This window comes from Carassius auratus, chromosome 4, assembly GCF_003368295.1.
Source record: "Carassius auratus strain Wakin chromosome 4, ASM336829v1, whole genome shotgun sequence".
Taxonomy (NCBI): domain Eukaryota; kingdom Metazoa; phylum Chordata; class Actinopteri; order Cypriniformes; family Cyprinidae; genus Carassius; species Carassius auratus.
The window spans coordinates 3,511,862-3,640,835 of NC_039246.1; the positions used below are offsets into that span (position 1 = coordinate 3,511,862).

Here is a 128,974-nt window from a genome sequence, read left to right on the forward strand (position 1 = left end):
AATGCCTCCCTTAAAACAGTTTATACTACTGGGTTGTTGAATGCTTGAATCTGATTGGCTGACGAACATTCTGAGGTGTGCAATTATTTTCTGTGAAACGCACGGTGAACGTAGTTCCAGGCAGCTCTCTTGACTACATTACAGTTCCACATCACTTTGCATAGTAAACTGTAATAACAAATTACAGGACTAACAAAAAAACAATCATCCAATCAGAATCAAGCATTCAACGGCCTCGTAGTATTAAATGGTTTCACTAGTTCACGCTTACATATAATTAGCTGAGGTATGGTATGCGTATTTGGCGTGCTGTCCGGGGGAGGGCTCTGAGCTCGGGAATGGCCCGAACCTAGAGTACCTCCCCTTCCCCGTCTATTTATAAAGTGAACTCGAAGTGAGGAGATGGGGTGGAGGAGGTTTAATAAAATTAATTTATTAATTTTATTAATAAAATTACATTTAATGCACAGCTAGCCGTGCATTATCCCTTACTTAAATGTTAAAGATAGATGACACATGAAGGCAAATGATGTCATTTTCATTTGTTAAATAATTTCTTTTGTCTTTTTGCGAGGACCTACTTGGGAATCCTTTTTCCAGCAATTTCAGGTTCTGAGTTTATGTCAGAAGTATAGCTGGCCTTCTTCCAATTGTTGGCTACATTCTGAAAAGATGCTGAAAACAAGAAATGCAGGTACGGCTTCATTTTTGTTTATTAAAGCTATATGAGATCATGTTTTACAGTGAGTATAAATTATGTGCAAAGATTCTGAAAAATGAATTCAGGTAATTAGTGGTCGACCGATATGTGTTTTTTTTTTTTGACATACATATGATTTGAATCGTAAAAAGGGCTATACAAATAAACTTGAATTGAATTGTGCTCTGGTGCTGTCATTCTCAGTGCCATCAAAATAAAAGTCCCGCCTCGAACACATCAGCCAAGCAGAAAAACTTATCAGATGATGCCGATATTTGAAAAATTGGCCTTGGTGATATATCGGTCGACTACTACAGGTAATCTGGGGAAAATCATTGTTTAATTTACAGCATCATTTACTCTTATCAGACTCGTGCAGGATTCTTGCTCTATGTCTGGTCCACCCTTTTTCTGGCTGTGGTGCATCCATTGCCCTAACACTCTTCAGCAACCTATCAAGATCTTTATATGGTGGCCACCAGGAGTAGCCATCTGCATACAAGGACTTGGCAGCTGGTCCATTCGTCCCTTCTCCCTCAAACTCCACCATTAGGTTTTTTTTTTTTTGCAAGCCTGTATTTTTTTATTAACTCTTAAATTAAACGTAATTATGAACAATGTATTTGAAATGCATGAACTATTAAAAAAAAAGTGCTGATAAAGAATTACTCTGTATGTAAAAGAGGAATTGAAACAAATTAATTTTGATAGGGGACAAAACATTTTTCTCTCCATTTCCTCAAACTTGGAAGAAATCAACTGTTGTTGAGAGGTCATCCACTAAATGAATGCCAAGTGTTGAGGATGGCAGTGGATAGTCAAAAAAAAAGATGCCTGGTGGTTGAAGGTATTGTAAGCAACATAAATTTCATCCCTTCATGAAATGATGTTTTGCAGCTTAGCAACTTTGCCGCCAATGCAAACGTGACTGTTTGTTTGCCTTATCCAATTTCAGAGTGTGTTGGCTTGTTCTCAACTCTTTATATTGTGTTGCCTCATGGAAGGATGCAGGAAGAGGACACATGTGGTTTTTTGAGCAGATGTGGCCTGGTTTTGTGAGTTTTTTTGCAGCATCTTTGCATTTCTGAGAGTCTTTTTATTATTTGACTGAGTGGGCATGTAGGTTTCCTCCGAAGTCTTTTGAGTTCGTTTAGGTGATTCTCATACTTGAAAGCACTGAAGTTGTCAAGGACACCATGCTATTTTGCATCATCTGCAAGATGTACAAGGCAGAGTGCATTGTAGGACAAGAATTGTGGACCATACAGTTGAGCAAAGTGAGAGACAAAGAGCACCAGTAAGTCATTGGCATAATCACAGTATTCTTCAATCAAACTGTTGTTGCACAGGATGAACATTCCCACAAAAAGTAGCACGACATTTTTGTACACCTGTGTGTTAAGGAGATCTTTCATCATGCCAGGTCCAGTATACAGTGAAAACTGGCTGAACTCTGTTGCCTTCCACCTATCAGTTTCTCTCAGTGCCCTTGGTTTCCTTGCAAACTCCATGGGCACACTTCTCCGAGCATTTAACAGTCTTTCTGACAATGTTTATTTGAAATCCTGACAGCCTACAAGTCAGAGGACCCATCTTCAGCCACAAGAGAAGAAGCCGTCTCATGATGGTGCATGTAGTCGAGGGGGAAACCAGAGACCATGTTTAGGGATGTTTCTTCAAGAGGAGATGGACCATGATGATGATCAGCATCTGTCTTATATCTGAAACTCTCATTAGTTCTTAAAGGCATGTCAGTTCTTGGAAATGTCATTCTATTTTCTAGATACAAACCATCCTGTGTGCATTTTTCACATCCATGATAGCCTGTGTGACCTTTAACATTTTACGGGAATGCACGGGCAGGTGCATCACAGACCATCAAAGAGAGTATTAAATTGAACATCACTCCATCTAATTCAAATCTAATTCATTTACTTCAGAGATGAATTCTTGAAGGTACTCAGCTAGGGATGTAGGTTTACTTGTGCCTCAAAATAAACCTATTGTCACTGGTTCCTCTTGTTTGATGTTTTGCAGGGTCCCTAGGATGGGCCAGAACTGTGATGCTGATCTCTTATACAGTGGCAAACCATCAATGCTGACCTGAAGCTCCAGCGTGTGAATGTTGTGCAGAATTGAGCACTCCCAAATGGTAATAATGCCCACCAGCCTTGTCTTGTATTTCAGGGTTCAAACGCACAGTTCCTAGCAGTGTCCTCGAGTCTTTTGGCAGATTTAAACTGTGTAGCCGTAGAATGTTGAGCAGTGAATTCAATGCCACATGTGTAATTTTGTGTTCAGTAGCCCAGGATGCAAAATCATCATCTAATGAATTTGGATCTGATTCTGATTCTGTGTCTGATTCACTGTCATCAAAACACTTGTGACATCTTCAGTCTCATCAACATGAGAGACACAGTCCATAAATGTTTCTTCCTCATCATTTTGACCTTGAACGGTTGTACTGTGCATTCAACCCAAAACAAAAAAAAGTTGTTGCCTGTATTGTCTGCAGTTGCTGATCCACCTTGTCCTTTGCTTTTCGTCTCAGTGTCCAGTAGGATGGTTCATTTGAAGCCATAGTATTAAGACCTTAATACAAACAAACCCATTTTTTGTTGTTTGTTTACTGAAATTTAAAACTACTTCATAAACAATTACATATCTACATTTTCAATTAAACTGGTGCATTTAATGGTTATATAAATAGTTTAAAGTACAATATAGTATATCTAATTTAGTCTTTTTTAATTTCAGTCTTTTGTAACTGAGGTTTAAACAGATTTAATTTATATTCTAACAATGCAAAAAACAAACAAACATTGAAAACACCTACAGAGTGTATGCATTACGTGTGTGCATTTAGAATGTGCTCTTTCACCGCATGATTCAGTCTTCAGTATTCATAAAATACATTCAAAATGATCACAAATTAAAAGACATGGGGGCATTGTCAGTGTATATTAATAACACTTAAATATAGTTAATCATTTTTGGTAAATTTCACATGGCAGAGTGCCTTTTTTTTCCTCCAAAAAAATGACCATATACAAATGTTTAAATTACTCGCTTATTAACAGTTACCTGCTGTCACCTACTGGTGGTTTTTAATGTCACATTTAAAGTATCTTTCTTTTTAATTCAACTCAATTCAAGTTTATTTGTATAGGGCTTTTTACAATACAAATAATTATAAAGCCACCTTTCAGAAAATTAAGTTTGTGACTGTCAGTTTGTGCACGTATGACAGGATTTTTAGAAAAATTAATATAAGATGTAGTCAGACAGATGATGAACATTATTAATATTATTAATAATTATTATATGATGCAATCACACTTGTATCAATATTTTTTAGTTCTGTTGTTGATTCAGGGTTAGCATCATCTGAGGTCCTCTGAGGGTCAGCATCATCTCTTCTCAGGTGTTCTGGATCCAGACTGGAGCTTGTGTAAATCCAAGTTACCAAAACAGAAACAAATAGAAACATCATTAGCAAAGCTGCTGTTCCAACAAAGTAAAATTAATTAGTTTAACCCAAGTTAATGAATAAAAATGCACATTTGATCAGATGCAACTGCATTCAAATAATGTATCTCTTAAATTGTGAGTGTATAGCAAAAGAGATGTGTTTTTAATCTAGATTTAAACAGAGAGAGTGTGTCTGAACCCCGAACATTATCAGGAAGGCTATTCCAGAGTTTGGGAGCCAAATGTGAGAAAGCTCTACCTCCTTTAGTGGACTTTGCTATCCTAGGAACGACCAAAAGTCCAGCGTTTTGTGACCTTAGGGAGCGTGATGGATTGTAGCGTGGTAGAAGGCTAGTTAGGTGCGCAGGAGCTAAACCATTTAGGGCATTATAGGTAAGTAATGATAATTTGTAACTGATACGGAACTTAATAGGTAGCCAGTGCAGAGACTGTAAAATTGGGGTAATATGATCATATTTTCTTGACCTGGTAAGGACTCTAGCTGCTGCATTTTGGACTAGCTGTAGCTTGTTTATTGACGAAGCAGGACAACCACCTAGAAGTGCATTACAATAGTCCAGTCTAGAGGACATGAATGCATCAACTTTTTAAATAAAATATCTGTATTCAACGTTTTATGTTCAATACATCAAAACATTATGCATTTGTAACTGAAGGTTAAATACATTCATGTTCTGGTTTAAACTATGTGTAAATGCATCTAAATGCCACTACATGTGCAGCTTTTGTCTGGATTGCAAAGATGAGTGTTGTTGATACTGATTTCATTTGCTTGGTAACAGCCCAAATGTCTTATTGTTCTAATTCACTGATTAAATGTAAGAATTTGACTCAAAAGATAATGCAAACTTGTAGAAAAAAAATGGCTTTATAATGGTAAAATGCCCATAAAAGGTACAAATCTATTTAAACATATTGGAAAAGATTCATTTCTATCTGACCACCACACAGAATATGAAAAATAGCACAAAAAAAAAAGGGGGCCAGCTGTCCACGAAAGTACTTCAGATAACATTAACACTCAATCAGTTGAGTGAAATTATGAACATTCACATGTTGTGTTTCATGATTGTGCTAAGCAATGCAGTAGTAGGCTTACACTCCCATTTTATATATATATATATATATATATATATATATATATATATATATATATATATATATATTTATTTATTTTTTCTCCGGCATAAAAGTGTCAGTCTTATGTGTCATTATTGTTAATCCAGCAACACAATACAGAAAATCATTCATTGCTTTTGAATTTTTAGTAATTTATTTAAAAAAAATATATATATATATATATATATTTTTTTTTTTTAAATGATACTCACACAATGACAATAATTTTATAAATTGAAAAAAGTCACAATATATCCCCCCATATATATTTTTTCCCTACAATGGAGTCAGTGGTGCCCAAAACTGCACAAATTTTGGCTGCTCACTGCTCCTGTAATCTACACTGAAGACATAGAGCGCCCTCTTGCGGCTGTAGACGGTAAATCCCCCTTCCTCAAATCTTACCCTGGAGGTCCAATGCACTGCAGAGTTTAGCTCCAACCCTGATTAAAGTCACCTGTCTGCCATTTTTGAATGATCCCAAAGACATTGATTGACACTGATTAGCATGCTCAGGTGTGTTTGATTAGGGTTAGCACTAAACTCTGCAGGAAAGTGGATCTTGAGGTCCAGATTTGAGGATCCCTGGGGCCTGTACCATGATGGTAGCTGAACAAATTCAGAGTTATAGAATTAGTTTTGAGTTGACAAAACCAAACCTCTCCAATCCGGCTCTGTTGGTACCATGATGCTGTTCATCAACTTTCTTTGTCAATTCAGGCTTTGATCCTGAGTTTGTGGAGCGCGTGCACATGAATGTGTGACATCACTGGCAAACAGCCAATCAGGAGCCTTGCAACACAAAGCAAGCTTGATTTACTTCTCGTGTATGGAAGGCATTTTCTGCCAAATTTAAATAAATAAATTAAATGATTAAAATGAAAATTAAAACCAGATTAACGATTTCATTACAGAAAACTGTACGCAAAATATGTGACAAAATTGAGAATTAAATTAAATGATTTCATTTTCACAGTGACATCCCTGTCAAATTGAAACATAAAATGCAATTGGTGATTTCACATTTGATTTTCAATACAGTCTCCAGGCAAGACTGCCAATATTAAAATGAAAAGCCAAACGTGAAAAATAAACTACAAATACAGTTTTTACAAAGCTCTTTATTAACGCTCACGCAATAATGGTGACACAATTCAAATTTAAATGTAAATTTTACTTTTCATTTTAACTCCTCTTTTATTTCACAGTTTTCATTTTCGTTTTCATTTTCAAAGACAACCTGCATGCAAATTCTATGTTAATGAGTGGGTGTGGCTCAATTACGCTGTTACGTGGAGGAGCTAAAATGGCGGTTATGGCCAGTATAGCAGCAGAATTAAACCAGCTAGCAAACATTTCGGATGATGATGACTTCATTTTGCTACGAGTTGAATCTATATTGGATACACTTGGACATTTTGCAGCCGTCACAAACTCCGATGTCGATCCTCGAGTTATAAATAGTCTTAGTGAGGTTGTGCAGTGCCTTCAGACATCAGATTTTCCGGGGAGTCTCGAACTGGCCCAGTTCGGTTAAACTGGCAAGATATTCACAGATTCGACTTTTCCGGATCAATAACTCGCGAGAGAAACCTTTTTGGTACACGAATTATGCCTCTTTTTACTCGTAGTGATGTAGTAAACGAGCTACAAGCGAGTTTGCCTGAAAACAAGCTTTCCTCCGCTCTGTACAAAATACGTTGATCTCAATGCGCTGGTGGCGTCTGAGAGACAAGTCCTAAGGGACCGTCTGCAAAGTGCGAAATGCGAAAAAGGTTACTAATAAAATACTCAATAACTTCACAGTAACACACTGTAGTGTCACCAAATTCAGTTCACACATCACTGCTCTCCTGCTGCTTATACTACAATGTTGGTTTTAAAAATAGTTGCTTTTGCACAATTTTACGATTTTTTTTTTTATGAAAACGTCAATAACGTTACTGTAACACACTGTACTTTCACCAAATTCAGTTCAAACATCACTGCTCTCCTGCTGGTTATACTACAACTTTGATTTTAAAAGGAATTGCTTTTGCAAATTTTTTATGATTTTTTATTATGAAAAATAATTAATTACTTCACTGTTATTGAACATAATAGTTAATAACTTTACTGTAACACACCGTACTTCCACCAAATTCAGTTCACACATCACTGCTCTACTGCTGTTTATACCACAACTTTGATTTTAAAAGGAATTGCTTTGGCAGATTTTTGATGATTTTTTTTTAAATTATGAACAATAGTTAATAAATGTACTGTAACACACTGTACTTCCACCAAATTCAGTTCACACATAATGGTTCTCCTACTGGTTATGCTACAACTTTAATTTTGAAAGTAATTGCGTTGGCACATTTTTTATGATTTTTATTATGGAAAATAAAGTCACCATTATTGAACATAATAGTTAATAACTTTACTGTAACCCACTGTATTTCAACCAAATTCAGTTCACACATCACTGCTCTACTGCTGGTTTTACAACAACTTTAATTTTTGCAAATAATTCCTTTAACAAATGTTTTTTATGAATACTAATTAAGGAAAACATTTTAATAACTTTACTGTAACACACTTTACTTCCACCAAATTCTGTTCACTCATCACTGCTCTCCTGCTGGTTATACTACTACACTCATATTGAAAATAATTGCTTTGTCACATTTTTTATGATTTTTTTATTATGAAAAATAGTTAATAACTTTACTGTAACACACTGTACTTCCACCAAATTGTGAAATATGAAAAATAGTTAATGAATTCACCATTATTGGACATAATAGTTAATAACTTTAATGTAACACACTGTACATTCATCAAAATCAGATCACACATCACTGCTGTTTGCTGGTTATACTACAACACTCATTTTGAAATTATTTGCTTTTGCATATTTTTTTGGATTTTTTTTATTATGAAAAATAGTTAATAACGTCACCGTTATTGAACCTAATAGTTAATAACTTTACTGTAACAGACTGTACTTCCACCAAATTCATCTCACACATCACTGCTCTACTGCTGGTTATACTACAACTTTGATTTTAAAAATAATTGCTTTGGCACAATTTTTATGCTTTTTTATTTTGAACAATAGTTAATAACTTTACTGTAACACACTGTACTTCCACCAAATTCAGTTCACACATCACTGCTCTCCTGCTGGTTATACTAAAACTTTCATTTTGAATGTAATTGCTTTGGCACATTTGTTATGATTTTTTATTTTTAAAAATAGTTAATAAATTCACCATTATTGGACATAATAGTAAATAACTTTACTGTAACACACTGTACATTCATCAAAATCAGATCACACATCACTGCTCCCCTGCTGGTTATACTACAACACTCAAATTGAAAATTATTGCTTTGGCACATTTTTTAATGATTTTTTTAATTATTAAAAATAGTTAATAACTTTACTATAATGCACTGTACATTAATCAAACTCAGTTCACACATCACTGCTCTCCTGTTGGTTATACTACAACTTTAATTTTGAATGTAATTGCTTTGGCACATTTTTTTGAATTTTTATTATGTATAATAGTTAACTTTACTGTAACACACTGTACTTTCATCAAACTATTGAACTTTTTTTTTAACTTTTTTTCAAAATAACAAATCATAACAAATGTGCCAAAGCAATTACTTTCAAAATGAAAGTTGTAGTATAACCAGCAGGAGAGCAGTGCTGTGTGATCTGATTTTGATGAAAGTACAGTGTGTTACAGTAAAGTTATTAACTATTGTTCATAATTTAAAAAAATCATAAAAAATCTGCCAAAGCAATTCCTTTTAAAATCAAAGTTGTGGTATAAACAGCAGTAGAGCAGTGATGTGTGAACTGAATTTGGTGGAAGTACGGTGTGTTACAGTAAAGTTATTAACTATTATGTTCAATAACAGTGAAGTAATTAATTATTTTTCATAATAAAAAAAATCATAAAAAATTTGCAAAAGCAATTACTTTCAAAATGAGTGTTGTAGTATAACCAGCAGGAGAGCAGTGATGTTTGAACTGAATTTGGTGGAAGTACAGTGTGTTACAGTAAAGTTATTAACTGTTTTTCATAATAAAAAAAAAATCATAAAAATTGTGCAAAAGCAACTATTTTTAAAACCAACATTGTAGTATAAGCAGCAGGAGAGCAGTGATGTGTGAACTGAATTTGGTGACACTACAGTGTGTTACTGTGAAGTTATTAAGTATTTTATTAGTAACCTTTTTCGCGTTTCGCACTTTGCAGACGGTCCCTTAGGACTTGTCTCTCAGACGCCAGCGCATTGAGATCAACGTATTTTGTACAGAGCGGAGGAAAGCTTGTTTTCAGGCAAACTCGCTTGTAGCTCGTTTACTACATCACTACGAGTAAAAAGAGGCATAATTCGTGTACCAAAAACGTTTTGCTCGCGAGTTATTGATCCGGAAAAGTCGAATCTGTGAATATCTTGCCAGTTTTACCGAACTTGAAGGCACTGCACAACCTCACTAAGACTATTTATAACTCGAGGATCGACATCGGAGTTTGTGACGGCTGCAAAATGTCCAAGTGTATCCAATATAGATTCAACTCGTAGCAAAATGAAGTCATCATCATCCGAAATGTTTGCTAGCTGGTTTAATTCTGCTGCTATACTGGCCATAACCGCCATTTTAGCTCCTCCACGTAACAGCGTAATTGAGCCACACCCACTCATTAACATAGAATTTGCATGCAGGTTGTCTTTGAAAATGAAAACGAAAATGAAAACTGTGAAATAAAAGAGGAGTTAAAATGAAAAGTAAAATTTACATTTAAATTTGAATTGTGTCACCATTATTGCGTGAGCGTTAATAAAGAGCTTTGTAAAAACTGTATTTGTAGTTTATTTTTCACGTTTGGCTTTTCATTTTAATATTGGCAGTCTTGCCTGGAGACTGTATTGAAAATCAAATGTGAAATCACCAATTGCATTTTATGTTTCAATTTGACAGGGATGTCACTGTGAAAATGAAATCATTTAATTTAATTCTCAGTTTTGTCACATATTTTGCGTACAGTTTTCTGTAATGAAATCGTTAATCTGGTTTTAATTTTCATTTTAATCATTTAATTTATTTATTTAAATTTGGCAGAAAATGCCTTCCATACTCGTGAGAGACCCAGCAAGATTTAAAACTGAAGGTTAAAGGTTTTGCTAAAGTTTAAGAGATTGAAGAATATGACCAATTTAAATGTCATGTGAAAAATGAAGGACTAATAAAAACACAAGTGGAATTTGTTAACTTAGTTTATACATTTGAAAATATATAGTGATAGAGACTTGAACATGTAAGGTCCGATTTGTAATTTTTAAAATAGTTCAATCTTTTGATACTACAGCTTATTTATATTACATGATCTGTATACATTAATATTTATTTAAAATAATTTATAATAATAACTGTTAAACTAAAATTGCTTGTGTGTAAGAGATAAATACTAATATGAATCACAAAAGTTATATAAATCATAAAAGGACTCAATTATTATCATTAAAGCCAGACAATTTTTTTTATTTTTATAAGCATAAATGACCTTTAATTTGGAGCAAGATAAACTGGAGTGACTTTGTGTCAGACATGTGTCACTTCTCTCAAATCTGATTGGTTCACCTTCAGTTTGAGATCTTAAATCCAGAACATAACCTGACCCGGAGCAGGTTAGCCGTGCAGCGTAAGATACCATGGCAACGAACACCGATTAAAGCCGAGCTACTTTCATAGTACCTAAAACCCAGGGTTGGCAGAAACTAAGCTGAAACATAGCTGGCTAGCCACCTAATCCAGCTTCATGGTACAGGCCCCTGGTCTAAATAAATTATGTTTTTTTCCTCGTCATGAAGTATTTTTGGACTGATGCCACTTATACTTAGGTGCGACTTATAGTCCGAAAAATACGGTAAGTGTTGGTGTGACTAATTATTGAGTAGTCTATTGCTCATAATTATTCTGTAGTTGACTTGTAGTCAACATCGTTTTTATATATATATATATATTAGGGGTGTAACGGTTCACAAAATTCACGGTTCGGTTCGGTTCAATACACTGATGTCACGGTTCGGTTCGGTTCGGTACGGTTCGGTACGTTTTAGATACAGCAAAAAGAAAAAATTGGCAGATAAATTTCCTTGATTTTTTAAAAAATGTTTTATTTATTAAAACTAACAAAGTATGTGTTTTTTTTACATTGAACAATGATGGAGCTATTCTTTACCCATCTTCTATGGTGTTTTCTTAGCAGCATACTGTATAAAACAAAAATAGCTCCTTATAAATTTTTTTTTAAAAATTAAATGTAATATTGTTGTAGTGGTTATGAACAAATACAAAGATGTAACTCTTTTTATATGGAACTCTATAACTCTTTATATTTATTGTGTTTTTACTCAATTGGTTCTCTATTTGGGCTTATGTTTTTTGGAACAAAGCAGGAATTACGGTCTGTCTGAAATGGGCTCGTGAAGGAATATTGTAATGGGGCTCAATTACATTAAGCATGTTCTTAAAACCTGCGTTTTCCACTACAGAGTAAGGTCTCATATCCGCGGCTATAACGTAAATGCACCAATCGCTGCGGTGATGTCCGTAGTACGGAGCCCGGGACGTCACCTGTAGGAGAAAAAAAAGCAATCCGTGGCGACGGTTTTGCAATCCGTCCCCTCAGTTTATAAACCGTACTCACGAATTCATAAACTGTTCACTCGATTTAACAAATCGTGCCCACGGATTAACAAACCGTGCCCACGAATTTCCAATCCGTGCACTTAGATTTTGTAAACCGTACCCTCGGTTTTTGAATCCGTACCCACGAATTCATAATCCGTGCGCACGCTTTCGCAATCCGTTCCCTCGGATTTGTAAACCATACTCACGGATTCATGCAGCAAACTCCTACGTGTTAACATACAGTTTTATTGAATATTATTATGTGGAATAGGTTTACAGCAAAGTGTCTTAAGTGATTCTCTATCAAGTGTAGTACGAGGTGGAATACAAAGATTTAATAAGAAAGATGCGCATTAAAATCTTGTTCAATTGCTGATAATCTATAATAGCACTTGATTATTATTGTGCAATAAACCTGGCATTGTGACTGACTCTGGAGTAATTTTTTCCTCTTTTGTAAGTTATTTTGGATAAAAGATTCTTATGCATAACCTGTTTAATAATATATAATAATGATACAAATAAAAATAAAGTTATTTTTTATAATTTTAATTTGTAGGCTAAATAAATGAGTACAAGACAGTAAAAATATTTGTCATAAAATAATTTGTGAATTGCTTTATTTTTAAATAACCTTTGGACAGTTTTGGAAATGCTTGTGTACAATTCTTTCTTAACATGAAGACTTATTTTTGTGATTTTATTATACTAAGCTCCACCCACCTCACCCCACCTGCCGGAGTTAGATGCATGTTTCACTGTTAAGTGTAAAATGCGTGTCAGTTTTCAAATCCGAGGGAACGGATTGCGAAAGCGTGCCCACGGATTATGAATTCGTGGGTACGGATTACCGAGGGTACGGTTTATCTAAACGCACGGACTGGGAATTCGTGGGCACGGTTTGTTAATCCTGGGTACGATTTGTTAAACCGAGTGAACAGTTTATTAATTCATGAGCACGGTTTATAAACTGAGGGGACGGATTGCAAAACCGTCGCCACGGATTGATGTTTTTTTCTCTCCTACAGGTGACGTGCGGGGCTCGTAGTACCGAGCCTTCAGCGCGTACTGAGTGAGCGAGCGCCTGACTGAGTAGCCTAACATAAACATATAAGATGGTGTTTTTTTTTCTTCGGGGGTGTCAGGGGCATTGCCTGTTACGTCGTTTGGGTAATTGGCATGCGCGTAATTTGCAGGGGGGTTACGGGGGTCATGACCCCCCCAAAAATCAGATCCAACTAATATAACACCCTTAATATCATAACATAATTCAGATTAAAATAATATGAAATATTCAGAATGAATACTTTTGTTCGTTTTCTTTATTAATTTCATTTGCCAGAAAGAAAGATAGTATCATATTTTAAATAATCTGTAGTGTAAATTAGCATGTTACCTTTTACACAAGAAAATTATTCATATGCTGCGAGTGTAACCCCCCCAATGGTAGACCCAAAGTTACGCCCTTGGTAATTGGGCTACCTTGTTGAACGCATAACATTATATTTCACACACCTTTTTTATTTTCCAAATTTAATTAATTAGTCCAACGAACCGTTCGGTACATAATGCGTACCGCGTACCGAACCGAAAGCCTCGTACCGAACGGTTCAATACGAATACGCGTATCGTTACACCCCTAATATATATATATTAGAGCCCGAACGATATGGATTTTTGGGGGCCGATGCCGATATTAACTCGAAAAGAGCCGATTTATAAGCCGATATTTTGATTTTGAAAATAAACTGGATATTAGACCCATTTCCTATAAACTGCACTTACACAACATTCAATAGCAAAATATCCGCCTGTTCGATGTATGTGGGCTGTATAAACCATTTTCCAGAAGGGATTTATGTAAAAAAAAAAAAAAAAAAAAAAAAAAGCCTTAGATTACGGTCTCCATCACTAAACAATTGCACATCAAAAGTACATATTTTTTAATGATCAAAAAACAGTCTGGTTTTAAACATTTAACACTTTTACTTTCTTCCAGTTGAAGCTGGTTTTAACAGTCTGTGTGTGTACTGTAAATAAATTATAATACTAAAGTGAAAGTATTTGCAGAAGAAGTCCCACACTTTGCTGCTACAGCATTCACCTTTTTCAGCCATCTGTAGGCAGAAAGAGAGACAGAGAAAGAATAAGCATGTGTATTAATATCACCATGTATCATTACTCATGTCATCAATAGAATTATAATAATAATAATAAAAAGGGATCTCCTACATAGGCAAAAATGAGAAATATATATATGTATTTTTATTTGTCAAGCAATAGGTATTACCTATTACTTACTTCTATTTAACAATATTACAACATTTTCCTGTTATGTCTTTAAAGCTGCTTTGAAACAATCTGTAAAAAATAAAATAAAAACAAAACAAAAAAAAGCGCGTGTTCAGCTCACATTTATTTACATGTCCCCTCTGGTTTAATCATTTCTGATGCACCTACTGTAGTTACTGTAACTACACTATATTTGCTCTCACAGACACATTCACAACGGACCCGTATATCTTCTCCTCTTCTCTTTGTGCAGTCTGAATCAAAACATCTCATGCGCTGGCGAACATAAAGTTAGCCTACTGTTACCGGAAGATTACGGAATCAATTCGAAGTTGAATGGTTAACGTTAGTGTCATGAACACACCGCTGTCAATTTTGAGAAGAACCACCTTCAAACAAGTTAATAGCAAGCATTTAAGGGGCCTGCTAAAAAGGAAGCTATATAAGCGTTAGAATAACATAGGGCTGTAGCTATCGAATATTTTAGTAATCGAGTATTCTACCAAAAATTCCATCGATTAATCAAGTAATCGGATAAAATGTGTTTTTGCTTAATTAAAGTGCAATATTAATTATGCAAGAGAAAATAAGACTCCTGGGCCTCTTAAAATGAACAACTAAGTTTCCTTTTTTAGAATTTTTTTATTTTTTATTTTTTAAATGCATAGAATTAAATGCATACATGAAAAATAAACATTTAATTATTACCCATTGTTTCTGTCTGTACTTGTACTGTGAACAATGACAATAAAGTTGACAGATGAATTAAGTGCATTTAACCTTTTCGCACGTAAGTTCTAAAATAGTCAGACCAGCAGTCTGGCGTGAGTTTTTTTCTGCGACCGTTATTTTGCAATCAGTTGCGTTCTAATTTCCATGGAGACGCATGAACCTTGTCATGTGACATTTCAGTCAAAATGGCGCGCACACGATGGATAACCGTCTGCAGGTGAGTAGCTTGAATATTTCGCTTTATTTAATTTTTTTATTCAAAACCTCTCAAATAATTTGTTAGCGTTTACCGACTATGGTTGAAATGGTTCTGTTTGTTGTCCCCCCCTCCCCCGCTGTGAACTTCGCTTGCACATGGTACTTTGCATCTCCCCCAGAACAGCCGCGTGACAATCGGTGCATCTTCCCCACAACAGCCGCGTTACAATCGGTGCATCTCCCCCAGAAATGCCGCGTGACAATCGGTGAGTATTAGTATTTAGTTGTTAATTTTATTCTGAAGCATCAAGAATTATTTACAAGCATGCAATAAATATGAATAAAGATTTTATGTCATAAAAGTTATCTTGTAAAACGGGCTGCTCAAAAATGTGGTAGTTCATGTCATTACGATTTGTTTGTCTGTTTTGCATAAGTTATTGCAAAAATGTTCCATAATGCATTGCATTCAGGAGGTAAAGTCAGGGTTCAGTTGAATTGATACGTTTTACATAACGTGAATATACCAAAGCACATATTTGACGTTAAATCAATTTTCTTGTTTGTTTTAGTATATTGCTCAGTATATTGTTTTATATCTCTCAATTGCAAAGCAAATCAAAAGATGCCATGTTAAAGCAGAGTAAAGCTACATGGTATGACATTGTTAAATTATATTTTCCTAGCCTACAAAACATTTGAGCAAGCTAATAAGTGAAGTGTGACCATATAGTCTATACAATTATTATATTAATATATGGTCACACCTCACTTATCAGCTTGCTCAAATGTTTGTATAGGGAAATATAATTTGATGATGTCATACCATGTAGATTTTACTTTTTTTTTGGTAGTGAGAGATATGTATAGCTTATGCACAGCTGCACTACTTCCTGAACTTCAGCTAGCTCCTTTGTTTTCTGTCTGCCATTATTGGACAAACTGATTAATCCAGGTGTGGCTGACCTAAGGAATCACAGCAACAATAATCCGACAAACCTGGATTAATCTGTTTCTCCAATAATGACAGACAAAGAACAAAGGAGCTGGCTGAAGTTCAGGAAGTAGTGCAGCTGTGCATATAGCCCAAAAAGAATGTATGTTTTATTAAAATGTAAGGTAAATGTATAATAGTTTGTATTAAACAAAAATGTTTATTATTACTATTACAAAACAGAAAACCAAAAATGCGACGAAAAGAGGAGGTGAGCGCAGTGAATATGTGTCTGATTTTTTTCAGCGGGTCATTGGAAACTGCTGTCGCATTGTTTGCAAAGTGAAGACAGCGGAGGAGCAGAAGGAAGCGATCCTGTGAGAACAAAGACCCAAAAAATGGGGTCAAGAGCATGGGGTCTGTGCTCCAGTAATCACGAAGTGATGGTTTTTTGATCACACCCATTAAGAGAACTGACACTAAAAATGTGTACATTTCAGGGATATTTGTTGGAACCCATTTAACCAGCTTCCCTTTCATTTCCTTCTCTTGCAAGTCAGAGGCATAGCGGTTTGTTTCCTCCACAATTTCTCCCATGACATCTTCCGTTAGAAACAATTTAAAACAATTTACCTCACTGGGTGATTCTGGTGAATTTTGCACACCACAGTGCTGGTTGTTAAAATTGCCTGGGCCAGGAGGATAAAAAAGGTTGGTTGCCTTCCACAACAATGTGTTTAACGTTACCTCTTCTGCCTCATTAGGAACGGGTGTCATCTCTTCGTCTTCAAAGTTGTCCAGAGCTTCAAGATTTGGGGGAAGATCCTCATCACTGTCACTCTCTGCCTCGCTGTCAAAAATCTCCTCATCAGAATTAAAAAAAAATTTCTCAATTTCCTCATTTGTCAGTTTTCTTCTTTTAAATGTATTATCTGTCATTTTCTCTTATGTTGGTGAGCTGGATTAAAGTTGTGTCTTTAAATTACAACAAAAGCGATTGTGAGGTAACGGTGTGACGTCAACTTTACGTCAGTTGTCAGCAGGAAAAAAAAGACAGTTGAATCCATGACAGTTAAAATTTTTTATACAAGATATTTACAAACTTGTAGTTATTAACATAGTTAAATATATGTAAGTTAACTCCTAATGTGGTATTAATATAAGAAAAAAACATCATGTTTGTTGATCGGTAAGTTATCACGTGACGGGGAATGGGCGCCGCCATTATTTGTTTACAACACTGATGGAGAGTTGGACTTAGAGCTTGCTGGATTTACAACATGCAAGATCATCCATGTTTCCCGAAATATATGACTGTAACCCCCGCTTCACTGCATCTCACGCGACGCTCCTGCTTGACGCTCACACGCTGCTTCTGGAGTGAATGCACTCATTGATTAACATGCACGCACGTCTGAAAAAATACCCGCTGTTCACGCGTCGCTGACACTTGCGTTGTGCAACAGCTGTTATCTACAAGGTATGTGTTTGACTTGAAAAAATATTCATATTACATGTTTAAAATGTTCTTTTACTGTTATAAATATGAGTGTGCAATAACAACCTATATTTCTGTTATTGTGTAGTGTAATTTAAAGTGAATGAAACATAAAATAAACATTAAAATACACTGAACAGTTGTGATAATAATTGTAGCTGAGCATGTCTGTTTCTGGCTCAGTGCCAGTCAAAGCGGGAAAGCAGTGAAAGCTAAAGTTTGAAATTTTGAATTTAGCAGTTGATCGCGTGATTTACTGAACGTTCTAATCACACCGGTGTGATCGTACGCTCCAGGGACCAGCCAAGACTGATCACACAGGAGTGATCGTACGTGTCAAAGGGTTAAGTGCCAATTCAGTTGGGGTTTTAAATAAAGCTTTTTCTGAGATGCACATTAAACACATAAAACATTAATTTAATTTATCTTTTAATTATTTAAAATTTACTTAACTTTTTGGTAAACAAAGATTTACTATAAAAAAAAAAACATGGAAGAAATGTTGTGTAATTAAAACTTAAAAAAAAGTTTTTAGTGATAGGCTATGTACATTCTGCTGAACAACAGTCTTTAACTGGACTTTTATTTTGACGGGTTGGCGTACATTTACAGTTCTGTGTATGTGATGTGACGCTGCTTTTACTTAAATCAAATGGTCAAATGCTCATGAAGTGACTGTCAGAGCAGTTCTGGGGATGTTGTTCATGTGTTCACATGCTTATTTAGTGAGACAGCAGACGCTGAATTCACCGCGAGCTTAATGCGCGCTTACGTGTGTTTAATGAATGAAAAGGCGCTTCTGCTCCATTCATTAACAGAGACACGCAGAACATGCAGGATTCATATTTAAAAAGACTACTCCAGCTTAATATTTACAGATATTCGTCCATATCCTGATTTGATGTAAGTGCAATGACGTATTTTTAATGAATTCATTCAATAACATAACAGCTGTTGTTTTTTCGAGGCACGCTGTACATAACTTCTAGTCATTGACTACATGCGCCCCCCTGCCACAGTTACGCGGTCATTATGTGGGGAAACACTGCAGATATATTTAGAATATGTTAAACGCTAACGTTATAGTTTGACCTCTTATTGAGGTTCGCACTCTTCCACTGATAAACATGGTATTAGCTCTGTGGCTAATCTAATATAGAGCTCGGGCGTAGACGTCATGGAATGGTGCATTGTGGGTAACGGCGGCCATTTTAGAGGCAACGCAAAGCCGGTTTGTAATAAGATAATAGCGTAGCCTACCGGTCTCCAGAAAAAGTTATGGAACGTGACAAAAAAAAGTTGGCTATACCATATGTGGACAAACTTAATAATGAAGCCAAACAACGCTACTTAAAAAAAATTGAGGTTATAGGCGGAATCGATCCCTATGAACACAATGTTTGGTGTAATAATTATGAAAGTTTACCAAACCTCAGTTTCCCTGATATTTTCTCCTACCTGGTCTGTGGAGTGAGCGCTTACACCTCCGATCAATTTAAAAATTTCAAGTCACTGGAGGCTCACCTGCAGTTCACAAATGGATGGGTGCAAGATCTGCAGATCTGCAAATTAAACGTGGAGAAAACAATCGTTCGCACTAAGGTAATGTTAACGTTAACTAAGCATCAGTGGTGACACACACACTTGTCAGATTCTGCGAGCTATGAAGCTTGTCTATGCGGGTTTGTTACACTTAAGTAGTAATTACTCACCTATCATACGTGCAATAATCCACTGTTTTCGTCCGGTAGTTCTGTAATCCGGTATAAAATTGACGAACATTCACCTCAGACACAACACACCGTTCACCAAAACAAGACGCTTAACTTCCTATTTTGAAGTTCGTTCCAGTTGTGACGTCGGCCTCGCCTGATTGGTGGCTGGTGAACCAATTTAAATGGATATTTTAATAACTAACCTAGTGGAATATCAACGTAATAAAATATTATTGCAAATGTCTGTATTTATTTGTGCAGAAAAAAAAGCTTTTTTTTGTATTATGTCAATCCTTTTTTTAGGTTATGCACTCCCAGCGGCTGAATGAACCTCCACTTCAGCCATGGGTTATCCTCAGCTCCTGTGGCAAGGTCGATAATGGGCACTGCACATGCATGGCTGGCATTGCTGAGTCTTGCACCCATGTTGGGGCTTTGCTGTTCAAAATCGAGGCAGCAGTGAGGATACAGGTGACCAAGACGGTTACAGATTATCCAGCGTACTGGATGATGCCCTCTAATGTGGACAAGGTTCGAGCGGAGGTGGCCCACAAAATTGATTTCTCCTCTGGTGCTGCCCAACGGAAAGAACTAGACTGGCGCATCAGTGGAGAAAAAGGCAGGTCAGGCATTCGTACCCGTGCTGGTAACATGAGTTCATGTGAACACAACCCCACACTTTCTGACCTGTCACCTCTTTTAAGCATTTTGCACACACACAGCAAGGCTGTTTGTCTGACGGGGATGGAGGACTATTATCAACATTATACAGACCCTGTCTCCCCTCGCATACTGCCAAAGTCCTTGCTGCGGCTTCATGATACAGGCAAGTATGGATGTGAGTTGTCTCTCCTCCAACAGCACTGTGAGGGCCTCGCAGACATGACTGCAGTAAATGAGGCACAGGCAGCTCTGGTGGAAGCCGAAACAAAACGGCAATACTTATCACCAGCCTGGTACGCCCTGAGAGCAGGTAGGATAACCGCATCCAACATCCATGCCATCGTGTCCACCAGTGTTTCCAATCCTGCCATCTCCACTGTGAGGAACGTCTGCTACCCAAATAAATCAGTCACCACAGCTGCCATCAGATGGGGGATAGAACATGAGGAAGAGGCAAGGCAGGCCTATGTCACTATTATGTCACCACAGCATGAAAACCTGAAGGTGGAGCAATGTGGGTTCATATTAAATCCAGCCTTTCCAGAAGTTGGGGCCTCACCTGATGGGCTCATCCACTGCACTTGTTGTGGAAAAGGCTGTCTGGAAGTCAAGTGCACTTTTAAGCACTGCAACACCCACATCCTACAAGCATGTGCGGATGACACTAATTTCTACCTCCAGGTAACTGATGGTAAAATTAGCTTGAAAAAGACACATCAATACTACAGCCAAGTGCAAACACAAATCTTTGTGACTGAGTCAAAGTTCTGTGACTTTATTGTGTGGACTATGATGGACTGTGTTGTAGTTAGAATTTTACCTGATGTGGACTTTTGGAGCATGTGTTTAGCTAAAGCACAGGAGTTCTTTCGTAAAGTGTGTCTGCCGGAGCTTGTGGCTCACCATTACACTAGGGCAGCCTCCACAACACCACATGCCAAGCCTTTAACAGGAGTGTCAGAGACATCTTGCACAGATCCCCCTATGACATCCAGGCCAAGGAAACGGGCTCTACAGAAGAAAAACAAACTATGGTGCCTCTGTAGAGGTCCTGAAGGATTGGATGACATGGTAGCGTGTGACAATGAGAACTGTGTAGTTCAGTGGTTCCATCTCCGGTGTGTGGGGCTTAGTGAGCCACCTTCAGCCAGTGAACCATGGCTCTGTGCTGCCTGCACAGAGACAGGCTGACATATTTAGGCATTATTGTGTGTTGGTAGGTGTTGCGGCTGACAAACAAAAACTTTTTTTATATACATATTGTCTATGTATCCTTATGAAAAAAAAACTTTTATTGTTCATACTTTTAAATGAAATTTTATTATTTTGATTTATAATTATTTATTGTTCTGCACTTCTGCACTTGTTCTTATTGTTTACTAATCCATGTTCTGTACACATGTTCTTATTGTGCGTTACGTCCCAGGTCTAGGGTCCAGGAGAATGACACAAATAAATTCGTCACACCTGACTTCTTGTTTCTTTTTTTATTATTTTGAAACAAGTTGTTCAAATTGTTAAATACAGTCAGCACAAATATATCAAAAGGCAAATTAAGTTCAGGATTGGGTCAAAAGAAAAATTTTAAACAAAATACAGACACTAAACTGACTCCCTTACTGGCCAAAAACTAGAGAAAACGTGTTGCACAATATATTGTTACTGTGAATTATCTAAACAACTGCAATAATATATTCACCAAACTTCTAAACAATATGAACAGCAGTCTTCATACAGAAATATAACAGTAACAATGACAAAAATAATAGTACAGCTTTCCGTATACATTATGGTTTCATAACAACACTGGGGCACATATTCGTCAGAGCACAGCACACGCACACAATTTTGTCTAGTAAGACCGTGTTTTCGCCTTCACAGGGAACCACCATGCTTAGTGGAATTGTGTCGTTCAATATGCAGTACTTTCCACGAACACAACCAATTACCCTCTCCACATGAACCCTGAGGTGCGCTATCTTCCTGGTGTCTTCCACGTCCTTTGCATCCAACTGACATTGGCCTCGTGTGAAGGCGGGTGTTTTTACTTCAGCACACATTAGTCCAACGCTGTCCCTGATGTCAAACCCACGATCCGCCAGCACCAAGTCTCCAGGAAGCAGATGATTAAGAATACCACTGTCCTCTGTTACCTGTTTGTCACTCACGCGACCACCCCACCCTTTTGAAATGAAAGATATTGCTCCATGTGGTGTAATGCCGATAAGGTATTTCAGTGTGTGTTTGTGCTTGTAGTGGGAAAATGTTTGTGCCCTAGCTTTAAGATTGGATGCTCAATGCCAATCTCGAAACAGTCCACAATAACTGCTACACGATCCCCAAAAGCCTCCACAAACTGATGTGGCATGGTACCTCGCAGACAATGCCTCTCTGGCCAGTGCACCAGTGGCCTTAAATGTGAAAACATTACTGCTATGGTGTCTCTGAAAGTAACTGAGACTGTCTTCCTGTCTAAGCCAAATAGATGTGCTACATGTTGAATTGGCAGGTTCAGCCTCAGCCGCATCAAAGTTAAAAGGACCATCTGAAAAGGTGAAAGTTTTCGACCTGTCTGTAGGCATGGAAGGAGCTGCGCCAGCACACCCATCAAAACAGCGAAGCAAGGCAGACCAGTGTAGTATTTCACCTTTATGTCATTGCCTTCAAGGAAGCGCTCATCAAAATTCTTCTTGGAGATCTCTTCTTTCAGTTGTCTGTTTTCCTCTAGCAAACGGTTGATCTCAGCTTGCCTCTGCTCACAAAAGATGCACTCTTGTTGTTCCCCAGAGTCAGCGGGTGTGTCATCGGCCATCGGTGTGTCAACAGGTGGGTCATTGGATGTGTCAACAGGTGTGACACAGCAAGCATCATCAGATGTGGCGGCAGAAGGTGTGGTAAAAGGTGACACAACTGCAAGCTTGCTGCCGTTGAATCCTCCGCTGATATCTGTCAGGATTTCCACTGATCCCTTTGTGACCAAGGTGTAGAGACGGTGCCCAATCAGGGTCGCACTGCAACATTTCATATGCTGGCTTGCCTGAAAACAACATTTAAAAAAAAATGTTTTTCTGTTGTGTAGTTGGCAGCAATTGTGTGATTTACATTTACACGTATTCATTTGGCAGAGATGTTTAAATCCAAAGAGACTTACAACAATGGAATAACTTTAAGCTATTAACAATAAAACTACAGAGCTCCAGCAATAGAATAATATGTAAGCTATTAATATTAATAAAGCATTTTAACATTTATGTTACAGAGCTACAGCTTCAGCAACAGAATACGATTTAAGATCTAGTGCAGATGAGACTATAGCTATTTTATTACAAATGCATTTGTGTGTCTATTGGCTGATGCTTTCTAGAAATGTAAGATACATATTATGCCATAGCCTGTCAGTATTACACTAACCTAGTCTATCCACCAAAATCTAGATGAATAAACTAAATGACACTGCTAATCGAGAATTGTTATGCTGATTTGGCTAACAGCTACATCAGTATTTTTATATTTAACAGCTTGCTCCCAAAACACAGCAACGTACATACTGTTTTAATCTGAACGGCATAACTTTAGTTAACTGCTAAATTAATACATTCAATGTAAATGTAGCTAGCTAGTTAACTCTGGCAGCTGAAAATCTATTGACCATGTCATAAAAATATCAGTTATCAGTTAGCCTAACGGCTAATCGCGATGCTAACGGAGTTGACTACAAAGCAAAAAGACCACAGCTTTGATAATAATACCTTACCTTTGTGAAAGTGCCGTGAGCAAACAAGCATGGATGTGGAAATATTATCGAAGGTGATGGTTTTCCTCCGTACAGCGGCGACCCAAGCCATCCGACGCTTCTTGGTGATTTCAGACACCAAGTCTCCTTGTGTTTTTTTCCAAGTAGGAAAATGGTGAAAACTAATATGATTCGCGAGACGCTTGCCCTGTCGATCATGAGACCGATTACGGCAGTTCACAATGCAGCAATACTGAACCATTTTAAAATTAATGACCAAAAAACAATGACCTACTATACGCTACTATACAGTACATCTACTTCCGTACCGCGATTCCCACAATGCATTGCGACGTGACGTAACGATCCCGAACTCTATAGCAATGCATTAGCGGCTGTAAGTGATGTTACAGAATATTTATAAGTGATAATGATAGGACCATTAGCTAGAACTACCACATCATTGTATATACAGTGTATGAACTAAATCATTTCACATGACGAACGACAGACTCACCGTCAAAACAGAAAAAAAAAATCTCCGTGGCTGGCTTGGCTGATCGCTTTCTTCGCTAGTGGATTTCTGGTGCTGTTGTCAACTCTGGAGCTGCAGAGCTCCCTCTGGTGGGCAAACTATGCAACACTCATAACATGAGTGAAGCATGAGACTCTTTCTCATGTTTTAAATCGGCATCAGCGTTTATAACGGCCGATAAATGCAATAAGCTCATATCGGTCGGGCTCTAATATATATATATATTAGACACAAGGAGTCAGCAGTGTTGTGATTTTTAGGGCACGGTGTTGACGTATAAATGGTATGCTCTCATTTGTATTTGTATTTTTGTTGTTTTTTTGGACAGGCAATCCAGTCACACTGTCATGTGACCTAATCAGTGACTGAATGAATGCACGTTTGTTTTATTCTCTGTTTTAATAAAAATGCACCAGTCAGAGCGACTGTGCGGTTGGTAAAGACGTATCTTCTCGTCTGTTATTTAGCGTACTCTGTCAACAGGTTATGGGCCCAGGGCAAGGTATAAAACGTTTTGAGTGTTAAGACACTGGGTGAAAGTCGCGACGGATAAAGCGTGTACCCGAGTCTTTCAACATGAGAAGAAGAGAAAAAGAAACCGTGGCAAGCCGATGGTCTCGTTTAGTCTTTGATGGAGATGAGAAAAACTATGAGCTATGGGAGACAAAGTTTTTGGGACATCTTTATATGCAAGGACTGAAAGAGACTATTTTAAGTGAGTCTTTTGAGGAAGACGAGGGAGATACAGCGAAAAACACCGAAGCCTATGCAGAGCTGATACAGTTCCTGGATGACAAAAGTTTGTCGCTAGTTATGAGGGAAGCAGAAGACGATGGAAGAGCAGCATTGAAGATTCTTCGGGAATATTATGCTGGCAAAGGAAAGCCTAGAGTAATTAACTTATACACAGAGCTAACGTCACTACAAAAGTCTGCCAGTGAGTGTGTTACTGATTATGTCATCAGGGCTGAGACCGCAATCACCGCTTTGAGGAACGCAGGTGAGAATCTGAGTGATGGGCTTTTAATTGCAATGGTTCTGAAAGGACTTCCAGAGACATTTAAGCCATTTGCCATTCATGTTAGCCAGAGAGATGATAAATGGACTTTTGCGGAATTTAAAACAAGGCTTCGAAGTTATGAAGACATTGAAAATATGCGGGCAACCGTATCCGAGGACAATGTTATGAAAGCAAGAGTGCAGCCTGGCAGTAAAACCGCTTTAGCGAGTACAGCTGTTTGTGGTGCTGGAAGTTCCAACATTGTTTGTCACAGGTGTGGTACAAAAGGCCACAAAGCAAGAACATGTCAGCGAAAACAGTGGTGTAGTCAGTGTAGAAGTACCACTCACCGCGACGCAACATGCAGACGCGGAAAGCAGCGAGATAACGCACAAAAAGTTTCCGCAGAGCCAAGTGACGAGGAGTATGCTTTTCGGGCAAGCGACGCTGAAATGCGGGTACAAAATACCAAGAGGAAAGGCCTAATGGTGGATGCAGGTGCAACCTCACACATCATCACGGACATTGAGAAGTTTGTGAGTTTTGACAGCAGTTTCCAGGCCAACACACACTGCGTGGAATTGGCTGACGGCACTCGGTGCAACGGGGTCGCAAAGCACAGAGGGGACGCAAAGGTATATTTGGTGGACAGCACAGGACAGCGCGTCAAAGCAATGCTAAGAAACGCGCTGTACATCCCAACATATCCACAGAACATTTTCTCTGTGAAAGCAGCCACATCGAAGGGAGCGACGGTGATCTTCAAACAAGGGAGGAACGTTCTGCTACACAAAGACGGTACCAAATTCCCCATACATGTGCACGACAAACTGTACTACTTGCACACAATAGACAATGAATGTGTCGATCAATGTAAAAAGTGTTATGATTTGCAGACATGGCATGAAATATTAGGGCATTGCAATCATGGGGATATAATTAAGTTAGAGAAAGTTGTTGACGGTATGCAAATTAAGGGTAAGGATAAACCTATCCCACGCTGTGAAATTTGCACACAAGGAAAGTTTATTCAAACTAGAAACAGAGGGCCAGATGCAAGAGCCAAAGCAGCCCTAGAAATGATTCATACAGATTTAGCAGGGCCTATAGACCCAGCATCTAGAGACGGTCATAAGTATGCACTATCTTTCACAGATGATTACTCCAGTGCAGTGTTTGTTTATTTTTTGAAAAACAAGAGTGATACAGTGACTGCCACAGAAAAATTCCTGGCTGATATGGCTCCATATGGAAAGGTAAAATGCATAAGGTCTGATAATGGTACAGAATTTACAGGAAGGGAGTACCAGGCTTTATTAAGCAGAAACCGTATTAGACATGAGACCTTAGCGCCGTACTCTCCACACCAGAACGGCACGGCTGAGCGGAATTGGAGAACTTTATTTGACATGGCTAGATGCATGTTAATAGAAAGTGGGTTACCAAGAATATTGTGGACATATGCAGTCCAGACAGCTGCTGTCGTGAGAAACCGATGTTTTAACAATCGCACTAATCAGACAGCTTACTTTATGTTGACAGGTAGACAGCCTAACATTTCAAGGATGCAGAAATTCGGAGTAGCATGCTATGCTTACATACATGACAGAGGGAAGTTAGGAAAGTTGGATTCAAGGTGTGAGAGGGGTATTTTTGTTGGATACGACAAGAATAGTCCGGCATACATGATTTACTATCCTAACAGCAAGAAGGTACAAAAACGCAGACTAGTGGAGTTTGTATCCAAAAGTACTGAGACTATACTGATCGATGATGATGACGATGGTTTTGAGACCAGAAACAATCCTCTCAGAGAATCTGTGAAATCAGAATCGGATGTTAGTTCACAAAGTACTCAAGAACCAGTAGTGTATAGTAACCAAACACAACAGGAAGAAGATAAACCTGAAAGGAGAAATCCTGCAAGAGACAGGAAAAAGCCAACTTATTTAAGTGACTATGTTTGTGGTATTGAAGGAGATGTGACTAATATTGATTACTTTTACAGACTTGTGTGTAATGTACCCCAGACCTACAAAGAAGCTGTAACGTCAGTAAATGCAAATGAATGGGTTAAAGCTATGGATGAGGAAATGCACTCATTGAGAGAAAATGTTACATTTACCCTGACTAAACTGCCTGATGGTAAAGAAGTAGTGGGGGGTAAATGGGTCTATGCAATTAAAAAAAATAGTGATGGATCAGATAAGTACAAAGCACGATATGTTGCCAAAGGGTACAGTCAAGAGAAAGGTGTAAACTATGATGAGACTTTTTCTCCAACTGCTAGCATGACTAGTATCAGAGTGTTGATGCAAAAAGCAGTTCAAGAAAATTTGATTGTTCATCAGATGGATGTAAAAACAGCATATTTACATGCGCCAATAGAATGTGAGATTTATATAGAACAGCCAGAGGGTTACAAGGTAAAATCTCAAGGCAATGAAAAATTGGTGTGTAAACTAGAAAAATCACTGTACGGGCTTAAACAGTCTGGCAGAAACTGGAACAGCATGTTACACGAATACCTATGTGAAAACCAGTTTGTTCAAAACCCAGCTGATCATTGTGTTTACACAAAAGTTACAAAAACTGAGAAAGTTTTCATAAGTATTTGGGTTGATGACTTGATTATTGCTGCCAGTGATATGAGTGTGCTTAAAGACGTGAAAGAGATGCTCATGTTAAAGTTTAGAATGAAGGATTTAGGAAAACTCACACATTTTCTTGGCATTAAGTTTGAGCAAAGTGCTGATTTTGTCAAAATGTCACAACACGGGTATGTTGAGAAACTACTTGAAATGTTTGACATGCAAAACTGTAAACCCAGAGCTACCCCTTGTGAGCAGAAACTAAGTTACACTGAGAATGCTGATGTAATGGGTGATGTCAGGAAATACAGGGAAGCAGTAGGTAGCTTAATTTACCTGGCAACCTGTACAAGGCCAGACCTAAGTTTTGTAGTGAGTAAACTGGCACAATATTTTAATAAGCCAACTATAGAACAGTGGAATACTGTAAAGCATGTTTTGAGATATTTGCAAGGCACCAAGGACAAAGAACTGTGTTACAGGAAAGGTGCAAATGAGAAAGTTATACATGCATACAGTGACGCAAATTGGGCAGCAGATGTTACTGATAGATGGAGTACTACAGGTTACTGCATTGGCCTAAACAGAAATGCTCCATTGGTCTCATGGAAGACCAAAAGGCAGCCTACTGTCGCACTTTCTACATGTGAGGCTGAGTATATGGCATTAGCTGCAACTATACAGGAGTGTTTATACTTGCAGCAATTGTTACAAAACATTGATGGTATGGTGTACGAGTCTATAGTCTACGAAGACAATCAGGGTGCTATAGCTTTAGCAAAAAATCCTGTGTATAGACAAAGATGTAAACATGTTGACATTAAATACCATTTTGTGAGGTCTGTAATTAATGAAGGCAGAATTAGTCTGAAGTACTGTCCAACTGAAGATATGTTTGCAGATGTACTAACTAAACCAGCAACAAAGTTGATGAAATTTAATTTGTTTATGTTCGGTTTATGAACTTTGTACATATGAGTTGTGGACTGATGAAATAACAATGTGAGAGCAAGTGGGGGTGTTGACGTATAAATGGTCTGCTCTCATTTGTATTTGTATTTTTGTTGTTTTTTTGGACAGGCAATCCAGTCACACTGTCATGTGACCTAATCAGTGACTGAATGAATGCACGTTTGTTTTTTTTCCTCTGTTTTAATAAAAATGCACCAGTCAGAGCGACTGTGCGGTTGGTAAAGACGTATCTTCTCGTCTGTTATTTAGCGTACTCTGTCAACACACGGGCAAACGTAAAGAGAACGTTGTGGCATGTGTCAATTGCAAGGTAGAGCTGGCATACCACAACTAGGGCCCTATGATTTCCGCGATGCAGAAAACGCGGAGGGAAATCCGCGAAGGAATCACGGAATCCAGTAATAAAAACGGAATTTACAGTTTAACGCGGAATGGCAGGGAATTTGTACGTCAACCCGTCAAAATAAAAGTCCGGTTTACAGTCCAAGACAAGTATTTGCCAGAGATGTATTACTATTGTTCAGCAGAATGTACATAGCCTACTACAAAAAAAAAAAAAAAAAACATTTTTTTTTAAGGTTTAATCACAGAAAATTTCTTCCATGTTTTATTTTTAATAGTAAATCCCCTTTGTTTACCAAAAAGTTAAGTTTACTTAATTTTCAATAATTAAGATAAATTAAATTTTATGTGTTTAATGTGCATCTCAGAAAATGCTTTATTTAAAACCCCAACTCAATGGCACTTAAATGCACTTAATTCGTGTCAACTTTATTGTCATTGTTCACAGTACACGTACAGACACAGAAACAATGGGTAGTAATTAAATGTTTATTTTTGATGTATGCATTGAATTCTATGCATTTAAAAAAAAAAAAAAAAAAAAAAGAAACTTAGTTGTTCATTTTAAGAGACCCAGGAGTCTTATTTTCTCTTGCATAATATTGCACTTTAATTAAGCAAAAACATATGTTATCTGATTACTCGATGGAATTTTTGGTAGAATACTCGATTACTAAAATATTCAATAGCTACAGCCCTAGTTAAAACCCTTTTTTGTGCTTTTTTTCTCGTTTGTTTCCAGTAAAGAAGGTTATAAGTCACCTTTTGCCTGATCATTTAGTGCAATATTAATGTTCACGTAAAGCACACAGTGTTATTCTGTGCACATAAGTAAAGAAAAAGTGTTTGTGCCTCCTTGAAAACATTAATGGAATATAATACACTTAAAGGGGGGGGGGGGGTGAAATGCTCATTTTGATTCAATCTCCTGTTAATCTTGAGTACCTATAGAGTAGTAGTGCATCCTTCATAACTCCAAAAAGTCTTTAGTTTTATTATATTTATAAGAGAAAGATAGTCTGTACCGATTTTTCCCGGAAAAACACGACCGGCTGGAGGCGTGACGTGTGGGCGGAGCTAAAGAATCACGAGCGCCAGTAGGCTTTTGAGTTGAGCGCGTCTGGAAGCTGTGACATTACCTTGAGGACAAAAACATCATCCAAAACAAACCATGGCTAACAGTCAGATTCAGCGTATATTTATGATCCAGAATCAGATCCAGAGGCTGAAATTTAACAAGAGCAGCATCAGCAACGACGTCTCTATGTGGTATGTACTGAAACTGTATATATTTGCTTAGCGGTTTTAGAAAATGACTTCCACTTTATAAAGAAGTTCCACTTTATGTTTTTTTTTTTTTTTTAAGCTGTACATGTGGAAAGTGCAGTTTGATGACAACATCGCATGTTGTTTACTTGATGTGCTTACGCGCCGATAGGTAAGTTAACAACACAGAGATATTTGAAGCAGTTTTACTCACCGCCTGCGGTTCCAACACACGATCGTGACCCTTTTCCGTTGGGACTGCATTATCCTTAAGAGATAAACGATACGCAAATCCGTCGTCAAACTGGACCACCTTGTTTGTAAAACAAGCATCTTCGAAATGCAGGGAACAAACACAAACACTTGCACAACTCCGTTGATGCTCTGTAAAAATAAACTCCATCCACTGGTCCCTTAATGCTGTTTTTTTTGGTAATCTGTGCAGGGTTGTCTTGCCCTGGCAACCAAAAACACACTTCTTATGTGACATTTGGCGATGCTCTCGCTCTGATCAGTGAAGTCTGTTGTGCTCTCAGTGCTCTGCTATACGGGAGCGCGCGCTCTTCCGGAAGACGTGCCCTCAAGACCCATATAAGGAAATTCCGCTCCATCTAACGTCACACAGAGCCATACTCGAAAAAAACTTTCCGAAACTTGTGACAAACCAGAAGGAGTATTTTTGGAACAGAAATACTCCTTCAAACGTACAACTTAATTTTTAAAACTTTGTCCATGTTTAGCATGGGAATCCAACTCTTTAACAGTGTAAAAAACTCAGTATGCATGAAATAGCATTTCACCCCCCCTTTAATAAATAAATGTATGCATTTAGCAAACGCTTTTATCCAAAGCGAATTACATTGCATTCAGACTAACAATTTTCTCCCAACATTTGTTCCTTGGGATATAAGACAAAAATGGGACAAGTAGATCCATTGATGTAAAGCCTATATAAAATAATGTGATATTTGCTTTTAAACATGCCATATACGTTCTTGTACAAAGAAAAGCAAATCACAGAATATGGATTTTAAATAATTGTTATTTCTTCAAGTATTTCCCTTTAAATTAATCAAGTATAGCAGCTTCCCGTTCTCGACAGACGTGCCGGCATATTTCGGGTGATAAAGATACGTTGTATAGATGTCATTTAGAGGTAGGGAAGAGGTTTCATTTAACAGCTCAAACAGACAATCCACAGACGATCAAAATACGACTATAAAAAAAAAGAATCCGATGTTTATCAGATGATACGCTCTTCAGCAGACGTCTCCGTGACGTACATGTGCTATCTGGGTTGTAGAGATCATATGCTAAATCAGTGACTAATATAGACAGAACACAAATCAATGAGAGTTCATTACGACCAATGCCTAAAGAAAAAAAACGCTGAACGCTGCTCATAGGTAAAAGCAGAGAACTTGTCATTGAACCACGCAGACATAATCCGTAGCCGGTGAGGGCTCGTGAAGACAGAGCTGGATGTAACCATGGCACTGAATAACCGTACAAACACCAGGTCAAGATTGACTCGTACAGCAAACCAAGAATCTGTAGCAAAACACTAATCAGAGAAACCACCAGTTTGCTGGATTTAAAGGTGCAGCGCTAAATGCCCACCACCTGATTCAATCAAGGCGCAATTCCCACTGCCTACGTCCTACTGCTACATGTATATCAGGAATCCTCAAATCTGGACCTCGAGATCCACTTTACTGCAGAGTTTAGCTCTAACCCTATTTAAACACACCTGAGCATGCTAATCAATGCCAATTAATGTCTTTGGGATCATTAGAGAATCCCAGACAGGTCATCACTCCCAACTAGCCACTATAGTGAGGATTTAAGTCTCTGATCCATTGCCTACAGTAGATGGCGGTAATGCTCTGGAAAAGAATGCGAACCGCCAATAAGCACGAAGAAGAAGAAGAAGAATCCCAGACAGGTGAGGTTGATCAGTGTTCGAGCTAAACACTGCAGTGCACTGGACCTCCAGGTCAAGATTTGAGGAAGGGGGATGTATATAATGGAATTTTTATGTAAGTATTTCTCAATTCACAACATTATATCAATGACAATATAAGACAAACATGGCACAAAACATTATTTTATGTATTCAGGTCATTTTTAAGAAATGCTGTACAATGCTGTACAAATTACTACAACAAATCTTGGTAGGTAGTTAGGGTTAGGGTAGTTAATTTAGATGCATGAACAGCATGTGTACTAAAGAATTAAAAACCGCATGCATGTTCACACACAAGTGTTCAATAAACAATGGCAGCTTTACAAAGAATTCTACAGCTTGAGGATAGAGTCAGACAGTGTACATAAATGCCTTTATAATGATACATTTTACCCCTCGTGATACACTGATGATGCCATCTTGAAAAAAATGTTGTCTTCCATGTAACAAAACCATTGAATTACTCCAGAATGTGAAACAACACCTTCAGAGGGCATACGTAGAATAAAAAACTATGCCTTAAGTCCAGCGGCTCAGTTGTTTGCTACACATGCTGTGTTTTTATGCTGCTAGTAGTTTTATGGAGATGGTGGGCTCAGCAAGTCTTCAGTCAGCAAAACTGTGACACCAGTAACACCTTTGGACACTAGAAGAAATAAAGCAAGGCCAATCGACAGTCTTAGAGTATTGCCAGCATCCCCTAGCCCTGTTGTAGATGAGCCATTATACATTTGCAGGAATGGCTATCCAGCTATAAATCTTCAAATAGTGTGTGTGATCACCAGGGGATGTTTACTGACATTGTTGCAAAGTGGCCTGGGAGCACACATGACCAATTGGCTAATTCTGCAATTTTCCAGGGGGCTGAAGAGGGGGTCTTTGGGGATAGCTGGCTGCTGGGAGACAGTGGCTATCCTCTTCGCCCATACCTCATAACACCGGTGCAGCATCCCGCCACCACTGCAGAGGAAAGGTTTAATCAGACCCATGGAAGGACTCGCTCTACAGTGGAGAGGGCTATAGGACTGTGGAAACAACAACCAGTGAGAAATGCGGATTAATAAACATTTTGGGTGGGTATAATGTAACTGGTAAGAATTTAAATATTATATCTATACCTCTCAATGGGTGTTCTCAAAGAAGGCGGAGTCTGGCCTATAAAAAGGGAGGCCAGACACATAATCAGGACTTGTTAAGAGAGTGCAACTGCGGTGCCTCAAGCAAACGTTTACTGTGGATAAGTTTTGGAAAGTTTTTCATCTTTGTTTATTTTTATTTATTTTGGTACTTTTTAGGTTTTTGTGTTCACCTGTATATATATATATATATATTTAACTGGACCATCTGTGTTTTTGGCACTGTAAATAAATTACACCTTGAACGAGAGTGCTCTGCGAGTAAGCCATCACTCATTTACATCCACACGGACCCAAGTTACCTTTATTCCCTTCCCCAGAAGCGAGCAGTGGCGGTCGCTTCATCACAATGTACACTAACCATCAATATATTCATTTGTTTAATGTATATTGAAAATTCACTAAATAATGTGTTAATATATTCTAAGATACTGAATAATGCACAAGGATTTGAAGCTTTTCATGTATTGAAAAATGTAACAATATATTTACTTATGTAGCATATTTATTAAATAATAATATTTATAATATCTAGATTTACATGTGATAAAAACACATGAAAATAAACCTGTTAAATGATTTTAACAAGACATCCAATACTCCAAACATAGTAAACTTTAATATTTGTTTTCAGAAGAGTTTTTTTTTCATACATCAAAAATATTTTCACATGTGAAATGTGTAGAAAAATCAAACAAAGTGATAGAAAAATTTATGAATGTGTTCGGCTATATGTAGTTATTACATGAAAAAATGCAGTGTACTTTTGAAATTTATTTTTATATAGCCATATATGGCCCATTAATATACTGCAGTATAGTTTCTATGTATGGAAATTCCCATATGTTTTTTGTTTTTATAAAGCAATACTGTCCAGTTATTCATATTGATTGCATTCACTGTATTCTGGCGGCGCGTCTACAGGATGGTGATGAATGTAAGAGCTGCTGGTCACCGGTATCTGCAAGAAGAAAAAACACTATATGATGAGCTCTCTTGCTTGATAGCTTATTTATTGATACTATTATGTAAAAAGTATTGCTCTCATTACATTTCCAATACATGGGGCCTTAATTATAAAGCATGTGTATGCAAAGATTTTATCATAGGGTGTGGGCATTTTAAATCCATGCCAACGCTCATATTTGTAAAAACTGCCTTTGACATGGAACAGTGCTTAGCGTACATATTTCTTCTTGTAAAACTGCCAGACAAGTTTTTGTCCTGACAAGACTACAGGTTTTTTGAAGTGTAAACTTCTATGGCAAATCAGTTCACAGTAAAGATGCCACTCATGATCTCCATCTCTGCAAAGCCAGCAGGTTTAATGTTTGGGAACATAATGTGGGCTGAGCTCACTTTATTTATTTCAAGTTTATTTGTATCGTGTTGCTAAGCAGCTTTACAGCAAATTAAGTTTCTACAATATTTAGTAGTAGCAGTGCTGACTGTCAGTTTATGTGCATATGGCAGAAATGTACCGAAAAATCTATTAAAGGTAAAAATTTAGTAGTTCTATATTTACTCTAGAAATGGGAAGTTCAGTTCTTTTCCGGGAACCGGTTCTTCAGGACAGTTCGAGTCAATAAACCGTTTGAAAATGCTCGACGTCATTGGCAATTATGTAAAAGTCTTTAAGCGTCAAGTCTATCAAACATTCAAATATATAAAGTCAGTAATCATAACCTTAATCAGTTAAAACCTCATAGTCATGAAAAGTTTACAAATAAGTTTTGCAACAATTCAAATACAGTAACAGCAAAAAATGTGCATACAAGGATTTATAAGTCTTGAAGATATAAAGTAATTAAATTAGGTGTCATCAGTGCAGAAACCATGATCCACTTACTATACATAATCCATTGCGATTTATTTGGTATTAAATTAACTTTGTTTCACCAGATTGCCCCTTCATTCAAGCCTTTGGTTTACCTGCGAATCAGTTCAGAATCAATCACACAAAAGAACCAGTTCATTCAGACACGCTGTGTGTCTGTCTGCTTCACGCTGAATCACGCATGCACAGTATTTTCAGCTCATTGGTTCTCAAATGGGATATGTCCAAAGGAAACGGTTCTTGGTTCAGTGTACTTGTCAGCCGAAAACCGCTGGAACCAGTTCTCGACTCAACAACGAGAACCGCTCTAACCGGCACGCTGCAGTTCAGTATCATTAGCTGCTTTACTCATGTTCATGTTCTATTTACCACAAACTCAGTTTGTGAATGTGTCATCATTAACTATAAATACAGTACAGATATTTCATAAATCATCCCTTATTCCTATTAAACAGAGTCTTTAGAGTCTTAATCATTGTCCAGCTTAGCTGAAAACCCCTTTGGCCTAAGATAATCTACAATTTAATGAAATACTTTACTTTAATGCATTTTGTCCTCTTGAAAGAATACACACATGCGCAGTGTCAACAGCTCATCGGTTCTCAAATCAGAATGCGTCTGACAGAAACTGTTCTTGTTTCAGTGTACTAGTGATCCGAAAACTGATGCAACTGGTTCTTGACTCGAGAACCGCTCCAGCAGTGGGCGTGTCCATTCATTATCTGACTCGGCTCTGTGTTCATCTTCAGTTCTCTCTTCACAGCAGTTCAGTCAGTGTACTGTTTGAGTCAATTAATTAGAAATGAGATATTGGTTTATTCTGATTACATGATGCTACTTAAAGGTCCTTTTTTTCACGCTTTTTTTGAAGCTTTGTGTTTACAGTGTGCAATATAACATGTGTTCATGTTTTGCGTGTAAAAAAACAGTATTTTTCACACAATTCACCTATCTGTATACCGCTGTCATAAAAATGGGCTGATGACTTCCTTGTTCTATAAAGTCCCTCCTTCAGAAATACGTAAAGAGTTCTGATTGGGCCAGCGGTTCCTGTGTTGTGATTTGACAGCAGCTGAGCGCATGCTGCCCTCCTGGAAACGCGATTGGACTAGTTTTGAGAAGCAAGTGGGCAGGAGCATGTGCTGGAGATGAACTTATTATCACAGGAGCGTTTTTACTAACGAGATGCGCATGAACATCGCATTCGTTTTTTTGCACAGCCCTAACATCTAGTTAACAAATCTAAACAGCGTTGCCCTTTGTGTAATAAGTTACAGTTTTTCTGACCATAAAACTGTTACTTTAAATTCTAACTTTCCTTGTGTTGCGCCGGGTGATACTGTTTCTGCCTCAATTTCATCTCCAAATACTTAATCCATGTACAGCGAGTAGTTTTTCAGCTGTTTTTAATGTCTCTCCTTTATTTTCATTGATCAAATCACACTCTCCCTGTAAGGGTTTAGAAGAGTTGGTCGATCAGTTTAACTCTTCTTGCTTAGAGATTTAGATGCTGTCAGAGTCAGGGGAAGAAAAGTCAAATCGCAGCCCTGGTTGAACAGTACTACCTGTGCTCTTCGGCAGGAGTGTAGGAGGGCTGAACGCAAATGGGTTAAAGATAAATTACAAGCCTCTTATGAGATTTTGAAGAACCGTTTGAATGAGTATCAAAGAGCTGTTAAATTGACTAGATCAAATTATTTCTCTATCATCTTTTCCATCATCTTCTCTATCATCAGTACTTTTCTCTACTGTAAATGCTGTTCTACATCTTACTGATACTCCTGCATTCACTCCTTCTGCTGACATGTGTGAAGAGTTTTTAAACTTTTTTTTATTGGTAAGGTTGATGGAATTAGATCTCTAATTCTGTTGGTAATGATTTTATTGTTTCTATTGCCCCTCAGAACCAACTGACCAGTTTCATGCCTGTTTCTTTGCAGGAGCTTAAGGATATTACTGCTAATATGAAGTCCACCAGGTCTCCTGGTGATTTTCTTCCATTCTTCTCTGTTTAAGCAGGTAATTGATTTGATTGGCCCAAGTATTCTGTCTATTATAAATATTAGATTGTCATCTGGTGTTGTTCCGGTTAGTTTTAAGCATGTGGTTATTCAGCCCTTTAAAAAAAAAAAAACCCCAGCTTAGACCCATTTGACATGAGTAGTTTTCATTCGATTTCAAAATTGCCTTTTATTTCCAAGATACTAGAAAAAATTGTGCATGCACAGCTTAATTAATATTTTATTAGGAATAACATCTGCGATAGATTCCAGTCAGGTTTTAGAGTTGGTCATAGTACAGAATCGGCTCTTTAGATGGTGTCTAATGATATCCTATGAGGTGTTGATTCTGGAAACCGCGTTGTCTTGCTGTTGTTAGATTTTACAGCGGCATTTGACACAGTTGATCATAACATTCTCATTGATCGTCTTAGGGATCAGGTTCATATTCAGGGCTTAGCCCTGAAATGGTTCTCTTCCTATTTGAAGGATAGGACTCGTTCAGTCATTTTAGGGGATTATTTTTCTTTCATTGCCCCTTGTGTGGGGGGTTCCACAGGGCTCAATACTGGGACAATTTTATTTTAAGTAATTAAGTAACTAAAATTTTATAAGGACAGGAGAATGGTTTCATGGCCAGAAACAATTTTTCCTGGAATTATAAGAAGTGATAACTTTATTGTAGGTACATAAGTTAATATTACGGCCATTTGCTGCACAAACTACTGTTCGATTTGCATTCACTCCCAGTAAAAGATATCACGATAATTGATATGAAGAATGGAAAATTGACATATTAATGAGTAAATTACAGTGCCTTGTAATGAGTTATTGATATAAAATTGACCTATTTTTCATCTTCAATAATTTTAATGTAACTGTAATATGCTATATATATATATATATATATATATATATATATATATATATATATATATATATATATATCATATTCCTGATTAATTATTAAAATTCCCTATATATCATTTGAGCTAACGTTAATGTTTGGTAGTAACCTACAGTGCGGTTATATGTTTGTTTTTCTCTTTTATACTTTCTGTACAGCACTTTGGTTCCATTTGTGGTGTTGAAAGTGCTTATAAATAAAGTTGAGTTGAGTCATTTGTGCATTAATGCTTATTGGAGACGCAAACCATTTCAAATGATTCATTCCGATTTGTTGAACTGGTTCATCCGGTTCACTAAGAAGAACCGGTTAAATCAAACGATTCATTCGCGAACCGGACATCAATAATTTACGCAAGGATTTTACATTGAACTGGAGAGAAGTTTGAGCACTCTTGATTTGGGTCATTACTCACCAGAGAAGAACAGCAGGCATTGGATTTACAGGCAAATGCTGACAGACAGATGGAGATGATAAACTCAAGCACGGCGAATAATAGTAACACAATTCTGATTCCTCTGAAGACAGTCTGATAGAAAAATCAACATGAACACAAATAATTAGAACAGTAGTGTTGAACGCGCCTGCTTTTGTGTTATTTTAAGAAGTCTAATAAAATACGAGTTCCATTCACAACGACCGTCTTCTTCCTTCCATATACTTAACCTTGTTACAGTATGATAATATAACACATTTAAGACTAAATTATGGCACACATATCAGTAAACTGACAGGTACAAACCTTGATTCATTTAAATAATTTTGAAACTCTTATAGATGCATAAATAAATGTACTTTTAATTGCTTATGGTTCAATGCGTGGCTTTTTAATGGCAAAATAAATCTAAAATCGGTTTCTATTATCCAGATGAATAACAGTTTGGGTCCTTATTTGTGAATTCTCATACACATGCAAAAAAAAAATTGGAGTGTTTTTCAATAATGTCCTGAACTCAGCAGTGAACAATAGCTTTTATCGTCTCAGATCTATTGTGAAACTGGAAGCATTCTAATCAGTAATTACCAAACAAATTTGAATATTTCTGCTCATATTTTCTCCTTTGAACAAAAACCAAAAATGCAATTTCGGTGCGTCCCTAGTGAATATAGAAATACATACCTCATAATTTCTTGTTAAATAATCACAGACATGAGCCCAGCAGTATGTGTATGGACCTATAACCAAATCCATTGAAAGAAAAATAATGGCAACGCCTGAGGTGATAGTACTGAAAATATTCATTCCCAGTGAAGCCTTCACCTACAGGCAGAGAAACAGAGAAAACAGATTAATAAATTAGCAAGAACTTTAAACCAATGTGTTAACACTTTAAATGTAGATAGAAAACTATAGGGAGTGTGATAAAAATACACTATCCTTCACATAAATTAATGAAACAGCCTCATTAAGCAGCAGTCATCAGGGTCCAAGCACTGGTTATAACTTGTCTTTTTAAATAAAATGTGGTTTTTACAGCAAAGTCAGGTCAATCTTCACAGATAATATACTGGTGTTAAAGTGGAAAATCTTATTTAAATTGCATTAAATCTAACCAGAAGAGAAATAGGAAGCATTCTGCAAACCTGGACTATAGATTTAGGCTTAGACAGTAGAGGATGAAAATGTGCCTAATCAGAAATGTTTAGATGGGGTTTTCTTTTCATCTTACTTCTGTATAATGCATATTTAAGTAGGGTTTATAATCGCAGTGTTGCTTTGTTAAGAAACAAAAACGTGGGCGATAACTATCAAATCGTGGACTGGGGGCACATAAATCAGACTAAAAGGGCACTTTAGCATCACGATTAAACAGCCAGGGGCTCAAGCAACTCCGGCCCGCCCCTCTAACCCAGAATTTGAATTATTCAAAACTGTAAAAACTTTGAAATCAACAGCATGATTTATGATGTCTTGCTTTATAAAATGTGAAAGTCAGCGTAGCTACACAAAACACATTTCAAAGTTTCCCCAGCCATTGAGATTCAATGTTATTAGTTGCTCAAATTTGATTGGCTGGTAGTGGCCATGTTGTATACGAGTTATGTTATGATAATAAATAGATGCCTGAATAGATGTGCACATTTGGGACCTTCCAGACAAGTCTAGGGTCTTTATGAATTATGGTCAGTGATGGCCATACTATACTTTTACCTCAGAAAAAGAAGAAGAAATCAGTATAAACCAGTTCAGAAAATCAGAACATAACAGAACACTATTTCTTTAATTCCAGCACACTGCTTGGACCCTTAAAGGTAAAGTGTTGTGTAGTACATACCAAACACAAACTGGAGGGAGAATTTATTTTGTTTTCGGCAGCAATGCAGAGGGAGCCTGAGATAATGTACTGAGAAGAGAGAGAAAGAACAAATTTAAAGCTTGTCTTGGAATATGTAGATTGTACAATCCACCTTATTTTCCACGTAAGTGCGGGCACCAACATTAAGAACCATAATGTGTCAGATTTCTGGTAAAGCACTTCCGCTAATAGTAGTTGTATTGTGATGCAGTAGTTTATCAGTCATTGTATAGATTTTTAAGGCTAGTTTACTTTTAAATATGGACCCAAGAAAGACTGGTGTACTTTGTGTAGTTAAGTGGTGTCATAATAGCTGGTACAAGCGTAATAAATACCTGCAAGACATTTGTTTTGACCATAATCCATGCAACAGAACTGAATGTGGACGGGGACTTGCACGCCCCAAGTCGGCTTTAGTTTAAACTAAAAGCCTTCAATTTAAAGAACCCACTGAAATTTCGGTGTATTTACTCTTTCCACTTTGTTGATGGTAGACCCACGGAAAATCATCCATTCTCAGAGAAATGATGCTCCAGTCAAGTCAAGTCAAGTCACCTTTATTTATATAGCGCTTTAAACAAAATACATTGCGTCAAAGCAACTGAACAACATTCATTAGGAAAACAATAATGTATCAATAATGCAAAATGATAGTTAAAGGCAGTTCATCATTGAATTCAGTGATGTCATCTCTGTTCAGTTTAAATACTGTCTGTGCATTTATTTGCAATCAAGTCAACGATATCACTGTAGATGAAGTGACCCCAACTAAGCAAGTCGACAAGGCGACAGCGACAAGGAACCGAAACTCCATCGGTGACAGAATGGAGAAAAAAACCTTGGGAGAAACCAGGCTCAGTTGGGGGGCCAGTTCTCCTCTGACCAGACGAAACCAGTAGTTCAATTCAAGACTGCAACAAAGTCAGATTGTGCAGAAGAATCATCTGTTTCCTGTGGCCTTGTCCTGGTGCTCCTCTGAGACAAGGTCTTTAAAGGGGATCTGTATCGGGGGCTCTAGTTGTCCTGGTCTCCGCTGTCTTTCAGGGCTGTAGAGGTCCTTTCTAGGTGCTGATCCACCATCTGGTCTGGATACGTACTGGATCCGGGTGACTTCAGTGACCCTCTGATCTGGATACAGACTGGATCTGGTGGCTACGGTGACCTCGGAATAAGAGAGAAACAGACAAATATTAGCGTAGATGCCATTCTTCTAATGATGTAGCAAGTACATAGAGTGTTATGGGAAGTGTTCCCGGTTCCGGTTTACGTAATTAATGCAGCCTAAAAATCCTTTAACGGATTTGTATATTAAAAGCATATTAGTATGTTATGTGTAAACCAGGTTAAAGAGATGGGTCTTTAATCTAGATTTAAACTGCAAGAGTGTGTCTGCCTCCCGAACAATGTTAGGTAGGTTATTCCAGAGTTTAGGCGCAAAATAGGAAAAGGATCTGCCGCCCGCAGTTGATTTTGATATTCTAGGTATTATCAAATTATCAAGAGTTTTGAGAACGTAGCGATCGTAGAAGATTTTAATGTAAAAGCAGCTCATTCAAATACTGAGGTGCTAAACCATTCAGGGCTTTATAAGTAATAAGCAATATTTTTAAATCTATAAGCTGTTTGAGAGGGAGCCAGTGCAGTGTGGACAGGACCAGGCTAATATAGTCATACTTCCTAGTTCTAGTAAGATCTCTTGCTGCTGCATTTTGGACTAGCTGTAGTTTGTTTACTAAGCGTGCAGAACAACCACCCAATAAAACATTACAATAATCTAACTTTGAGGTCATGAATGCATGGATTAACATTTCTGCATTTGACATTGAGAGCATAGGCCGTAATTTAGATATATTTTTGAGATGGAAAAATGCACTTTTACAAATGCTAGAAACATGGCTTTCTAAGGAAAGATTGCAATCAAATAGCACAGCTAGGTTCCTAACTGATGACGAAGAATTGACAGAGCAACCATCACGTCTTAGACAGTGTTCTAGGTTATTACAAGCAGAGTTTTTATGTCCTATAATTAACACCTCTGTTTTTTCAGAATTTAGCAGTAAGAAATTACTCGTCATCCAGTTTTTTATATCGACTATGCATTCCATTAGTTTTTCAAATTTGTGTGTTTCACCGGGCCGCGAAGAAATATAGAGCTGAGTATCATCAGCATAAAAGTGAAAGCTAACACCATGTTTCCTGATGAGATCTCCCAAGGGCAACATATAAACTGTGAAGAGTAGCGGCCCTAGTACTGAGCCTTGAGGTACTCCATACTGCACTTGTGATCGATATGATACATCTTCATTCACTGCTACGAACTGATGGCGGTAATACAAGTACGATTTAAACCATGCTAATGCACTTTCATTATGCCAACAAAGTGTTCAAGTCTATGCAAAAGAATGTTGTGGTCAATTGTGTCAAACGCAGCACTAAGATCCAATAAAACTAAGAGAGATACACCCACGATCATATGATAAGAGCAGATAATTTATAACTCTAAGGCAGTGATCCTCAAATCTGGCTCGCGAGATCCACTTTCCTGCGAAGTTTAGCTCTAACCCTAATCAAACACGCATGAGTTTGCTAATCAGTGTCTTCAGGATCATTAGAAAATCACAGGCAGGTGTGTTTAATTAGAGTCGGAGCTAAACTCTGCAGGAAACTGGATCTCGCGAGCCAGATTTGAGGATCACTGCTCTAAGGAGAGCAGTCTCAGTACTATGATACCGTCTAAATCCTGACTGGAAATCCTCACATATACCATTTTTCTCTAAGAAGGAATATAATTGTGAGGATACCACCTTTCCTAGTATCTTGAACAGAAAAGGGAGGTCTATAATTAACTAGTTCTTTGGGGTCAAGTTGTGGTTTTTTGATGAGAGGCTTAATAACAGCCAGTTTGAAAGTTTTGGGGACATATCCTAATAACAATGAGGAATTTATAATAGTCAGAAGAGGATCTATGACTTCTGGAAGCACCTCTTTTAGGAGCTTAGATGGTATAGGGTCTAACATACATGTTGTTGGTTTAGATGATTTAACAAGTTTATACAATTCTTCCTCTCCTATAGTAGAGAATGAGTGGAACTGTTCCTCAGGGGGTCTATAGTGCACTGTCTTATGCGATACTGTAGCTGACGGCTGAATGGTTGCAATTTTATCTCTAAGGCCGGGTTCACACCGCAAGTTTCAGCAGAGCAGAAGCAGCGCGTTAGCAGCAGGTAGGCAGAGCAGAAGCAGCGCGCGCCTATTTTGCTTTCACACCGGCAGCGGAGGCAGCGCGCAACTGAACAGCAGATTTTGGTCAGAGTGCTCTATAATGGGTACGTTCGCATTGCTTTATTTCCCATTTAAAATACATTTATATAAAAAGACTAGGCAAGAAGCTTTTTTTAATTAATAATTTAATAGTTACTTTTGTTGGATTTTTGTTTTGCTGTCTTTTTTTTCCGTGCAGTACGTGTTGTTGATAGAAGAAAGGCCATCGCGCTAAATTTGTTATTAAGGAGACTAAAAAGACCCAGACTTTGGGTTCATCCCATTAACCGACGTAGGTGAGAACATGGTGCATATTACCATCTTGTCACTGGGTTTGAAAATTTACCAAATTTACCAAAAAACACCCTGAAAACCAATTTAATAAACGGTTTTAAATTACGTGTATTGTAAATGGTTCACAGCCTTGACTTCCTGCTCATCTTGAAATCAGCATTTAGCCTACTTGTTTATTATATATGCATGTATCACCTGCTTTTGTTATTTGTGTGCTTATGTGTAATTTAGAAATTGTAAATAAATGGTTCCAATTGAATCAATTTTGAATCAAATATTGAGTTGTTTGCTCGTGTGCCAGCGAAAGCGTCAAAAACACTATAAAATTAATTACCATCTGCAATAAGAGCCGCTGCAACTTCATCCCATGCTTTTTCCTTCTCCTGCAAGTCTTTATAAAGTACATTGTGTGGATCATAAAGAACTCGATATTTCTCAACTTCCACAATGAGACGAGTGTCGTCCATTATTGTCTTTCCAGGTGCACTCTGAAGACCACCGCCTGTGACACCACGTGCTGTTGTTTATGATTGTTAGCACGACATCCGTTCTTCTGCCAATACATAGGCCTAGTTATTAAAAGAATACTACTAATAATAAATAAATCTCCAAGGCTAAGCTAGCAATATAAATTATTTAAAGTTGTTTTTGTATTTCGGCAAAAAAGTCTATTTTTGGATAGAACTGTAAGTACTTTAACAGATTTTGCCATGGTCACTTTATCTTCTATACATATTTTTTATATTAATTTCCTTTTCGTAACATACTCTAGTTCTTGTTAAAACACCCTAGATGTGCTTTTTTTGTGCAGTTAGAGCACTTTTTGTGTGAAATCATATTTATTTTGTCCATCAAAGGTGTACTTTCACTTTAACTGAGCGTCAGCAGTGCTGCAAAAATAGACCCAGCGCCGAAACGATCGCGGCACTGCTGCTTCTGCTCTGCTTCTGCTACGCTCTGCCGCGCAGCTTCTGCGTGCGGTGTGAACGCTCTCATCTGTTAACATAGGCACCGAAAAAAATACGCGCTGCTTCTGCTCTGCTGCAGCTTGCGGTGTGAACCCGGCCTAATAGTATCGATTTTAGAAGTAAAGTAGTTCATAAAGTCATTACTGCTGTGGTGCTGGGAAATGTCAGCACTTGTTGAGGGGTTTATTTTTCGTTAATTTAGCCACTGTATTGAATAAATACCTGGGGTTATGTTTGTTTTCTTCTAAAAGAGAAGAAAAGTAATCGGATCTAGCAGTTTTTAATGCTTTTCTGTAGGATAGGTTACTTTCCCGGCAAGCAATACGAAATACCTCTAGTTTTGTTTTCCTCCGGCTGCGCTCCATTTTTCGGGCTGCTCTCTTTAGGGTGCGAGTATGCTCATTATACCATGGAGTCAAACTGTTTTCCTTAACCTTCCTTAAGCGTAAAGGAGCAACTGTATTTAACCCTCTGGAGTGGATTAACGCAGATTCGCGTTTTGAGTCATTTTCTCCTGATAACCCCGAAAAAAACTTAAATTACACTTTCAGTTTTAATCGTACAGATAAGACCAATACATCAATCGAATCTGTAAAGGGTCTACTTTTTTTTGGATACAGACATAATAATAACAAAACTTTGTGCACTTATAAAATAAAGATAACAAACAAGGTGCGCTGTCTGCAGCCTTTGTCTGCGCTGATCTTCTTTTACAAACACGTCATTAAAATGAACTGTAACTCCATGAATACTCAACGAAAAGACATGAGACATGTCTATTTTTAAACTAAACAAGTGCCGCCGAAAACAGATATTCTGTGATAAAGTAATCCATATGAAAACAACGCGATGTCTGTTTTTCATGTCTCCCTTCATTATATCTAATGTGACCACGCCCCCGCGCCGAACGTGCTATTCAGATTCAAACTGAAGCACGTGGCTTGAATAGGCCCACACAGAAGAAAAAGCAGCCAGACTGTTCTTCAAGTTTTTTTTATTTTACTGTTTGCTTCGCGATGAGAGGAATAAGACATAAATCACCCCAAAAAGATGTGATGTGGTTGAGGATTTGAGAAATGGATTTCCTCAGAAAAAAAAAGAATGAAGCACTTTATTCAGCAGAGATCATAAACATGAGTAAGTCTCTTTTTATTTATTTATATACTTGTACTAGTTTTCACTTAACGTGTAAACATTTTACTAGTTAGACTTTTTCCAAATACTTTTTCCAAACTATAATTCCTGACTAAATGTATAATCAAGTGAAACATTATGAAGTTTAAATTGTGTCATTTAATGGGATGTTTATTGTCAGTTGTGATTTGTATTTTTGGTGAATTATCTCTACTATATTGTTAAAAAGTAGATTTTTATTGATGTGATAAATTATGATTAGGAGATACTGTTTGTTCTGTCTATTCTGCACGTACACATAACCTTTATATTTAACATTGAGGGCCGCAATGGAAACAAGCCAAGGGCTTTATTGTGTTTTTATCCTCGACAGTTTTTCTAAAGTGTATGGAATACTTGTATTTTGTACAATTTTATAAACTTGTCAAATAAATTTCAATTCAGTTCAATTCAATTCAATAATAATATGCAATATTATACCATTCAAAAGCTTGATGTAAATAATATAAATGTAACAAATAGATAACTGTAACAAATGTAAAAACAATGCTTTTCTTTCAATTTATTCCCCCTAAAAACCCAGAAAAATATTCTCAGCTCTTTTAAAAATTAACAATAATGATAATGATAATAATAATAACAATAAATGTTTTTTTTTTTTTGTTTTTTTTTGTAGAAAATTAGATTGTTAAAAGGATTTCTGAAGGATTGTGTGACTGGAGTAATGATGCCAAACAATTTGTTTGAAAGTCAGCTTTGATTGTTTCTAATAAACTGTTTAACTGCTCCCCTAAGTGGATATTAAATTATGTTGTGGGATAATTAAATGTATTCTTAATAAACTACAAACATAAAATTATATACTTTTATTTTGTTCTCACATTCTTTCATGTAACTCCTCTCTCACAGTGGCACAGCTGACTGAGAGGCTCATTATGCAGCTCATTATGTGGCCATTTGTCTTCTCAGGTGTAAATCACAATGATATTCATGATAGTTGACGCCTACTCGCATATGACTTTTACCAACAAAAAGTGTCTTAGAAAATTTAAATCAATATATTGTTTTCTGTGAGTGAGTAGACAAGATGATTTTCACATAATTTAGAAAGAAAAATTCTAGGCTACAAGCTCCAGTTCTCAAAAATCCCGGGAACCATTGTTCTTTATGTGTTTTATTGCCTTTTTCAAGTGTTTTAACATTTTTAGTTTTTCACTAACCAGGCATAATATTTGTTTTTCTCAAAAACACAATCATGTACATACATGCATTTCACATATTATTATAGCCCAGTTTGTGCTGATTACAGTGAGATTAGACTTTACCCATTTAGGCCCCGTCCACACGGAGACGCGTTTCTGTGAATACGCACACATTTTGTATCTGATAGGCGTTTCGTCCACACGGATCCGGCGTTTTCGCAAGGTGAAACCGCTATTTTTTGAAACCGGGTCCCAGAGTGGATAAATTTGAAAACGCCGTCTTTGCGTTTTCGTCTGGACGGCTAATCCGTATATTTTCTGAAACGATGACGTCATCAGCCCATGTCTCCCCCCTAGTCAGACAGCTCTACGTCACGTAACAGCAACAAAAACTTTTACAAACACTGAACGATTGTCTTTTTATTAACTAACATTAACACTGATTAATAAATGTATTGTTCCATGTTCGTTTGTGTACCACGCGCAAGGTTTACGAGCATAGTCCAAGTCCAAGTCTTCTTCTCTGTTTTTAGTGTATCTCTGTGGCAGAATTACAGCGCCACATACTGGTCTGGCATGTATGCTACATCATTTTGCGGTTTCGTGTGGACGCGGATATTTCTTGAGACGAGGAAAAAAAAATATCGGATTGGGGTAAGCTCCGTCTCCGTGTGGACGGGGCCTTAGATATTTATAAGAAACTGAAAAAAGCACAAATGTCAGGGCATGACAAAACTTTTCCTGGCCCCAAAAATACCCTTAGACTCCTGAGGGTTTAAGTGCTAGAAAAGAGAGAGTCCATAGTTTTTACTTGAAGCCTGCCCTCTGAGAAAGCCTGAAAACATTGTTATAAATTGAAGCAACACCTCCCCCTTTGCCTTTCAGACGCGGCTCATGTTTATAACAGTAATCCTGGGGGGTGGACTCATTTAAAATAATGTAATCATCAGGTTTTAGCCAGGTTTCTGTCAAACAGAGCACATCTATATTATGATCAGTGATCATATTATTTACAAAAAGTGTTTTCGTAGAAAGGGATCTGATATTCAATAAGCCAAGCTTTATCATTTGTTTATCCATATTGCATCTGTTTTTTATTTGTTGAACCTCAATTAAATTGTTAATCTTAACTTGGACGTTTTTTGTATTTTCTAGTTCGGGGAACAGACACAGTCTCTATAGTGTGATATCTAGGTGAAAGAGTCTCTATGTACTGAGAATTAGCTGATCTCTGTGACGTGAGGCAGCTAGCAGATGGTCGGTTTAGCCAGTCTGTCTGCTTCCTGACCTGGGCCCCAGTTAGTCAAGTATAAACACTAAGACTATTTGCCATATGTGACCCGTCACGGAAACCGGTGACACAAGTCGGCAGCACAACTTTCGAGCAAAATTAGAAAGAAGCGTTTTTTTTTCAAAATTGGTGATTTTCGTTTTTTTGTTAGAATCTGTTAGTTGATATCACAAAGAAGCCTCTCCGTGTTTGGGATAGCAGTATTGGTATATTTAAAAGCGTACATTTTGAGGTTGAAATCAGGTTGTTCGTCGGAGATTCTAGCACGCAGTAGGGGCATTTCATTGTCTGTCTGTATTTCCATACTGGATAATAATCCGGCTTTTGTTTCTTTTGTTATTGCCCCCGCCCTCCGAGGGAAGCGTGGCTACTTAGTATGCAGCGCTCTGGCCGGCTGTAGCTGATATCAAAATTCAGTGAAGATCTACGCCGCAAAGATGAACGCAGACAAGCTGAACTGTGGCCGTTACACCGAAAATGTTTCGAAGTACTTCTTCGACAAGCCGGATGCTTATAAACAAGCGCTCACTGATTCTGAAGACGATCTGAGCGACGATGAAAGCAGCATAATAAGACTGTAATACCCCTAATCTACGACTGAGTGAAGATGATGACGAGGAAGAATGTATTGGACTGGCGTCAGACGAGTTGGACCGTAAGATATCAGAGACTATATCGTTTCTTATGGGGTGAGTTTCCATAAACATCACAGATTGTCGTTTTGTGTTCATTCTAAGAACACACACACGTTATCTCATGTTTAGTCCATGTTTAGACCTTCCCATATCTACCTATTGTTATTAGCTAGCTCATCGGTTATCACAGAATCCTGTCAAAAAAGTCCTAATGCTACACAATTAAATCAATTCACTCAAGTTTTATGTAGAAAACCAGCAAATAACATAAAATTTGCATCAATATGTACTTTTTGTTTACATAAACATTAAAATAATAACATTAAAAATGATGGCCACATTTGAAAGATTAAAGATTTTTTATAAAAAGATCAAACTCATAATTTCAGCCTCTAAATCATTTTTATAAAAGTAAAAAAAAGATAAATTACTGACATTTACAATGCACATTCTCCTGTATTATTAATAGTATGCGGTCCGATTTTTTCCCGTTGTGTCTGTCGTTGCAATGCAAGGGGTATGGCTTATCTAAATGAGATGTAAATGAGCCCCATTGTCACTCGCAGCAGTGAGAACTGCAAATCTTCAGAGGCTATTTCCTGCTTTTTGAGCTTTTTTGATTGCCTACCTTCAAATGACCACAACTTCTCCAAATATTATCAGATTTCCATGTGTTACACATCGTTGGGAAGCTTGGAGACTACACTTTCAGAATCTGTGAATAACTCCAAATGCCCCAGAACCTTTTTTTTTCCCTACTTTCTGTGATTGGTCACATATTTCTAGAGAGAAGAGTGGCGCCACCCCAGGAGGGATGAAGACCATCTCTTTTCAACAGGTCAGGTCTGCCCCAAAAGTTTGTCCGATTGTCTATGAAACCTATGTTATTCTGTGGGCACCACTTAGACATCCAGCCATTGAGTAATGACAATCTGCTATGCATCTCGTCACCACGGTAAGCAGGGAGGGGACCAGAGCATATTACAGTGTCTGACATCGTGCTTGCAAATTCACAAACCTCTTTAATGTTATTTTTAGTGATCTCCGACTGGCGAAGTCAAACATCATTAGCGCCGGCATGAATAACAATCTTACTGTATTTACGGTAAGCATTAGCCAGCACTTTTAAATTTGCCAAGATGTCAGGCATTCTGGCTCCCGATAAACATTTGACTATGGTGGGTGGTGTCTCTATATTCATGTCCGTACAATAGAATCACCAATAACTAGAGCACTTCCATAAGGTTTCTCAGGGGGTGCATCACTGAGTGGGGAGAACCTGTTTAATGTTTTGATCAGAACAGAAGAGCGGTGTTTGACCCACGACTACGCTGCCTCACTGAAACCCAGTTGCCCTGCTGCAGGGGCACTGTTGCCGGAACTGAACAATGTACAGGAATCCCTGAGCTAGACGCATCCAAAGCCGTATCTAGAGCCCTAACATTCTTACTGAATGCGTGTCTCTAATTCTGAAATCTTCTCTGTCAGCCTAACTATTTCCCTGCATTTATCACATATGAATCCCTCATCAGCGACAGAGATAGATGAACTGTACATGTGGCAAGAGGTGCAAATAATGATAGCAGGCGAAGCCATTACTCACGGTGCTTGATGAAATATTCTTACTGTGGTTGTTTGATGAACTTGTGAAAAACTGGAGCGAGAGAGAGGGGAGGAGAAAAGAAAACAGCGATAGGTTCGAATGAAAATTCTAATGACAAGCTAACGAGTTACAAGCTAAGCTGTACTGCACTCATGGATATAAAATAAAAGTGAACGATCAAAATTAATCTGATAAGATTGATCGATAATATCAGAAATATGGTGTGAATTAAGTTATATTTTATCACTTTAAAAAACAGAGATTGATAGTAAGATAAAGATTCTAGAGAAAACTTCGAAACAGTGAAGACTTCAAGGCAATGTCTCATCAGGATATATCCACAAACCATTACGTTACAGCTTCTTGTTAAGTTACGTGCAAAATACACAGAACAAAGGCGCTGACCATCGTTTCACATAATCACGCATTCCGAACATTTAAAGGGACTGCAACCCCTGAACAGTTATGCGGAAACACAGTGTACAGAACTACACTTAAATATAGCTGCAAGCAGCGATGTTTGGGCCAAGCCCCCGAAGGGCTGTAGGCAAGAGCAGAGCGGGAAGAAGAAAAATGGCAGAAATAGAATGTACGTCAGGACAAAAGATAACTTCAGAATTTGAGAGGTTTGAAATCGAACAGAAGTTCAGATGAAAGTGAACAGAAAACAAGTTTTTGATTCATTATGAACACACACGGAATACCCAATGTCTGGGACAGAAGCAACATGAACAACCTTGGATACGAACCCACAACCTTACAGGTTCGGAACCAGTGTCTTAGTAGAGTGAGCCACATTAGTTGACGCACACTTGGTAGGCCACAGAAGAGAGGTTAAGGTGTGAGAAAGATCTCTCAAAAGCCTGAATTTGCATTTTAGCCATATTAGCATGCTAAGCTAAAAATGTTAATGTAGTTTAGGATTAACCAAACACCTAAAGAGGCTCATTAGAGTGAACAGAAATGTGTTAGCATGCTTGACTTTCTCTTCATGATCCCTACCGATTTTTGTGCAGATATGTCCAGTTGTGCAAAAGATATTGCAATTTATGATACATTTCAAAATGGCTGACAGGTGGTTAGTCAATCTTGACAAAATTGACATCCACAGATTAGGAATGATCCAAAGAATCCATGGACATCAAGATCATAATTTACGGACTGATTTTTATCAGAGGATATAGTTTTTGATATCTCAACACCTATAGGTGGCACTGCTCCCAACTTTGGCATGGACCCTCAGATCATTGTGTTGATTAAGTGTACCAAGTTTGTTTTCGATTGATCAAAATTTGCCCAAGATACAACCTCTGAACAAAATTCAGGTCATCCACTGTCAACTTCAAATCCTCATAACTTTTTTTTTGACCAGTAGGTGCGAAAATTCTTTGCAGTCATTTCAATGCGTCTTAGTCTGAAGATTATGTGAGCAAAATTTGGGAAGAATTAGGCCAAATTTGAAGGAGGAGCAGCGGAAAAACTGAATACTGTACTTTTCATAATGGGTGGAGACTTAACCCTCTTGGCGCCACAGTCAAATTTACCCGACAAGATGCGGCACTGAATAAAACGGCCGATTTTGTCAAATAGGGTGTCAAATTTCCTGCAAAATCGCCAAGGTAGAGCGCATTGAATCAGTGTGAACAAAAGCGGAGCTAGTGTGAGAGTGAGCCATTTCATCAGAGCAATATTGTCAACGTCAGCAAGTATTGGCATTAGATTATTATTATTATTATTATTATTATTATTATTATTATTATTATTATTATTATTATACAATGGCATCTATAAAGCTTCAATAAACCTGCAATTAAGCGTTGGGACTTCCATTCGCGGACCCTGATTCTGAAGGGGAATATCTGCCTTCAGAAGATGACGGTGATACTGAAAGTGAAAGTATAGCCCTTCACCAAGCACAAATGGTGAATCATTTGCCCAATGTAGATTGTCCTTTGCCTGATGTCAGTGGTGTGAACAATGTTTCCCGGGGTCGGAGTGTTCAGCTTTGAACTAAACAGGTCTTGTCTACTCGTGTTTGTGTGTCATATGAATAATATATATGCGCCCCATACATGGAATCAGAGTGCTTGCTGTATGTACTAAATTAAAAATCTCTACAGCAAAAGTATTTGGTTACATGCATTTGGTTTGTTTCTACCATTTATTAGTAATGATTTACACAGTTTATTTACTACTTACTATTTACCTGAGCATTTAGTATTGTGCAGTATAGCACACAGAAGGTGAGGGACATTTTGGGGGGGAAAGAAGTGCTGTATGTTATCATTTAAACGTGACTTTTCATGAAAATTATATAATTAAAGATGGCCACCACCATATGACGTCATAACATGCAAATTAGATGGGAAATTGAATGTGTTAGGAAAAAACCTCTAGCGCCTAAAGGGTTAATGTAAGGTATTGCATGTAATCTCCATGAAGAGAATGATCAGGTGTACTAAGTTTTATTTTCGTAGAAGGAGTGATTCAAGAGTTATAATAATTTAAATGTTGAATTTTGAACTGCTGGTGGCGCTATAGAGTTGGTTCTAGAGACCCCAAAGTTCACTAATCATGGCCATCACTACAAGTGTTCCAAATTTCATCATTTGTCTATGTTCCCTTCATAGGGCTGCCATAGACTCCCATTGGATGAAAAGAAGAAAAATAAATCTTACAGAAAAGGTGATTTGTGTCTGTCACATTCACTACACACATCCCCCCAGGATTCACCATTTCAGAAAAACCCAACAGTCAATGGGGAGGTGGGCGTATCAGCCCGCCACACCAGCTAAACTGTACTGGAGGTCGTGGAGACCACACTGCAGCTGGTGTATTGTCAATTACATGGATGAGGGGCATGGGGTGTGGGAGGCTTGGGTGGGATGGGAGCATGGGGTGGGGGCAGAGCAGGAGGCCGTCCACATCATGGGGGCTGGGCCAGGTCAATAGGCCTGGCCACTTCCAAATGAGCCAGTTTAAGGCGGTCAATGGAGAGTCGCTCCAGTTTTCCACCCCTGTCCACCATGAAGTGTTTGTCCCCTGTCTACAGAACCCGGAATAGGCCCTCGTTGGGTGGGCACAGCGGTCCCCTGTGGGCATCATGGCGAATGAAAACATAGTCAGCTGCTTGATGTCCAGCCGGGATGTGCGACTGAGGGAGGCCATGACAGGAAGTAGGAACAGGTTCAAAAAGCCTCGTATTATCCAGTAGAGTAAACCGCTGGAGAGTAGCAGACCAGGGAACTGTGGTGCTAGGGACAAAATCCTTTGGTGCAGTCCTTACACCCTGCATCACCCAGGTGAGCTTGTCAACCAAGTTGCTGTCTTTGAGACTGGCACCCAAAGCAGCATTCATCGATCTATGAAAACATTCATGGAGTCCGTTCTCGTACAGGTAATATGTGGTCGTGCGGTGGAGTCTCACTTCGAGGCTCTGTGTGACTATGTCCCAAAGCTCAGACGTGGACTATGCACCTCGGTCATAGGATATGTCCAAAGGGGTGCCGAAACGGGCAATCAGATGCCACCGAAGTCAGGCCAGCGGGTGGTCCTGTCAACCATCGTTAACAGATATGTGTAACCTTGAGAGGAATCCCTAATTTCCTTCTTGAAGCCGTGCCACACAAACTTGAGTGCCCTCTGCTTTCGCACCTGATTGGGAAAGACCGTGGATGGCATCAAAAACTTTTCGCCTCCACTCCGAGGGAACGATAGGCTGAAGACTACCTGTGGAGATGTCACACAAGAGCATGCCGGGATCACCAAAAACCATGTCCTCGATCTGCAGCCCGGTAGTCGTGGTTTTCAGATGTTGTACATCTGGGTCTGTTGTCTTAGTCGTGGCCATGCAGTTGTAATCCAAACCAAGATGAACTGCCCCTGCTACAGCCATGGTAGGCAATCTACCATGTGGTTGCTCTTACTGGCTAAGTCCATGGTGAACTCTGAAATGTAAGACAGATGTCATTGCTGGCAGGCGGACCACGGCTCAGCCACCTTGGCCACGGCAAAAGTCAGTAGCTTGTGGTCCACAAAAGCAGTGAAGTGTCGGCTTTCCATAAGAGCGTAGCTGACGGCTAAAGAAAGCCAGCGGCTTACAGGCACGGCCTACCCACTGCTCGTAAACTGCACCGACAGCTTAATCAGAGGCATCCGAGGTGATGGCAATGGGGGCTGTAGGAGAAGGATGCGCCAGCATGGTGGCGTTCGCTAATGCTGCTTTATTGGCATCTAAAGCCTTTTACCTTAAACTTTTAAGGCCTTGTGCGAGGGCCCCATGAGCTGAGCAGCTCGAGGGATGAAACTAAAATAAAAAAAATTCACCATGCCGAGGAACTCCTGCAGGGATTTGACAGTGAGGGGGCGTGGGAACGGTATGACTGCCTCCAACTTAGATGGGAGAGGAACTGCCCATCCTTAGTGACTCTGTGTCCTAGGAAGTCAATGGTTTAGAGATCGAACTGAAACTTGGCAGGGTTGGCAATCAGTCCATGGTGGCTAAGCCACTCAAAAAGGGATCAGAGGTGCGCAAAGTGCTGAGGCTCGGAGGTGCACACTACCAGAATTTCACAAAAAGGAAAGGCATGTCCCACAAAACAGAGTCCATGTGGTGCTGGAAAGATTGGGCGGCATATTTAAGGCTTGAACGGCATGATCACTGACGTTGTGCATGGGGAAAAAGCGTGGCCGCACAATGTCCCTGACTAGCCCGGGAAAAATGTATCTGCCTCTTCAGCTAGTCTACGACAGTCAGTGATTGCGGTGTTGGATAATGCAGCTCTCATTTGGGAAGGCGGCTGACACAAGAAAAGCTGGATGAAAAGAAAGTCAGGTCTGTGTTCACCCAAAAGATCCAGCGTACAGTCCATGAGCTCGGACTGTTTGCTGTCACCCAGTCCTTGAAGTGAGAAAGCGACCGACAGTTCAAACGTTTTCAACAGGTGGGCTTTAAGTAATGTATACTTATCATTTTCATATTTCTCACCACTCTAGATGCTGTTTAATATCCGAGCGCAGACTCAATGTAGTAATATTTTGTTGTATCCGCGGTGATCTTACGCAATGCAAACTGCACTTCAGTTTGGGTGAACCATGTCGATGCTGATGATTCCAAGAATTTAGGGAGTTTGAGAGTGACAGCATTCGTGGTCATGATCACGTCGTGTCTCTGGATATGTCCAGCAGACTCGTGTTGGGGTCACCAGTGTGGAAATTGCAAGAGACAACTTCTCACTTTGAGCACACGAATGCGAATTTTTCAAGGAAAACAAAGCACACAGAACAAAAGGCACTGACCAGCATTCCACGTCATCATGCATTCGAACATTTAAAGGGACTGTGATCCCTGAACAGTTACGCAGAAACACACTTACATTCACATTCACTACATCCTGTCATTTACTTACTCTCGAGCTGTTGCAAACCTCTGTTCTTTTTGCTGCTGAACACAAAGGAAGATATTTTGAAGAATGTTTGTCACCAAAATCTTGAGTCCCATTCACTTCCAAAGTAGGAAGAAATAATACAATAGAATAGGATCCAAGACTAGTTTGTATATTAACATTATTCCAAATATAATCCATTGTGTTCAGTAGAACAAAGAAATGTATACAGCTTTAGAACAACTCGAAGATGAGTTAATGATGAAATTGTTCACTTTTAGGTGAACTATCCCTGAAAGCCAGGTAACATTACTGTGATTGTATTTAATGAAGTACCACTGTACTGGGACTGGAACACCATGGTGCCATGTACAAAATTATTTTGCTACTTTTTGTAAAAAGGGGGTGGGGAATTTATCAGTTTCTCCTGAGCGTCTGACTGACTTTAGTGTTGTGTTTTGCAGATGATGAGCAAGGTGACCATGAGACCAGACAAACGGAGCCATTGCAGCTGCCCCTTCAGTACAGTGATGCCTGAAGTCCAGGCATTGACAGACCACACTTATGCCTCAGGAGATAAAATAATGTTACACAATGCAATACAGTTCCACAGTAAAGATCCCCTAGCCCTTGCCATTCTCAAGAATAACACTAGCTCTTTACTGTACACTGTTAAATTCTACTCTTCCAATTTTGAAACTGAATTTATTTCAAGGAGATCTTGATGAATGCTTTGAGGAGCAGCACATAAGTCTATATCCATGTCATTTTATATTAAATTAAGAATGGTGTAGTAATTTTGGAGACATTGTGTAGCTTTTTTGGAATTATTCAGTTACCATTAAATATACTGTTTTTACACAAATATTCTTTTAATATCTCATATTACCATACATTATCATACATTATTTTTCAGACTATAAGTCGCAGCGAAGTATAAGTCGCATCAGTCCAAAAATACGTCATGACGAGGAAAAAAACATATATAAGTCGCACTGGACTATAAGTCACATTTATTTAGAAACAAGAACCAACCTCTTGTGGCTGTACACGGTACATGTTTTCTCTTGGTTAATTTCTCTTGGTTTGAGTCAAATTAATTTTGATAAATAAGTCGCACCTGACTATAAGTCACAGGATCAGCCAAACTGTGAAAAGAAGTGTGAATTACAGTAGGTGGACAGCCTAAATGGGCATTACCGCTGCGACCCCGCAAATGTAATTACTGTAAATCAGTCGCATGTTAAAATCATTTGCAAAACTACCGCCAGGTGGCACAAATGGATGGATTGCAAATTGTATGTAATTGTAAAATGAGATAAAAGGATGAAGTAAAACAACAATAACATTGGTATTACATTGTAACATCTTCAAAAAACATTTAATTTTTTTAATTAAATAAATTTCAAAATGTAGGATAGTCTTAGGCTACAGTCTACTCATCAAAAATTAAAAGAAGACCTTTACAAAAAGGATCATATGCATGCTATTGTTATTAAACAGTAAATAAATTTAAGCCATATATATATATATATATATATATATATATATATATATATAGATAGATAGAGATATATAGATAGATAGAGATATATAGATAGATATAGATAGATAGAGATATATATATATATATATATATATTAGGGCCGGGACTTTAACGTGTAATTGAGATTAATTAATTGGACTTAGTATGTTATGGCCTCTGAAGCAACAGAGAGATGTTTTCTAATAGTCAGTGTTTCTAATGTTCTGATTTCTAAATTGTTTCTAAATATGCTATTGCTACACTTCATGGCAAAAATTGCACTGGTCTGCTAGACTTGGTTGAACAAAAATAAACAATATTTTGTTGCTAAAGCTTATGTATTCAGTCATTATTCAATGGTATACTATAAATCCATGTGAAAAAAAATTACTTCTCACTGTTCTCAGGTCAAATATTTATATGCGATTAAAATGCGATTAATTTCGATTAATTAATTACAAAGCCTCTAATTAATTAGATTAATTTTTTTAATCGAGTCCCGGCCCTAATATATATATATATATATATATATATATATATATATATATATATATATATATATATATATATATATATATCTATATGTATACAGATAGATAGATAGATAGATAGATAGATGGATGGATAAAAAGCTAAATTCTTGGTTTAAAAAAATCGTCAGGTTCTATATGCAGAGCGAAATGAGAAATTAGTTCGCAACTATGGTTTTGGGAATGCACTCAGGTTATTTTTATTTTTTTTCATTGCATCTGAGTTAGTGCATCACATTCATTTCACGTGCTCTGGCGCAGATCCGCCTCTCGCGTTGCTCAGCTGTGGACGATTTAAAAATGCTTGATATAAAGGTTGCTGCCCCATGTTATACAGGAATAGTTCATAAAAAAAAAAACGAATTATATTTTTAGTTCTAATTATATTGTTAACACAAGTTCATTAAGGACACGCACTGTTACTTTTTAACTTATAAACTTATAAACATTTTTTAACTCCTTGAGATTTCAAAGTTAGTTTAATAGTATTTAAATTCAAGTTAAAAAAGGTTTTAATTGCTTAAATTATTTATATGAATTAATTATATGTTATGTTTATTCTTGTAGAAAATAAGGAAAAAAATAAGGGGACGATCCAAATATTTGTTTTGCTTCACCTGTTTATGTAGGCTACAATTATTTAAAAAAAAAATAATAATTACATATATATAAATAATGTCATTAAAAAAATGCCATCGGCCTGAGTAAATTTGACCATTATAGAATTGTGACTTTAAAGGTTAGTGATTTGGAAGGTGTAAATACTGTAAAATTACAATTGGCAAGGATTTTAGAGCATAACATTGAATGTCTATGAAACAGCCAATAAAGCATTTTTTTAAACAATGTAACTTAAATTTGTGAACTAAAATTTTATTTCAACCATGTAGCCTGTGAATAAATAAAATGCATACTTTCATAACGTTTCATTATTTATAAAATGCATAACGTTTCTGTTGTTTGGATTTGTACTAATGAGCTTAGTTTAAGAATAGCCCTAGACTTGGTTTTCTCTCTTTCTCTCTCTCTCTCTCTCTATTTAACCACATTAGCTCAATGAAATACATTCATGTTTACAAAATTCATGAAATTAATGAAAAATATTCTGTATAGTACTGTAAAAGGAATAACTGCATACAAAATAAAAGTTATATAAATATATAAAAAGTACACACGTTTATATAAGTTACGACTTTTATTTCAGATCCAATTCTGCACTATATAGTAATGAGTTTATGGATAGGAGTAAAAAAAAATCATTACTACTAATCAAAACAATAAGTGATTTCACAGATGTGATATGCTTCAGTGCTTTTATAATTCGCATCATAGACCTGTCTACGCCAAGCGCCAAAAGAAAATATTAAAAAAGTTATTGCAGGGAGCTTCTTAATTTCATCTTCCCACTGTGTCATACACCGCGGGTGTGGTAAATTTTTACCATCACTGTGTTTAATAGTGTTCTGTGTGCGCCCACCATATCACTTCTGAGCTTCTTACCATCCGGCTAGCGAAACGGAAGATTAACACATTATCAGGAAATAAGTCATTGTATTTATTTCCGCGTTGCAAAATAAGGTGGATAAAAGACGGGACACTTCCTTGTACGACTGTTTCTTACTATGAGAGATCCCCAGAAAGGAATACCAGCATAGACAAAGATGGGATCAGCGTAAACTTTAGCCACAATGCCTAACAGGAAAGTCAGCACACCGATCATTATCTGGACCGTCTGTGAGAGACAAAAAGAATGCAGAAAGTGTGAGAGTCTTTAATAAATTTCATAAATATACAATATGCATTTATGGCAGCTGTAGTTATTGACTAATGAATGTACCAAAAAATATATTAACAAAATATTAATATGTTAATATTAACATATTAATAATGTTTATGAGAGATTTCTCACCCCAAGGGCTTTCGGTTGTCCTTTCAGAAATGCCTGAAGTCCATGAAAAGGTGAACCTCCTGTCATCTGTTGTACACGAACAGGCCCAGGAGCATTTGTTCGTGTCGTAATAGGAGCTGTTTGTGTTACTGGTTGAAACTGGATGATGAGTGTTGAAGAGTTCACGGGAATGACTGTGTGGGACATCCTGGTTTCTAAAACTGACCTGTTCAAAATCTTAGTAAATTATAACATATAAATGATATTTCAGCATATAATACAGCATATAAACTGAAAACATTTTGAGGTACATTATGAGGTAAAAAAGGATCATAGCCCTGGTGTCTGAGATAATGACCTTCTGTCTTTGTCATTCAAATGCATAGGTGCTAATTCAATCCGTCTTAAAAAGCAAAATGGCAGGGAAAAGTACACTGTTATGCTGATGAGATCAAGGCTGGGAAAATGTCAGTGTCTGGAATTTTCCAGATTCCATTTACTTGCTTTGTTTAAATTGTCTCCACCTTTACTGTAGATATCCCTCCCCCTTGAAATGTATATAAACTACAATGGATTTAAGGGTTAGTTCATCCAAAAATAAAAATTATGTCATTAATGACTCACCTTCATATCGTTCCAAACCCGTAAGACCATCTTCAGAACACAATTTAATATTTTAGATCGAGTCCGAGAGCCCTCAGTTGAGAGAAAATGTTGTTTTCGATGCTTCAAATTATTCTAACTGACCCTCTGATGTCACATGGACTACTTTGATGATGTTTTTCTTACCTTTCTGAACATGGACAGTAGACCGTACACACAGCTTCAATGGAGGGACTGAGAGCTCTCGGACTAAATCTAAAATATCTTAAACTGTGTTCAGAAGATGAACGGAGGTCTCATGGGTTTGGAACAACATTAGGGTGAGTTATTAATGACATAATTATGATTTTTGGGTGAACTAACCCTAGTTATATAGAACTAAGGACTAGTTAGATTTTTGATGACGCCATGCAGATCTTTCTCAATAACGAATTCTTCTGAAGATTACCCAATAGTCTCCTGGTATTCGTTTCAGAGTTTCCAACACCTGCAGGGATTGAGGCGTGTGAACCAGGATGTTTTTGTTGTTGTTGTTATTTTATATGCTTTGTTGGAGGTTGATGACCTTCCCTCTGTACATGACTGTGTGTACAAGCAGTTCTGTGGTATTTGGAATTCCTTATTAATTAAAAAAAATATAGTCACATTGATGTTCAATTAACATGTTTCATTTTAAAATATAAAGAAATTGTAACACTTAAGTGTTTTTAGGTGTAATATTTCTGTAAAGGCTAGGAACAGAAAAAATTACATTTCCAAATAATGACCTTGAATCATAATGGATTTGAATCTGCAGAATAATAGACAGAGTTTGTGATGAATCGCCCCTGACTCTTCGAGTAAACACCTTTCAGCTAGAAGTATACCAAACATACAAACACGCACTAAAATCACCACATTTAAATGATAGCATCATATACGTTATGGGAAGGACATACTTACCGATATGTAAGACAGAAGTTGTAAGCTTTGGTTTATAGCGTTCAGAAATTAAGTCTTATCACAAGACGAACTCAAACTTTTAGTTTCAGTTTACATGTGAAACACCTATAGAGAGAGAGAGAGAGTTGCAACAGGGAAATGCTCAATAATCACATGATTCACCTAGACTTCAAATAGTTTAATAAGGTTCACAGCAGACAAAGAATACATTGAGTTATAGAGATAGAACTGTGATTAAAATTATTTATTAACATTACTTCTACAATACATCAACACGTGTATCGGTGTTGTTTTTAAAAGATAAATTACGTAATGAGGATTAATGTGTTAAACTTTTGCTGCTTGCCTTGTTAACATTTCAAGATTAAGTTACCTGGGTTAAAGACGCTGTGTTTGCTGATGTTTTGAAATAGTTGGTTATATTAGTGTGTTGTCTTAAAAAATGTAATTCAAAATAAGTGAATTATAAAATTAAGGGAAAATAAAATCTTTTTTTTAAGGGAAAAAGTATCTTTTTTAATGTTTTAGATTTTTGCTTACTTCATAATTATTTATTATAACTTAAAACATACTTTTTACTATTAATCATATAGTTTATTATGCTGTATGGGAATGCTCCAGTCACTCACAGAAAGCAGAATTAATGTAAGGTTTTCCTACTGACATGGAGAAGAGAAAAAAAGATGCAAGTTTTATTCAATTCACATTTATTTGTATAAATTTATTGGTTTCACGATGAAGTGAGAGTTTGCACCTTGTCTGTGCTCCAATCCTTGATAAAGTGTCTTAAGTGATATTAGGGAGCAGAGTGAAAGCAGGCATGGGCAAGACTAATAAACCTGGCAGTTTTTAAAAACAAGTAGCATCTTGTAAAGAATTCCAGGTACCTGACACGGGGGCGGCAGCAACTGCTCCTTTAACACAGAGCAGCTTGGGAAGTCAAAGCAAAGTTTAACAGAGGAATTTACCACTTTTCTCAAGCCTTCCCTGTCTCCTTTACAAACATCTTTGGATAATATTCACGGCACTTTGGCCTCTCATACCACCACTATTTCTGAGTTGGAAAAGGCCCTCATTGATAGCAGGATTACGGAGTTGGGGAATGAAGTCACTTCGTTAAAGGCCAAATTAACAGCATGCTGCTAAAGCTTAAAAATGTAATTAAATGCTGCTTTAGACAATTTAGTGTCCCGAACAAAGCGACACAATCTATGGGCGGTAGGCTCTCCAGAGGGCATTGAGGATAGAAATCAAAGAGAATTCATGATTGACTATTTCTTTAAAGGGTCATGAAACCCTGGACAACTTTTTCTGAGCTCTAAGCGGAGGTGTATGTGTTCCTCATCATAGAACACAATGTTAGCATCTTTTAATTGAAATTGTTTAAACGATGCTTGATTTAAACTATTTAACCAGCTCAACTGGTACTCAGGGTCCCAAACCACGCCAAGAAAATATCCCACACACCATTATCACAACCAGACTGAACCTTACATACAAGGCAGGTTGGATCCATTGTTGCCAAATTCTGACCACAACATTTGAACATCACAACAGAAATCAAGACCCATCAGACCAGGCAACCTTTTTAAAGTCCTTTTATTGGGTTACATTCCTGTTCCTTCACTTCATCTATTACATAAAGGTCTATTATAGACATTACACTGCACATTACACTGTCTTAAAATCTTTTTTAAATGATTGTTAGGTCTTTCTTAACAGTAATCCTAGTAAAATGAGACAACCCACAAAAAAGGTCATTCTCCACCTCATATATTTATACATATATTAACTATGTATACATAATTCCAAAGTCTGGTGTGCCAGGTCCATTGGTAGATTGCTTTTCGAGTTTAAACCACCTGTCCATGGGTCAATTTATTTATTTTTTGGAGATATAGTTACCCAGAAATTATTGTGAGATAAAATATTATTGTAATTTTAAGACCATTTAATGTCACTGATTATATAGTTACATTTCAGCAGTATAAGTGGGTTAAGGCTAGATGGTATACAGTAGTGTTACATGTGCCAGCTATTTTCATTTTAGTCTTAGTTCCGTCTTAAAATGTCCTTGTTAGTTTTTATTAAATTTAGTCAACCTTATGCTATGTAGTTTTAGATGACTAAAAGTCTTAACATTTAGTGTAGTTTTAATCCAAAAACTGAAGTATTTTAGTCTATGTAGTCAATGAAAACTTGAGATTTTAGCAATAAATGTATTATTAATTAACCGTACAGTATTATTTTTTGCAGCCATTTTTTATTTATTCTTAGTCTTACTCAAATGTACATTTTAAATATCATATTTAGTCAATCTTGTCCTGTTTTACTTTAGTCAAGTTTAGAGTCAATTAAATGTATGAGCGGTTTAGTTAATGAAATATTAGTCACATTTCTGTCATGCTGTATAATGATTAAACTGATAAAAAAATGATTGCTGTCATTTTGAGAAATGTACTTTTGCATTTCAGGTTTTGATCACTAAACTCCAGCCTGTTTTTCTGTGTTTTCAGGTCATCGGCAGCGTTACTTCTGCAATGAGGAGCGTTATGGAGCCATTATTATGACAAAATGATTTGAATTTGAATTGTGTAAATTTGAATTATTTGCAATTTTAATATAACTAAATTGAATTTTAGGTGGTAGTTTAAATAGTTCTGAATTAGATTTTTTTAAACGAATATTGAACATTTGAAATTTAACCAACTGAAATGTTTTTATGGCTGAATTTTATAGACATGTATTTTCAAACAGCTAGTTTTTTTGTTCTGAATTCTTATACTGCAAATATTCAGTTTAAAAAAATTCAGATTCTATTTTTCAAGATGAAGAAATTCAGAACTTCAAATTCAGTTTTCTAAAGTTCAATGTCAAAAATTCAAACTCAAAAATTCAGATCTTACAGAAAGTAGGTCACAGGTCATCCACAGGGAAGAGTAGATGATCTCAGAAAAGTCGAAAAGTCGAACACTCTCTGACTCTGATCATGAATCGCCCGGAGGTAGGTGATTCTTAAACATAAATGATTTTGTGTTTATATGTTAGGTTAGCGTTCTCAGCACATGAGACATTTGTCTAAGCGGTCTTTGGTGTTTGTTTTAAAGTATATTTTGTGTCAAATTGATTAGAAACGCCACCGTGTCTACTAGGCCTAAGTTACACAGACAGGGCACGAGCGGCGCGACGCAACACAGTGCTTGAAGCGACTGTTGTAAAGAGCTGGGACTAGGTCAGAAATAGGAGGGGAATCCGTGTGCTGTTGGGATTTCACGGGTCACGTCGCACCGTTCGCGTCCGGTGTTGTGTAATATTCGGTTCCCGTGAAAAACTGTTTTTGTACAGTGTCAAAACAATGCAGTTTGTGTAATATTAATCGTCTGTAAGCTGATTTGCTTGATTGATTGAAGGCACACAGAAAAACAATAAGCGAATAACCTATGCTAACCTTGGGATATATAGTTTCTTAATCATATTTTTGTATGTGTTTAGATTGTTATACATTTCATTTGTGGGGCATTAATTGCTGTTTGAATAGTATGATTAGCTAAGTTAGGCTATTGGTTACTATTACTGCAATGTATTCATGACAATGCTTGAAACAAATATATATGCCGCCTAATAAATATAGCTATAGGCTAGCTATCCTGTATCATTTATTAAAAGTTTAGTTTGTATGTAGACAGAGTTTCTGTTACCTAAAAATTTTACTTGCAGTGAAAATGTCAATATTGTAATCAATCTAATTTCTAATTGGTTATATAAAATGGTGCATAAACCTTAAAGTAGTGTTATGTAGTCTTCTTGGACATAGGTCAGCAGCTACTCCAAAAATATTATTTTTAAATTTGGATAAGAAATCATGTGTCTCATCAACACCAATGTTATAATATGGCTTTGATTTGCTTTTGTGATGTTTCCACATATATTGATCCTCATGTAAAGTCACTGTCTGTTTCAGACTGGATAAGAGAGCTGAAGTCACTGGTACAGTAGCTGATCATTGTATGAACTGGACATACATGGAGGCTGTTTTCATCCAGAGACAATAAATATCTCAGACACTCACCTCATTTTGCATTGCTTCATTCCATGCTTACTTTCACACAACTTTCCTTGTCGTTTCAATTTGAGTTATATTCATAAAGCAATTACTTCTGTACTTGTCAGAGAAACATTTAATGAATGTAATATTTGTTTTCTACAATATTGTTTTTTTTAGTATATTTTTAAACCGTAAACATACTTAAAGATAACATGTTAATTGTTAACCTTTATGCCATGTTACTATTAATACACATCAGAGAACTGTCAACATTAAAGAGTGTTGTTAAATTATTGAAATATTAACTTTAATGAATCTCCGAGGATATTAATTTCGGTAAGCGACAGGAGAACAGAGTTTGGCTGACAAAGAAACATTTGGGTTTCATTCTATGTAATAGTTGTAAAATGTGAAAAACTATTTTGAATAAGATTTTCAAATGTTAAACATTATTTACACAATGGATCACTATTCACTATTCTTAAACATGACATGATGAGTTTGTTTTTCAGTGCCTATGGTCAAAGAACAGACACAAGGTATGCTTAGACATACAGATACAATGTATGCAATATATGCTTATGATATTCATTATTATTATATTTATTATTAGTAGTTCTTTCTCAGGTTGTCTAAAGCGTTAAGCTCTGTATTTGACTATTAACTCAATGCAACAAAGAAAAATGTCCATTTTAAGACTGTTCATTTAAATATAAAAATTAACTCACATGTTGTTTCAATGTTGCATGACTTTAAAATCTTAGTAATAGGATAAAATATGTGACAGAAGTAAATTTGCATTTTTAATAATAAATAGACTGATGGGGCTGTGAAGGCTGGTAAAAAACTGGTTATAAAAAAAAAGATTAAAGAAAGCATGACACTGGATGCTCACACCGATTTTATTAAGACACAGATACATTTGTAGTGGGTTTTTTTCAGGTTTTGTATACAAATTGTACTAGTCTCTCTCCAATGACAACTAGGTAGTCTAATCAAAGCAAACTATTATTAAAAAAAGCTCCACAAATGAAATATATAAAAAGCGAAATACACCAAACAGTAAAAATTAGGTAAGATAGGCTATATTATCTTATTGATTGTTTTTCTGTGTGCCTGTAATCAATCAAGCAAAACATGAAAGACAATGTATCATATTACACAAACTATCCATTGTTTTGGCACTGTTGCAGTTAATGCTAATTAATACTTAACATTGATACTTCGTTACCTGTTCAAAACAATCCATTAAATCAAATAGAGATTTGACAAGCGTGCACTGATATTTTCAGTTCCATTCGTTTGCACGTTGTTTCAAGGACACGCCCACAATAAGGGAACTAATGAATATTCATGTTAACTCCACCCACGGGAACAGTTTTTCACGGAACCGAATATAACACAACACCGGGCGATTCATGATCAGAGTCAGAGAGTGGCAACCTCTTGAACCACCACCACGTTCGCGCTGGAAAACTTCCGCAGTCCCCAAATGGCCAAACTTTTCTGAGATCATCTACTCTTCCCTGTGGATGACCTGTGACCTACTTTCTTTAAGATCTGAATTTTTGAGTTTGAATTTTTGACATTGAATTTTAGAAAACTGAATTTGAAGTTCCGAATTTCTTCATCTTGAAAACTTGAATCAGATTTTTTTTTAAATGAATATTTGCAGTATAAGAATTCAGAACAAAAAAACTAGCTGTTTGAAAATACATGTCTATAAAATTCAGCCATAATAACATTTCAGTTTGTTAAATTTCAAATGTTCAATATTCGTTTAAAAAAATCAAATTCAGAACTATTTAAACTACCACCTAAAATTCTATTTTATTAGATTACACTTGCAAATAATTCAAATTTACACAATTCAAATTCAAATCATTTTGTCATAATAATAGCTCCATAGAGCGTGCGCACAGATTGCAAAATAAGCAAAAAACACCGGGCATAAAATATATACACACACATCTGGCAACCGCACTCATGAAAGCTTACATAGTAGAGGTGTGTATTGAGCAGTCTCTAATAACATTTTGTCTCCTTTTTTGACGAAATAAGAAGTTATTGGAAAAGTAAAAAAAAAAAAAAAAAAAGAATCTCGTTTTGTTTATTGATATATTGTTGATGGCCTTTTTTCCTATCATTTATCACCTGTTTCCAGGTGGAGAGAAGCTGCTTTTAACCGTCCATATTCATCGGGTATTGTTCATTGAGATCTGATATGGTACACATGGTGAAAGGCAATGGTCTAAACCGTTTCAGCCAGTTTGAGTTTGATTTGTAGATTTGATCTTGATGATATTTAATTTTTTTATCAAGTGTACAGCTGTACAGTTTCATATTATGCATCTTGAAAAAATATTTCTGTGTTCTGTATCCCTCTGTGTTGTGTTTAACTTTTCAGTTTGGAAGATGAATGGTCCTTTAAATCTCCTTTGTGAGTGATTTAAATGTATAAACAGTCCCTTACTTTAGATGAGCTCAAAAAAATAGATGGCTGGCAACTACTAATTTTTTTATATAAAAAAAATGACTTTATCATGAATTACAGCAGGAATATGTGTTAATAAAACAGTTATTAACTCAACTATTATCATTTATCTAAATTATAATATTTATATATTTACACTTAAATAGTTATTAATCATTTAATTTCAGTTTCTTAATGAATATTGTTCTGTGTCTGTGTTTTCAAAGTCTTGATGGTTCTGATTAACCCTTTAATTGCTATATCCCTTAAAACCTGACAGCCAGAGGGTTACTATAAATGCATATGCTCGCTGGGCACATTTTACGGGATGCCACCGGGGTGGCGTTTGCACTAATGGCTTGAGCCCGCCATCGCTGCATGCAGCTATATGTTTATTTTTATGTTTGAACTTATATATCTCTATTATCATAACAGTCTGAGTAATTCTGATTCCTGTAAACTTTTTGGAGTGTCAGCATTGTGAACATATGTTGATTATGTATCTAGTCAGAAAGAATCATGAGCAGAAACCTTTTTATTTTGGGTATGTCATTTCTGTCTCCATGCCGAAAAATGGATGGGGAGACTAGTAAGGGGTTAACTATTTTGAAAAAATATTGAATAATACATTGCATTAATATATTACAAAATATTGAATAATACTCAAGTGTCAAGGGTGCAGTGTACAATAAGCACATGAAGAAAAAGAATAACATCTTTAATTAATCCACACAAAAGTTATCCACATCAGGCAGGCAAGTAACACATGCGCAACTGAACACAGGATGAGGAAACACAGGACAGACTAGAACTAAATACGCAGGCAAAAGATGAAAATTAACAAGACAGGTGAACTGAATGACATCAGGAAAAACTAGGCCATGGGTGCATGAGGGAGAAGCAACCAACATTTCTGGGGTGTGACAATAAGAAATCGATGCTTATCATATATTGAAAAAGGTTAAAATATATTTACTTATTATAATGTACATATTCAATGTTATTCTTTTATCAAATATGGAAGTATAATGTGATGTAATATTTAACAATAAATGTATTATTTATTACATCACATTAAACTGCCATATTTGTTTTCATAAGGAAACACTGTCCACTTTATTTTTTAAATTCATATTTCACTGTATTGTGGAGGAGCGTCTGCAGGTTGTTCATGAATGGAATAACTGCTTACCACAGGTATCTGCAAGATTTAAAAAAAAAAAAAGATTATGATCAACTTCCTTTCTCAGTGATATATATATATATATATTACATTTAGTCAAAAGCAGATGCTTTTATCCAATGAGGACAATGGAAGCAATAAAAAACAACAAAAGAGCAATGAGTGCTGTAACAATACGCAGCAAGCGTATTACTTTTAAATAATATAATACATAAAAAGAAAACTAATAGAATAGAAAAAGAATAAAGAAAGCTAGTGTTATAGGTCTTCTTTATATTTTTATAATAAAGGAAAAATGGATAGAATACAAAAAGATTAGAAAGGTAGTTCTATTTTTTTAAAGAATAGAATAGTGTAGAATAGTGAGGGTCAAATAAAGATGGAAGAGATGTGTTTTAAGCTGGTTCTTGGAGATTGCTAAGGACTCAGCTGAATTTAGGGTAAAGGAGTACAGAGCCAGTAGTGGTTTTGTTGGCAAACATCAATGCCTTGCATTTTATGCGAGCAGCTTTTGGTAACCAATGCAAATTGATAAACAGAGGTGTAACATGTTTTCTTTTCATCTCATTAAAAATTTATCTGTATTAATTGTAAAGGTTTGATAGAACTGGCTGGAAGACCTGCCAAGAGAGCATTGCAATAGTCCAGCCTGGACAGAACAAGAGCTTGAACAAGGAGTTGTGCAGCATGTACCCAAAGAAACATCAGATCATCTGGATGGAATGAGAGGTAGAGCTGAGTGTCATCAGCATAGCAGTGGTATGAAAAGCCATGTTTCTGAATGACAGAACCTAATGATGCCATGTAGACAGAGAAGAGAAGTGGTCCAAGAACTGAGCCCTGAGGCACCCCAGTAGTTAGATGGACACCTCACCTTTCCAAAATACCTTGTAGGAACTATCTGAGAGGTAAGACTCAAACCACCGGAGTGTGGTTCCTGAGAGACCCTTCGGCAATAGGGTTTAAAGGAGGATCTGGTGGTTAACCGTGTCAAAAGCAGTGGACAGATCCAGCAATTTAAGTAATGCGTTAAGTAGCACAGCTCATTCAAGTGTTTTTACAATGAAAGGAAGAAGGGAAACTGGTCTGTAGTTCTCTAAAAGAGATGGGTTCAGAGTGGGTTTTCACTGAAGCTGTCTTCACATGCAAGCAGAATGATCTTAAATATGAATGTGATAGTTAAAAACTGCATATTAAAGAAATGTGAAGTGATCTCTTGAATTTGTCGAGTTTATAATCACAAGTGGGACTAACGGTTATTTTTTTTATTTAACATTTTGTGATATTATGCAAAGGCAACGTGAAATTAATGTAATACAAACGTACTTCATAAAAACACATTTATTATGCTCAGTACAATTAGATGAATGATAACAGGCTTGCACTAATAGTGTAATGTTTATTTGCAAAGGCCAACCCATCCTGAAGTATCGATATATCAATACTGATGCAAGTATTGAAAGTATCAATACTAAAATAAAAAAATATTGATACTAAGGTCTTTATATTTCCCAGTGATTTAGTTTAACAAAAAATAATGCATACAATATGCATTAAATTGGACATATAACCTATGTTAGCAGTGTGGGAGGGATTTTCCTGCTCATCTGAACCAAACACATGCAAATGTTGCAAGGCAGAATCAAGTAATTACAAAGAGCATTCACTCACTTCTGATTTAAATAGAGTTTTTGTTTCCCCAAAGTAGCCTATAACAAGAAAGCATTTATATTTTTGGGAACGGCATCCCAGAACAATGCAGAAAAAAACTTGAGTTATTTCACAATAAACATATTGAAACTGTGCCCTAGTTTTTGCAGTACATTTATTTAAATTTGAATGTTAAAAGTTGATATTGCTCATGTTCTATTCTGTATAGATCATACACTGAATAAAAATGTTACATTTTATGCATGCAACAGCCAAATAATGGCAGTTCCTTATGACAATGAACCTAAAGAGACCATAGTTTAACTATAGTATTTGTAGATTTCCATGGTTACCACTACTGTAAACTTATTTTGATCATATTGTTAACAAAAAACATTACCTAATAAGTTGCTTATAAGTCATATTGAATGTTAAAATGCATTTCAAATATGAAGTTAAGTAGGTGTTATTACCCATTGTATTCTAAATATTTTAATGAACTTCATAATTTAAAAGTTCAGTTTAGAAGTATCGTATCGGTATATATGCTGATGATACTGGCTATTAAAAGTATCGAAATAAGTGTATACCCCATCCCTAATTCTCTGTGCGTGAGAATGTTTTTGCTGATATGCCGTAGTATGAGCTCTTGAAGATCCACCCTCTTCTGAAAGAGGGCCGGGAGCACCAGCTCATTTGCATTTAAAGAGAGAAATAAAAACATGTTTTGACTCATACCCTAAACCTGGCAATTTTAACAAGTTATAAAAATATTATCTGTAGGTTATTTTGAGCTAAAACTTCACATACACATACATTCTGGGAACATCATAGATTTCTTTTACATCTTGTAAAAAGGGCATAATAGGCCACCAATAAATAATTCCAAAATGAGGAGAAGAAAAAACTGTTATGACTAGAGGTCGACCGATGTATCGGTTTTGTCCATAGTTGATTGATGAAAAAAGCAAAAATCCATGCCGATAGTTTTCCGGGTTGTGTCCGTTGCTGGAGTGGCTGAGAAGGGTCTGTTTTCATTATACAGTGTGATTTAAATGCAGCTGACAGGAAATCCTGTCTCGCCTCAGAGCGCCATTCACATGGTTTTATCTTCAATTACATTACATTCACCTCAAACCATTGTTAATGTACATAATACATTTTATATTGAAATGTTTGTCTTTTTGTGGCTTTAATAAAGTCTGTATGCTTCATTTATAGAGCTATAATATAGATCATATAGATAGTTTTTTTTTCCAATGAACTTCAAACTTATCTATGCCTCATTGTTCATTCTTGAAGTAAACTTGTGTCTGTTTGGTGAATAATTAAACTGTTTTTTTTTGTTTAATTAACTGTTTAATTGAACGTGACTCTTCCAAGAGTGTGTGACAAAGGTGAGTTCTCCTAGGCTCAGCCACTGCTTTTATTTTGATTAGATAATTACCAAGTGTTCAAGAATACAAGAATAATGAACTAATTGATCAAAAGTAGGTCATTACACTTAAATCAAATCATGATATGGACTATTATCTATAACTTTAAAGCCGTAAGAGTCGATTTAAATATGATTCCTGCATGTCCTGCATGACTCTGTTAATGAATGGCACAAATGCGAGGTTTCTTTTTTTTTGCACATATAACGTTACTGAAGAGCGTGACGCTCGCAGTGATTTCAGCATCTGCCTTGTCACTTAATGGGGATGTAAACACATGAACAGCATCTCCAAAACTACTCTGAGAGAATTCATGAGCATCTGACCATTAGAACTGTAAGGGTATTCACGGCTACCCATCAAAATTAAAGTCCGGTTTGGTTTTGTAGTCTATTGTTCATCAGAATGTACATAGTCTACTGTTACTACTAAAATGAAACAAACATTATTTTTCAAGGAATAACCACACAACATTTCTTCCATGTTTTAATTTTAATAGTAAATCCCATTTGTTTGCCAAAAAATAAGTTTGCTTAATTTTCAGTAATTAAAAGGCAAATTAAATTAATGTTTCATGACTTGATTTGATAACCAGAATTTTTTTCATACACAACACAGATTTTTTTGGGGGGAAAAAATCATAAGCTTTTTTATGCATTCAAATAATTAGACATGCTGAAACACAGAATTTGCAAACAAATTAGACTAGCTTTTTGATTAATAATCTCAACATTTATTATTACTATTATATTATAAGAAAAAGCAGCCAGACTGTTCAAGATTTTTTATTTTACTGTTTGCTTCGCGATGAGAGGAATAAGACATAATTCACCCCAAAAAGATGGGATGTGGATTACCTCAGGATTTGAGATTTGGATTTCCTCAGAAAAAAGAATGAAGCACTTTATTCAGGAGAGATCATAAACATGAGTAAGTCTCTTTTTATTTATTTATATACTTGTACTAGTTTTCACATAATGTATAAACTTTTTACTAGACCTTTTACAAACATTACAAATTTCCTGACTAAATGTATAATCAAATGAAACATTATAAAGTTTCAATATCAAATACAATACTATACCATTCAAAATATTGATGTAAATAATATAAATGTAACAAATAGATAACTGTAACAAATGTAACAAACTGATGTTCTTTCGAAAAAATATTCTCAGCTCTTTTCAACATTATTAATAATAATAATTATAATGATAACAATAAATGTTTTTTGTTTTTTTTTAGAAAATCAGATTGTTAAAAGGATTTCTGAAGGATTGTGTGACTGGAGTAATGATGCAAAAAATTAGTTTGAAAGTCAGCTTTGATTGTTCCTAATAAACTGTTTAACTGCTCCCCCAAGTGGATATTAAATTATGTTGTGGGATAATTAAATATATTCTAAATAAACTACAAACATAAAATGATATACATTTATTTTGTCCTCAAATTCTTTTTTAACTCCTCACTCACAGTGACACAGCTGACTGAGAGGCTCATTATGCAGCTCATTATGCGAGCCTTTGTCTTCTCAGGTGTAAATCACAATGATATTCATGGTAGTTGACACTTACTCACATAAGACTCTTACCCACAAAAAGTGTCTCAGAAAATTTAAATCAATATATTGTTTTCTGTAAGTGAGTAAACAATATGATTTTCACATAATTTAGAAAGAAAAATTCTAGGCTACAAGCTCCAGTTCACATTTTTAGTTTTTCACTAACCACGCATAACATTTTTTTTATGTACATACATGCTACTCACATATTATTATAGCCCAGTTTGTGCTGATTACAGTGAGATTACACTTTTACCATTAGATATCTATAAGAAACTGAAAAAAGCACAAATGTCAGGGCATGACAAAACTTCTCCAGGCCCCAAAAATACCCTTAGACCTCAAAGGGTTAAAGGTCAAGTAGCACCAATGTAACAGGGTGGACTGGAGTATTTCACAAATATTTGTATTTTATTTATTTATATATTTTTATTTTATTTATTTTATTTATTTTTTACAGAAATTGATATTACTCACCTGAGAACGAGAACGGCAGGCTTTTTCTTTACGGGCAAATGTTAACAGATACATGGAGATGATAAACTCCAGCAAGGCAAATATCAGGAATATTCCTCTGATTCCTCTGAAGAGATTCTGAGAGAAAAATCAACATGAACACAATTAGAGACTCCTTTCTCTCAAATGGCCCATTAACACTCTATCTAAATTCTCAATTAGGAGTTAAAGCAAGAAGAAGTTGATGCCTCAATTGTTTTGTACTGTAAACGTGTTCTCAAGAGTTCTAACAGTATGGACACTGCGTGAATCAGAGGTAAAAAAAAAAGATATAAATACTGTTCAGTTTCTTGCACAGACTGATTGTTTTGTGTCTTTACACATCAATGTATCATTGTGAGCCATAGGGTTTAATTTGGATTTGTCTGTTTATGTTTTTTTCTCTCTCATAGATTCCATTACCATTTGCCAAGCATGCTACGACTGATAGGCTGCAACACCTGAAGCTAAACATCATAATTTGCGTTCTACTGAAGAAACAAAGTCACCTTCATCTTGGATGCCCTGGGGGTAAGCAGATGAACATCAAATATTCATTTTTGGGTTAACTATCCCTTTAATGCATTAAGATTCACAATGAGCAATCGCTACATTTGCTACAGAAGTTATTAATCTTTGTTAAAAAATACAAGTTTTAGTTCAAGTTAGCTAATTAAATAACACAGTTACAACTTTTGATTTGAACAACATGTTATTAAGTATTGGAATACCTAAGATTAATGAATGTTCAGAAGATATTCATTGGCAGTTTGTTAACTAATGAGTTAACTAATGTTAACTAATCAGGCCTTATGTAAAGTGTAAATGAACAATCAAGAATCAAAACACTCTCAAACAATATCTAGGGCATGTTTTAGTCCAGATTAAAATGAAAAAAAAAAAAGTCTAAATATTTAAATATTTGGCGCTGTGATGAACACCATAGTGAATACACAAATCTGAATGGCTATTTAAATATATTTAATTTTAGAAAGTAGCAGCTGCTTTATTTATGGGGTTTCCAGGTAAGGGCTGCACTTTCTGCAGTTTATCTCCATCTGCTGTCGGAGAGTGAATGTGATTTCATTCAGCGCATCTATCATGCGTGCTTTTACATCAGAGCAAACGTCTTTCAAGCAGCATACAGCAGTATTGTGCATTTTTACTTGTTGATGGGAATAGTATTCTTAAAATGCTTTCCAAAGTCGGAGTAATTTTTAATGTATAATTGCTCACGGTATTTAGAAGTGCCCACAATGACAATATATTGTGCATATCCATTACCATGATATATCACATTACACATTTTTGATGACATTTTATTCAATTTTAATATCAAATTGTTAATGAAAAGAATTTAAAAACAATTTTTAAAAACCTTTAGATAGTCTGTATATGTGATGGACATTGGTTTTGATCATCTTTGGTAACTCCTTTGAAGGTGTCTTGAGTAAAACAGCTCCATGTTTAATGAAGCACATACAAAACTCTTGAACCAAAAGTGACAAGACCTGTTTAACAGAATACTGAATTCTGTTGTGTAATAACCCCATTAGCATCTGGTTTAAGACATGCATTTTGTGGACATTAAATTAAATTATGGTGGAGATACCAGTAAATTGACTAGCGCAAACCTTAAGTTGCCTTTAAAAAGTATCCTCACATAAATGTTGTCTCTGAAATGTAAACTCCTACAAATTTATCTGCAGTAATGTCAGTTGCAGTAACAACTGCGTCAATGCCTTTCCATCGCTAATTTCTCACTACCGGTCTTAAGTAAACAGTAGTTTTCTTGTTTTTTATTTTTACACCAAAATAGTCTTTTCACTGACACAAGCTGTTAGTAAATCTGGCTCTCATAATTCAAACTTGACTGAGTTTACAATTGATGAATAATGCCAATGACTTCTTGCACTGTAAATATCTACTTGAGATAGTCACCACTGATAAGCTATTGGTAAATATAATGTAGAAATTTTAATTTTCTGGAAAGCTGCTTTGCAACGATTTGCATCGTGAAAAGTGCTATGCAAATAAACTTAAATTTAATTTAATTATCTAAAGACTACTTCTGAAAATGATAAGAGTGAACAGATGAGTGCAGATTAATGCTTGTGTACTGACCACACAGAGATCTTACAGTAATTACTAAATAAATGTGAATATAAAGTTTGCTGACACACCTTATACTTTCTGTCTGAATCATCACAGCTATAACTGTAGTAGCAAGTGCTGAATCCCCCTAAAGCCAAATCCAGTGAAATTAAAACAATGGCAATGCCTGCGGTTATAATACAGAAAATGTTCAGTCCATGTGAAGCCTTCATCTATAGGAAGAAAAACAACAGAAACAGATTAATAAGTTGCCAACATTGTAAAACCTAGTATTAACATGATACTGTAGATAGAAAAAGTACCGTAATTCCTCAAATAAAAGCCGGGCCCTTTATTTACCTGAACTGCAGAAGGTAACAGGCTTTTATTTGAAGCAGGCTTTTATTAGAGGCAGGCCTTTATTTCTAATTCCATCTGTTTGATAAGTAATTGTTTTAAATAACCCATTTTAAAAGCGATAGCGTTCCAGTGGACAGAGATCATAACACTAACACAGAATCAGTTCAGAATCAATCACCAAAAGAATCAGTTCGGTTCAGGCGTGCTCTGTGTGTCAGTCTACTTCACGCTGAATCACACAAGCGCAGTATCATCAGCTCCTCGGTTCACGAATCGGACGCGTACGACAGAAACAGTTCTCGGTTCAGTGTACTGGTGATCTGAAAAAACCATGCAACCGGTTCTTGACTCGAGAACAAGTAACACTCCGGCAGAGGGCCTGTGTACGTTCATTATCTGTATATATACCATTATATATATACATATGTAATGGAGTTTAAATAATGCTGTTAAATTCATGCATTAATTGGGGGAAACTCAACACTGGGTGGCTGTTGAGTCACTCACATTTGTGTGTATGATATTGTGGGCGGAGTTATGTCATTAGCAGCAGAGTCTCACATCTCTCACTGCTGGTAAGTCGCATCAATAAGCGCTGTGTCACCAACGGAGTTTAGATTCTTTTCAAATGCAAGGTTGGACTCTAATATTACACACAAGTTTACTTCATTTGCCTGTCAGTTCCTGGTTCTGTCAGTAGAGTCAAATGTGTTATTTGCGATGATTAAATGTGATGCGTGTGTATGTTAACCTGCTTGTGAACTCCGAATCTATGTTGATTTAATTTAAGATTTCTGAGCAACGTTGATGCTTTGTAGCCTACACTAACCAGCTTTTGGTCGTGTTTGTCCCAGGTATGTTTTATATTTACATCTGTCATGTTCTGTGTAAAAATTAGTGGTAGGCATAGATACATTTTTTTTAATCTAGATTAATCTCACTGTAATCTTGGAATGAATCTAGATTAATCTATATTAAAATGGCTCATTTGAATTCTGATGAAAACATTCAGAATATGTGTGCTACCCAAATAAAATAATGACTAAAAGTAAGTCTTTTAGAACGGGTTTCTCAAGCCAGGTGGTACATTAGACCAGGGGCTCATCTCCTGTTTCCAAAATGCATCACAAACTGCTTGAGAAAGCTGTAAACGAATTCCACATTGCACAAGGTGCAAACAACCTTACGCCTGTTTCACACATAATCCGTCTGCAGTGCTTATGCGTTTCATATTTTTTTACGCACCTATGTTAACGGATTCCAGCATTCATACGGTTGCGGTCCGTCAGTGCGTTCCAGGTGATCGATTGTTTACGTACCGAGTAGCGGACTGCAAACGCGTCCTGTGTGAAAGCACAACGAGTATGAGTCCGTGCTGCTTCTGCACTCAGGGCCGTAGCTTGGGTCAGTGGGGCCCCAGTTAAGGTTGTACCAATGGGCCCTGTTTGAAATTGTTTAATTTGTATGTTCGTACGTTTTTATTTATTTGTGCTATTTACACAATGTTTAAGGTTTTTTTCAAGTTTGTAGGTGTCAAGGTACAGAAACTAAATAATTAAATGTAAAATAGCACTGGATAGTCTTCAATGTAAAAATGAAATATACAATCAAACCAAAATTTATTCAGACACCTTCAACATTTCTCACATTATTACAGTTTATTTGCTATCGCTTGTAAAATGGTTCTAAAATATGACAAGAACTTAGAGTTAAACTGTGTCAGAACAAATTTGTCTTGATAATGTCCTAACTTTGATAGAAATGTATGTAATGGATTACAATCAGCCCAAACTACAGACAACTGTTATTATGACAATATTTACACAACTATCAATACTCTGTTGAACAATTACCAAGCAATGCTTAATTTTGTTCAGACTGTGGTGTGAAAAGGTTGCATTAGCAATTCAGAAAAAGAACACATAAGCAATACATGGTGCTTTATAAGGTGCTGAATAATTTTTGATATACAATTTATCAATTTCGCTAGTACTTCACTGTATGAAGATTCTTTGGGTATAATATGTCACAGTTCACTCAATTTTGATATACTCACTTACATAAATGTATTATAGTGTCCTGTACCTACTAGTCAAATATATAAAAAAATTATATCTGGTGTCTGAATAATTTTTGGTTTGACTGTGCATTAATTCTTGTTAAAACTACAAAGTAATTCAGTCAAGAGCAGTGAGTGATTTTCATTTTCTTGGATTTACATTACAGCAGCCAATAGCTAAATTAAGCACGGTCACTTTAAGAGACGATGAACGCATCCAATATAATACACATCCCATTTTTTTCCTCAACTGTTTACTTTCTCTTAAGAAATAACAGACAGGGCCCGGTTCCCCAAAACGTTGTTATCGCTAAGTAGTTCTTAACCTATTCCTTAACCACTCTCTTAACTTTATGGCACGATTCCTGACACGTTCGTATGCTAAGTATATCTTCTGTAAGTCACAATTTCGTAAGGTTGGTCTGGACCATTCGTAAGCTCTCTCTTAGCGTTGTTTGAGCTCAAGACGCTACTGTACAGCAGTCTTTAGAAACCAGCGCAGCGAAGTACAAGTCAAATTTGGTATGTTGACAATGTTGTGGCTCAATAATGATTTTATGTTATTTTTTAATGGCAGCGATCCAACGTGTCCTTGTATTGAATCAAAGACGGAGCCGGACGCGGAGCCGTTTAGTTCATGTCAATTTTTTTATTCGGCAAAACTTAAGCCCTTTTGACATTTTGCCTGACGTGGCTATATTAAAAAAAAAAATCGCCTCCCAAGACAGCTCATTATAGACCTTCTCAGACCTGCGCTTGCCAGGATAACGCGGTGGAATTCCAGCGCTAGGTTTTTTGCTACAGAGAGCTTCCCCGAGGTCGTGGGAGAGGTCTATGGCCTAATCAAGACCTCGGTGTGGAAGTGCGTCCACACTGTCACCAATGCCCTTCTGCGCCATGCCGGGGATTACATCCTGTGGATGGCACACTCATCCCTATCGCCAATTCATCAGTGATTGATCAGGCGTAGGCTACTTATCGCGAAAGGGATACTCGGCCATAAACGTGCAGGTTATAGTGGACCATAGGGGTGTGATCTCCGACCTGGTGTCAAGGTCCAGCAAGACTTCAAGTTCCTCTGACGAGAGGCTTTGTGCACTTTTTTACGTTGCTTCCCCAGCATATTCTGTATCTAACTCTCTCTCTCTATGTTCATTGTATATAGCTTGCATTTTTATTAAAAACATAAACCAATTGCAATCAATACCGCATTAAACAGAAGTAAATGCAGCTGCTTGCCAATCAATTCTTATTGTAAAGTACCTTACCATTAATATAAAAGTGTATTTTATCATTTTTATAAGTCGTTAAACCCATGTCAAGAAGCGGCACAAGAGGCACAACGGGATAAGGAGGGTGGATGATTAGCGAGGGATACCCCGTTCATCTAACAGTCACAACATTATCGTGTGAACATATTACTGACCATTTGATAATTCAATTTATAGTCTATATTCTGCTGATAACTTAATCTATGTTAAAATAAATGTTACTGTAATAATTTGAGGAATGTTTCATTTGCTTTCTTAACGCTGTAATGCACCTTCGCGTGAAGTGGAAAATCGATTCCTGAGCAATCGATGCCAACTAATTCAGTACCTTCACTTTGGACAGCGCTCTTGTAACGTCGGACGTAAGAGGCAGCGTGCTAAGAAGCTTCCTAAGGGACACTTCGGGGAACACACTTAGGAACATAAACAACTTTGGTAAGATATATCTTTCGAGGTCTTCTTAGCGCGCTAAGAGTGAGCGTTATCGGGAAACCGGGCCCAGTTTTTTTAGAGCATAATTTCCAAGGTGGGTATTTTTGACATATTTTGTATGTATTTGTCGGCACAAGAGAAAAATGTTCAATGTTCAAGTGTTTTGAGACGCCTTTTTTTTTTTGCGTGAGCCCAGCCCTGAACATCGCGAGTACTGAAGTGGGCCCTTTCACATCTTTTTGTTTGTTCAAACTTTGATTTGTATTTGTTGGTTCAGGTGCAGGAGGGACTTCGAGGAGAACTTCGCAGAAGAGAGCTTGGTTCAGTGTCGCTGTCCGTGATACACGGCTCTCTCTCTCTCCGCACCGAACACAGCGCGCGAGTAACCAGCTACTCTGTTCAGCTTTTCTGCGTCTTGTGTTTGGATGCTTTAATTTTTAAATCGACAAACGGTAAGGCTTAAAAGTTAAAAACATGTGAAAAAGATAAGCTTTCGTGACGATGCGCAGCAGTGGCCCGTCAACTGTCCTGAGCATCTTTTTAGGCTGGCCTCAGCCAGTAGGTTATATAAAATATCAAGGTGAAAGTCATCATAGCTTGCTTAGTATAGACCCAGCTCTCAACCCAACTTTGAGAATAGATTAACAGCGATATTTTTTTTCGCCCGATAAGAGTCTCGCGTTAACGCCGATAACGGCCCACCATATATATATATATATATATATATATATATATATATATATATATATATATTATTGTTGCTTTTCTATGCCCTGTTTTGGTTTTATTTATAGAAAATCTAAACTATTTCTGTAATTCCAGCACAGTGCTTGGATCCCTTGTGCACTCCTCATTTGAGTCACACTCCTGGTCCACGCTTTTTTTCTTCTGTAATTCCAGCACAGTGCTTGGATCCCTTGTGCACTCCTCATTTGAGTCACACTCCTGGTCCACACTTTTTTTCTTCAGTAAAATCAATCTAATATATTTTTGTTCAATAATATTTTTTCTTGTTTTGTACTGCATGGGACTAATTAATATATATGCAATAATTATGATAAATTTTTCCCATTGAAAATATCCATCGATTGACCTCAATGAAGCTCTCTGTAGCAAAAAAAAAAAAAAAATAGAACTGAAAGCAGCTGGACTTCAGGGCTTAAAGCAAAATTCCGCCGCGTTAGCCTGGTAAGTGCAGGTCTGAGAAGGTCTGACATGGACTAAACGGCTCCACGTCCGGCGCCGTTTTTGATTCTATACAAGGACACGTTGGATTGCTGCCATAGTTGGTTGCTTACTGGACACATGCTTACCCATTTATAGATCTTAACAATTTAGAGCCAAATTGTTTGCCAGATTTTAATGATCAAAAGTGATTGCCAATTCGCTTTAATTTCATTACGAAAAAGCCTAGGCTATTTACCACCATAAAGTTCTGATACCACAAAGTCAACTTCATAAATAGGCCTGTATCCATTGCGAACATAATTTAAAATGTCTATAACATAAAATCATTGAGCCACAATATTGTCAACATACCATAGTTTGACTTGTACTGTGCTGCGCTGCTTTATAAAGACTGCGGCGACTAGCGTCTTGAGCTCAAACAACGCTAAGAAAGAGCTTACGAATGGTCCAGACCAACTTTACGAAAGTGTGACTTACAGAAGATATACTTAGCGTACGAACGTGTTGGGAATCGTGCCATAAGGTTAAGAGAGAGGTTAAGGAATAGGTTAAGAACTACTAAACGATAAGTAAGTTTTGGGGAACCGAGCCTAGGTCGATAGCGCAATCCCAGGGGCGATGTGGTGGAAGCTTGGAGGCTGCTAGGGGGTTGAAGACGTCTGCAAAAGAGGCATAAAAAAGATGGGACATTGACAGATAGGTTCTCTTTGGGGCTCTCAATTGATATGGAATTTACAGACATGGAGACCGGATGGTCCTCGACGGATGGTGTGGAATATGCTCTTTGAATCACATGGCAGTTACAACCCCATTTTAGAATTTTCCCCGTGGTCCAATCTATTGTAGGCTGATGTTGGATCAACCAAGGATGGCCTAGAATCAATTCAGCTCGACTATAAGTGAGAATGAATGGGATGAATTGTTCTTGGTGGTTATGCTCAACACAGAGGGTGATTGGTGCTATCTGTGATGTCACGTACCCTTTATTTATAATCTAGCCTGTCACTGCATAGATGGAGTATGGATTTGGAGTTTGGGTCCTTTGGAGGCGACGAGTCTTAATGAATTTCCCTGAAATTAAATTGCCAGCCGATCCAGAGTCAACAGTGGCGGTAGCTTCAACATTGAGACCTCTAAACCTCAGATTCGCACATATGGTTAGTGGGATTGATACAGAAGGTTGAGGAAGTACCGAACTCACCACTAACCATGGAGGACGAGATGGACAGGTGCGTATAAAGTGTTCACCACTTCCGCAGTATAAGCACAGTTTGAGCTCCCACCAACGATTTCGCTCTTCTGGGGATAAAGGTTGGGAATCTACTTGCATCTTTTCCGGCTGTGGCTCAGGGGTTTTTTCAGGTACGTTTCGGCAAGGAGCAGTATCTGTGGTGTGTGCATCCCAATAGAAGAACTGGGATCTCAGGTGAACTCGGAGGGCTTGTTGTCACGGCAGAAGTAAGGACAGGAAGCAGTTGCAGGTAATTGATGTTTATTAAGAGAAGTATCGTCAGGCTGGATGATGGTGGGTGACGCAGGGACCTCAGTGGCAGTACAGGCAGGTGAGGAGGTGATTGAGTGCGCTGGTGGTGGTGGTGGTGGTGAGGAATCCGCGTGATGACTCGTAAATCCAAAAGCGACCGAACAGGAACAAGACACAATGAAGCAGAGCTGGTGGAACACCAGAGAATGAAATACAGGCTTTATTCTGGATACATGAAAGGCGGGATGAATTCTCCTGTACGCAGGAGGAAGTTTGATGTGGACTGCCACCAGACTTATGATCTTGGTGACAGTGAATGGGCCAATAAAAGATCCCAACTGATAGTAGCCTCATACTTACTACCGGGCTTGGCCTTTTACCGGACAGATGTAGGCGTGATGACCGTTCCCCCCGCAGTAGAGGCACAGACCCAGGAACCTCTGCCTCTCCTTCTCCTACTGGGAAAGCCGAGCTCGCCCTGCCTGCATGGGCTCGTGATCGTAGGAGGGGCTGGCCGCGTCCCCGCCGCTGACTCGTACGTCTGTCTGAGCCCTCGTTGTGGAATTGGGTAGGTTCCGTCGATCCACTCGTGTCAGTCGTGCATCTACCCTCAGTGCCAGCTCAATGAGCCCATTGAGTGAGGTCAGAAGGTCCAGGGCATAGATCTCCTTCTGGATGCGGTCAGCCAGCCCATGCAGGAACATGTCCCACTGCGCCTCCTCGTTCCATCGACACTCCACCGCCAGGGTGCGGAACTCGATGGAAAAGTCTTAAACGGATCGCTCTCCCTGATGTAATTCAGCTAGCATCCTAGCCGCCTCTCTCCCAGCGACGGCCCGATCAAAGACCCGCTTCTTCTCGGCAGAGAGTGTCTGGAACGAGGCACAGCATGGATCTTGATTCTCCCACACCGCCGTTCCCCATAATGCCCCCTTCCCAGTGAGCAGGGTTAACACAAATGCCACCTTGGCTTGTTCGTTGGAGAAAGTCCTGGGTTGAAGAGAGAAGTGCATATCGCATCGTGTTAAGAAAGCTCTACAGAAATTCGGCTCACCCGAGTAGGTCTCCGGAATGGGGAGGCGTGGTTCCGGCATTAAGTAGGCTGGTGGAATGAGCTGCAGCTCCCACATGAAACAATCAACATGACGTAACATGAGACGAGCAGGAGATGGTGCATTCATGAACCGTGACACTTGTTGCATGAATTTCTTTAACCCCAGATTGTCTTCATATATGGCGAGCTGTAGTCAGAGTTAGGGCTGGGCGATAAATCGATTTTATCGATTAACTCGAATTTGACGTTAAGGGCGATTTGTTTTTAATGAAAATCGGTTTTCTCTTTAACTTCCACCACCGGCTCTCCCCTTGGGCTTCCGTAGTTCAGAGTTGGCTCGCCCTCCCCCCGCTTTCCTTACAGCCGCATACAGACAACATGGCAGTTAACAGCGCAGAGCTCGTTCCAAAGAAAGGCACCGTTTCATCCGTTGTTTGGAATTGGTTTGCTTTTTTAGTGTCAGACACAGAACAAATAACGCCACATTGCAAAGTGTGTTTAAAAGCCGTTGCTACCAAGCAAGCACAACAAATTTATTCCAGCATCTTAAACAGAGGCATGCAGCCGAGTGGGAAGTGTGTGCCTCTCAACGAAGAGAACAAGACCGCAGTTCACACACACCCGCAAAAAAAACAAACTACAACCAACCCAAAAAAAACGATTAAAATTGAAAATCGGGTTTGGTGTGAAAAAAATCTGAGATTTTTTTTTAAAGCCATATTGCCCAGCCCTAGTCAGAGTGCAGGGTTTAGTCCTCGTCAATACACTGTCAGAAGAGCTTTTTCATTCTATCCACTCACTGCGAGCAAAGTACGAAATTCAAAGGAATACTCTGAGATGGTCTTTTACCTTGTCGCAGGTTTAAGAGTTGATCGTTGACCGAAGAATCTCCTACAGGGCGTCCAAACACTTCCTTGAAATGGCCGATGAAATTCTGTAAGGAGGAGGTGATTATGGATTCCTGAAACCACAGAGTTTCGGCCCATCTCAATGCTGTTCCGGACAGTTGTTGTATTATGAAGGAAATTTTCGATCTCCCTGTAGGGTATTGGTGTGCGTGTTGCTCAAGTGCGAGTGAACATTGTAATAAAAACCCATTGCAATCTTCCTCCCGACCGGAGAAGGGCGCTGGTCGTGAGACTGAACTTGCCATATACACCAACGTGGAAGTGGGATTTGCGGAAGCGCTGTGCTGAATTCATTTTTCGGTGTTCATCAAGCCTTCTGTCAGGATATGCACGGGAGACAAAGGTAGGTGAATTCAGTACACAGTGTTTATTAGTGATTTAAGTGCTCGGTGAATACTTCGTGGTTTCAAGTGCTGGCTGTACGATGAACACAGGGGACTGGATCTTAGACAGGTGAGTACATTTGGTTCAGGAGTGTCACAGCCACAGATCGCTCATATTTGTTCTCTTCCTTTACAGAGGCCGAAGTTAATACCAGCTCGGGATATACACAGAAGACTACAGAGACTGTTAGATCACAGGTAACGATAGAGTGTTCCGGGGTCCTGGGGGCAACAGAACAAGGACACAGGTTAGTGTTACAAAAGGGTGAGTATACGTTACGTCTGGTTGGCAGTGAAGTGTCAGGAGCTCAGGAGACAAATACGTAGGGTGAGTGTTTTATAGTTCTCTGATTGGATCATTAATGCGGAGCAGGTGTGGCTGGTTAGAACTCAGGAGAACGCGAGCGTTGTGGATTGGTTGAGACCAGGCTTGCCTGATCCCTGACAACTAGGCCTTTAATATCCTATATTTGAAAGCAGAATAGCTCCTCCTGGTGAGAGCAGACCTGTTATTTCATGGTATACACACTAGATTCTTGTATAGGAGTCTACAGAGAGGCTTGTGAATTGCCTAGTTGTTTAAATGTATATTAAGGCATTCACAAAGACTACTTTTTTTCAAGGTTTATATTTTTTGTTGTTTTAAATGGTTTGAAGTGTAGTTTTGTTTTTTGCACTAGTACTATATTCAAACCTGAACACAGAAAGCACTTTGTTACAGAAAACATTAAAATTCTATAAAAATGTAACACAAATTGACAGGAATCCTTTATCAGAGGCTAATCCTTTTAGGTCTGATCTGATTTTAACCTCTTATTTCATAGTTGTTTACAAGTGTGTGTCTGCGCGTATGAGTTGGTTTGTTGATTTTGCACTCTAGATGTTTCACCCTTTCATTGCGGTGCATTTTATTCTGCATTGTGGGGAATTTGTAGATTGTACTCAAAACATGTTTTTTTATTTTCACTTTTTTTTTCATGTTGAACAGGATGGCGGCGCGTCCACAGGCAGCGGCTTCTCTCTGTCTTTTTTGTCTTGTGAGTTGCAGTGTTTTTGTACGTCATCATAGTGTCTAACTGTTTTTAAGCACGCATACATTTGTGAGCTTCTGCTGGATGTCAGCTGAACCGCATTTTTAGAGTTAAACTCTGCGCACGCAGAACAGCTGCAGGATCTTGGACTGCTCCAGAGGCCTACACCATCACCGACCCCCACGACTTCATCTCGCCCACAGCGGAGGCGCCACAAGTGGTGTGAGAGGAAGCATAAGAGGGGTAAGCATGGAGGTTTCTGGGCTAGGCTAATGGCTAACCCACACAAGCCATCTATCCCCACCACTGGCTAAGGTACTCTCTTTGGACAATGAAAAGGACTGCATCTGATTACTATGTTCAACTCAGAGGACTGTAAGAGACTGTTGTGTTTTTGTGTTCATGGAAACATGGCTCAGCAACAGTGTTCCAGACTGCACTATTCAGCTCGATCAGCTGAGGTGTTTTCGAGTGGACAGAGCTCTGGTCACAGGAGGAAAAACCAGAGGCGGCGGGCTTTGTGTTTACATCAATGACGTGTTGTGCCGCGATGCTGTTGTGAACTGATTTTTTAATCATGCCCTCAATTTTTCTTATATATATGTTCACATACCAAATGGCATAAAAGTCACCAAGTTTCATACCATTCTGGTAAAGTTACAAATTTTAAACATTCAAAATGTAAAAATTCTCTAGTCAGAAATGACCAAAGACCACACAAGGGTTAAAAGTAAAGTGTTGTGTAGTACATACCAAACACAAACTGGAGGGTGAATTAATTTTGTTTTCTGCAGAGATGTAGAGTGAACCTGTAGTAATGTACTGAGAAGAGAGAGAAAGAACAGAATGAAAGCTTGTGCTGGAATATGTAGCTTGTTTTATTAAAAACAGAACACTTAATTATTTAGTAGTTTCTTACGATGAGTGATCCCCAGAAAGTAAGACCACTATAGACAAAGATGGATTCAGCATAAACTTTTAACACAATGCCAAACAGCAGAGTCATCACACCGATCATTATCTGGACCGTCTGTGGGGCACAAAAAGAACTTACAGTGTGAGGTGTGTTTCCTGCACTGCCACCAAGACAATGAGTCACATTCTTCAATAAACATTGTGTATATTTTGTTTATATGTGAACTGCTCCTCGTTTAAACTTATTCATGCATTTATTTGCTTACCTCACAGTGATATACACACAGAAAATGGTTTATGAGACATTTCTCACCCCAAGGGCTTTCGGTTGTCCTTTCAGAAATGCCTGAAGTCCATGAAGAGGTGAAGCTCTTGTCATCTGTTGTACATGAACAGGCCCAAGAGCATTTGTTCGTGTCGTAATAGAAGCTGTTTGTGTTACTGGTTGAAACTGGATGACCAGCGTCGAAGAGTTCACAGGAATGACGGTGTGGGACATCCTGGTTTCTCAACCTCAAACTGACCTGTACCAAAACATGTAAACCAAAATATGATTATGAAACAGATCATGATTAAAAATAAGTCATATGATGTGATTTAAATTTAGCTTTCTCTTTGTAGTGTTACAAGCTCTTATTGTATAAAGAAAATCTGTAAAGTTACAAAAAGATATTCTTTATAACACGGCCCCACATCTCTACATCACTCTGTGGGAAGATTTGCATAACACCACCCAAATGTTCACGCAAAGAAAGAAGGCATAACTTTTATTCTCTCTGTTACCGCCACTGCAATCCATGTTGTGGAGGTGTTGTGTGTTTCGTTATGATAGCAAAGCTACTTTGTTTGGACTTTAAAAAGAGGACTCAACTAGAAATCAGTGGTTAAGTTGTATGAACAGTGTTGTTTACAACACTGTCAATATAACACCTTATATATATGCAAAAAAAAATAAAGTTTTGCAAAATGGTGAATGGTAAACGGACTGCATTTATATAGTGCTTTCAACAAACCACATGGCCATCCAAATCACTTTACAAGTTGCCTCACATTCACCCATTCACACACCGACTGCGGTGTCAGCCATTCAAGGCGCCATCCAGCTCGTTTTCAAAAGAAAATAAAGTTTTGCAAACTAAAATTAGTCCTTAATTCCTTTGATTCCGCCCCCAGATCAAAACAGTGCTACAAAGCAAGACGCGCAGAAAAGTGAAGCGTAAAGGGAAAATGGTATTGCAAGCTCAAACTAGACTGACACACAAAATAAAAGCAGCGTTGCAAATAAATTAATAGATATGACCATGGACAATATGTATTGCAAAATCATTGATTTCGTGCTGTTTCATATATTTTTTGCAATTCTTTATTTTTGTTTGCAAAAAGCAAATTTATCTTCCTCAATACTTTAATTTTAGTTTGCAAAACTTTATTTTCTTTTGCAAAACTTTATTTTTTTTGCATGTATATATATATATATATATATATATATATATATATACATATATAAGGTGTTATATCGACTCCATAATTGTAATCAGTAATTATGTCCTCACTGGATGCTACAAATGCCTAGTTTGTAATTAGTTTTATTGGCTTTGTCTTGTCGTGCTGGGACACTGCATCACAGTATATAAGTATATAAGGGGCGAAACATTTCTGTCACACACTTGAGGTATTTATCCAATCGCAATGCACTGGATAGCTGGCCAATCAGAGAAAAGCTTGCTGTTCAGAACGATTTGTAAATATCAATGTGTTTCAGAAGGCGGGGCATAGAGGATAAAAATTAATGTACAGTATGTGGAAAATAATGTTTATTGAACCTTAAACCACATAAACACATTGCATTACACCAAATAACAAAACACATTGCATTACACCAAATAACAAAATACTGTACTTTTTAGCAGCATCATATGATGCCTTTAATTGATCTACATAATTTCCGTTTAAGGCATTTAGCAGATTCTTATTTACAAAGACTACCTGCCACTATCCACTGAAACAGGGCCATATTCACCATATTCACTGAGAAGCCCAAATAATAAAAAATGGCCAGTGTTAGGTAAGTTACTTCCAAAATACAATACAACTATATATTACTTCTTACTGTATTTTGAAAGTAATTAGTTACATTACAGTATTACTGCCTCTGAATTGTAATATGATACACTACTTTTGAGTTACTTTCACTTTCAAGCACAAACCACAGTAACATTCAGAAATAAAGTGAGTGAATTTAATGTTATTCACAACTAAACAAGAATGAAAAATTTAATTTGCTAAAAAAGCCTAACAAACTTTCTTTGCTAACCAAAGAATTAATTTAAAAGCATTAATGAAAGCAAACTCTTAACCAAAATACCTCTCTCATTCGGCATAAATCCTAATGTTATGTATTCGAGATGTATTTGAATGCTAAATTATTATTTGTTATGTAAACCAGGCTTTGTACTTAACTCTACCAAAAATATATAAATAAATAAAAAATCATTCTCTTCACATGATCTAATATATGCCTTTCCTACACTTACATCTGCATCACACATACTATGTATTAATTTCACAATAAATAGATATAAATCAATTCTACAGTTTTTTCAGTCAACGACTGTTGTTGTTTTTTTGGCTATGTTTAAAACTTGCACTTAAACAAGGGAACAATGCACTTGTGGAGGTAGGAAAACAAAGTTCTTTAAAACACGTGGGATTGCTTCTAATATGCAAAAGAAAAAGCACGATAGCTGTTTCTGTCTGTGGTAAGTTTTAATTTAAAATGTTTGTGATAGCCTACTTTTAACGTAAGAAAGGTGGGCTATATGTTGTATTCAAATGCATTGCCACTTGCTTGAGCAACTAATATTCAAATCTAGAAGAAATGCATTGAATAATATGTTGTATTACGTTTATCAAGTTTAAACGTAAATTAATATTACCAGATGACTTTAACGGTAATTACAAAAATGTGATGCTATTTTTCCTCTGTTTTGCAGTGTTGGTAAATTCAACACATATTTTTGAGTTAAAATATGTTGTTGTAGTCGACGCCCATAGCCATGTGGTAAGTGCATCGATATACAGCATCCCAAGTTCGAGTTCTGGGTCAAAGAGATTTCCCGATCCCATCCCCCCCTTCTCTCTCCCACTTCACTTCCTGTCCTCTCTACACTATCCTATCAAATAAAAAGCAAAAATGCTAAAAACAAATATTTAAAGAAATTTATTTTTTCTTTTTAATGCATTATCGAGTATAATATTACCCAAATTTTATTAGTAATGTGTTATATAACTGCATTGGAGCAAAAAGTATTCCAACACTAGAAATGGCCAACTGTCCAAGTAAAAGAGGTATTTTTGTTTATTTTAATCAATTAAATTCCTAAATAAAATATTAATTTAACCCCCCCCCCCCCCCAAATTACATACTGTTACCAAAGAATTGTATTTTTAATAAATGCTGATTTTAACTTTTCATTAATCTAAGAATCCGGAAAAAGTAACACAGGATTCAAAAATAAAATATAAATAAAATATATTTCATCCAAAGTTGCAAATTTAACTTATATGCAAAATTAGAATATCGCACAAAACATTTGCAAATAAACATTATTTCCGTCCAGCGAGTCAAAGAAAACAAAGAAAACTGGGACTATACATCACTAAGAAAAGTAGGAAAAGCTGCTGAATGTAATAATTTTCATATATGCTAAATTACTTGCACCTCAGAACGAGCAGATGAAACACAATGAATGCGATTATTGCTTTCAGAGGTGGATGCTGTTGTTTGGGAACACAGTCATTTAACAGTTCTGGGAGGCAATTATACAGAAATACTTTGATGACTGACTTTGCTCAGACATTTCCGAGTGACCATAACAACATTTCAGATGCTGTGGAATGAGATCAGTCTGCTGGTTAGTCACGATTTACCATCTAATAGCGTAAAGTCACGACTTTTCTGATCTGCGCGTCACTAAAGCCCACCCTTTACATGCCTCTTTGGAACAATGTCACGCAACCCCATAATAAATCAACAAAGACGAACGAACATGATAAAAGCAACCATTTGTTTTTCATGTTTTGTTAAATATTTAAAACCAAAAGCATTGATGTTTTTCAATAAGTGATCGATTGATCATAATATATCAATATATGAATTCTCAAGAGGATTTTACTAAATAAATACACAACTGGGATAGCCTGAACGAGAAGCTGACGTCTGATTTCTTCAACCGGGCGTATTTACCATGTTTACTATGGTAATGGCTAGCGTGCATAGCCTTTTGCATTTATGATCAATATTTCTGCCATCTAGAGAGATCTTAATCAACAGGATCTTAAACAGAAGTTATTTCAAACACTCAATGTTATCTGAATATGAGTTTTGAGCTAAAATTATTTTAAAATTATTTATCATGGTGTTACAGCAGTTTAACTAAGTGACAAAAGTGAAAGTGACCCATACTTGGAATTCGTGCTCTGCATTTAACCCATCCAAAGTGCACACACACAGCGGTGAACACACACACGGAGCAGTGGGCAGCTATTTATGCTGCAGCACCTGGGGAGCAGTTTGACCTTGCTCAAGGTCACCACAGTCGTGGTATTGAGGGTGGAAGAGAGTGCTGTACATTCACTCCCCCCACCTACAATCCCTGCCGGCCTGAGAATCGAACTAGCAACCTTTGGATTACAAGTCTGAATCTTTAACCATTAGGCCACAACTTCCCCCATTTTAAAATTATATGCAGCACTGAAGCTGTTCAAATGTGGAGAAACTCTGCCTTTGTTCATAACCACTCCTCTAGTTGGCCTGCTTTGGCCCAAGGTTTTCGTTGGGCCAAAAAACCTGGGCCATTGGCCCAGAGGAAGTCCTGGAAGTTCTTGTGGAAACGCAACAGACCCTGGTAGGCACTAGCACACCCACTTTTGACGCAGGTATTGTTTCCATCAGCTGGTTCCATTTATCAACACTGTCTGTATGCTGTGTAAAAAAGACTAGTATACTCTGAAAACAACCCCAACATTAACAAGAAGCAAGACAGAATGAGTGAAGGAGACATTAACCTCTGACAGTAGGTGGCACTTATGTAACAGCAGAAATACAGAGGTTTCCAGGGGTAAACACAACAGGCTAGGCTATTTTTGGTTTCTGATATAAAGAAAGTCAGTCAAATAGAATTTACATGTTTTCAAATAGCTGTAAAGATTTTTTTTGCTTTTGGTCGCTATGGGGAAATGCCGTCAGCATGACGGGTGTCTGAAGAAAACAACTAAACATGGCAAAAACTCTGGCTGACGACAGATTATGACATCAATGCTGACACAACCACAGTATAAAAGGGCGCTGAGAAAACACATCATCCTCTTCTTCATCTTTACTGCCGTATGTGTTAACTGCTAAACATGACTGGGAGGGTGTGCTCTCTCGTCAGAGGCTTTGCTCAGATACTCGCATTTACATGCAACTAGTATTCTGTGGCCAAACATGTTCTCGAGGGAAGAATACATGATGCATGTTCTTTATTTCTGAATAAATGTTTAGTTTGGATCTTGTGGAGATGAAGAGATGGCACCGCTGAGTCCGGTCGCCGTCCAGGTCGCTCCGCTTAGATTATGTTTTTATTTACTTTTTTACCTACTTTTGCTTTCTCTTTTTACACACATTACCTCTGCACTGATCATATACGACAAAGAAACACTTTTGGACATTGGACACCGCTTCACTGACCTGTTTCAGGACACCTTATCTTCCAACCCATCGTGGCCATCTGAGATTCTCCGGAACGACGAGATGAACAATGGCCACCTGAATAACCACCCGAGGCAACGGATCAAGAAAAACAGCGGGAAATGTGCTAGGATTCGCAACAGACTGAGGAAAAGAGCACACAGCCCTCCTTTACCGAGCATTCTGCTCGCCAATGTCCAGTCTCTGGAGAATTAGATGGATGATCTTAGAGCCAGAAAACGTTTCCAATGGGACATTAGGGACTGTAACATCCTTTGTTTTTCTGAAACGTGGCTCACGCCCTTGGTCCCGGACGTCTGAAAACTACTCTGTTTTACGGATGGACAGGACAGCCGAGGCCAGCAAATCCAAAGGCGTGAGGAGTGTGTTTCATGATTAACAAGAAATGGTGTGACCCCAGGAATATCTCCACTGCAGAGAGTTGTGCGCTTAGCTGAGCGCATTTCAGGGTCTGCTCTCCCCTCTCTGCAGGACATCTACCTCAAACGCAGCAGAAACAGAGCTGCTAAAATCATCAAAGACTCCACCCACCCCAGTAACCATCTTTTCACTTTGCTGCCATCTGGTAAGTGCTTCCATAGCCTGATGGCAAAAACCGAGGGACTCAGGAGGAGTTTCTTCCCCCAGCCCATCAGGCTCCTAAACTCAAAACCAGCCTCTTAACATCTTCATGCCTCCACTTTATGTATACTTTATCAGTAAGATATTCATCCTTCACTACCTCACATTGACACACTGACAGTGTCACCCTGTTTGCACATTTGCTTCTTGTACATTCCTGTGTGTCTTAATATTAAAGACTACAGTATAATGCACATATGCACATTGTACATCCCTGTATATCTTATATTTAAGACTACAGTTTACACTCATGCACATTATTTTGCATTCTATATTTAATTCTACAATACACATCTTTTTTTATATTTTATTCTTATATTTTTATTGTTTACTTTTATTTCATTCTTACATACCTATATTTATGTATATTTTCATCTGTGTTGTTTTCTTTAATAATTGCACTGTCCATGGAGCGGACCTGACTCACATTTCACTGCTGGTTATATATGCTATATATCATTTTGTATGTGACGAATAAAAATCTTGAATTTTGAATCTTGTGATTAAAGTATATTTCAGATATATGCCTATGAGTTAATTAATTATTTTAATATCATTAACAGTAACTGTTATAATAATATTCAATTATATTACACAAGATTAATATTTTTAAATGCTTAATGTACCTTAACGTATCAATATAACGTGCATACTTATATAAATGATGATGTTTTATGTGTTATAAAAGTAAATTCCCCTTGGCGCTACTCTGTTAAGAAAGTAACCCCTGTCCCTCACTTCCAGTTCTTTGGCTGCGGTGATGTGCCACTCCAGGAGCCCCATCATGCACCTCTCCTCTCACTATGAGAGTCCATGGTAGAGTTGGTACTTAGTGCTTGTCTTTGTGTTTGGCATTCACTCCCCTTAGCATGGCAGCAAGAGTATTTCATTTCCACATGACAACTGTAAGAGGACATGGTTTGAGTTCCCTCAGAAGGGAACTTCTCAGGTTATGCATGTAACCATGCTTCCCTGAGAGGGGAATGAGACACCGTTTCCCCTTTTTCTTGCCATGCCTCAGATTCAAGCTTCAGACAAAGCAGAAGATGTTATATTTGAGTCTCTTTATCCTGCTGTTGCACTGGTAGTGACATCATAAGCGTTATTGCCGTGTTAGATGTTTGCTTCAGACACAGATCATGCTGAAGGGGTTCCTCATAGCTATTACAAAGGGTTGCCCTGTCTCATTCCCTTCTCAGGGAACCATGGTTATATGAAGGGCTTGACATTTACTCTTTTGTGGCTACTGGTTTTCCAATTTTAATAGCCATTCAAGATTTTCACTGGCCACAATTTTGTTGATGGGAAATAACGTTTTCTATGACTTAATAGGCTAATGCATATAAAAAGGGCATTAATTAAAAGCCATTTTTCCCTACGCATGTTAATGCATGTATCATCTTTCATATTACACTTCTTTCATTTCATTAATCATTTTACGTAATAAAATATGACAATATAGGGCTGTTTTAAAATAGCTTTTTATATACAAATATAAAGTGTTGGGGGAAAAAAGCAAAAATAAACTACTATGAAAGTAAACTGCCATCAAACGATTCGTTCAGACAGCTGATTCATCCAGGAATGAAGCAAGTGGCTGTCTTTATAAAAGGAGAACTGAATCATTGACAAAATTCAAAAACGCAAAGCATTCAGTAAGAAAACAGAGATGCACACCTATTTTCTGTCATCTTTGTATGGAACTATTTAAATATTGAACTAAAATGCATATTACCTACTTGTTTTAAATATCGTGTAAAATGTCAAATTTGCAGTCATGGTCTTCAGGGAACTCTCTTGGTCGTGTCATGTTGCTTAACTAAGCTGTATGTTATAAATATAAAAACAAATGTTTCTTCTCTGTGCAGCTGTGTTCATTTGTTTTAATTATTCTTTGAGATTCTCTCACAGACAGGGTGCTTGAGTTTAACTAGCACAACCTTGTGTTACTGGTGATTATCCATTATCAATCGCCGTTTACACCAAATGTTATAGAGGCAGAATCATTCTCACTGAAATTAAATTTAATGAAATTTAATTAAATTAAATCCACCCACATTTGGCAGGTGTCAGTGTCCTGGTTACATGTATAACCTGAGAGTTATCTCTTTTTATAAATTACACAACCCAATGGTTCTTGAGGTCAGAAAGTCATAAAAATGTTAGAAGCTTGTTGTCAGTGGTATATTATGAAATGCTGCAAATATAATCCTGTGGGACTGTCTGTATCAGTCTTATTTTTCAAAGAGGAAGTAAGCTGTTCTCTGTGAATGTGCTAGACTTCCAGTTTTGCTGCTGTATGACAGGAACAATAAGAAAACGTATTGTAATAAAACCATAAAAAGTGCTTTTAATTAAGACACTACAGAAAAATTATCTGGTAAAGCCCAAATTATTCTTTCGACTTTGTGATAGTTTTTGTAACTGCCTAGATTGTCAGCGTACTACATCACAAACACGAGGTGAATGTTGAGATAGGAATAATGAAAGTGAGATGTGAACTGCGCATGTGTCAAGCTCATTGAGGTTTGAGTGTTATTTGAAACATGTCCCGGCTCGCTGAGCTTTCCTGATTCTGTCCCTGTCTCTCTCTCCCACTTCATTTACTGTCCACTCTTCACTGTACTATGTAACATAAATATTAAATAAACACATTTTTTTTTAACTAAACGGGAGAAAGGTGAAAATATAAAAATTTACTTCGATGTGAATCATAAAGGATTCAAATTCGCAGAGATGTATATAATGAATACATTGTGATAAATATTAGTTATTCATAAATTGTTCCTGACTCCTTGAGTAAAAACCTCACAGTAAACTTGAGTTCAGTAAATGAAATGCATGCACACATGTATCTAATATCATGACATTTATATGACAACATGAAATAAATGAAGTATGAGAAGAACAATTGCCTTACCGATTAATAAGACAGAACTTCTAAGCTTTGGTTTACAGCATTCAGAAATGGGGGACTTATCACTTTTAGTTTCAGTTTACCTGTGAACCACCTGTAAATCCCCAAATGACAAGCACCATCCCAACTGACAATACATGGCTGTGATTGGCTCAAAACGGATTGAGCGCACCACTCGCCCTTCTTTAGTCATCCTATATTTTGTAATACATTTTGAGTGTTCCTTGGAAATAAGTGATTGGATTACAGATAAACACAGTGAATACAGGGTTGTGCAGGAAGATATATATATATATATATAATTTTTATCAAACCAAAAATTATTCAGATACCATATAATATAAACAGTGGACTACAAATTGGGACCAAAATTTTCATCTGACCCCGTTAAATAGCCCTGCTTGCTGGAATGCCACAGGTAGAGCGTTTGCACAAATCATGTCACGGCTTGTTGAGCTTTCCTGATTCTGTCCCCGTCTCTCTCTTTAACTTCATTGATATAATAATTATTTTTTATAATATGATAAACATTGGTTAGACACAAATTGTTCCTGACTCCTCGAGTAAACACTTCACAGTAAACTTGAGTTCAGTAAATGAAACACATGCACACATGTATTAATATCATGGCATTTATATGAACACATGTAATAAATGAGGTATTAAAAGAAAAATGTATAAGCTTTGGTTTACAGCATTGTAAGCATAGCCAGTGCAGAGACTGTTAAATTGGGGTAATATGATCATATTTTCTTGACCTGGTAAGGACTCTAGCTGCTGCATTTTGGACTACCTGTAGATTGTTTATTGAAGAAGCAGAACAACCACCTAAAAGTGTATTACTATAGTCCAGTCTAGAGGTCATGAATGCATGAACTAGCTTTTCTGCATCAGAAACGGGTAACATGTTTCGCAGCTTGGCATTGTTTCTAAGATGGAAGAATGCAGTTTTTATAACATGGGAAATATGGTTTTCAAAAGACAAGTTGCTGTCTAATATAACACCCAGATTTTGTCACGCTGTCTAGTCTCTGTTTCCCTCGGTGTCCACTAGTGGGCTCACTTCCCCTTAGGCACTTCACCATAGGCACTAGAATTCTTGTCCTGTCATTACAGTAATTGCACTAATGTTAATTGGAATCCCTGAATAGAGACATCTGCAATTGGATCTCTCACTCTCCCTGTGTCTCTCTGGGTACACGATCGTCACAGAAGGACTCCATCACTGAGATCCAGCGGTATGTCTGTTCATATTTCCACCCCATTCACCGAGCGGGAGAGGAATGGTTTCGAGGGTACCCACCTGGTCGTGTTTCGTGGGACCAGGGGAGGTCACTCAGGAATGAGTGGTCGAGAGGAGGTCCGGCATCAATCTCCACTATGCCCCCCCCACTGGCCCAGCATCACTGCCCATGATGGCAGCAGGTCCAGCGACACTGCACAAGATGGCTATCAGCCCAGCGCCACGAGGCAAGATGGACGCCAGCACAGCGCCACAGCACAAAGTGGTCATCAGCCCAGCGCCACGAGGCAAGATGAGACATTTTTGGATTATTTCTCCATGCTTTCAAAAATTCTAGAGATTCCCAGGAGTGTTCACGTCTGCTGATCCAGAGACGGTTCATGTCACGTCTGCTGAGCCAGCACCACAGTACAAGATGGCCACCAACCCAGCGCCACTTCACAAAGTGGCCGCCAGCCCGGAGCCACTGCAGAGGATGGCAGCTACAGTGGGCTTTCCTGAGTTGAGTCAGGTTCCCGTTGACCCTCCAGAGTTGAGTCAGGTTCCGGTTGACCCTTCAGAGTCGAGTCATATTCCCATTGACCCTCCAGAGTTGAGTCAGGTTCCAGTTGACCCTCCAGAGTTGAGTCAGGTTCCAGTTGACCCTCCAGAGTCGTGTCATGTTCCAGTTGATCCTCCAGAATCAAGTCAGATTCCTGTTGACCTTCCAGAGTCGAGTCAGGTGCCCATTGACTTTCCAGAGTTGAGTCAGGTTCCAGTTGACCCTCCAGAGTTGAGTCAGGTGCTCGTGGACCTTCCAGAGTCAGGGTTAGTCACCGTTGACCTTCCAGAGTCAGGGTTAGTCACCGTCGACCTTCCAGAGTCAGGGCTAGTTCCTGTTGACCTTCCAGAGTCGAGTCAGGTGCCCATTGACTTTCCAGGATTGAGTCAGGTTCCGGTTGACCCTCCAAAGTCGAGTCAGGTGCTCATGGACCTTCCAGAGTCAGGGTCAGTCGCCGTTGACCTTCCAGAGTCAAGTCAAGTAACTGGTGATCTTCAAGGACCGAGTCAAGTCACCGGGGTTGTTCATGGGGAAATTCACCATTGATCTTCATGAACAAGGAAACACCATGGGAGTACCAGAGTCTCGTCATTTCTCTGTGGAACTACCAGAGCCTCTCCATGTCTCTGATGAACTACCAGATTCTCTCCACGTATCTGCTGATCTACCAGAGTCTCTCCTCGCCTCTGCGCAACTTCCAGAGCCTTGTCACGTCTCAGTTGAACTCTCTGAGCACCCGACTGATCCGGTTGTGGCCACAGAGGCTACCCTTTACTTGTTCATGTTTTTTGTTTCAGACTTGCCCAATCAGACTTGTCCTCCTGTTTATTCGGCCACATGGATGTGATGGTCTTCTGCTCCGCCATGGGGGTCATCGGTTTCGGCCGCACGGATGTGGTGGTCTTCTGCTCTGCCCGGAGTGTGACTCCCTAGGAGTTGCCAGAAGTGCTGAGGGCTCATTAGCATATATATATATATATATATATATATATATATATATATATATATATATATATATATATATATATATATATATATATACAGTCATGTGAAAAACCAAGGATACTCTATTGAATTCTATGGTTTTCTGTATCAGGACATAATCAATAAAATATCTGGTCCTTGGTATCAGGGCCGGTGCTGGGGTTTGCAGGGCCCCAGTGCAAACTGTACCTTTAGCGCAAATGAATAAATAGAACAAAGATACAAATTGTACAATGTTTACGTTTTTTTCACGTTTGTAGGTGTCCAGGTACAGAAACCAAATAATCAAATGTACAATAGCATAGTATAGTTTACACTGTATACATAAAATAAAATAAATAAAATAAAAAATTTCATTAAATAAAAAATGAATTCTTGTTAAAACTACAAAGTATTTCAATAAAGAGCAGTGAGTGATTTTCTCTCATTTAATTTCTTGGATGAACATTAAGGACACTGGCAGTAGCTTGTAAATTAGACGTGGTCACTTTAAGAGACAATGCATCCAATATAATGATACATTGTTTAAACTGGTGAGTTCTAATTATTTGTTCAGGTGCAGGAGGATGCGAAGGAAACTTGGTTCGGTTTGCAAGTTCTGAGTTCAGTTTTTCCACTTTTTGTGTTTGACTGCTTTAAACTGTTCAGATTTTTTAAATTAGCAAGGCTTAAAAATCCATCAACTATCCCGAGCGTTTTTTTAGGCTGGTCTCAGACAGTCAGTTGAAGTCGCCGGGTCTCCCCACAGTCGTGGTCCCCAATAATCATCACTACCTTTCACAGCACTATCGACTTCAGAGCCGTAGCTGGGGTTTGGGGGACCCCGTTGCAGGTTGTAAGGACAGTAAAGATAAACAGCACACCGACAGCAGGTTGTAAATTAAGGCGCAGTCACTTTAAAGGGATCATATGATGCGATTAAAATTTTTCCTTTCTCTTTGGAGTGTTACAAGCTCTTGGTGCATAAAGAAGATCTGTGAAGTTGCAAAGACTTAAGTCTCAAATCCAAAGAGATATTGTTTATAAAAGTTAAGACTCTACCACACCTACCTGAAACGGCTCGTTCAACTTTAAGACAATTTGGCGCTTCTGAAAATCAGTTACTGTAAGAATGTTTAAGTATTTGCTATTGACTGTTCAAATGTGGAGTTTTGCGGGTTGTGTGTGTGTGTGTGTGAGAGAGAGAGAGAGAGAGAGAGACACAGTGAAGTCAGCTGTTTTAACCATCCCTGGCTTGTGTACTGCAAACACATACAAGCTTCATCACTGTGTCTGTCACGTGACCCTGTTCCCATTTTGGGCGTGAAATCATGGTAAAACTAAGGACATTATTAACTGTCTTTACATTTATTTTGAAAGATGAAGCTCACGATTATGGAATGGGGCGTTACATTTCCAACGAGTGTTTGCGGTGTGCAACCAATCACAATCCACTGGGTCAGATCACCTGATTTACCAAAAGCTCCATATATCGGCCACCTCATACCATACTGTTCGTTTCTTTTTCTGGAATAACAGATTGACTTTGAGAAAAATGAGCGTCCACTTCCAGACTCATCTTGGGAAGGACCCTGAGCTGTTTCCAGGCTCCACGCTCTCCGTCAGTGGGATCTGCAGGCCGAGATCACCATCATCGCTTGCGTGGTGGATGCATACAAATGGAAATCCTCGCTCTACTTGCGAGCAGCTTCCTCAATGCTCCCATTTCACATCTTTCAGAATCCAGAGCTGAGGACAACTTAACCACGGGTCGCCTTCAACACGAATTTAAATCCAAGGTATCCAATTAAATCATGCAGATAACAAACAGATATTTCAACTGTATTCAGTATCATTAAAACTGCTGTCATGACAAACTTTGAGCCCTCAGCACTTCTGGCAACTCCTAGGGAGTCACTCTCCGTCACACGTGATGTCACGAGAATTCCTGCACAGCATCAAACAGCAGCTCCCTCTAGCAGCAGGCAAGACGTAATTCCACCTGCATTCGCTCAATCTGATCTCTCTTCTCTATGCTCACAGTTTGCTCATAAATCTCCACTCACAAACATCCTTTCATTACGTTTAACAGATAGTTATTTCTTAGTATAAATGAATCATGACTAACCATTTTTGTTTATATTTACTTTCACCAACTGTCTACTAATAGCACGTTCAGACATGCTCACTGTTCTTGCTTCCGCATGGAACAAACAGAAATCAGACAGTCTGGCTAAATGTTTGTCTCGAAGATACATTAAGGTATTTTACTGCTGCAAAAGTTAATCTCATTTAACAATTTGAGCAGTTCTGTCTATTGCGTACATTTTTTAAACTTTATAAACCTTGATTATTAAATTAATGCATAGTGTTTTGATATGCATGTAGACAACTGAGATGCTGAAAGTGGAAAGTGAGAGCTTTGTGAGTCTGCAGAGTGAGCTTGATGTCAGTGATGAGGACATTCAGCAGTGGGTCAGTGATGTCCAGCAGTGGGCCACAGGTAATACATTTAAAATGTCCTGTTTTATGTTTTTAATGTAGTAAAATGTTCGCACAGAAGGAAGAATATATCAAATTTGTAATGAACATTTATTTATTTGAGATGTAGTGTCAAGTGCAAAGGATGACTCTGGATTTGAGGGCAGAATTCGAGGCCTTTATTTTCAGCATAAAGCTGAGAAAACATTATCTGTACCATCGGACATGTCAGATTAGATGATGATAAGAAAATATTCACATAAGTTAAGGAATTAAAAAAGGAGTGCTTTATAATAATGTTGATGATTATTAGACAGCAACAAGAGAAAGCACAAAAAAGAAGAGAACTAAAGAAGACAAGTCAGCCTTGGCAGCTGCCATTAAGGACTTCAATGAACAGTCGGTCCACAGATGAGCTGCTCACAGCTGATCATTTCCAATGCCCTGACACTAGTTATTAACTTAAAAATATGTTCAGTGTATGTAATTAACATTGTTTGATGTTAATTAAGTCCTCAGTGTAAAAGATTCTAATTTAAGACCTTTGTTAATTACAGGTAACGGCAACCTCTCAACCAAGAAGATGTTGCTTTCCCGACTGAAGGAGGAGCAGATCCTAGTGATGGAGCTCAAGCAACACTGGCAATCATTGAAGGAAGCTGAATGTTCCCTGAGGGATCTCTCTGTTCAAATTCTAAATAACAGTGAGGAGCAATAATAAAATGAAATAACCAATGAATTAAAACTTTTAGGATCGATTTTATTTATTTTATAACATGAACTGCATTACATTTCTACTTTATTATTATATTACTATTACTATTTATTTATTATTATGACTTTTATTATCGACCTAACTTATTAAATAGAAATCTCAGGGCTTACTTATAGTAAATATATTATTATGTAAAAGAGGTTTATCTGACAGCATTTTGGGGGAAACTGCATTGCATGTAAATATGAAATGAAATTAGTAGTAATCCAGTTACTACCCAGCAATCAACGTTGTATAAAAAAATAATACATGAAAAGTATTTAGAATTTCATCTTAGGTATATAGGCTTGTGCCTAAAATTTTATTAATAATGTCTTAGGTTAGGGTTAGGGCTTGCACGTAGGGTTAGAGCTGTCCTGATGTAAGTAACCAAGAAAATTAAAAAAATTCACCCAAAAAGTTGCTCATTTTATCAATGTTTATAAACTTGCAACAATTTACATAATAGCAAGTTGTTGAAAAGACAATATAAATATGACTCAACAGACTTTGTTGTCTATGATGTGAATACAACTATATGTTTTACTGCCCTTCCTCCCTAAGGGAAGTTATGCTTAGGGTTAGGATCTCAGTAAAGGGGTAATTTATCACAACATTGCAGGATTTGCTGTGGTTGGATGTTTTAACTCATATTAAAAACAGTTTAATGTTGCAAACTACATGTTGCTGTCATTATTAGGTAAGTAATGTATTCAGTTAAGAAAGCGGTGTTGCTTTGTTGTGAGAAATGACCCCTTCACCGATGTCCTAACCTTAAGCATAACCCTAAGCATAACAACCCAGTTGAGCAGATTTCACAGTTACTTTTTAACAGATTATAATTTAAACATTTATTTGCCCCCATTAAATATCAAACTAAGACGACAGATCACATGTGGGTTTAAGCTGATGCAGCAAAAGATTTGTTGATTACAGTGAAACTTCTTTTCTTCCTTCTTGCTTACAAAAAAAATAGTCTGATAATTATTCAAGCATTTGCAGTTTTTCTTGACCAAAGTGCATCTACTCAAATGAAGTGCCTCTCGTAATATTTAGTGTATTGATTGTGCATTAAATTTATACATTTAATCACTTCTGTGTTTCCTGGAAATGGACCCTTAAACTTTTCCGTTATTATCTCACTAGTTGAACTATAATGAGTTTATATAAAATCTATAATAACATACAATGTTATAAGACTGCGAGGGAAGCATGTGACCTGTGAGCAATGATGGCATCATAGTGATCTGACTCCGCAAACCCTACTCATTTTCATTTATATATCCACGTTTTTTCACTAATTGCTCGACATTTTGTTTTGTGTTTTGACTTTTGTATCGGCAGTATGTCTTCTCGTCAAAGAAAATCAGCCAGCAAGCAAACGCAGCGTGATCAAGCACATGAGGCAGAAAAGACAGAAAAGCCTGCAATACAGGCTAGTTAATTTTCAGTTGGAGCTTTCCAGCTGCTCTAATGGGGATAGAGAATTATGTGATTGATATTCCAGTCTGAACAGCCGGGTCAGCAAGTTGGAGAAAATCATGACAAATCTGCCGCCAGACTGGCGACATTAGAGGAAAAGATGGCTGATTTGAAGGACCAGAGCCGCAGGGATAACATTCGTATTATGAATCTCCCAGAAGGCATGAAATACTCGAATATTACGGCATATATCTCGGGATCTTTACCTGTAGGTTTCCTTCATTGAGCGATGCTAAACTGGAGATCATGAGAGTTCAACGCATCGCCCACCCAACAACTCTGGCAGGCCTCACACAGTCATTATGATCAAGGTGGATGGGAAAGACATCAGATTTGCCGCAGTCTATAGTGTGTTCACTATGAACCAGTGCCGTTCCTTCATGGAGGTAACCAATAAGTCTCAGAAAATGGGCTTTCAAGACCTTTTTGAGCTGAAGTTAACGCAAGGTTAAACTCAGCACATTTTCCCCTTTGGAGGTTGAGGACTTTCTGAATGGCTTGGTCTCACAGGAGAATGAGGAGGGGTAAAGTGACATTAGGCTACCTTATACTATCCTAGAGGTTTTCCTCCCTTTCTTCATTTGTTTTGTTCCTTTCAGATTGATTTTCCAACGTAAACTGAATGTCACAATCTGCCCTTTACGATAAACACATCTGTAAATTTAGTTGATTAACACTTAATAATGGGTGGGAGGCGGTGGGCACATGTTGTCTGCCGCCTTTCTCGGGGTCACGTGGTTCATAAGTTAATGTTTCATTTGACTTTTCTTTTTTATGTTTCTCTTTATCATTACTTTTTATACTTAGTGGATGTTCTGTTAGAGGGTTATTTGTTGTGTTTGTGGAAATTGGGTGTTCTTATGGTTTGTGGTGACCAGGGTGGGTGGGTATTTCTCCCTTTAGAGAGTATATATGGCTGTGATGCATTCTCTTTATGGCTCTATGACCAGTTAATTTGTTTTCTTAGTTTCTTTATGCTTTCTTTTTATAGTTAATTTATGGCTACAGAAACACTTCACATAGTCACCTGGAACGTAAATGGGCTGAATGATCCCATTAAACGTACTGCATGTTTGGATTACTAGCATAGGCAGCAGGTTGATTTGGCATTTATTCAAGAATCACATTTAAGAAAATCAGATGTTTAGAGGTTTTCTAACAAATTTTATTTTTTAGCCGCCTCATCTTCACTGTATAGTAAATCAAGGGGTACTCTGGTCATGTTAAAACGTAATCTTTCATTTAATATTCTATAAAGATATAGTTGTGAAGAAGGCAGAGTATCATATATTAAAACAGTTATCGCAGGTAAGAATTTTGCATTTTTTTCAATTTATGCTCCTCCTCATTAAGGGGAAGTTGTGGCCTAATGGTTAGAGAGTCAGACTTCCAATCGAAAGGTTGTGAGTTTGAGTCTCAGGCCAGCAGGAATTGTGGGTTGGGGGAGTACATGTACAGTTCTCTCTCCACCCTCAATACGACGACTTAGGTGCCCTTGAGCAAGGCACTAAAACCCCCAACTGCTCCCCGGGCGCTGCTCCATAAATGGCTGCCCACTGCTCTGGATGGGTGCTCACGGTTTGTGTGTGTTCACTGCTGTGTGTGTGCATTTTAGATGGGTTGAATGTAGAGCACAAATTCTGGGTTATGGTTCACCATACTTAGCTGAATATCACTTCACTTCACTTCAGTTATTAAAGTGCACAGGACAGACTCAATGACATTTGAGTAGAACTGTTTCAGCAGCTGCTGTGGCAGGTTAAACTTCCTCAGCTGGCGAAGGAAGTACAACCTCTGCTGGGCCTTTTTAACAAGTGGAGTCAATGTCATTGTCCCTATTCAGGCTTTGAAAGATGGTGATGCCCAAGTCATCAAAAGTCTCCACTCCAGTCACAGTACCATCCATTATGGTGAGTGGGGGGAGTGCAGGAGGGCTTATCCTTAAGTCCATTATCATCTTCCCTGTTTTGAGCATGTTAAGCTCCAGGTTATTAAGACTGTACCAGACAGCCAGCTCAATAAACTCTTGTCTGTATTCAGACTTGTCGTCTGCAAACTTCAGTAGTTTGACAGAAGAGTCGGTAGAGGTGCAGTTGTTGGTGTATGGAAAGAAGAGCTATGGGGAGAGGACAGAACCCTGAGGGGCACCAGTGTTGGTGGAGAGGTTGTTGGATGTGAATTTACCAGTTGTCACCCTCTGTTGCCTATCTGTCAGAAAGCTGGTAAACCATTGACAGATAGAGCTAGGACAGAGAACTGGGTTAGTTTGGTCTGGAGTGTTGGGATGATGGTGTTGAAAGCTGAGCTGAAGTCCACAAACAGGAGCCTCACATAAGTCCCTGTTTTGTCCAGATGCTGCAGAATGAAGTGCAGTCCCGTGTTGACTGCATCATCGATGGACCTGTTTGCTTGGTAAGCAACCTGCAGGAAGTCCAGTAAGGGTCCAGTTATGTCCTTTGGATATCTGGTGACACGTCACATTGTCTGAGACTGGTGACTTTCTTCTCTTGTTCTTTCTAAAGACCTGCCATACATCATCTTCACTGATCTAAAAAAAACTCCAAGTGCAGTTGTGGGGGAGAGTGGGGTTGCAGGAGGTTGTGTGGAGATATCTTATTCGGTAGACGATCTTACTCTGTTCGCTGACCTTTTACCATAGGATTACTTATAATTATCCTAGGTTAACTGGCGAGGTGAGGGCCTTACGTCTATTTTTAGTGGCTCTTGTGTATCTTCCTCCAAAACCAAATAAGGATTTTATTAATGAATTTTCTGATTTTGTGTGTAGGCTGATTACACAATTCGATAGTTTTAATTATTGGGTACTTAATGTACAACTGTGCTGTGGGCAGGATGTGGTTTCCAGAGAGTTTGTAAATATGATTGACTCTTTTGATCTGATACAGTGGGTCAAAGGTTTAACTTATAAGTTGGGCCATAAATTGGATTTTGTTTACCCAGCAAATCTCTCGAAATCCTGCAAAGCAGAAATGGTGCTAGAATTAATCAACATCTATTGCCTATCTTCACTTAAGGCATGGCACTTGTTGCATGAGGGTAAGCACACACTAATATTCTGCGTGTGGCTTGACATCAGTCATGGTGGCAGGGGAGAGGCACACGATTTGGGTTAAGAGGGCATCATCAAAGTCAAATCACTTCTTTGTTTCTCTGTATGCAACTCGGAGAAAATTCTGACGGCACAGATGAAAATCTGTCAGGGTGTCTGTTGGAATATTAGCCTGCTGGATATTCTGCATTACTTTTACACCCAAGTACAGTGGGCCTCATTTACGAAATGAACGTATGACAGAAAATCGGGCGTATGGTTGTTTCAATGCGAAAACTTGGAATTGATCATAGCCACCACTTATTTATATTGATCAAATCTCAAGTCTGGTCTCAGCTCTTTTTATCCTTTATATTTTAAACATTGGGAACAATACAATAGCCAGATTTACTTTATCTCATGATCACAGTTCCAGTCTGTAAACTAGATCAAGGTTCTCCATTCCCAACATTCCCATTTTTGGAAATATAATAAGAACATATTACAACACAAACAAAGGGTTCATTACTAGGGCTGGGCGATAAATCGATTTTATCGATTAACTCGAATTTGACGTTATTTGTTTTTAATGAAAATCGGTTTTCTCTTTAACTTCCACCACCGGCTCTCCCCTTAGGCTTCCGTAGTTCAGAGTGGGCTCGCCCTCCCCCGGCTTTCCTTACAGCCGCACACAGACAACATGACAGTTAACAGCGCAGAGCTCGTTCCAAAGAAAGGCACCGTTTCATCCGTTGTTTGGAATTGGTTTGCTTTTTTAGTGTCAGACACAGAACAAATAACGCCACATTGCAAATTGTGTTTATATTAAGTCGTTTGTCTGTGAGATCTGCAAAATTGGTCATGCGCGCTGCGGAGGCTGTCTGTCACACACACACACACACACACACAACAAGAACGAGCGCGGCGCACACACACGAATAACAGAACGAAAACTCCCGCTAAATAATAAAGAGTGACGATGGCGAAAAGATTTGCTTAATAATGTTATCGTGCACATTTTATCTTACCAAACATTTATAATTTGCGATATTATTAATAAGTTTGTCTGTGAGATCTGCGACATCTCTCATGCGCGCCGCGGAGGCTGTCTGTCAGTCACAAACACACAACAAGAATGAGCGCACACACACGAATAACTGAACAAAAATTCACGCTTAATAATAAAGAGTAGTGATGGGTCGTTCGCGAATGAGCCGACTCTAAGAGCCGGCTCTTATAGGTGAACGACGGGAGCTGGCTCGCGTATCTGAAGAGCCGACTCTATTTAAAAAAAAAATATAGCCTATAGAAATTAAATAATTAAGTAATAATGAAATAATGGATGCACTTTATTTTATTTAAAATAAATGACTAATTCAAAGAACAAAAAGAATATTATATTTTGACTGTCTGATCAGCCTCACATTCTGTTCCTGTCAATCATACACAGGTGTCAACCAATTATATGGCATGAGGGAGGGGCCGAGCCATCACACACACACACACACACACACACACACAGTCAAACACGGAGGAGATGAGAGGAAAAACACAACAGCTTTTGAAAACAAAAGCAGGAAAATGAGTCGGAAGCACAGCCACCTTTTTAAATAATTTTAATGATCATTAGCCCCTCGAAAGTAAGGCAGCTTGCATTTCTGAATGCAAATCTCTCATAAAATAAAAATCTGATCAGCATTGTGTTTGTTCATGCTAGTTATACAAAACATAACTAGTGAGACAGTTCATGCTGACTATATAACATGCCAAAAAAGAGGGACCAGTTTAATCGTTTCAGTTATTTATTTTTCTTTAATATGGGTTCTATTGTGTTGTTCAGATTCAGATTGTTTTTGTTTTGTAATATTGTTTCTATACATTCAAAAGTTGTAATTTAAATGCAAATGTTTAATAGTATTCTTTTTTCATAACAAATCAATGCATTTGTAAAGAAATTGTGAGAAATTGTGAGTATGATTTCATTTAATAATTTAATTAGAATAGTTTTCACACATATCATAGTCAAAACATTATTGTTTTTTAAAGAGCCGTTTGTGTGCCAAAAGAGCCGGCTCTTTTCAGTGAGCGGAGTCAAACGAGCCGGCTCACGAAAAAGAGCCGAAATGCCCATCACTAATAAAGAGTGATGATGGCGGAGAGAGCAAAACGTTCCAAAGTGTGGTTATACTTCACTAGCGTTAGGGTGACCGGATGAGATTATTCAAAGATCAACAGTCTGTCATTAGTCTTTAGTGTGCCACAAAAAACAATAACATTAAAATCATGAACTCAAATGTCAATGTAAAAAGAAAAAAAACAATGACTGTTGTAACAGTGCGTAAATTAGACTTTTCTGTAATGCTAACGCTAATGAGTTTAAAGTTTTGTTAGCACTTTATGAATACCACTGTGACAAGTATGTATTTTTGTAATAGATCTAATTTTGTCATTTTTGTTACATTTATTTAACCAAAAGTGTTTTATCAAAGAGGCACACACAATTTTATTTTTTATTTATATTTTAATTTGTTTTGAAGGTGCATTGTGTCACTGTAAGTTATTAGAAAACTGATAAGATACATTTTCACTGTTTACAATGGCAGTGCCTGCCATCTCGTTTACAAGCATGTTTTGAGGCTTGTTTCCTGTTACACTTATGCACAAAGGGGAAATTCAGATTAAACTGCATAAGTGAAAATCAGAACAAAATAAAGAGTACATTTGTTTTGAGCAATTTCTTTGTTGGTTGTAGTTTGTTTTTAAATAGAGAAAAAAAAATAGATTAAAAGCGAAAATCGTGTTTGGTGTGAAAAAAATCTGAGATTTTTTTGTTAGGCCATATCGCCCAGCCCTATGGATCACTATAATACAAATCTCTAATACATATAAAACAAGAGATAAAACAATTATTTTGTTATAATGATAAAATCATCATTACCATCATCTCGACAACTTTCAGGACAACATTCCTGCATGTTGTGTTTGATTAACATATGATACCCATTTTGACCATAAGAATACTAATCTATTCATCTGCAAATGGAGTGAAAATGTTAGTCTTTCCTTCTGGTAGATTTTATTGACACATTCTATCCACTTTTCCAGAGCAGGGGAATCAGGGAGGAGGTCTGGTGAGTTTTCTTACAATCAATAATTAAAATTCTGAATAGATACATTGCATAATCAGGTAAGATGTCTGTTACCCCAAAAAAAGTTGGTAAAGTTGAAGGGTATTTTCATGTTGGGAATATTTTCAATATTTTTATCTAATATTGTTTTATTACTGGACAATCCCAGAATACATGCCAATGGTTGGCATCTTCACTTCCACACAAAATTACATCAAAACAAAATGAAACTTTAATTATTCAAAATAAACAAAATAGCACATCAGCCCCTCACGGACGACTGATACGCGTCACAGTATATCGTTCAGTACACTTGTATTCAACCTCCACTGTATGTTTTAGAATCATCATTTATTTCTATGTTTAGCAATAGGGGAGCATGGTCAGAAAGATCAATGTTTCCAATCTCGCAGTTAAATAACCTATGGCGGTCCCTTTTGAAAATAAAAAATAATCAAGTCTAGTTTAGTATACTGTATGTGCATGGGAAAAGTGGGTATAATCTTGGCTTGTTGGATATAAATCCCTCCAAATGTCCAAAATACCATATTCTGATCTTAATCAGATCTTAATATTCTTCTGCAAAGATGTCTGATGAATCTGTCTTGAGGAGTCGAGTGTAGAATTAAGTCGTACATTTCAATCCCCTCCACAGATAAGTATACCAGTTGAATGTGCCATTAAATCAAATAGTTTTCTATAAAATGAAATGTCACTGTCTGGTGGAGTGTAAGCACAGTGTTATTTTGACTCCATCTATTCTACCAGTTATCAGTGGAAATCTTCCTTCTTTGTAGTTTCAGAGATAAGTTCGAATGGGACTCTTTGTGATATTAAGGTGGCTACACCCTGCCTATGCCCTGATTTATAGGACAAGTAATATATTTTAGAAAAACCCATCCTTTTAAATTCTTCATGTTTCAGTGAATTAAGATGTGTTTCTTGTAACATAGCAATTTGTACCTTTTCCTTTCTCATTTGAGATAATATTTTATTTCTCTTAGTGGGGATAAGAACCCCATTGATTAAGATCTGTGAATTTAGGCAGTGCCCATTGTCTGTCTTGGAATAGATCTGCACTAGTTTTGTAGATTGTAAACAAAGGCAGGATAAGCACGGAGATCTAAGAGCTAAGCTAAAGCTAACACCGCTCTGTTTCTCTTTACCCAGCATTTCCTTGCTATTGTGCGGTTATTGGTGAACAAAATGGATGAGTTACCACTTCATATCACCCACATTAATAGACTTTTGGATTGCAATGGTTTTCACAGAAATATGGCTACACAGCGACATTCGCAAAAATGCTAATGAGTTAGCCGGACCTTACACGCTCTGGGCAGAAAGGACAGTAGATGAATCCAGCAATTCAAACTGCATATTACATGTGGAACCCCTCTCAAATGACTTTTACTGTATTTTTTTTTTACTATTACATCTGTCGAGGTTAACAAATCGTGCAAGTGTTGATTATAGCATCATTTTTTTATCTTTTCCCATCACATGAAAGGCTGCAGTGATGAGCATTGAGTAGACAGAGTCTGATTATCGCGGGAATGCAGTGATCGCATAATTTTTCTCATCGCGCATTTTCTCTCACAAGATGCTTTCACCACGACTAACAGCAAACACAATATCGACATGAATACAGTAAGAGCTCCGTTGTGCAGCATAACAGCGTAATTCATTACAACGGCAGTTTGGGTAAGTGTGTGATTGACAGCTCCAAACAATATAATGGGAGAGTTCTTTGATCGCTCTCTATAGTTAAATCACAATTTGAATAAAAGATTTGTTTCAGTTGATCGTTTAGTCACTGGCTTGATTGACCAGGTTAGGTTCATAGAGTAAGTTATCATGGTAACTGACTCTTGAGTATAAGTTAGCTCTCTTCCAGAAACAGGCTTGACAAACCTCCCATTCTGAAACAGAAAACCTAGAGTTTCCCTCATTTCAGGGTTAACATACTCAGAGTATTCACTTAACCTCCTTAGTGAAACAGGCAAGTGAAATTTTCTTATCATGTGACTTTTAAGTGTAAACATTTTTAACTGCCAAGGGATTTCCACAATTATTACTGCATCCTATATTCCACCGGATGCTAATGCCAAGCTTGTTATGAATGATGCGGCCATTAGTAAACAACAAACAGCTCACCCAGAGACTGCTTTTATTGTCAAAGGTGAATTTAATCAGTCCAACTTAAAGACAGTGCTCCCCAAATTCCATCGACATATTTCCTTCCACACTAGGAGACAAAATTTTGGATCATGTTTACACAAACATTGATGGAGCTTACATTGCGACCACCCTCTCCCACCTCGGTCAGTCTGATCACCTTTCATTGTTTCTCAGCCCTGAGTATTCACCCCTCATCAACCGTGTGAAGCCTTCAGTGAGGACCATCAAATTGTGGCCAACTGAAGCAGACTCTTCACTTCAGGAAAGGTTTCAATACACGGACTGGAGTATTTTTGCTCCTCAGGCTGCCTGTGACATCTCATGCGGGTTTACATCTATACCTCCTGTGTTATAAAAGGAATGGATCACAACTCACCATAATCAGAACCATGGATGAACAAGGAGGTGCAACTCCTGCTGAAAGCCCACAACACTGCCTTCAGGTCAGATGCCTTCAGGTCACACTTAGGCCTACAGCAAATCGAGGACTAACCAGAGGAGGAGCACTAAAAAGGCCAAGTTCTGCCACTAGCTAAAGGTAGAGGAAAACTTTCCAAACTCTGACCCCCTCATCCAGGTCATAATGACTACAAGCCATGCAACTCCACTCCATCTGTCACACACGTCTCCTTCCTTAATGAGCTAAATGACTTTTATCCTAGCTTCAACAATGACTGCAAGGAGATGGCCACTCTCAGCAGACCACCAACCCCTCAAACTCACCTCCACAGAAGTCCACACTGCATTGAACCGGATCAACGCACGCAAGGCTGCTAGCATGGACAGCATTCCTGAACATGTACTTAGAGCATGTGCAGAACAGCTTGCAGGTGTCTTCACAGACATTTTCAACCTGTCCCTCACCCAAGCAACTGTGCCAACAAGCTTTAAGTCCTCATCCATTGTCCCAGTGCCAAAACAATCCTCCCTGACATGCCTGAATAATACTACCCCATAGCACTCCTATTGTAATGAAGTGCTTTGAGTGACTGGTCAATGACTGCCTCCCACCCACAGTGGACCCACACCAATTTGCGTACTGTAGCAATAGGAGCACAGAGGATGCTGTATACACAGTGCTGCACACTTGGACAATAACAAAACATATGCACGGATGTTGTTTGTTGACTTCAGCTCAGCATTGAACTGTCATTCTTTCCAAGCTGACCACAAAACTTGGAGACCTGGACATTAACGCCTCCCGCTGCAACTGGATTATGGACTTTCCGGCCAACAGACATCAGCATGTTAGGTCAGGCCACACCTGCTCAAACACCATCACACTGAACACCGAAATACCACAGGGCTGTGTGCAGAGCCCATTCCTCTACTCCCTCTACACCCACGACTGCAAGCCTGTGCATGGATCCAACTCCATCAATTTTGCAGATGGCAATAAATGTGCTTATAGGGAAGAAGTACAGCACCTGGCCCTCAACAACAGCCTGCTCCTCGACACCAGTAAAACAAAGGAGGTCATTGTGGACTTTAGGAAGAAGAAAGGAAGGAGGCTTTATATGATCAGGAACAGTTTTTATATGATTTCAGAATTATTTGAATCCATAGTTAGATCCTACTTGCTGAAGGCGGCAACCACATTGACTTTTGGGCAGACAAAGACACTGAAGAGGGATTTCAGGAGCCTTATCAAAACGGTGCACAACACAACGCCCACAACGACGATGATCGTTTCAAGACCACTGCCCACGTATCGACGAAGACACAAAAGGTTCTGTAGAATTTTTGCTTTAAATTAATAGTTATTGGCATGGTGTAAAGAACAGAAACTGCTATTTGGTGTCCTAGGCTTGTTCACGCCGATGGCCTGTATTTTGATCATTATAAATGACAACTAAGGAAAATCACAAACTCAGTATCTTAGAAAATTTTAATATTACTTAAGACCAATACAAAGGAAGGATTTTTAGAAACCTTGGCCAACTGAAAATGAAGCAATACTTAGCAAGGAGAAAACACACAGACTCTTGTTAAAACAGGAAGTGAATGTAAAAGCAGAGAACAGATCCCGCTGTGCTTAACGACTGTGCTTAAACTAGCATTTTTTTTTCTAACCTATGGCCATAAATGCTTTTGTGTAATTTGCCCGCTGACTAAGCATTTAAAGAATTTAGGGGAAGCATTTAAATAATCCTTTGAATGCACTTGAAGAGTGCAGAAATTAATTGTTATAATTGAATTGAATCAAATTTAATTTTGAATTGAATCATTCAAAATTTGCAAAAAAAAATGTTCTTGAAATCGAATCGAAAACCTATGAATCGTGAATCAAATTGAAACCTACCCAAAGATTCACAGTCCTTCTATACAGGTATTTAAGGCCAGGCTCTAAGATGGTTTAGATCCTAGCTGTCTGATCGCAAGCATTTTGTTTATTTAAATGGGGAGTCATTTCATTTATCACCAGTAAAATATGGAGTGCCACAAGGATCTTTCCTAGGTCCTCTGCTATTTTCAGTAGGGAGAAGGGAGAATCCAAGAATGAGAAACAGAACAAGGTAGGCAAAGGTCATTCACACAATAGTCAAGACAATAGGGGTAAACGTTCAGTAAGGCAGGAGAACTGGCAATACTTCGCAAGGAGCAAACACACAGACTCTTGTTAAAACAAGAAATGAATGTAGAAGCAAAGGGAGCAGTACACAGTCAGTACTCAGGAGAGGGCTCCCTCTGTTGGTGTGGCGTTGCAGACCCCCCTCCCCCCCTCATTAATCTGCTTTAAGATCTTAAATGGGCCTACATACCTTGGGGTGAGCTTCCTGCTTGGTAGTCACAGCTTGAGGTCCCATGTAGAGAGCCAGACCCTCTGTCCAGGTTGGTAGGGAGAATGTGGGCAACGCCGCCTATTGGCCTGAATCTCCTGGTTCCTGATCGCCCTCTGTAGACATACATGAGCACTGTCCCACACCCTCTCACTGTGATTATTCTATTCATCTACTGCGGGTACTGCTGATGGTTCTCTTGACCATGGAAACATAGGGGGTTGTTATCCAAGCACACACTGAAATGGGGTGAGACCAGTCAAAGAATGCCTTAATGAGTTCTGCGCATATTCAACCCATTGTAGAAACTCTGACCAACGATGCTGTTCATGACTACAGTATGACCGTAGATACCTGCCAATTTCCTGGATCAGTCTTTCTACTTGTCCGTTGGACTGAGGATGATATCCAAATGTTAGACTGACATTGATGTCCAGATATCTGCAAAAGGCTTTGCAAACTTGAAGTGAACTGTGTTCCTCTGTCAGACACAATGTCTTCAGGTATGCCATAAACTCTGAAAATGTGATGGAACAAGGCTAACACAGTTTCCATGGCCGTGGGGAGGGCTTTCATTGGAATGAGACGGCAGGCTTTTGAGAAGCTATCAATAATAACTAGAATTGTAGTGAATTCATTATACATAGGTAGATAAGTGTCAAAATCTTATGAAAGGTGTGACCAAGTGTGTTGGGGAATGGGCAAAGACTGTACCAAACCAGAGGGTAAGTCCTTTGGTGTTTCGAACTGGGCACAGGCCGAGCAAGACTTGACATAGTTAGCCAAGTCATTAATCATTGATAGCCACCAGAATGAGTTCTGTGTGAGATGGAGAGTTCTTGAGATACATGGGTGGCCAGAGCAAAGTGATGTGTGGACCCATTGCATGACTCTAAACCAAAGATTTCCAGGTACATAGTGCTTGTTGGGGGGACAACCCTATGGTGCGGGTTCATTCTGTTGCTCTCTTTGAATTTCATCCATCAGGTCCCATGAAATGGGTGCAATGATTATTTATGGGGGTAAAATGGATTCTGGCTGGGATTCTGTTCACGGATGATTATGTTGTCTGGAAAGTGCATCGCCCTTACTGTTTTTACTGCCTGGTCTGTATGTGACTGTAAACTGGAATCTAGTAAAGAATAGCACCCAGCGGGCTTGATGAGAGTTCAATTTCATGACATTATTGATGTACTCATGATGTTATGGTCCATGATTGGCTGGAGGGTTCCACTCACCCTTTCCAGGTAATGTCTCCATTCTTCAATGGCAGCCTTCATGGATAAGAGCTCCTTGTTGCCGACATCATAGTTGCATTCTGCATCAGTAAGTTTTCTTGAAGTAGGCACACAGGTATAGAGCTTCCCTGGCTGTCTGTGGTGTTGAGAGAGCACTGCACCAATTCCTCCATCTGAAGCATCAACTTCTATGACAAATGGCAGGTTGGGATCAGGATGCTTAAGAATGGGTGTGGTAGTGAAACTTTCTTTGAATTTGGTGAAGGGTAGAGTGGTACTTTAAGACCGTTGTAACTTTAAAGGGGGGTGAAATGCTATTTCATGCATACTGAGTTTTTTTTTACACTGTTAAAAAGTTGGATTCCCATGCTAAACATGGACAAAGTCACAAGTTTCGGAAAAATTTTTTCGAGTATGGCTCTGTGCGACGTTAGATGGAGCGGAATTTCCTTATATGGGTCCTGAGGGCACGTTTGCCGGAAGAGCGTGTGCTCCCGTATAGCAGAGCAATGAGAGGCTGAGCACAGACAATCACTGATCAGAGCGAGAGCGTCGCGAAAAGTTACAAAAGGAGTGTGTTTTTGGTTGCCAGGGCAAGACAACCCTGCACAGATTACCAAAGAAAAAACAGTATTAAGGGACCAGTGGATGGAGTTTATTTTTACAGAGCATCAACGGAGTTGTGCAAGTGTTTGTTCCCTGCATTTCTAAAATGCTTGTTTTACAAACAAAGCCCAGTTTGACGACGGATTTGCGTATCATTTATTTCTTAAGGATGATGCAGTCCCAACAAAAAAGGGTCACGATCGTGTGTTGGAACCACAGGCGGTGAGTAAAACTGCTTAAAATATCTCTGCCTCCTTGTTAGTGTGTCCGCTTCCCATCGGAGACCCGGGTTCGAGCCCCGCTCGGAGCGAGTCGTTGCTGCTGCTGCTCTCGTTCAGTTTCAGCCTTCACAGCTGTCACAGCTTCCAAACGCTCTCGACGCAAAAGCCTACTGGCGCTCGTGATTCTTTAGCTCCGCCCACACGTCACGCCTCCAGCCGGTCGTGTTTTTCCAGGAAAAATCGGTACAGACTATCTTTCTCTTATGAATATAATAAAACTAAATACTTTTTGGAGTTATGAAGGATGCAGTACTACTCTATAGGTACTCAAGATTAACAGGAGATTGAGTGAAAACGAGCATTTCACCCCCCCTTTAAAGGTTTACCTTTCAGGTTTATCTAGCAGCTATCGTGCTAAAGTTACAGATAAAACGTCGATAGAAGTTGCCAAATGTGAAGATGCGCTGAAGTTTCTTGATTGTGGTAGTTTGGGGCAATTCAGTGACTGACATCTGCTGCTTTGTATCCCTAACTGCATAGGTTCAGGATTGGATGGAACAGTGGGAAGGGCCGTATTGGAAATACGCAATTTCGGGTTAGCTGAAGATACTCTTGTGTCTTGAATTTAGTGGGGTTGCTGCGCATGAGGTAATCAATCCTGATAGCAACATAGTCACATAATCTGAAAATGACTGGTTCTCACCCATTCAGACATTCTGACTGCATTGGAATACAGCCTTGAGTGCGACATCGTTCCAACCGCTCTGAGCTGCACAAGCTCTGAATTCAATTGCGTACTTAGCAGCTGATTGGCTGCCCTGAGAGAGTTGTAAAAGTTGTGACAGGACATCTCTGCCCCCTGCTGGATGCTCAAACATCTCTGAGTTGTTGAAGAAAATAGGCATAAGATTTCTGAAATAAACAGTTTGTCTCTGTCTATCACTTTACAGGTTAACAAAGACGTTAACACATTTTTTCCTCATTAGACTCAAAATCTTCCCCTTGGTGTCTGAAAAAGATTTCTACCTGTTGGAGAAATCATCTACATTGCTCAGCTGTGCAATCAAATTTATCGAGTAGAGCAAAATTTACCTTCTTAGGCATGGAGATATTACTTATTGGATCAAAAACAGTACACAGAATCTCGTAGACTGCAGTTTGCAACTAGACGGATGTACTGTTACTTCCTCTACAGTCAAAAATCTGGGTGTTATATTAGACAGCTTAGGGTTAAATTGGCTTAGGCTAAACTAATTAATTTTACTTTATTGGAACAGCAGCTATGCTTATTAAGTCTCTATTTGTTTCTCTGTTTGCTGGGATTTACACAAGCTCCAGTCTGGATCCAGAACACCTGAGAAGAGATGATGCTGACCCCTCAGAGGACCTCAGATAATGCTAACCCTGAATCAACAACAGAACTAAGAAATATTGCTACAAGTGTGATTACATCATATAATAATAGCTGTTAATAGTGTTCATTGTCTGGTTGACTACGGCTTGTATTCATTTTTCAAACAATTCCTGTCATGCACATAAGCTGACAGTCACCACTGATAAGCTACTACTAAATATTGTAGAAACTTTATTTTCTGTGAAGTTCCTTTGCAATGATTTGTATCATAAAAAAGTGCTATGCAAATAAACAGAATTGGAAGTAGTATTTGTTAACTATGAACAATATTTGGAACTCTTTTATGCACTTAATTAACAGATGAATATTTATGTACTGATAACTAACAGCTTTTACATTTGCAATATGCAATGTGAATAATCCACAAGGATTTGAAGCTTTTCATATATTAAAAAATGTGACAATATATTTACATGCGGTAAATAATATGAAAGTAAACCTGTTAAATGATTTTTAACAAGACATCTAATACTCCAAATAGAAAACTTTATTTTTTTTCAGTAGTTTTTTTTCATACATCAAAAATATTTTCACGTGAAATGTGTAACAAAGCAAACAAAGTGATAGAAAAGTTTATGAATGTGTTCGGCTATCTTGAAAGAGAAATTGAGTGTTAAAATAAAGCTATAACATGTAAAATTGCAGTGCACTTTTGAAATGCATTTTTATATGCCTCAATATTTAGCTATACATGACTCATGAATATACTGCAGTATAGTTTCCCTGTATGAAAATGTACTATAAATTGCATTATATATTTTTTTAAACATTCCCATATATTTTTTGTTTTTAATAAGGGAATACTGTCCAGTTATTCACATTGATTGCATTCACTGTATTCTGGCGGCACGTCTGCAGAATGGTGATGAATGGAAGAGTTGTTGGTCACAGGTTTCTGCAAGAAGAAAAAACACTATATGATGAGCTCTCTTGCTTGATAGCTTTTTTTTTAATAATATTATGTAACAATTATTGCTCTCATTACTGAGTGCTTTACACATTTCCAATACATGGGGCCTTAATTATAAAGTGTGCGTACACACACACACATTTGATCATAGGGTGTCAACAGGTCAACGAGACAACAGCTTTTTGGAAGTGTGAGCAGTTTTTGCAGTTGCCGTTCTAGATTAAATGATTTGGAAGATGACTGGTGATCTTTTATATGTTAATGACATTAATTAGGAGTCGTTTACGAGGCAGAGAGCTGAACCCATTCAATCGAGAACAAGTTCAAGATAATTTGCGATTCATAGATTTCACATCAGGAATACGAGCATTTTCTCTTTGTACATTAATTTTAATTTTGCAATACACGTTTCTCTTACCTCTGAGCTGTTAAGATCCTGGAAACGAATGGGTCTGAAATCAGAGGCTCGTGGTGCTGAAACTTGAGGAAACTGCACCTTTAGAAAAACACGGGGTGTTAGATAAGAAATTGGTTGTACAAGAAAGGGTGTCTTGAAATAAAATATTGTTAAGTAAAGCATATTTAATGTTGTTTTTGTTTAACATTTGGGAACATAATGTGTGCTGGGGATGCTGGATGGTGCATGTAATGGACGCGCATGCTTGAATTACTATTACCGGAAATGTCCACACCGGATGTAAAAAATTGCTCATTGTTGTAGATTTATTTTACTGTTGCTGGTCTTCATTTCCAAATAGGGATGAATCTAAACATCAGTAAATCTAACAGGCCTTCACTTTTACAATGACTTGGTACAATTTGTATCATGCTTTTCATGATACAAATCGTTGCTAAGCAGCTTTACAGCAAATGAAGTTTCTACGAAGGCAATTTAATGCCTAAAAGATTTGCATACGCAGGATAATATTTGTGGAAGTGTATAAAAATGAAATGATTTGCAGCATTTTAGTGTTACTTGTAAGCATTATTCAAGTATTGTGAAACTGCAGCTTCATGCTAAAGCAAAATAAATATGATCTGCATGCTTCTGACTTCCATTCTTCCGCGCTTACACTTTTGGCAAGATTTGATGGCGATTAGCAAATGAAAACAACAGTTTAAAGAAACTGCAAAACAGTTTGACTGCATTGAACCAATCTGTATGTGTTAAAAACAAACCGTTGTGGATGTCTAAATTACCTGTTGTGCATGTGGGGCAAAAATTTCCCCAAATAATCTGATATGTACAGCTTCATCTTTCTTTTCTCTGTACTTACAATTTTGGCACAGTTATCTCACTAGTGGAGTTTTGCAAGCGTGGGAGGGGGGGGGGGGGGTCCACCTTCTGCTTGTAGCCAATCAAAAAGGTTCTATGCAGTCAATCTGTTTTGCAGTTCTTTAAACTGTTATCATTTCCAAATCACCGTTCACAGGCTTGCAGTGCTTTTGACCGTCTTTTGGCAAAAAAAACGTGGCAAGTGTCATCGTGGAAGATTGGAACTCAGAAGCATGCAGATCATATTTATTTTGCTTTAGCATGAAGCTGCTTTTTCAAAATACATGAATTATGCTTACAAGTAACACTAAAATGCAGCAAATAATTTTTTCTTACGCTTAAAACGCGATTTACACCTTTACAAAGCTTCTCTTGCGCATGCAAATTTAATTTACACTTACAGTCTTATGTTCACTTCCACAAATATTACCCTGCGTATGCAAATCTTTATGATGACGTTTTACCTTCATACTTCCTACAATAATTAGTAGTAGCTTATCAGTGGTGACTGTCAATTAATGTACATATGGCAAAAATGTACAAAAAAAATCAATTAAAGATGTAATCAAACAGACTATGAACACAATCAACAGAAATTATTATATGATGCAATCAAACTTGTAGCAAAAGTTGGTAGTTCTGTATTTACTCGAGGATTTTACATTGAGAGAAGTTTGAGCACTCCTGGTTTGGCTCATTACTCACCCGAGAAGAAGAACAGCAGGCATTGGCTTTACAGGCAAATGCTGACAAACAGATGGTGATGATAAACTCAAGCACGGCCAATAACAGCAACACAGTTCTGTTTCCCTTATAGATCATCTGAGAGAAAATCAACATGAACACAAATAATTAAAACAGTAGTGTTGGTTGCGCCTGCTTTTGTGTTTAATAAAATATGAGTTCCAGTCACGACGACTTCATCTTCTTTCTTCCATACACTTAACCTTGTTACAATATGATAATATAACACATTTAAAACTAAATTAATGGCACAAATATCAGTAAACTGACTGGTGCAAACCTTAATAAAATAGTGTTGTGTCTGAAATGGAAACTCTTATAGATGCATAAATACAGTAACTGTCCTTTTAATTGCTAATGGTTCACTGCGTGACTTGATAGTAGTTTTTATAATGGCAAAATGATTATATTATACAGATAAATAACCGTATGAGTCCTTTATCTGTCAATTCTCATACACATGCAAAAAAATTGGGAGTGTCAATAATGGCCTGAACTCAGTAGTGAACAATAGCAATAGCTTTAGATCTATTGTTTAACTGGAAGTATTCTAATCAGTAATTACTAAACAAATGTGAATATTTCGGTTCATGTTTTTGGCCATTTTCTCCTTGGAACAAAAACAAAAAATACAATTCCGGTGCATCTCTAGTGAAAACATTAGTTGAAGACATACCTCATAACTTCCTGAATAACCACATTCATATCTCCGGCAGTATATGTATGGAGCAAAAAGCAAATCCAGTGAAATACAAATAATGGCAACGCCTGCGGTGATAGTACTGAAAATATTCATTCCCAGTGAAGCCTTCACCTACAGGCAGAGAAACAGGGAAAACAGATTAATAAATTAGCAAGAACTTTAAACCAATGTGTTAACACTTTAAATGTAGATAGAAAACTATAGGGAGTGTGATAAAAATACACTATCCTTCACATAAATGAATGAAACAGCCTCATTAAGCAGCAGTCATCAGGGTCCAAGCACCAGTGGCTTATGTGGGTGAAAAAGTGAAACAATTATAACTTAAATATGATGTGGTTTTTAATTCGGCCAATCTTCACAGATATTGTTTTTAGTTTACAGCTAATATAGTGGTGTAAAAGTGGAGAAACTCTTTTTAATTGTATTAAACCTAATCAAAAGAGAAATAGGAAGCATTCTGCAAAACTGGACTATAGATTTAGGCTTAGACAGTAGAGGATGAAAATGTGCCTAATTAGCTCTTCAGAAATGTTTTAGATTGTTTCATCTTCTGTATAATGCATATTTAAGTAGGGTTTATAATCGCAGCGCTGCTTTGTTAAGAAACAAAAACGTGGGCGATAACTATCAAATCGTGGTCTGGGGGCACATAAATCAGACTGAAAGGGCACTTTAGCATCGCGATAAAAGAGCCAGGGGCTCAAGCAACTCTGGCCCGCCCCTTTAACCCAGAATTTGATGTTGAATTATACAAAACTGTAAAAACTTTAAAATCACCAGCATGATTTATGATGTCTTGCTTTATAAAATTTGAGTGAAAGTCAGCGTAGCTACACAAAACACACTCAGAAGTTTCCCCAGCGATTGACATTCAATGTTATTAGTTGCTCAAATTTGATTGGCTGGTAGTGGCCATGTTGTATATGAGTTATGTTATGATAATAGATAAATAGATGCCTGAATAGATGTGCACATTTGGGACCTTCCAGACAAGTCTAGGGTCTTTATGAATTATGGTCAGTGATTGCCATACTATAGTTTTAGGGTAGAAAATGAAGAAGAAATCAGTATAAACCTGTTCAGAAATTAGTACAAACGCAACAGGACACTATTTCTGTACTTCCAGCACACTGCTTGGACCCTTAAAGGTAAAGTGTTGTGTAGTACATACCAAACACAAACTGGAGGGAGAATTAATGTTGTTTTCTGCAGCAATGCAGAGTGAGCCTGAGATAATGTACTGAGAAGAGAGAGAAAGAACAAAATTAAAGCTTGAGTTGGAATATTTAGCTTGTTTTAGAAAAGACAGAACACTTCCTTGTATGACTGATTCTTACGATGAAAGATCCCCAGTGAGGAATACTAATATAGACAGAGATGGGTTCTGCATAAACTTTAGACACAATGCCAAACAGTAGATTCATCGCACCGATCATTATCTGGACCATCTGTGAGAGACAAAAAGAATGCAGAAAGTGTGAGTAGCATGAGAGTCGTTCATAAAACAGAAGTGTGGAATTATTTTTTGTATTAATGTCCTTGTTTTTGTGGATTTGCAAGATTGGATACTTCCCATTTTTTGATAGTTTGCAACTCTTATACTGGTGTGTTTCCTGCACTGCCACCAAGACAGTGAGTCACATTCTTCAATAAATAGTGTATACTTTGTTTATGTGTATAGTACTCATTTTTTAATTTAAGTACATTTCTTACCTTACACTGACAAGCACATATAAAAAAAACAATTATTTGTGTTTCTGAGAGATTTCTCACCCCAAGGGCTTTCGGTTGTCCTTTCAGAAATGCCTGAAGTCCATGAAAAGGTGAAGCTCCTGTTATCTGTTGTACACGAACAGGCCCGGGAGCATTTGTGACCGTCGTCCCAGAAGCTGTTTGTGTTACTGGTTGAAACTGGATGACGAGTGTTGAAGAGTTCACGGGAATGACAGTGTGGGACATCCTGGTTTCTCGATCTCAAACTGACCGGTTCAAAATCATAGTAAATCAAAACATAAATGATATGATCACTCTATTGTGACATGTGTCAGTTTAGTATTTACATCATCTGCATTATAAGAGACAGAAGCAGAAGTTTACTGTCACTGTATTGTGGGAATTGTGACAGGACGTATGGTGCACAAGACTGTCTCAGGCAGACACTCAGTGCCCTTAAAGGGATAGTTCACCCAAAGTAATAATAATAATAATTTACTCAACCTTAGGCCATCCAAGATGTGACTTTTTTCAGTAGAACAGTAGTTAATACAAACAATACTGAAATCAGAAATGGAAATATAGCCACATTGATGTGACGTTGATGGATTATTGTTCAAATAATGTTTAATTTTAAAATATAAATAAGTTGTAAGACTAATAGGTTTTCGGTGTAATATTTCTGTACTAGGAACAGAATAATGGCTATTTCCATAGAATGACCTTGAATCATAATTAACTCGAATTCACAGAATAATAGACAGAGTTTGTGATGAATCTCCCCTGACTGCTCGAGTAAACACCTTTCAGCTAGAAGTATACCAAACATACAAACACGCACTAAAATCACCACATTTAAATGATAGCATCATATAAGTTATGGGAAGGACATACTTACCGATATATAAGACCGTAGTTGTAAGCTTTGGTATATAGCGTTCAGAAATGGAGTCTTATCACAAGATGAACTCAAACTTTTAGTTTCAGTTTAAATCTGAAACACCTATAAATCAGAGGGAGAGAGAGAGAGAGAGAGAGAGAGAGAGAGAGAGAGAGAGAGAGAGAGAGAGAGTTGCAACAGGGAAATGCTCAAACGTCACGCAGTGTTGACAGATTGGACTGAAGATTTTCCAGCCCAACTACAGCTTACAACCTGCCCATTTAAAAAAATACCAGCCCAAAATGATTACTGTGATAACTAATACAACAGAACATAGAGAAAACCCAAAACAAATGGGTTAGTGCAAAGGGCACTATTTAGACACACACACGTAGGCTATAACGTTACCTGTATAAACAGTCGAGCAACATAGAAACAGTCGAGCAACATAGAAGGACAGTAGCTTGTGAGTGTTTTGTCTTGTTTTCTCATCAGACTAGTGTGTGATCATCATTGCCTAGGAACGTTTTTTTGGTTTAAATTGTGTGTGTCTTACCGTGGTTAATACGTGCTGAAAGTGGCGCTTGGTTTTACGTTTGCCTATCGCGGGACTGCCTGGTTTCGATCTGCTAAATAGTGAGGCGTGGCCAGCTGACTTCAATCACAGGTAATCAGGCTAATACAAAGCACTAGGTTTCACCGTGGCAGCGGTCGCGGCAACCCTCATGTGAACCCTCCTCGTGTGAAGACCGGCGAGTGTAAAGACAATTGACTCTACCTGCGCGACTCCACCGAGCAAGGACACCGACAGGGCACTTGAGTATTGTTTTTTTTTTTTTTCCTCCACTCTTTGTATAGTTTGTTCTCAAATATATCTTACACTTGTAGTCACTATGTGCTTTCAGATCTCTACTATCACTACTAACACTCGGAGAGCACGCTATGTATGTCGCAGGAAGGCCTGTCTGACAAACCTACGCCATGTCCCTCTGACCTCTACTACTATGCTCTCTATTCCAGTTGGTCTCTGGAACTGCCAGTCTGCAGTTAACAAAGCAGACTTCATTTTCTTCTATTGCTACTCATTCCGGTCTCAACCTCATGGCACTAACAGAGACTTGGATCAAACCTGAAGATACTGCCACCCCTGCAGCCCTCTCTACTAATTTCACTTTTTCCCACACTCCTCGTACCACTGGGAGGGGTGGAGGTACGGGTCTCCTTATATCCAAAGAATGGAAATTTGAACTTCAGCCATCACCTACAGGTACTGGTTCATTTGAATCACATGCCATTATTGTAACCCACCCTGTTAAAATCCACTTTGTGGTCATTTATCGTCCTCCAGGTCAACTGGGAAACTTCTTGGAGGAGTTGGATGTGCTGCTATCAAACTTTCCTGAAGATGGTACTCCTCTGGTACTGCTTGGTGACTTCAACATCCACTTAGATAAACCCCAGGCTGCTGACTTCAAAACTCTGCTCACCTCATTTGATCTCAAGCTAGTGTCCACTACAGCGACTCACAAATCGGGCAACCAACTTGACCTCATCTACACACGCTGTTGCTCTGTGGACACCTCTTCAGTTGCTCCACTGCACACCTCTGATCACTTCCTCATTACTGCTAACCTAGCACTTACTCCTGAAGTGGCACACACTCCAACGCAGGTCACCTTTCGACGGAACCTACTCTCACTCTCTCCATCTCGCCTATCTGCTGTGGTTTCATCCTCTCTTCCACCATTCTCTCAGTTTTCTGCTCTGGACACGAACAGCGCTACGGACACTCTTTGCTCCACTTTAACATCTTGCTTGGACAACTTTTGCCCACTGTTGTCTAGACCAGCACGCACTGCCCCATCTGCCCCCTGGCTGTCCGAGGTTCTCCGTGAACATCGCTCTAAACTCAGGGCTGCAGAGAGGAAATGGCAGAAATCAAAAAACTCTACGGACCTCAGTGTGTATCAATCTCTCCTCTCTTCCTTCTCTGCAAATGTCTTCACAGCTAAAACATCCTACTACCACAACAAAATTAACAGCTGCTGTGACGTATGGGACACTCTTCAAGACTTTCTCTTCTTAATCCGCCGCCTCCACCTCCTCCATCGACTCTTACAGCGGACGACTTTGCAGCTTTCTTCACAAATAATACAAGATCCATCAGTGACCAATTCTCCACACCGCAGACTGAGGAAAACTTCACAATGACCGATGCACACTCTTTATCCTCCTTCTCCCCACTCTCAGAGATGGACGTCTCCAAAATTCTCCTGTCCAATCATCCTACTACTTGTCCACTTGATCCTATCCCCACTCACCTCCTTCAAGCGATCTCTTCTTCAGTCATACCTTCACTTACTCACATTATCAACTCCTCTCTTCACTCTGGAACATTTCCCTCAGCATTCAAGCAGGCTCGGGTAAGCCCACTGCTCAAGAAACCATCTCTAAATCCAGCGCTTCTTGAAAACTACAGACCGGTATCCCTTCTTCCATTCATTGCAAAGACACTTGAGCGGGCTGTGTTCAACCAGCTTTCTATGTTCCTTGGACAGAACAACCTCCTGGACAGCAACCAATCTGGCTTCAAAAGTGGCCACTCAACTGAGACTGCTCTGCTCTCGGTTACTGAAGCCCTGCGACTAGCAAGAGCAGCTTCAAAATCCTCGGTACTCATCTTACTGGACCTGTCTGCTGCTTTTGACACTGTTAATCACCAGATTCTCATGTCCACCCTCAGAAAGACGGGAATCTCTGGAACTGCTCTCCTGTGGGTTAAGTCCTACCTCTCTGACAGATCCTTCAGTGTGTCTTGGAGGGGTGATGTTTCAAAGTCACACCACCTTGCTACTGGGGTTCCTCAAGGCTCAGTACTTGGACCACTTCTCTTCTCCATCTACATGACATCTTTAGGATCTGTCATTCAGAAGCATGGCTTTTCTTATCACTGCTACACTATTAAACTCTACTTCTCATTCCAGCCTGATGACCTGACAGTAGCTGCTCGCATTTCAGCCTGTCTGAGTGTCATTTCTAGCTGGATGAATGACCATCACCTTCAGCTTAACCTTACAAAGACTGAACTACTGGTGATTCCAGCTAACCCATTGATTCATCACAACTTCTCTATACAGCTGGGCTCGTCAACCATAACTCCTCCGAGGACAGCCAGAAACCTAGGAGTTGTGATGGATCCTCAATTAAGCTTTACTGACCACATTGCTACAACGACCCGGTCCTGCAGGTTTGCCTTATACAACATTAGGAAGATTAGACCCTTCCTGTCAGAGCAAGCAACCCAACTTCTTGTCCAAGCTCTTGTTCTCTCCAGACTGGACTATTGTAATGCTCTCCTGGCGGGCCTTCCTGCATGTACTGTCAAGCCTCTGCAAATGAACAACGCCTTGTGGTGCCATCCCAAAGAAATTCAAAATCACTCTCACGGACCTTTTCCTGGACTGTGCCCAG

General features: G+C 37.9%; 3 protein-coding genes and 1 pseudogene across 6 annotated transcripts; all 4 read right to left on the reverse strand.

Moving 5' to 3' along the window:
* Positions 1–21,693: 21,693 nt before the first annotated feature.
* On the reverse strand, positions 21,694–24,021 carry LOC113066272 (uncharacterized; annotated as a pseudogene).
* A 10,424-nt stretch (positions 24,022–34,445) lies between these two features.
* LOC113067195 (membrane-spanning 4-domains subfamily A member 8-like) lies at positions 34,446–62,001 on the reverse strand. Of its 3 annotated transcripts, none has more exons than XM_026239510.1 (8): positions 61,886–61,993; positions 61,392–61,561; positions 60,362–60,566; positions 60,074–60,184; positions 40,605–40,673; positions 39,449–39,589; positions 38,744–38,857; positions 34,446–34,545 (listed from the first exon to the last, which is right to left on the reverse strand). In XM_026239510.1, the coding sequence occupies exons 3-8, from the start codon at positions 60,545–60,547 to the stop codon at positions 34,462–34,464; spliced, it is 705 nt and encodes a 234-aa protein (XP_026095295.1). In that variant the 5' UTR covers positions 60,548–60,566; positions 61,392–61,561; positions 61,886–61,993; the 3' UTR covers positions 34,446–34,461. The 3 variants fall into 3 exon arrangements, with proteins under 3 accessions (XP_026095295.1, XP_026095304.1, XP_026095287.1); XM_026239519.1 differs by lacking the exon at positions 61,886–61,993 and adding an exon at positions 61,711–61,818; XM_026239502.1 differs by lacking the exon at positions 61,392–61,561 and having other exon boundaries at positions 61,886–62,001.
* Positions 62,002–69,020: 7,019 nt separating this feature from the next.
* On the reverse strand, positions 69,021–97,274 carry LOC113067228 (membrane-spanning 4-domains subfamily A member 4A-like). Its single transcript, XM_026239551.1, has 7 exons — positions 97,200–97,274; positions 88,220–88,430; positions 87,911–88,021; positions 87,745–87,813; positions 76,912–77,055; positions 74,711–74,827; positions 69,021–69,604 (listed from the first exon to the last, which is right to left on the reverse strand). Exons 2-7 carry the CDS (start codon positions 88,403–88,405, stop codon positions 69,533–69,535), a joined length of 699 nt encoding a protein of 232 aa, XP_026095336.1. The 5' UTR covers positions 88,406–88,430; positions 97,200–97,274; the 3' UTR covers positions 69,021–69,532.
* Positions 97,275–119,743: 22,469 nt separating this feature from the next.
* On the reverse strand, positions 119,744–125,666 carry LOC113067070 (membrane-spanning 4-domains subfamily A member 4A-like). 2 transcript variants are annotated; one of them, XM_026239307.1, is made up of 8 exons: positions 125,522–125,666; positions 124,684–124,889; positions 124,248–124,358; positions 124,082–124,150; positions 122,881–123,018; positions 122,166–122,282; positions 120,603–120,674; positions 119,744–120,169 (listed from the first exon to the last, which is right to left on the reverse strand). In XM_026239307.1, the coding sequence occupies exons 2-8, from the start codon at positions 124,867–124,869 to the stop codon at positions 120,086–120,088; spliced, it is 777 nt and encodes a 258-aa protein (XP_026095092.1). In that variant the 5' UTR covers positions 124,870–124,889; positions 125,522–125,666; the 3' UTR covers positions 119,744–120,085. The 2 variants fall into 2 exon arrangements, with proteins under 2 accessions (XP_026095092.1, XP_026095082.1); XM_026239297.1 differs by having other exon boundaries at positions 120,603–120,680; positions 125,522–125,665.
* Positions 125,667–128,974: the final 3,308 nt, after the last annotated feature.

Excerpts from the sequence above, each read along its gene's own strand:
- LOC113067195 (XM_026239502.1), bottom strand. The coding sequence starts at position 60,547 with ATGTCCCACACAGTCATTCCCGTGAACTCTTCAACACTCATCATCCAG. Across the intron at positions 39,590-40,604 it reads CTCCCTCCAGTTTGTGTTTG|GTGAAGGCTTCACTGGGAAT; the intron begins GTATGTACTACA and ends CTCTGCCTGTAG. Across the intron at positions 38,858-39,448 it reads ATTTAACAAGAAATTATGAG|ACTGTCTTCAGAGGAATCAG; the intron begins GTATGTATTTCT and ends TTTTTCTATCAG.
- LOC113067228 (XM_026239551.1), bottom strand. The coding sequence starts at position 88,405 with ATGTCCCACACCGTCATTCCTGTGAACTCTTCGACGCTGGTCATCCAG. Across the intron at positions 87,814-87,910 it reads CTTTCTGGGGATCACTCATC|TACATTACTACAGGTTCACT; the intron begins GTAAGAAACTAC and ends CTCTCTTCTCAG. Across the intron at positions 69,605-74,710 it reads CCTGCCGTTCTCGTTCTCAG|ATACCTGTGGTAAGCAGTTA; the intron begins GTGAGTAATATC and ends TAAATCTTGCAG.
- LOC113067070 (XM_026239297.1), bottom strand. The coding sequence starts at position 124,869 with ATGTCCCACACTGTCATTCCCGTGAACTCTTCAACACTCGTCATCCAG. Across the intron at positions 124,151-124,247 it reads CTCACTGGGGATCTTTCATC|TACATTATCTCAGGCTCACT; the intron begins GTAAGAATCAGT and ends CTCTCTTCTCAG. Across the intron at positions 120,681-122,165 it reads CCTGCTGTTCTTCTTCTCGG|GTGCAGTTTCCTCAAGTTTC; the intron begins GTGAGTAATGAG and ends GTTTTTCTAAAG.